This window comes from Equus przewalskii, chromosome 22, assembly GCF_037783145.1.
Source record: "Equus przewalskii isolate Varuska chromosome 22, EquPr2, whole genome shotgun sequence".
NCBI classification, from domain to species: domain Eukaryota; kingdom Metazoa; phylum Chordata; class Mammalia; order Perissodactyla; family Equidae; genus Equus; species Equus przewalskii.
The window spans coordinates 24568291-24682980 of record NC_091852.1 but is presented as its reverse complement, the minus strand read 5'-3'; the positions used below and the strand labels follow the sequence as shown (position 1 = coordinate 24682980).

Below are 114690 nucleotides of genomic sequence, written 5' to 3'. Positions count from 1 at the left end.
CAGTCAAGGTGCCCTTTAAGATAGGAGTAGATAAACACACTATGCTACATGTACATAATGGAATATTATTCAGCAATAAAAAGAAATGAGCTATCAAACAGGAAAAGACATAGATGAATCTTAAATGCATATTACTAAGTGAAAGAAGCCACCAGGAAAAGACTACCTACTATATGACTCCTTTTATGACATTCTGGGAAAGGCAAAACTACAAAGACAGTAAAAATTATCAGTAGTTCACAGGAGTTTCAGGAAAAGTGAGGGATGTTTGAATAGATGAAACACAGGGGACTTTTGGGGGTAGTGAAATTATTCTGTATGATGTTGTAATTGTGGATATATGACATCACGCATTTATCAAAACCCACTGAATTATATAGCACAAAGAGTGAATTTTAATTTACACAAATTACAAAAATCATTTAGGAAGTCAAGGGAGTCCCGGGATGTAACTCAGAATGTGACAAAACAATCTGCTGTATTACAAATCTGTGAAACAACTTCACTGAAGCGGATGGGGGAAAAGGCGCTGACCTAAGCAACTTTGAAAATAAGTGGAGTCTATAAAACTAAAAGAAACTATATATAAGCACTGGACTCTAGTTGTTAAAATTATATTCCATGGGGGTATGGGTTAACAATTCTAAGACTGTTATACATGTATACTGTAACTGAACAATTAAGAAAATTGATGGCAGATGGTGGGAGTCCAGACAGATAAGCAAGGAGAGCCAGTTAGAATGATCCATGAGGTAGTAGATTAGGGGTATCAGCATGAACTCATGTAGCTTAATATAGATATAAATGGTTACAAATAGAAATATTTATTGATATGTTTATATACACAAATTATCTACACACATATATTTCCTTGCTCAGTTATTTGACAGGGCCTAGAAACAAGGACACCCCAGTAGCAACAAGCACTTCTCGTGCTCAAATGTTGGTTTCTAACACCATTCACAAGTCAAAGGAAGCAGGGCTCCTTAGAGAAATGACTCACTCTAGGACTGGAATAGGAAACATACAAAATGAACCTGGAGCATCTTGTAATGGCAGAAAGTAAGAAAGTGCTCAAAAACAAAAACAAAATGAAGTGATCAAATGTTTACTGAATGCATTCCATGTTTGGAAAGAATGAACATTTAGGAATTAAATAGAAGTGTGTTGAAATCAGGCTCCACACTTATAATCTCTGTGCCTCAGTGTTTTCATCAGGAAAATGAGGACAGTAACAGCAGCTCCCATAGACAGTTGTTGTATGGATGAAATAAAATATCGTTTGTACAATGCCTAGTTAAAAGTAGGCGCTCAGCAAATAACACCTACCAGGGAACTATGGTTGAAAAACTCCAGTTTTTTCTCCCACTTTCCTCCCCTCTAACCTAAAATCATAGGAGTGGGGAGAGGAAGGAAGGTAGAGAGTGGGCAAAGCAGTACTAAATATTAAATCTTAATCCCCAGTTTAGCTGCTGGATCAAAATCAAAGACATTGACATGGCAGTTTAATGTACTTAATTTTATAGTTTATACCAGAAAATTATCTAAACAATAACTTATTATATTTGGAATAAAAATCTCAAAGAGGAAAATGCTCTTAGACCAAAACTCCAGTGAAACTGACACACCCAATTACTCACTGGCTTCTTAAGAGAAACAAAAATCTGGTGATGTCATTTTTGCCCTTGCCTACTCCAATATCAATAAGTTTCAGATTCTCAGAAAGTGATAAAAGTTCTTGTCTTTCACACAACAAGTAAAAAAAGTCCCCAAAATTCATGGGGGTACTGTGATTGAGGGGGAGGGGCCGATTTTGTCTAATTAGTGAACTTGCCAGATATTCTATACCTTCTTGTTCTGCATAAAAAATATGAATGCCTGTGCCAGAACATTTATTCCTGTGACAAGTAATTATAACTCATCTTGAAAGTGTCTTCAAAGCAGGTAGACACATTTTTCAGAACACCAGTCCATTGTATAATTATTGCTACACTTATAATTATTCCTCCGATTAAAAGAAGAAACGTGGGTGGGAGCAAGTTGCACCTTAGTCCTCTAAGAAAATGCTTCACGTCTCTCTGTCATCATTCAGCCACGGTCATATCTGTTTTCAGTGTTAGTGAATCTACTGCACTTTTAAGTAACGAAGAAAAGAACACATTCCAGTTACTGCTGAAAAGATAGTTCATCAGCCTTCCTGTTAGTATGAGTCATAGCAGAGAAGAATTTGATGATTTGCAAGAAGAAACCACAGTCCAGTAATAAGCACCCTAAGCCTTTAGGCCACAAGAGAATGGAATCGGCAACAAATGTTACTCTAAGTTTTTCTTTGAGGACCTACTGTGTACTAGCACTATTCCAGAATTTACGAGTAGTCCTAAAAAAAAATACGGGATATAGTGTCTGACCTTAAGGAGTGCTTAACCTGAAATTTTCTTTATAAGAAATCAGCATTCTTTTTATGAGTCCTCTGATGTTGAGATTTTTTTTTTAAAAAAAAGCAATCCAAATATCTGAGTCTTCATTCACCTTTAGAACAAAGATAAGATCAATATCCAAATTTCACCAGCTTCAAGCCCTCCATTTGCTTGACCACAGGACGTCCAATCTCTCAGAATCTCCTCTTCAAAGTGATTTCCTGGAGCCTGCTAAGGTGCCTACAAATATGCACAAAGAAGTCATGGAGACGAGCTGTGGAACTCACTCGGGAAAGAGGCTACAGCAAAGTTGCTTGAGCCTTAAAGTGGTAAGTGATTAGTCCAGCAAATTCTTTCATTTGCCACCTTATTAGCAGTTTAGGCACTGACCGTTTAGCGGTACCCCCGTCCTCCCAGTGCTGGACACCTAGTCACCTAAAACTGACTTAAAAAATGAGAGGGAGTTAGGGATGTTCCACAGTAAAGTTGCTCAGTCCCCAACGTGCTCTAGACTGCTCATTCACAAGTGAGACACAACCATTTTCCTTGGGGCCCTTACTCACCACCCATTTTCCCATTGGGGCCCATTTTCCTTGGGGCCCTTATTCACCACCAGGCTTGTTAGGTCAGGATGGATTTTGGTAGCAGTCTCTATGGCACCCCAGGTGCAACCTCTCCTTAAAACACTATGACCTTGCTGCTGGGTTTGGCTTGCTATGGCAGCTTTCTTCTTCCCTTACAGTGAGTTAGCTGTCAAGTACTCCAGTCTTTTCTCCCTGTTATCATCAGGCACACTATCTGAAGCCAATGGTGGTCAGGATCCAGCCTTCTGGGAGGCTCCTGGGCCCCTTTGCTTATTAGTGCCTGGCTCTCTCATCAGAATCACCTGAGCCCCAGCTCCAACCAGCCAAGATGCTCTGTTATACCAACACTGGGAATATCACTACCAGATGAGAGATCATAAATGATGCACCAACATAATGGTAAGCACACTGAAAACGTAAAAAGACTTCTTGGCTCAAATTGATATTTTCACCTACCAGTTACTCAGTTTAAGGGTGAGTGGTGGTTGTATATGATTAGAAGGCTATTTAAAGTGACTGGCACAAGAGAAAATTCATATTAATTCCACAAAAATTAATGTTTTACATGCAACTTTTCTTTTCTCAAAAAGATTAAAATCTTTTTTTTCTGAATGTTATGTGGCCAGAGCCAGGAAGTAAGCAGCAATACACCTGAAATGATCTGCTTAAGGGATCTTAGCAATTTGGACATAGTTCAATTTCCAAAGTCTCTGAAAGATGGAGGAGCATGATAGGTCATGTTTATTGAGCCGTTTCTGTGTGCCAAGCATTGTGCTAAGTGCTTTACATGGATTGTCTCATATGAGCAAACAATGCTTTGATGTAGCTACTATTACGATCTCCACCCCACGATAGGAAAACTGAGATTAAGGAAATGTTCCAAGATCGTGAGCTAGTAAGAGGTCAAACTGGGATAGGAACCCAGGCATCCGACTCTGACACCTCTGTGCTCACCACCTCCCTCTGGGCTTCATTGTGGGATTTGGATTCTACCAAGTTTGGCTTCTAACCCCATTTCTGCTCCAAAATGGTCACTTAACCTCACTGCCTTGTCTGTAAAATGGGGGAATGAAACCTATTTCCCAGAATACGAAAATTCTCTGAGTTAACATTTGCAAAGACCCAATGCAAGGTTATCAGTATACAAGAGGGCAGAGTTCATCCCAAATGAGAGGGATGAGCCAGGGAGAAGACCTTCCTGCTACAGAATCCAGCTCTAGGGCACTGTCAGTAAGACCCAGGCACATCTGAAGAGGGGTAGACTGTTACCAGGTATAGCGACATTGTGGCCTGAGGCATGATAAGAATTCAGGTACACCAGTCACATTGCTGACCTCAGACCATCACTGACTTCTGAAAAGGAGGTTCACACATACTGGACTTACTTTCATTTCTACCCAGACTATTTTTGCCTTTGTCCAAAACTGCTTAACTTGAGAACACTGGGATTACCTGCTTCTTTCACTGTCATGCAATTTGTCTCAGTGACCAAGGCTGACTATTTTCTACAGATGCGCTCATGCTCCCTATCACAGTGGGTCAGAGCACAAAAGCTCAGACTCCCCATGCCTATACAGGAATCTCTTTTCTAAGGCTTGCATTCTCCTTTAAATGATAAAGATACAGCCAGTCTATGAAATACCTATTTTATCCTTGGTTTGAAATTCTTACAGTTATAGAAGTTTTGTTATTAGGTTCTCCATCTATTCAGTGGACACAGACCCACTGCAGATAGCTACTTCTAGAGCTTTGTGCTTACAATGAAGTAAAGCAAGGTAAGAGGAAGAAGGGAAGGGGTTGAGCCCTTAGCAAAAAGACTGAGCCTTCCAGCCAGCTGAGGTCCTGGTATCATTTGCCCTGAAATGTAACTACAACAGAAGAGAGCCATCTGCTACAATTTGCCTGTTTAAGAAAGCCAAATCTCTCTCCATAAACAGTCCATTCTGGATTGAGTACTGATACTGAATTTTTATTACCGAGTCCTTATATGACAGTTCATATTTAAATCTATCATTTGTTAATTGATTGTTATTGTCATTTTCATTGTAAATCAACGTAAGTAATTTCCATGTATGAGTTTGTTAGTACCTTACGCATGCCCCATGGACCTGGAAATCAATGGAAACCAAGTAGAGTCCCCTCTTTTCAGATTTAACTGTAGGTAGTTTCTATTGGTCTCTCCTGGATTTTCAGGGCTCTGTCCACAGGATGGCTTCATTTTCCCTTGGACTAGACTTTCCAGATGGCCATCATCATCATAATGTCAACATATATTGAGTACTTACCATGCTGGAGTCACTGTGTAATACATGTATACTTCATATGAATGACCCCACCCAAACCATACAACTCTGTAAGGTTGTTGATGTTATTTTTATTATTACTTCCATTTTACAGTTGAGGGAGTTGAGTCATATAGAAGCTTCTTGTCCGCAAATCATGAAACTAGAAAGGGTTGGAGCTGAGATTTACAACCATGTCTGTGTGTCTCCAAATCTGGAGCCCTCAATAGCTCCACCATATACACTCCTCCCTGACTAGGACCTGAAAAAAACTTTTGTTTCCACCAGTTTCACTAAAACTATGACTCAATGAATGGCTCTATCTGGGGGCAGATTACAAACTATTTACCAAATTACAAGAACATGAACTCAGTCTAAAGTGAGTGACAACTACCTGAATGTGGTGAGTCTAAGGTCTGTACTAATCAGTTTCAGAAATAAGTGGGTCACATCATGAAAAAAAGAAGTGGGTGTGAGGAAATATGAGTTTCTCCTTTTTGATTCATTTCTGTGTGTCATCAGGTAAGTCACTCAGCTTTTCTGTGCCTCAATTTCTGAAGTTGGACTGGATATAGTTTAAGGCAGTGTTTTTCAAACTGCATCTCAGAAGCCATTAGTGGGTTATGAAATCAATTTAGTGAACCACAGCAATTATCTTTTAAGAAATGAAATACAGTAGTAAAGAATAAAAGAATACACTCACATGTACTATAAGCTGGGTTTTTTTTTCCCCAAAGACTGGCTCTGTGCTAACATTTGTTGCCAATCTTCCTCTTTTTTTTTTCTTTCTTCTCCCCAAAGCCCCCCAGGACATAGCTATATATTCTAGTTGTAGGTCCTTCTTGTTCTGCTCTGTGGGATGCCACCTCAGCATGGCTTAATGAGTGGTGCTAGGTCCATGCCCAGCATCTGAACCAGTAAAACCCTGGGCTGTCAAAGTGAAGTGTGCAAACTTAACCACTCTGCCATTGGGCCGGCCCCAAGATAAGCCTTTTTGATCAATCTCTTTTTCAGGAGTGGGGTGTGTGTGTGTGAATTACGTCACAATGTCAAATATATTTCTTATAAAGGATCATAGTTGAAAAATTTTGAATAGCACTTGATTATGGTTCTCTCTACCTCAAATTGAGGATTCTATCCAATAGTTATGATGCTTTAGTCGCACTCAAATTTGCAGACTGTAAATTGCTATAGTTTGTTAGTGATCATCTCATTGGCAAACTCCAGCAGAAAAGAAAAAATAAACAGGGAAAGAGAGAGTCAAATGGAATCTAATAATGTTCAGTGTTTCCTTGATACCCAAAATTCTTTCCCTGAATGCAAATTAAAACTACAATGAGCTATCACTTCACGCCTCTTGGTATGGCCATCATCAAAAAGACAAAAGATAACAAATGCTGGCATGGATGTGGAGAAAAAGAAATCCTTGTGCACTGTTGATGGGATTGTAAATTGGTACAGCCACTATGGAAAACAGTATGAAGGAGCCTCAAAAAATTAAAAATAGAACTACCATATGATCCAGCAATTCCATTTCTGGGAATATATCCAAAGGAAACAAAAACACTAACTTGAAAAGACATCTGCACCCCCATGTTCATAGCTGTATTATTTATAATAGCCAAGACATGGAAACAACCTAAATGTCCATCAATGGATGAATGGATAAAGAAGTTGTGGTATATATATATATATATACAAAATGGAATATTATTCAGCCATAAAAAACATGGATGGATCTTGAAGGCATAATGCTAAGTGAAAATAAGTCGGACAGAGAAAGACAAATACTGTATGATCTCAATTACAGGTAGAATAAAAAAAAAACACCCCAAATTCACAGAAAAGGAGACTTGTAGTTACCAGAGGCAGGGTAGAGGGCTGGGGGAGGGAGAATTGGAGGAAAGTGGTCAAAAGATGCAAACTTCCAGTTATAAGATAAATAAATACTAGGGATGTAATGTACAACAGGATGGCTATGGCTAACACTACTGTTTGATATATAGAAAAGTTGTTAAGAAAGTAAATCCTAAGAGTTCTTATCACAAGGAAAGAATTTTTTTTCCTTTTTGTCTTTCTTTTCTTTTTATTGTATCTATATGAGAAGACAGATGTTAGCTGAACCTATTGTGGTAATTATTTCACAATATAGGTAAATCAAACCATGATGCTGTATGCCTTAAACTTACGCAGTGATGTATGTCAATTATTTCTCAATAAAACTGGGCAAACTATTTCTTTGCTTGATGACTAAGAAGCGAAACATACTCTGATTGACAAATGTTTTTCCTCTTTGATTCATGACTATTATCATGTTTTCTCTCCTTTAACATTCACAAAAATGTCATCTGTTTCTTTCTTTGCTCAACATGACTCCATGAATGATAAGAAATCAAGGTAGGGCTGGCCCCATGACCTACTGGTGAAGTTTGTGTGCCTTGCTTCTGCAGTCTGGGTTCAGGTCCTGGGCACGGACCTACACTACTCATCTGTGGCCAAGCTAGGGTGGCGACCCACATACAAAATAGAGGCAGATTAGCACAGATTTTAGCTCAGGGAGGAGCTTCCTCAGGAAAAAAAAAAAGAAGAAACCAAGATAACACAACTAATTTCATGATAACAGCTCTGCAAGTCATAATTTGTCAGTATTTTGGCAAAATCCTCACGAAATACCTGGAATATTCCTCTGATCCCATTTGCCTTACAGCTGCACTCCTCTTGTTTGCTCCAATATGGAAATTTAGTGTAAAAACATGACAATCTAGTCTTCTAAGTGAACTCTGCCACATCCACCTCTTGACCCACCCTTCTCTTTACATTGCTCTGAGCAAAAGTCTATTTCTTTTTGAGCAGATACCAGATCAGACTGTGGCAGTCAATGTAGTAGGCTGCCAATGGCCTTCTCTGAGCATCTCCATAATGAACCCCCCTAGTGCATTAACGATCTCCACAAACATCAGTCCCCAGTAGAAAGGCATAGATAAGGTCTTAGGAAGGAGAATTAAAACGCTGTCTTCACAAAAGCAGTAGTTCCCAAAAACTTGTATCTGAATGCATCAGAATCCCGGGGGAGCTTTACAAACATAGATTTCTGAGCTCCTTATGTAGATAGTAAAATTAGGTAGATATTCTAATTTGGTAGGTCTAAGATAGGGCTTAGAAATCTGTATGTTTTTAATGACTGATCGCATACATACAAAAAAAAGGTAAAAATCATGAGTTTTCATAAAGTGAACATTCCAAGGTAACTGATCATATCAAGAAACAGAACATACTAGCCTACCAGAATCCCTTTCATGTTCTTTTCCCAAACTCTGCCTCTTCCCCCTGAGGTTAGCCAATATCTTGACTTAGAACAGCATAGATTGGTTTTGACTTTTTTTGAACTTCATATAAATGGAATTTATGTAATTTTCTGTGTCTGGTTTTCTTTGCCCAATATTATGTTTGTGAAATTTATGTTTTCACTATATGTGTGGTTTGTTCATTCCCATCATTGTTCTGTTGATGGCTATTTAGGTTTTTTCCAATTAGGGGCTGTTACAAATAGTGCTACAATGAACATTCTTATACATGTCTTTCGGTGCACATATATATGCATTTCTGTTGAGTACATACATAGGAATGAAATTTCTGGTCAAAGAATAGGCATATATTTAGCTTTAGTAGATAACGCCAACAGGTTTTCCAAATGGTTGTATCAAATCTGTATATTTTTAAGCTATGTCTCAGTTGATTCTGATGCCAGGTTTGGTAACCACATGCCATCAAAGCACATGCAATTTGATGGCAGCCACCATGTCGACCTCTTTCTACTGCTCCCAATGTACTAGATAGTACCTAACACACAGTAAGAGATAATAAATATCTGTTGGATTGAGTTCAGATTAAATTTTCCACATGTATTAATCAATAAGTAAGGAACAACAAAGCTTTCACTTTATTTTCTGATCATCTTTCTTACAATTTTATAGAATTCTAAATGAGATGGTATAAAGGAGACATTATCCCAACCAAATCACTTATCTGTTCTGACTTCATAGAGCCCAGCCCCCACATGGTCAAATTCCCTTAGATCCATGCAGAGAAAAAATCCTTATGACAAACCTTGGCTTAACTACAGACACATTCTGTTATGGACTAAATGTTTGTGTCCTCCTAAAATTCATGTATCGAAGTCTTAACTGCCAGTGTGGCTGTATTTGGAGAAAGGGGCTCTAAGGAAGTAATTAAGGTTAAATGAAGTCATAAGGGTAGGGCCCTGATCTGATAGGATTAAGGTCTTTAGAAGAGACACCTGAGAGCTCCCTCCTCAGATCCCCCACCCACTATATGCACAAAGAAGAGGTCCAGTGAGGACACAGCAAGAAGGCAGCCATCTGCAACCTGAGAGGAGAGCTCTTTCCAGATACTGACTATGCTAGCATCCTCATCTCGGACTTCCAGCCTCCAGAACTGTGAGAAAATAAATTTCTGTTGTTTAAGCCACACAGTTCGCGGTATTTTGTTAACGGCAGCCTGAGCAGACTAATAGACACTCCGTTGCAATTTAACAAGCATTTAGTGAGCTTACTGAGTTTGAATGCCAGTTTAATAATTTAACTAGGTTCCAAAAGAAAATTGGAAGTTAACTTTCGGAGGGGTACCTTAGGAAATGATTTCAAAGCATTTGCTCACTGAATTCCAGGGAAGGAACATTCTCATTTCTGCCTCCATCCAGGAGACAAAACCTTCAGAGCTAATGTTTAGATTGGTACAAATCCCTAAGTTCCTATACCTAGAGCTGGCAACAATTGCAGATGATGTAGGCAAGAGTTCCCCAAAAAGAAGAATGATTCTATATGGAAAGACTGAAAATGAGGACTAAACCTGCTGATGACTAAAATGTAAAGAAAGATTTCCAAACAATACTTACTGTACAATCTCAATATTATTTTGTAAAAGCCTATTTATATATCTCTGTATATCCATACACTCAAACCTATAAACAGGAAAAGAAAAAAATGGGGAGTCTCATATATGTCAATAAGATTGGAAATTAACCCTTTATGGAAGGCAATTTGACAAATAGCTTTCAAATGTTAAATGTATGTGCTCTTTGGCCCAGTAATTCTAATTCTGGGATTATTCTTAAAGATGTATTAGCAGGGGCCGGCCTGCTGGTGCAGGGGTTAAGTTCACATGTTCTGCTTTGGCAGCCTGGGGTTCGCCACTTGGGATCCCGGGTGCAAACATGGCACCTCTTGTCAAGCCATGCAGTGGTAGGCGTTCCACATATAAAGCAGAGGAAGATGGGCACGGATGTTAGCTCAGGGCCAGTCTTCCTCAGCAAAAAGAGGAAAATTGGCAGCAGATGTTAGCTCAGGGCTAATTTTCCTCAAAAAAAAAAAAAAAAAGAGATGTATTAGCATGTGAGCCCAACCACAAATGTACAAAGATGTTTACCGAAGCATTTCTGGTAATATGAAAAAAAAGTAAACAATCTAAATGCTCATCAATTATGGAATGGTGAAATCAAATCAAGATACACTCACACAATGGAAAACTACTCAGTTTCAGTAAGAAAGTAGTAGGTAGTGCTCTATATGTACTGACGTGGAAAGCTATCTACAATACACTGTTAAATGAAAAAAGTAAGTCACAGAGCAATATTTATAATATGTTCCCATCTGCATAAACAAAGAAACTTCCTATATATGACTCTGTGTGTGCAAAAGCATAGGAAATAAGTCTACGTGTTGGTCCTGGTTACCCTGGGGAGAACAGTGGGATAAAGGGTAAAAGGTACGTCGTAGTTTGCTAGGGCTGCCATAACTAAATACCACAGACTGGGTGGCTTAACCATCAGAAACTTATTTTCTCACACTTTGGGAGGCTAGAAGTCCAAGATCAAGGTATCCACTGGTTTCTCCTGAGGCCTCTCTCCTTGGTTTGCAGCTAGCCACTTTCTTGTTGTGTCCTCATGTGGCTTTTTCTTTGTGTATGTATCCATGGGGTCTCTCTGTGTCCAAATTTCCTCTTCTTATAAGCACATCAGTCAGACTGGACTAGAGCCCACCTGAACAGCCTCATTTTAACTTAATCACCTTTGTAAAGGCCCAAAGAGTCACATACTGAGATACTTAGGGGGTTAAAACTTCAACATATGAATTTGGGGGGGACACAGCCCATAAAAGAGTGACTTCCACGTTTTGTCTATCCTGTCGCAATTTTTTTACACCAAGCATGTATTTCTTTTGTAATTTTAAAAATAATCAAAAAGACAGGAAAAAATTAAGAGAGATCTCTAAGGATTATAGGCAACCCTTATTTTTTTCCCCTGTGCTTTTTAATGTTTCTCTCTAATGCTCTTCAATGAACATGTATTACTTTTTAATTAGGAAACAGAATAAATATTATTTTTTAATGAAGTAAATAAACCCAACAGCTTCCCTTTCAAAAGCCTGGAAATTAGACTTACTCAGGGAAAGCGTCCACCTTTGGAACTGGCTAGTGATCTTTAATAATTTGTAATGACACTTCACCCATAATAAGCAATTTAAAATATGTGATCATTCAGAGATGGTATGTGATTCTTAGGTTATGAAAATTGGCATCCCTTCTCTCAATTTTCCAGGGTACAGTAGTAAAGTGACTCTAGTCTTAAATTAGTAGCCTTTTCAAGCAATTATTTAAATTAAAGATTTTTCCAAGGAATATTATATTATACCTATAGTGTGAATTGCACACTTTTTCTTAATTTGCTAAATTTCATTAAGTAATGAGTCTTAATCTCAACACCAACAATAATAATGTCCTATATATTAACAGACGATTTTTTCCAAAAGATGTATAGCATAGTCATTAATTAAATAATCTCCACATGTTATGAAATCACCTGTGGAGAAATGTGCAAAGAATAAGAAAATAAATAGCTTGTGACTCCAATACCACCTGCTTTGCCTCAGGGTTTGGAGCTCAGTCAGAAACACCCATGAGTCAACGATTCCTGAGTTCAGCACCTTATCCTCAGAGCCCACATGAGTGAACCACTGTCAGGTGACGGGTTTATGAGTCCAGCTCTCAGGAGAGTTCCAGTCTGCACGTAGAGAAGCACAGGATGCTTTGAACAGAATTTCCTAAGAAGGAAATTGCTGCACGTTCCCCATGAGGCCATTTGAAGAACAAGGTAATGACGTCTTCCAAAGTGGCATCTTCTTTTTTTCTCATTTATTCCTTAGAAACTGACTTTAGTGCTGGTAAGAGTGGATTTCCCAGAGGTAGAAAGCAATCTAAAGTAACAAATAACTGGAAATTTTGAAATTTTTCTTTTTGTGGTCAGTAATCTCAAAGTTTTCTTCCCCCTGGGGAACCACTTATAACCCCTGACTATTCGTTTATCCACTGGAATGCAGTAGATTCGGAAATTCCCAACCTCCGTTCTTGTCCGAGATCCATTTCTTCACCATGCCAAGTCTTGTCAACCACAGAAGTTTGAATTTACCAGTGCTTTTAGAAGTGGTCAGGGTTTGTATTTCTTTCACATTTTTAGGAACAATAAGTCAAAACAAACACTCTGGAGAATGACCATGGGTGAAAGATGATGATGGAGTGAATGGCTTCCAGTATCACATCACTGAATGTGCTGTTCCACAAACTCTTTGGCAATAGCAATATTGTATTTAGAAATATCTCTTTCCTGTAAATTTTAAACTAAGAGTATGGCACATTAGCAATTATCTATATGTGTGTCTCTACATCCAATTCTATTCAAGCTGTGAAGTTTTATTATTTTTTTTTTTTTGAGGAAGATTAGCGTTGAGCTAACATCTGCTGCCAGTCCTCCTCTTTTTGCTAGGAAGACTGGCCTGAGCTAACATCCGTGACCATCTTCCTCTACTTTATATGTGGGATACCTACCACAGCATGGCGTGCCAAGCTGTGCCATGTCTGCACCCAGGATCCGAACCGGCGAACCCCGGGCCACTGAAGCAGAATGTGTGCACTTAACCACTGCGCCACCGGGCCAGCCCCTGTGAAGTGAAGTTTAACCACGTTTGTCTACTTGCTGGAAAAAGAGTGGGAGAGAAAGAAGAAATGGCCAATTGCCAACTGATTGAGAGCTACTCTTTGTTTGGATTCAATTCTCTTTCATCTTTCAGTTGTGAAATCCATGCCATTTTGTCCCTAGAGAATAAGAAGCAGGCTCTTTGCCTGGTCCCTTGGCAGGATGAGAAAGCACCTAGTACTGCTGGATTAGCTGAGGGGGTTCCATGTGGGCAGCTGAGCAGCACAGTTTAAATTAAAGGAACTGAAAGGAGACAGTGAAGAAAGCTGAGAGGAGGCTGCTGGGCAGACATGGATTGGATGCTGACTGCTCTTTCTTGTTCCGCCCTGGCAAGCAGTGAACCCCTGCTCACCAATACTAGGTCATCCTTTATGGTTTATAAATTACTTGTACATACAAGAACTCATCTAGCTTTCTCAACACCCCTATGTTGAAGAAATGGCCAGCATATACAGTAAATACTATTTTGTATCATAACCCATTAAGTTTTCAGGCTTTAGAGTCAGACTACTGGGCTACAAATCTTAACTCAGTCACTTCCTGGCTGGGTGACCTTAAGTAAGGTAATTAACTTTCCAGTGTCTTGTTTTTCTTATTCATAAAAGGGTGATAACAATCATACCTACTTCATAGGATTGACGAGAAGGTTAAATGAGATAATACAAATCTTCAGTACATGTCCCAACACACAGTAAGCCTTCGATAGATGCTAGCTATTATTGGTAATCAGTGTTTGCTTGTATGGTTTCTGTCTTTGGTATCACACCTAGAAAGTTCTTTCCCTTCCTAAGATTATATACTCACTTATATTTCCTTTGATGGTCTTATGTTTTGCATTTAAATCTTTTTAAATTTTATTTTATTCTGGTAAGAACATTTAACATGAGATCTACCCTCTTAACAAATTTTTAAGCATAGGAGACAGTACTGTTAACTGTAGGTACATTGTTGTGCAGCAGATCTCTAGGATTTATTCATCTCGCTTAACTGAAACTTCATGCCCACTGATTAGTAACTCCCCATTTCTCCATCCCCCAACCCCCCAACAACCACCATCTCAGTTTTTGATTCTATGAATTTGAGCACTTTATACACTTCATATAAATGGAATCATGCAGTATTTGTCCTTCTGTGACTGGCTTATTTCACTTAGCATGATGCCCTCAAGGTTCCATGTTACGGTCTTATGTTGTACATTGAAATCCTGGAATTTATTTGGGTACATAGAATAAGGAAAGGATCTAACTTTACTTTTTGCCAAATGGTTACAGGGCATAATATTTTAAACAACAAAACCATGTAATACACAGTTCCCAGGAAGAGTAAGGACAAAACAATTCTTGTATAACAAGATCAGGTCAATTTTATCTTTTAAAAAATAATTTCTATATAGGGTGCTTTTTTCCCAAAAGGCAATAAAATTATTGGATTTTCTTAGTTCATCCTGGTTTCTGTCATCAAAAATAACATTTATTTACCTTCTTAAAATATCAGCAAAATAAGAATATTCCAAAAGGGAGTGGAAATAAAACGAGAAAAATAATGATATGCTGGTGGCACCAACTAACTCTTGTCTATGGCTGGCAGTAAGAAGCTGTAAAAAATCTGTACTTCTAGACAAATATCAAATCATTATGTTGTACACTTGAAAATAATATAACGTTATATGTCAATTATACATTAATTAAAAAAATCTATACTTCTAGATATTTAAAGACAAAGCAACATAATGGGGAGGGGAGAAAGCATACCACAACCAAAATATTTGCATTTTATTTGCTTAAATCTACTTTATTTTTTTAAATTAATATGGTTTAACAAAAATATATAAAATATAGAATAAATAAGAAGTGGAGAAGAAAGATGACACAAAAAGAAAATAAGAGAAGGAGCGTAGAGGAAGCAGGAATGAAGCTAATCTAAAAATATTCTGTGCATTTGCTATGAATGGGCCACAAATTGAGCTTTCAACTGTCAGTGCAGGATCAAACATAATTTCAGTCACAAAATGCAAAATATCTATAAGAAAAAAGCAAGGCAATTTCTCAGAGCGTAATACACAGAGGTGGATACTGTTGGTTGTCTTGCCAGAATTCATTGTCCCCTTCATCCTTCCCAACAGAACCTCAGTTTTGTTCAGCTATCTACCTTCCTCATGTAGCACTTGCGATTGAAGGAATCTGACCCCAGAGGTGGACTGATCAATATAAGCCAACCAGTGATTGGCTCAGGAATGAGTATATGATTGTATTTCAACCAATAAGAGAAAAGGAGATGGTTGCTGAAGACTTCTGTGAGAGTTCTTTCTTGGCTTGAAGAAAGACCAATGAGAAGCCAGAGTCTCTTATTTGCTGAATGTGAAAAGAAGCTGCAGTTGCTGCTGCCTTCCATCTTAGACCCATTAGAGAAACCAGCCTGAGGACAGACCAAATACACGAGAAGAGAAAAGCCAAAAGAGTTGAATAGAAATGAATTGAAAGCCCTGATCACACTGTACCTGAAGTCTATGCTACGACTAGACATCTACCCATATGAGCCTTGTTTACCAGTTTGATCCTGATGTCTGACATTTGCAATCCGAAACATACTGATACGTACACCCTCAAGTGTATGAAAACATGTTCTTTTTCCTAAACTAATCATCTAAGTCAAATTAACACTGTATAATAACACACTCTCTCCCATTCAACCACCCAGACCACAAATATTTCTTGAACATATATTATGTTCCAGCCTACTGTGCTAAGTTCTGGGGATGTAATGAGGTAAGGTGATGTAATAAGTGCTGTGAAAGTGTAGTTCCTACTACAGGAAGGGGATCTAATCTATTCTGGGCGCAAGAGGCCTCCCTAGGAAGTTCCATTTAAATTGAGACATGAAGGATCAGGAGGCATTCGCCGGAAGAAAGAAATCGAGGGAGAAGACTATTCCAGATAGAGGAAAGAGCAGTATGTCAGACATAGTGGTGCTGAAATTAGTCCAGGAGAGCTGGGGCTGAGACAATGAAGTCAAGATTAGGATGAAACAAAGCTGAGAGATAGAAAGGTGACTCCTAAGCCACATGAAGGCTTTGGAGCTTTATCCTAATAGTTATGAGATATCCTAGCAGAATTTTATACAGGGCAATATAATGTATTTCCATTTTTAAAAGAGTATTCTGACAAGGGGTGGACAATGGATTGGAAAGGGGCAATACTGGATGCTAGAAGCCACATTAGGAGGCTCTTCTAGAAGTCAAGGTGACAGATGTTGATCGCTTGGACTAGATTGGCAGCTAGGATGGAAAGAAGTGCACTGACAGGAAAAATGTGTAGGAAATGTAATCTACAATATTTGATTATAGTTTGCATATGAAGAATGAGGAAAAGAGAGGATTAAAGAATGAGCCTCAGGTTTGTGACTTGTACAACTGGGTAAAAGATGATGCCATTTGATGAAACAAATAGCAGTAAAGTAAGAGTAGGTTTGAAGGGAGTAGAAATGATGATGGGCTCAGTTTGGGGTCTCCTAATTTTTTACAACACTTTATTATGAAAAAGTTCAAACATACAGAAAAGTTAAAAGAATTGTACAGTTTACATCCATATGCCCCCCACCTAGGTCCTATAATTAATCTTTTATATTATTTTCTTTATCACATCGTATATCAATCCACCTTATTTTTTGATGGATTTCAAAGTAAGTTCAGAAATCAGCACATTTAGCCCCTAAACCCTTCAGCAAGCACACTATCAATTAGAGTTAAATATTTGTTTATGGCTCTTTTTTGAGGTAAAATTTACATATAGTGAAATGCACATATCTTAAGTGTACAATTCAATGAGTTTGGTAAATACATACACCTGTGTAACCTAAACTTCTATCACAATACAGAACATTACGATTACTCTGGAAAGTTCCCTTATGCCACCTTCCAACAAATTCACTCCCCAACATCCCAGAGGCAAACCACTGTTCTGATGATTTTTCACTAATGATGTGGTTTTTGCCTGTTCTGAAATATCATTAAAAATGAAAGCACAGTATTAATCTCTTGTGCCTGGCTTCCTTCACTCAGCATAATGTTCTTGAGATTCATTCATGGATGGTTGGTATGTGGATCAGTAGCTCATTCCTTTATATTGCTAAGTAGTCTTCCATTGTATGAATAGTACTATTTATTTTCTGTTTGCCCTCTCTGTTTATTGTACTTCTTTTCCTCCATACCTACCCTCTTTTATATTAATTGAATAGTTTTTAGAATTCCATTATAATTCATCTATTGGCTTCTTACACTTACCTCTTTGCATCATTTCCTTAGTGATTGCTCTAGGAATTAAATATACATCCCGAACTTCTCAACTCTATTTAGAGTTAATATTATACTACTTTATGTAAAATGTATGAATCTTGCAACTCCATCTGTCCACTCACCTCTTCCTTGTTAATGTTACAGTTGTCATACATATTCATCTAGGTTGACATTTTTCCCTTTGACACTTTAAAGACACCATTGGCCTCCACAGTTTCTGATGATGAGTCCAGTCACTTGCATCTTCTTTCCTCTATATGTAATGTGTTATTTTCCTCTGAATGCTTTCAATATTTTCTCTTTATCTTTGGTTTTCAGAGTTTGACTATGATGTGCCTAGGCATGATTTTCTTTGTATTTATCTTTATTGAGGTTCTTTTTGAATCTCTAAATATATGCCTTACAGCAAATTGGGAACATTTTTACCATTTATTTCTTTAAATAAATTTTAGGCCTTATTTTCTCTTTACCTTCCTTCTGGGACTCCAATTATGTATATGTTAGACCTTTTGATATTGTTCCACAGGTTCCTGTGACTAAGCTTATTTTTAAAATATTTTTCCTCTCTTTTCTTCAAATTGGATGGTTTTGATTGCTGTATCTTCAAATTAACTGACTCTTCAGCCATCGCCATCCTCCTATTAAGATTTCCAGTAAATTTCTATTTAAGATATTCTATTTTTTAGTTCTAGAAGTTCCATTTTGTTTTATTTTATAATTTCTATTTTTCTGCTGAAATTTTCCATTTGTTCTTCTATGATGAGCATATTTTTGTTTATCTCCATGAGTTGTTGTAATAGTTATAAATGCTGTTTTAAAATATTTACCTGCTAAAGCCAACATCTGAGCCTTAGGTTAGTCTCCATTGATTCTCCTTTTTCTTGAGTTTTGGAATCACATTTTCCTATTTCTGTGTATGTCTAGAAATTTTGGATTTTATGTGCACACTATGAATTTGTAGAGGCTCTTGATTCTGTTATATTCCTCTGAACAGTGTTGATTTTTTTTTTTGGCTTTATCAGGCAACTAACTTAGCTGAACCCCATGTCTAAACTCTGCCTCTCCTGCAGTGGGAGGCAGCTGAAGTCTGTGTTCAGTACTTGCAGGCTCAGCTGGTCTGCTTGGAGTCTACCTCAAGCGAAGATGTCAAGTAGCTGATTAGTTGGATACATGATTTAGATCTCAGGAGTGAGATTTGGACTAGAGAGGAAAGATTGTGAAGAATAAGCATATAGATGGTAGATGAAGCCATTGGACTAGGTGAAATCACTCAAGCATAAAGTGAGAAGAAAAGAGGGTGTGTTGGTTTGCTAGGACTGCCATAACAAAGTACAGCAGACTGGGTAGCTTCAATGACAGGAATTTGTTTCCTCACAATTCTGGAGGCTAGAAGTCTGAGATCAAGGTGTTGATAGGCTTGGTTTCTTCTGAGGTCTCCTTGGCTTGTGGATGGCTGTTTTCTCCCTATGTCTTCTCTCTGTATCCATCTGTGTCCAAATTTCCTCTTCTTATAAGAATACTAGTCATATTAGATTAGGGTCCAACCCTAATGACCTCATTTTAACTTAATTACCTTGTTAAAGACCCTATCTCCAAATATAGTCACATGCTAACATACTGGGAGTTAGAACTTCAACATATGAATTTGGGAGAGGACACAATTCAGCCCATAACAGACTGCATTAACAAAGGCCAAAAGAACTCCAACATTTGAAGGTCAGGAAGTGGAAGAGAAGCCAGCAAAAGAGACTTAAAAAAAATTGCCTTGAAGGTAGGAAGGTAACCAGGAGAGTATCCCAGGTGCCAAAGAAACAGAGTTTCCAGGAGGGTGTGGTCAACAATGTCAAATGCTGCTGTGAGGTTAAACTTGATAAGGACTAAAAGATATCCAATGGGTTCAGTGAAAGGGAAATCACTGGTGACTTTGGTGAGAACGGTTGCAGTGGCATGGTAGAGGGTAAATCTGATTGAAATACATTGAGTAGTAAATAACAGTGGAGAAAATAGATGCATCTAACTCCCCTGGGGTTGAAAACTGAGGGGAGGGAATAAAAAAGATGTCAGGCTTCACTGTGGCACTTAGTGAGGACTGGCTCATTAAACCCCAACTTCAACCCTCTTTTAGCTTCCTTTACTGTACTAAATCATTAATTCATTGAATCAATATTTTCTGAGTGCCTAATATGTGCTAGATACCGTTTTAAGAGCTTGGGGTATACCTATGAATAAAAAAAAATATCCCTGCTCTCATGGAGCTTAAATTAGTGTGGAGAGAGACTATAAGCATTAAACATAATAATAATAAATATATTGTAATTAAGCATAAACAGTAAACTATGAAATTATACTGTATATTTGGAGGTATAAGCACTGTGAAAAAGAAAAAGTGATCAGAGTAAGGAGAATGGGAATTCCAGGAAATGGGGAGGGGAGGAAAGTTGCAGTATTAAATATCAAATAATGAAGAATAAACTTAATGAAAAATGTGCAAAATCTCTATACTTAGAACCACAAAACAATCTGAGAGATTTTAAAAGAGCAAATACATGGAGAGAGGTACCGTTGCATGGGTTTTTTCCACACCAACAACCAATTCTCCAACCCTTTGGACACCAACTGGTTGTCCAATGATTCAATGCAATTCTGACACTAAATACCCAGAGTTAGCGTCAGACCCCACATCTTAACAGCTCAGTGTGCCCCCACTTCAGAAACCAATCAAAGTCCCAGGCCTCCCATACATCTGACCCACCTGCTATTAATTGGCGGTTCCTATGAATCCCTCCTCAGGTTTGATAATTTGCTAGAATGGTTCACGGAATTCAGGAAAGCACTTTACTTACTATTACCAGTTCACTATAAAGACATTATAAAGGATAGAAATGGACAGCCAGATGAAGAAGAGGTACATAGGTCAAGGTCCAGGAGGGTCCTGAGGACAGGAGCTTTCGTTCCCAGGAAGCTGGAGTGTGCCTCCCTCAGGACACACAAACATGTTCACTAACCTGGAAGCTCTCTGAACACCAGAGTTTAGGAGTTTTTACAGATTGATTAAATCATTGGTGATTGGTGATTACCTCAATCTCCAGACCCTCTCCCCTCCCAGGAGGTTGGACAGAGGCAGGGGGAGGCTGAAAGTTCCAACCCTTTAATCATGCCTTGGTCTTTCTGACAACGAGTCCCCATTCTGAAGATATCTAGGGGGCCCCAGCCACCAGTCATCTCATTAGCATACAAAAAGACACTCATCACCCTGGAGAAGTTCCTGTGACAGGAACCAGGGAAAAAGACCAAATATATATTTATTATAACACACTATCACAACCATGTTCATGGACTGGAAAACTCAATATTATTAAGGCATCAGTTCTCCCCAAACTGGTCAACAGATTCAATGCAACCACAATCAAAATCCTCACAGGCTTATTTTTGTAGATATTGACAATCAAATTTCAAAATTTATATGCAAAGGAAAAATTCTAAAATAGCCAAGATAATCTGGAAGAAAAAAAAGCAAAACAAAGTTGGAAGATGTCAGCTACTGAATTTCAAAACTTACTATAAAGCAACAGAAACATATCCCCCCTGCTGGTCTTCCTTATGTGCAACTGAGACCTGTACATCTGTTCCTCACACACCAAGGCATCTTTTATGCAGTGAGAGGACATTATATAAATAACCTAAGTAAAGTCAAAGGCTTCCCAAAGATACAAATTGACTAAATACACCTTAATGTTATCACTTGGTGATGCTGTCCACAGTAGAGAACACAGCTAAAGCAGTGAGGAAGTTCCTGATCTCAGAAGAAAATTATTGGCCTATTGTAGACTGATTTTCAGTTGTTTACCTGAATCCAGTATTTCCCAAAGTGTACTGCTTGGTAATGGTGTTTCATGAAAAGAAGCGAAGAAAGGAAGGAGGGAGGGAGGGTAGGAAGGAAGGAAGGAAGGAAAGAAGGAAAAGGGGAAGAAAGGTAATTCTTAGCCAAATAAATTTGGGGATTGCTGAGCTCAACAAACTTTGATTTTATTGTCGCAGGACTTCCCAGAGCCTTTAATATGCTAATGTGCACTGTAAGTTTCCAAGATGGCAGAGAGCAGACTTTTGTGTTTGAAGTCCTTTTAAAAATTAACCAGTGTTCAATGGAACAACATACTTTGAGAAATGCTATCTCAGGCCAATGGAAAAATGCTGCAACTATAAATTTATTATTTTTCTCTGATTTAAGAGAGAAGAGCTAATCTTCAAGCTTATTAAGGCAAACCTAATATTTTAAGTGATATGTAGCATCTACTTTTTAACAAAACACATAGAATTAGGAGCTAGGAGATGTGCTGTCTTCTAAATAGCTGTGTGAGCCTGGGCAAGTATCACTTTAATCTTTTCTAATCCAATTTCTTTCCTATAGCTATAAAAGCAGAAATCCCCTGGTCATAGAATTCTTTGTGGTGGCCAAATATAAATGTATTTGAATAACAGAGAATTAAACAGAATACAAACGTTAGGACGGAAACCCCCAGACTGTCCAGTTAGAAATTCCCTCCAATTGTCCTGGTTCTTGCTCTTTGAGTACTGATGACTGTTTGATGCTGGGCTTGGTTCCAGTGTCCCCACAGGCAGGGTGAGCTCAAAGGTGCACATTGCTGGGGCAAAGCCACCAGATATGGAGCAAAAGCAATGAAGAAGGGTCCACATTGTAGGCCTTCCCACCCACGGCTGTGCTCACTCAAACGTCCCCTCCCCAACCAGGCCTATGGGAATATTTGTGGGGGAATAAAATGCAGGAAGGGATCTTTAAAGAACCTAAAGTTATAAAAATCCATAATGATCCAGATGATTAGCCCTAGAGGGAGAATATGAAAAAAGGCTGATGAGTTGGTGAGACTACATGCTTCAAAATATCTTTCACCATATATCTTTTTTTCATTTTATCTTGTTAGAGTAAATGCCAGTAATTAGAGATTCATTTAATGTAAATTGATTTTAGAAAATTGGAATTATCTGTAGGAAGGTTAAAGAGCTATTAAACTTCCATCTGGAGCGTGAATTTCTTCAGTCAGGCTACTTTCCTCTTAATACTTGAAATGGGATTATGATTAGCCGTGTAGGGAAGGTAAGAAGACCCTGCTGGGGTGGAGGGCAGTTTGCTGTAGTTGGGGAGGGCATAGTGGGGAACAGGTGCAGAGAAGGTACTCATATAGTGGCAGAGAAATGCAAAAATGGAAGTGTGAAAAAGGAAGATGTTAATGACAAATTATCCAGTTCCAAATGACTCCTAAAGCCTATCCATCTTCCATTTCTTCTTCTCTCCTTCATCTTACGCTCTCTGCTCAAGAGCAGCAGGAAAGCTGGGACTAGGGTTAGGGTACATCATGAGTGAATTTGGTTTTTATAAGCTAGTCTGACAAGCTAAAAACCACTTATCATTGTGATGGCCAAATGTATTTCAAATTCCAAAGGACCTCCTTACAAAAGAAATCTTTCAGGATATAACCTGTTCATGAGCTGGGAGTTTCAACAACATACAGTCAATAAATATTTACTGGGTGCCCACTATGTGCAGGCACTGCTAGGTGCTGAAGATACAATGGAGAGTAAGAGACATCATCTCTGTTCTCACAAAGCTTAATGATCATATTTGTGTTTCAAAGGTCACTCAGAAGAGCAGACAGTGAGTTGGAGGGAAACAAGATTGCAGCCAGAAGAATAGCTAGGAGGCAGCTTCAGAAATGCAAGGAAGGACTTGGTCCTTAATCTTCTTAATCATTGAACATTTCTGAGTAGAAGAGCATTAGTAAAACTGCAGTCTTTTGTGTTTTTGCAGAACTTGTATTTTGATTGGTGGAATAATGGACACTTTGCCTCTAGGTTTATAATTAATAATTGGTTTGGTTTTAATATTCTACACCAACACCCGTCAGTCTTTGGTTGAGGACTGCTCCCTCTACAGCGGGAGTGGCCACAGAAAGCCCTTAGGTTGAACATTCAGGCAGTTGGAGTTCTGTCCTGCACTGAAGTGATAAGGGCAAGATGGTATAGTTAGGGCCTACATATCTGCTACTCCTCACTGGAGCGAGCCGTGACTTCTAGATCTTTCTACAGGTTATGGGAAGACCATGGAACCAAGTATATTGTCTTAGGCTCATCCACTCAGACACCTCTCTCAGCCGTTTCTAGCTATCTCCCTGCACATTTCACGTGCTTTGGTGACCCACATTTTGAGAAACACAGCTCCAGACCTTTGCATAGCATTTAATAGCTCCTCTGAGTGGAGGCAGGAAGGATAAATTGGACAGAGGCACGAGGGAATTGTTGGCACAATGGAAATGTTCCGTATCTTGATAGGTTACATGACTGCATACGTTTGTCAAAACATCAAACTGTGCACTCAAAATCTGTGCATTTTTATACGAAATTATACTTCAATTTGAAAAAGAGACTGCAGAAGACAGGCAGATTTGGTCCTGCCCTGCGGGCTGGACACTTACACTGGCTCTCAAACTCTATTTCATCGCCTATGTGGAGAAGTTGGAAAGCTGAGAATATATTTCCTTGCAGCTAGGCTTCTGCGTGTGAATTGGTTTTGCCAGTTAGGTGTGTTCACGAGAGATTTCAAAAATGGAAAGAAGGCAATTCCACTTTGCCATCTTTCCTTGGAGCTTCAGGACAATAAGTGGGTTCGGACAAATAGGAGTGCCAGCAGAGGCCAGACACAATGCTGCACTGTGGGATGGGTTGGTGGTGGTGAAAATAGTGACAGCCTGACAGGCAATAGTGACAGAATGACAGATCAGCAAACCTCTGGATCTCAGCTGTGGTGGAATGACCTTGAGGCCAAAAGCCCAGTAGCTTCCTCTCTTCCAGCCCTCACAATGATTTTGTAAGCACCTCATTTCATAAGCACCTTGTTCTAAATCCCTTTCTGCTTGAAATACCTGAAGTAGTGTCTGTTTCCTGCACTTAATCTTAATAGAGAGCCCCACCTCAAACCTAATGGGATAATGATAGAACCTACTGATTCTATCATAGTGGGTGATTGTGAGGTTCACACAAGATCCTACAGATAAAAAAAAGGTACTTGGCATTGAGTAGATGCTCAATAAATTAAGCATCAACTAAATTATTGGGATTATTGGGTTAAGCTATTGAGATTATTACTGAACAAGATGTAAGAATCCATGAAAGACCAGGTGCCTGGTACAAACACACACTCCTTTTGAATAATGTTAACCAAACTCATTTTTTGCTACCTAAGTTCCTATGGCCTGTGCTATCACCATCAGGTAAAGCCAAACGTTGCCTTAGCCACAGCTGTTTGCACCAGAGACCAGTGAAGGAGCCAAAGGGCACCAGACCTGGGCTGAGCAGAAGGAAGGCCAAGTGCCCTAAAGCAGTTTGCTTGGATCCCAGCCAACCCTGCCCAATATCCCTTCTCCCGTGGTCTCACATCGGCTCTTAGCCTGCTACAGTTCCTTCTCCAGGGAGCATGCACAGTCATTTTTCACACTTGCAAATCAGATCATATCACTTCCCTTCGATGGTTTCTCACTGTCCTTGGATTAAACTGTAGACCTTTGATAAGCTTAGCCAACAAGGCCCATGTGAGCTAATCTCTATCTGGTTTTCTGGTCTCATCTTACATTATTCTTCCCCTCACACTCATGCCTCAGTTTAAGTCGGGTTCCCTATTATATTTCTCCTCATTCTTTTTCCTTGGAACCATTTTCACAATCGTAATTGAATAATTGTACATATTTAACAATTTTCTCCCACGCTAGATGTAAGCTCAATGAGAGCAAGATTTGTGTATCTTGTTCATTATTACATCTCTGGTGCCTCACTTAGAGCCCGACACAACAACAGGTGCTCAATTAATATTTATAATTAAACAAATGAACTAATACATCCTCATACCCTCACTGCTGAGTGTGGTGGCTCCTTGGAAAAGCACCAGCCAGTGCAACCTTACGTCTTTGTGGCAGCCCATTCAGGTCACAACCAATCAAGCTGTTTAACCTGCAGATTGATCATGCTCAAGATAAAACAAATAAGACCCTGGCAGTTGTGATGCGTCCCAGCACCACTGGGCTGAGAAATTTGGTTCAGGTGCAGTTTTTGTTTTAGCTTCAGAGAAAGACCAGAAACTAGTCCTATTGGTTCTCAGCTTCCTTGTCCACCCTTGCAGGTACCCTCTCAGGTACTTACCACTCTCACCTCAGGAGGCTGCTGCTAAGAGTACCATGACATTAGGTACCAAAGTATTTGGAAAAAATTAACCAGTTTCTGGGGCAAGCATTATTACCACAAGTACCCATTTATGAAGAACAGAATCAGAAAAATCAAATAAATTACATTTTTTTGTGTTGTTGTACATTTCAAAGGATTTTCCTCTATGAGGAAATAGAAGCACCCACAGTTTCCACCCAAAGCAAAGTCAGCTCTTATCCAAGCTCACAGGACCCCAGAAAATTCCCCTAGCCCTTCTAAAGCTCCTCAGGTAGTAGAGTCTCAGCTCCTGTGAAAACACCCACCACTGCCTTCCTGCAAATTCTACACACCTCTACTCTGGAACCAGAGGAACTGAGTGAGGTCTTGTTTCCTGTGACAGCTACTCACCCGTGACCCCCTTCTGAGCATACCAAGCTTCTGGCTTGTCTCTGGACAAGTGTAAAGGGGAATGAGACCTAATACTGTCTTCAAGGGACCAATCATTTGACAGGATATTTACTGCTCTGGATAACCAGGCTCAGTGCCTACAGTACCAACTCCAAAGAGTTTCCGTGACAATTAAAAAGGGACAATGCACGTAGCCCAGAGCCTGGAGGATGACAGCTGCTCTAATATATTAGCCATTATCATCATACTGAGGCTAAAAATTCTGGAACCTCACCCCCCAAAATTACTTCTGAAATAATTTTCATCTCAGAAGATTTTTTCCTAAATTCTGAGAATTCACAAGAATAAGAAACTTTCTTCCTAGAGAAAGGGTGAAGGCAGAGGCTCCCTTTTTCTTGTTGTTCTCTTACTTTTCATTCTTTTTGGTTTTCTTGACAAATACTTATCAAGTGCCTACCATTGAGAGGCATCGCGCTGAACATGGGATATTACACAATCTTGGGCCCCATAGTGCCTGTAACTCAAGGACAGGTACCCACCAGATTATGCAAATTTTCATAATTAATAATTCAACAACAAAAAAAGGGTAGAACAGAAGTACTATGAAAACACAACCCAGGGTAGGGACTGATCTAGTTTGGGAGGTCAAGGCAGTATCCTTGAGTAAGTTGTAGTTCAGCAGAGCTTTGAAAGATGGGTAAGAATTAACTAAGTCAAGGCTTGGCTTAGGTGGAAGGACCATTTCAGGCAGAGGTTAACAGGAGGAGCAAGGACTCTGAAGGAACATGACAAGATTCCTGTTTGCCAGTGTTTGTTTTTGTGTGTGTTTCTGGGTTTGTTTGTTTTTACTTTTCTCTATAGACTAATGCCATGGGAATTATTAAGCTCAAACATGGTATCATAGAAGAAAGTGGAATGGAAATGCTGGGACCTGGCCACTAGTTCTAGCCAAGTCATTATTAGGCCTCTGTGTATATATGTATGTATGACACCTTGAGTCAGTCTTTAACATTTTGGGGCTTCCATTTCTTCATCTGCGAAATGAGGGTCTTAGAATAAATGACTTTTAGGATGATTCTAGGGACAGCTTACACGTTGAAGAGATTAACTGACATATGTTAGGTATTTACTGGACCCTTCTCCGTGTATACAATGTCTTTGGTGTGTGACCCCCCACCCCCACCCACCCAAGCATAACTGATTTGTTTGGGGGTGGCAATTGATTCAAACCGTGCCAATCAGATTTGCTTCCCTGCAAATTTTACATTAGATTGGTTCCTTGAATGAAAGAGATAAAAACTGGGAGGATGTAGGGAAGGTGCTTTTTTCCCCACTGGGTGGACTAAGAAACAAAGAAAGGAGGATTTCAGAGAGAGATGAATGAAGCTTATGGGCAGGAAGAAGCTGCCTGTGGCCTGGTAGCTTTCAGGTTCTTTTCTATGGCCCAGCTGTATGCCTGCCCTTACAATCCATGAAATACCTCTGTATCCTTACAATAAATTCCCTCTTTTTTCTTTAAGCTAGCTTGAGTTATACAGTGGATCATAGCAGCTATACTGTTTGTCTACAATGCGTTTCTCCACTCCTTTCTTTTGATTTTCCTGGAGAATTCCTTCCCCCAATTTTCATGAGATCCTCTAATCCATGAGGACAAACCAGCATAGATACTTCCCTAATGGTGAGCACATGATCCAGGCTGGCCAGCCAGGACACCCTATCCCCCTGGTGACAATAATTTGTGTGTGGGCACATGACCCAAGCAAGGCCAGTCAATGTCTTCCCTAGAATTGAGATAGGGAGTTGGAAAGAGTTTTCTTTCTGCTGAGGTGGCTAAACTGAGATGATGTGAGTTTAGGACATTCAGCCACCATTTTATCCTCTTTGTGAAGAGACTCTGACTGCAGAATGAAAGCAAGCAGAGACAAGCCAACCCAAGAGAAGACAGAGAAAGAAAGAGACCTCAGAAAACATAATTTGAGCCGTAGATTGTATCCTGCCTAAAGCCAGATCCATTCCTAGATTTTTCAGTTATGTAAGCCAATAAATTTCCTTTATTACTTCTTTGTTTAAGCTAGCTGGAATTGAGTTCCCATCACTTATAATCCAAACAGCCCTGATTTATATTAGTTAATTTCTATTACTTGCTGCCAAAATCCTAACTAATACAACAATATATACAAATACAGGGTTTTATGAAGTTTGGAGTTTAAACAATTGTCCCTACAGAATTAACAAGACCACTGTTTTGGTAGGGGCCTCTGATTTACCCCCGTAACTCCTTCCAGGTCCATTTGCTGCAGGTCGTTCAGCCTTCGGTCTCTGTTATGGATTGTTCTGTGTCTCCCCCTAAAAAAAGATATGTTGAAATCCTACTCCAGTACCTCAGAATGTGACCTCATTTGGAAACATGGTCATTGAAGATGTAATAAGTTAAGATGAGGTCATATCGCAGTAGGGTGGGCCCCTAATCCAATATAACTGGTGCCCTTATAAGAAGATGACCGTGTGAAGACAGAAGAGCCAGGGATAACATCACCTAAGATGGAGGAATGGAGTGATGCATCTACAAGCCAAGAAACAGCTGGAGCTAGGAGAAAGGCATAGAAGGGATTCTCCCTGAGAGCAACTCAGAAGGAACTGCTGACACCTTGATTTTGGATTTCTAGCCTCCAGAACTATGAGGCAATAAATTTCTGTTATTTTAAGCCACACAGTTTGTGGTACTTTCTTACAGCAGGCTTAGGAAACTAATACAGTCCCCAAACCATGAAGTACCATTTGGGTGATGGTTGCAGGTACAGAGATGCTACACTCGCTGCCTCTCGTCAGGGTTGTAAATTTATTTAGGTCAGAACAACTGTCCTTAGACCACCTTCCTACTCCTCTACTCACCTTTCACAGTTTGTTCTCCTTTTGCTCTAGGGAAACTGGAGACCAACCTAGGTAGAAATTCTGAGAGGGTGGCCCATAGTCAACCCTAGTAGAATTGAGTTCAGAGCCCAGTTCCCAAGGGACTGAAACATCTGAGGAAGATGACATTCATGACTGGCTGCAAGGTGGGAGAATGGAGACAACAAGAACCACATGCCTTGGCAGAGCCAGCAGCAAGACAGGCACCCAACAGCTGGCATCCAAGGCCCCATTCCCACGTTATGACTGGGCTGTGTGTGTGGTAGCTGTCCTGGAGAACATGAGAATTGTCCTTCTCTTTTCCCAACAGACAGCCTCACACCCCAACACTATCTCTGGATGGCCGACCCAGGGCATAGGAAAGGGAGGGGAGGGGAGGGCTGGACAAGAAGTGAAGCAAGAACAAAATCTGGAAGCCAGCCCCGGTGGCCTACTGGTTAAGTTCAGAGTGCTCCACTTCAGTGGTCCGGGTTTGGTTCCTGGGCGCAAACCTGTACCACTTGTCTGGCAGTGGCCATGCTGTGGCGGCAGCTCAGATAGAAAAAAAATAGAGGAAGTTTGGCAACAGATGTTAGCTCAGGACAAATCTTCAGCAAAAGAAACCAAAACAATAAAACCTGGCATCTCTATCCCTAGGAGAGACACACAAGAGAGAAAACCCAAGCTTAGCTGTCTGTTCTCCACAAGCCAACTAATAGAAGACGGAGATGGTGTGGCACATAGCCAGGACAGGATGAAAGGCACCATGCTGAGAGCTACATGCTTCCACTGGAAACGCAGTCTCTACAAGCTGCGAGAGAGAGTTAGAAAGTGAGCTGGTAATTTTTACCCAAATATTTTTCCTCTAAAGTTTTTCTTCTGGAAAGACCATAATCCCCTTTCTCATTTGCCAGCTCCTCACTCTACCTGTTAGGAGGACTTCAAGACCTGGACACTCCTGGCTCCCCAGCTAATCATGGGAGCCGCTGCTGAGTGCATTTCAAAGGGTGGAAGCAAGGAGGAGAGGGGGTGGAGAGCCACTTTCCTACTGGAAAAGAATAACCTAAAGAGCAAAAGGAACAAGTTGTGGCTTTAGAAAAAAAAAATCTCCTCCTAAGAGATGTCAGATACTTGATTCCCAGCAACGGCTCCACTAAATTGGCATTTACTGATTTAACGTTCAAGTGAGGTCAGTGCTAAGATCAAACTGTTCTTACTGTTTAGTCCAGACAGGTTTTGGTGACCGAGACCCCACAGGCAGCAAGTGACTCCAGGTCAGACTTCTCTGTGTGATGTGAGCCTGCCCCAGGCACTGTCAGTGACCAGCAGCTTCTCCTTCCCTCACCCCACCTCACGCCCCGCCCATGCCTCAGGGCGCTGTCCAGCCCACACTCTTCTCTTCTCTCACCTCAGAGCCCAACCTGAGTCCTCAGCTTTTGGAAATCTCTGGGTATCTGGGTGTAGGGAAGTTGAGGAAGCTGTGGGATAGGTTATACCCCACCAAATTCTTTACCAGCTTGAGAAAGTTTGGTATCTCCAAGGCCACTAAAGATGGTTCTTTAGAGATTGACATGGATATTGTCACGGACATTGTCACGGAGGGGAGAAATGAAATCCTGGGTCTGGGATTGTTTTTCTTTTCTGTTTTCTGGCATTGCTTTCAGTTTTAGGATACACCACTTAAAAGTGTGTTAAATCTTGAAGCTAGAATTACCCTTAAGGACAAACCACTCCTACACCACACCATGTGTCAGTATCGCTGTAGGCCCAGTGGAAATTCAGTCAAAAGACCCCAGGGGGACACACAGTAGAGTTCTTGGCTGGCTGCTCTGTCCCCATCTTGCTTCCAGGCTACTGTGCGTCACCACTACCCCTCTGGACATCTCCTTCTAGTGCGTATCCCTTGAAGGTTTAGGGTTTCATCTTACTCAACTGGGTACTTCTCTTTTGCAGTTTTCTAAACGGTTTTGCTTATGCTGATAAGAGGAAACAGGAAAGAAGAAAATGACTCCATTTTATCCCACTTTATCATCTCTTTCTTTCTTGTAGACTCTATAACAAAAAACTCAGGTGGCTGGCCTGGTGGTGTAGTGGTTAAGTCTGCATGCTCCACTTCAGCAGCCCGGGGTTTGTGCATTCAGATCTGGGGCATGGACCTATGCATGGCTCATCAAGCCATACTGTGGTGATGTCCCACATACAAAAAATAGAGGAAGGTGCCGACCCGGTAGCACAGCGGTTAAGTTCACATGTTCTGCTTTGGTGGCCTGGGGTTCCTGGGTGCAGACATGGCACCGCTAGTCAAGCCATGCTATGGTAGGCATCCCACATATAAAGTAGAGGAAGAAGATGGGCATGGATGTTAGCTCAGGGCCAGTCTTTCCCAGCAAAAAAAAAAAAAAAGAGGAGGTTTGGCAGCAGATGGTAGCTCAGGGCTAATCTTCCTCAAAAAAAAAAAAAAAATAGAGGAAGACTGCCACAGAAGTTAGCACAGTGACAATCTTCCTCAAGCAAAAAAGAGGAAGATTGGCAACAGATGTTAACTCAGGGTCTTCCTTACCAAAAAAAAAAAAAAGAGAGAGAGAAAAAACTCAGTGGTCCAGACCAAGGCATCCATGTTCCAATGATTCAAAAGGATACATCCATGACCACTGCCAGTCCAGACACTGTAGATTTCACTTCGTGCATGAGAAGGAGGGAAGAAGTAAAGGTGAGGGCAGACTCAGGTCTCTTTTGGGAAGCAATCAGCAGAGGGAGAGAAGAGCAAGAAGAGGAGTCTCAAGTATAGCTGGAGCCACAAGACACTCTCAAGTCAATGGTGTGAAGGGCATCTCTGCTTATGCAAATGAATAGCCTCTTCCTCAAAGTCATTACCTGGGCAGGTGAGATCCTTATTTCAACAGAGAAGCCCTTTGTTATTAATATTTAGGAAACCCTCTATTGCCTTTAGGATTTACACTTTATTATTTTAGATGTCCTCAGCAATGGCAAATCTTTTCAGGACACATTTGATGATGGCACAAGACTAAAGTCATTTGGAGTGAAGCCTAGCCAATACACTACGCAACTCCCTTTTAGGTCAAAATCTACGTGTGGCTGGTTTGGTGATTATTGTTCTCTTATGCCTTGTAAAATTGCTCAGAAGTGAGGCGGCCAGGCTGGTGGGCAATTGATCATCATGCTCACCGGTCAACAGTGTCTTGACAGTGTTAGGTCCAGTGTACCAGGTGCCATTGACTAGTAGGGTCAGTGGCGCTGAGACAAACATTCCTTATCCTTTGAAGACCCTAACTTTTCTGTGTATGTGGTAGCCTGTGTTTGGATCCTTAGTCTTCTCTCCAACCCCCATCTCCCACCCAGCTCCCTATCAGAGGTATTTTGCCGGTCTTCCTCAAACCTTGTGTCTAGGGCTAAGAGTGATTGCCCCAGATATCAGACTGCAGCTCAGTGCCTCCCTCAAATCACTCCAACAATAGACAACAGTGAACATCCCCACCCCAATCTCACAGGCCTAGGCTATTCCTATTAACAGCCTAGTGTGTTTCCTTCCAGATGGTTTCTCTTTAGGGACTCTTAATCATGCTCTTTTACCTAAATCAATACACATATTTTGAATGCTAGACAGAGTCCACTGTAGTGGCCACAGTGACATACCCTCCGCAGAGCCTTAAGTAGGCTATGAATGCCTTGGGCCAAACTGGCTTAATTCCTAAGTCTGGAGATCTCTTGGCACAGCCACAACCCACACCAACCTCAGGCCCTAGCAGAAGCTGGGTGGGCTGTGGGACAGGCAAGGCTGTGCTGCTGGGCTTGCCCTAAATGGCAGTGCTTGCTGGCTCCAGTGGCCAATAGTCTAGGGCCAGGATCTGGTCTGAACTCTGCCCCGTCCTGGGCTGAGTCCCTCTGCTCTTGAACTTCCTCACCTGGTGAAGAAAGAGTTAGAATAAGAGGGATCCAGTTGGGAAGATGCCCAGTGAACTAATCGACAGAGTAATGGAACCAAGAAAATTATACTGATCAGCACTCTACTCAGGGAGAGTCCTGAATGTTGTTTAAAGGAATCTTTGGATAAGCTGCTGGATGTTAGGGGGACAGAACATTTCTATACTACATATCTCTTGCCTTGGCCTTGCCCAGCATCCATTTCTTTGTCTTTTGGCACCAGAAGTCATATTTTCCTTGGGGAACCACCTCCCCCACTTTTGATGCATGTGGCTTGGTAGTTTGACCCTCACGTGGTTTGACTCCACCAGGCTCTAGGAGTTGGCATGTGACCCAAGTATGGCCAATTAGAGCAGTGAATCCCTCTGGTTATGGTAACTGATTACTGGTTGGGCAAACGACCCAAGTCAATTCCATGATATTCAACTCTTTGGGGATATTGTTGGGAACCGTTAGACAGAGAGACTCTTCCTGTTGAGGCTGCTGAGAGGAGAGGATATAAGCCAAAAACTCTTGACGGCCTCTTGCTACCATTGTTTGGGAGACCCTGCTAGAGAACAGAGGAGGAGAAAGAAGACCAAAGATATGCAATAAAAGTGATTAGTTTTGACATCGTTTAAGTCCCTGGATCCAGCTGGGCCCAAAGTGAGGTGCATCCCTGGACTTTTCATTTAAATGAGTCAATGCACTGCCATTTTTGCTTAAGCCTGTTTGTTTTCAGTCACTTACAATAAAAAAAAAAACCCAAATCTTGATTAATATAACTTCCGAGGGGAATGCTTGGGCAACAAGAGATGATAAAGCAGGGCTTTAGTTCTGCTGAAAAGATGTGAAAAACTGGGATGCTCCTTTTCTACCTTTCCCTCACAGAGTGTTCATCCTCTCATCTTTAAATAAATACTGAACAAATATTTAAAGAATACTCATTTGAAAGGGCACCAAAGTATGACCTGCTAGAGACCCTCGTATGTCATGGTTTAGAGCTAACAGAACCAAAAGTTTTGTGTTCATGTTCCAGTTTTTCCACTAATCATGCAACCTTGAGTAAGTCTCAAAGCTTCTGCAAGCCTAAACATATATGCCTGTGAGGATGAAATAAGATAATGCTCGTGGAAGCATATTCCCAAAGCAGTGACGATTGTGAGCCAGTGACTTGCCCCCTTTGAAGGCTGCTCCTTTGTGGAAGAAAACATCCATAGGGACTAAAGCAGCACTTTATCTCAAAGTGAGGAGGCTGTGCTTGGACATTTTAGTATCAGCAGATCAGTGACGCCAAATGGAACTTCATCTCTTTGAATGATGATGAGAATGACTCAATAACTGAACTGACCTCCAGTCTCCTCGCCTTTTTCTCTCTCCTAACCTACCACCTGACACAAGCAGACAGTCGAGGTTTGTGCCGAGAAGTTCAAACCTTCCAGAACATTCCAGAATAATCACATGACCAAAATAGGTAACTAACAGAAGACTGCTACTGGGGAGAAAATAATTATACAATATAACAGACCTTCCGACCTTTTAAAGAAAGCATGGGGATCTCTTTTAAACATCCAAACCTTTCCCAGACCTGTTTCTATATGATGGAATCTGTTGAGAAAGAACTTAATGGAACAAGCATGAATTTAGTAATGCTTTAAAATGAACTTATATATTATTCATAGCAGCAGTAGTTCTTAACTTAGAGAGTCAAACAAGAATGTACAAGTCGTATCATGTGTTCAGTGTTCAGAGCCCTCTTGGGGCACACGATTCCTGGCAAACAGATAAGAAGTAGGATCACTGTTCTCCCGGCAGCCCCCCCATTTTGCCAAAGCTTTTTTCCTGGTCTTGCTAACAAAGGCACTCACTTCATGCTCCTTCCATCTGTGGTTAGGTTGTCTTCCACTTCCTTTTGCACTCTTCTTCCTCTCAGGTAGGTGAAAAGGAAGTTCAAGTTCTCTTCCTCATTTTCTAGCTGGGTCATATTCAGGGCTCCGGTTGAACCTTTGCTGCTATTTCACCTTCTGAACTCCCAAAAGACAAAACTCAGGACTGCAAATAACGCCTACTTGGGTTGCCAAGAGCTGCAGAAGTTTATCCTTGATGTACAAGATCAACAGCTTAAAAGCACCCACCACGTAGGTTCTACATTCTCAACAAGGCACTCAGAGAGTATCCAGGCAGGCTCGTTTCTGCAGAGCCCATTAGCAGAGAAGCAGGCTGGCAGGGGCTTGTTTTATGTGCATGTGCCTCTTTTCAAAAGCCCATTGAAAAAGCCCAAGGTTTCTCCCCACCCCAGGTCCGCTGCCTCGAGGTCCCTGTCTTCACATCTCAGTGACAGCTGCTGGCAGGCAGTGCCCCAGTCAGAGTTCTCTGAATATCCAGATGTTTAGGGGCTCAGGCTTGGCCTAAGAGTACAGCCAACCATTTCTCCACGGTGCACCCTCCCCAACACCAATACTTTGGCTAAGCCTCCACAAGGCTCTGGCACTCTCTCTGGAACCCCCAGTCAGTAGACGTTCTATACACGTCTTCTGACATTTCCTTGCTGAGAGCTCAAGTGGGCTCTACTGCTATGTTGAGGTTCTGAGTCAAGAACAGTCAGTGTGACTCTCAATAAACTGGGGAGACTGTAATTTTCACATGACGAAAAAAAATTCCAGCCTATTCGCATATCTGACCCCTCTAGTTCCTAGAAGCCCAGACAAGAAAGGAAGATGGTGCAGAGCTGGGTGGGACTGGGCATTGATTTGAAGCTCCTACTGATGCTGTAGGGCTAGGGGAAGGGTTAGACATCAGCCTGGATTTTCTACCAGGTTCTCTACAACCGGGTGGCTTCTCATAAATACTCCAATCAAGGACAGAAGAGTTTATCTTTTTCCAAAAGATCGTACTATACCAGGAACCCCCAAATATGATCTGCAGAATAAGAGCACTGTGTGCAAGTTGCTTGTGTGTGTATGTGTATGTTTCCTTCTTTGAGGGAAGGTGCAGAGGAGTGGGACAGAGGGAATGTCCATCTTTATTTGCTTTGGAGCTGATGGAAAATCACAGGAATTGTGCCTGAGATTCTTAATAAAACTAAACATATACACATATACAAACATGTATACGCGTGCATGTATCCATAACAACAAAATAGTGCAAATTGTTTGGAAATAAGAGAAACATGTATCATGCTCCCATCCTAATACTCCATCATCACTTAGGTATGTCCTCATTGCTCTTCCAGAGGTAGCTCTACGTTGCTGTCATCACTCTAACTCCTGTATTCCTGGCAATGGGAAAAAGAGTCCCAATCTTCCTCCTCTATTCCTGAATCTGTGTTTCCAGAGCTTAGGAAAGGCAGAACCACGATGGAGAGCACCAACTGACATTGCCTGGGGACATTCTCTTTCCTTCAGGCCAGCCCCTTACTCTTCTTCCTGGCCCACAACCCATATGGTGCTCCCACACCTGGAACTGGTCACTGTCACTTCTCCTCCCCTGTTATCATCCTGGGTATTCTCCTCCTTCTAGCCCAAGAAAACCACTGGCCAACATGACAAACTTTTGCTTAGTGTCCATGTTAACTTTGACCTGGACACAATGATCTTGCCTTTGTTGGGCATCATTTGTTGAACTGCATGCATCCTTGTCAGTTCTATACCATAATGCTGAAAGATTTTAGATGGTGAAAGATGGTGGTAGACAGGCAGTATTGTGGGACCTCCTTTGAAGAATATCCAGGCAACTAGGTAATGCAGTCTATAGTAGGCAACTGTTGTTTCTGCCTTCCCAGTGTCCATTTTCTTCTTTGTAAAAGCATTCAGATTTTCCTTCGGGAAACACCTCTTCCTTTCCTCATAATCCACACAATTTGGGTGAGGCTGACATCACTACCACTCCAGGGATGAGAACAGGACCCAGAGCCGATCAATCAAAGCATTCTGGAGTCAGCAGAGGGAGACACAATTCTAGGGGATTTTTTTTTTCCTAAGTATTAGGTAGAGAGAATCTCTATCCACTAGGCTTGCCAAGAGAACAGAATATTAAAGAGAATGCCTGCTGGAGAAGGGAGACAACACGGAAGAAAGCAGAGCTGAGAGACGGGAGAGAGTTGAAGTCTGATGACGTTGTAGTTCCTCAGTTTGGTGTGGTGTACATAGTAGCTCTAGGATCTGACAGCCCTGAGGTAACCCGCCTTCTCACTTCACCCTGACTGGATGGATCCTGGCACTCCGTGTTGGAACACAGTGAACTTCACGGAGATGCCCACAGGGCCTCTTTTTAACTCTAACATTTGTCATGGGGCAGTTTGACCCCATCTCATATGCAGGTGCCAGAGCTTGTCTCTGGTCTTCTAGCTGAGTACATCCAAGTACTAGATGTCAAGATAAACACTGTGACTCATACTCACACTAACCGGTTAGATGGAAGCCGTTTTTGAATCTTCACCATGGATTGAACAGCTCAAAAGAACCTTAAGTATTTAATACATTACCATTATGTTTAACAAAGCCTCTGAATACCAAGGTGGACGGTAGATATTTGCCATTTTGTAGATGAGGAAAATAATCTCAAGCGAAGGACCTGCCCAATGCCATGTATATAGTGACACAGCTATGATTCAAACATAGGTTTCATTACTAACTCTGTGTTACTTCCACAATGCTCTATTGAAACTCAGGAAACCAAAAGCTTTCCTCATAAACGACTGAATTTTAAAAAAAAATAAAAACATTCAAAAACAACTTTAAAATCATAGCCACACCAAACCTTAAAAGACAAACCCAGTCCATACCATCATAGGTTAACAGGGAGGAGAATTAAGCAACAACTGATGGAGTGTGGTAAGTGCTAAGATAGGGGGAGGCACCCAGGGGTCTAGAAGAACATGAAACAGGGGGTGCATTGTGGGGCTGAAGGCACCATCAGGAACTGCTAAGGCTTTAAGATTGAGGAGGTGGCTCAGTGAAAGGGGAAGGCTTACATGGTTTCACTTTCTAGGTCTCTTATGACAGCATTATCAAACCACACATTAAAATGTAGCCACACCCCAAATTTCTGAAAGGCTTTTTAGATTTTTTTATCTTCCACATATGAGTGAAATCATATGGTTTTGTCTTTCTATGTCTGACTTACTATGCTTAGCATAATACCCTCAAGGTCAATCTATGTTGTTGCAAATGGCACAATTTTGTCTTTTTTTTATGCCTGAGCAGTATTCCATTGTAAATATATATAAAACACATCTTCTTTATCCATTCATCCATAGATGGGCACTTAGGTTGCTTCCAAGTCTTGGTTATGGTAAATAATGCTGCAAGGAACATAGGGGTGCATACATCTTTTCAAATTAGTGTTTTCACATTCTTAAATACCCAGAAAATACCCAGTAAATACCCAGAAGCAGAATAGGTAGATCATATGGTATTTCTATTTTTTTTTTAGAAATTTCCATACTGTTTTCCATAGTGGCTGTACCAGTTTGCATTCCCACCAGCAGTGTATGAGGGTGCCCTTTTCTCTACATCTCCTCCCACTCTTCTTATTTCTTGTCTTTTTAATAATGGCCATTCTGATGAATGTGAGGTGGTATCTCATTGTAGTTTTGATTTGCATTTCCTTAATAATTAGTGATGTTGAACATCTTCTCATGTTGGCCATCTGTATATCTTCTTTGGAAAAATGGCTGTTCAGATCCCCTGCTCATTTTTTGATCAGGTGTTTTTGTTGTTGTTGACTTGTATGAGCCTTTACATATTTTGGACATTAATCCCTTACTGGATATATGACTTGCAAACATTCCTCCCAGCTGGTGGGTTGTCTTTTCCTTTTGTTGATGGTTTCCTTTGCTGTGCCAAAGCTTTTTAGTTTGATGTAGTCCTGTTTATTTATTTGTTTATTTTTTGAGGAAGATTAGCCCTCAGCTAACGTCTGCCACCAATCCTCCTCTTTTTGTTGAGGAAGACTGGCCGTGAGCTAACATGTGTGCCCATCTTCCTCTACTTTATATGTGGGACGCCTGCCACAGCATGGCTTGATAACCAGTGGGTAGGTCCGCACCAGGGATCTGAACTGACAAACCCCAGGTTGTGGAAACAGAGCATGTGAACTTAACCACTATGCCACCAGGCTGGCCCCCCATTTGTTTTTTTTCCCGTGTCCCTTGCCTGAGGAGACGTGGTATTCAAAAAGATACTGCTAAGACCAAAGTCAAAGAGTGTACTGCTTATATTTTCTTCTAGGAGTTTTATGGTTTCAGGTCTTACATTCAAGTCTTTAATCCATTTTAATTTTTGTGTATGGTAAGATAATAGTCTACTTTCGTTCTTTTACATGTGACTGTCCAGCTTTCCCAACACCATTTACTGAACAGGCTTTCCTGAAAGGCCTTTTATAATTTTGCCTTTTAAACTGCTTGGTACCCAGCAACTCACTTAATAGATGATTGGCTATGCATTCCTTGGCAATCACATATGCTTGGAAATGCTCGTGGAGAAAGAAACTCACCCATATTGTTCTGGGAAACATTTCATTTTGTGGATATTTAATTATTTTCGCTTCCTTTGCATAATTCGGAGCCAGAAATGTTTTCCTGGTTTTTAGCAAACATTTCCATTGGTTCTTCAAAGCTTACAGATCTTAGGCAAGATGGCTTTAATTGCCTAACACATAAAATAGCAGAGAGGTCGAAACAGAGCATGGGACCGAGAGGGGAGTATGCGGGAAAGTCCAGGAACCAAGCACACTCAGCACTGAAAACAGCCTGAGGTCAGTTGTGATGACCTGAAGTTGGATCCTTCCACGTAGCAAGCCAGGCACCATTCCAAAATATGTGATCCCCACTGATATCTTTCCTTAAAGACTATGAAGAGCTTCAGGATGTCCTACCATTCCCAGGTGCAGCAGGAATAGGCAGCTGCCCCTGCCATTCCCCTTCCTTTGGGGCACTATCTGCTTCCCAGACAGAGACCAGTTGCTCAAATGGCCACCAATGAGTCCAGCAGCAGTCCCATCACTCTCACAGCCATGGAGATAGGGATTCAGAGAGTAGACACAGGAAGTTGCCACAGGTATCATTGCTGGGTTGGCTCATTATTCTTTGTCTTTAAGTTGCCCTCTGATTTCTAGAAACTCACTCATCTCCATCAGCTTGAATATATCATTTCTAAAATCACAGAAGAAAGTATTAACAAGTTAATAAATCTCAATATTTTTGGATGTAAAACTCTTTAGAGGGTTGGGAGTGGGAGGAAACACAGCCATAAAGAGTATCCTGAGACCTCAGAGAAAACATTTCAATATTAAAAACAAAAAAACTCATGCCAATTAACCTACTTGCCATCCCAAGAATGGGAGAGGGGTAGAGGAGGCAACGATGGGCATCTGCCTGATTTTTTTGGCACCATCTCACACATTCACCTCAATTCCACAGAGGAAACCCAAACGTGGGGAAGTGAATTATTTAATGTCATAACAGCTGGTTAGTAGCTGAACTGGGCTAGAAAGCAAGCTGTGCCACATTTACGTCCTGAGATCACTGTCACCTCCCCTGCAGACCCAACAGAAGGGTCTTTAGCAGAGCAGGATCCACATCCCAGAACCACCAGCATCAGAAGGACCAGGAAGAGAGGGAGTGGCCATCATGCCAAAACTCTGACCTGATCCACCAACAGGTGCTAACCCAAGGCCTGTGCTCAGGCTTGAAGTCAGACTCTCTGATAGGTATGGGCCAAATGTGACAAGGAATTAGAGCAGCCCCAGACCCAGGCAGCCCCTGACAAATGAGGGCTTTTATTTGCTTGAGTAAAGTGGTTATGTGGCTTGGCCTCCGTAAGATGCTACACATTGATAAATTGTTCCACTCAAATGGCTTCTTACACCCCTCCAGCTAGGGTACAAAAAGACTGGGCTGGCCTGTTGCCACTCCCATTAACTATTAGTCACTTCTAAAGGACATGCCAGGGTCTTCTGAACATGAAAACTCTGACTAAGCACAAGTTACTTCTCATCCACTCTGGAGCTGGGTGAGGAACGATGGAGATCCAGGTTGGGCATACAGCCTGTGGTGCTGCTCTCATTCATCGCTGCCTAAAATCACCCGCTGGTATATCCACAGGTCTCCAACAAAGCAGTGATAGGTAGTCAATGGAATCCCACATTCTAATCCTCCGACCATGACCAAAACCCCTAACAAATCCATTTCTTCCCCACTGCCTTGGTCCCCTCACTTCACCCAGGTGAATCCTACCCCTACCTTGGGCACGGCCAACACTGTCGTAATCCCTTATTTCCCTGGTGTTTCCTTTTCTCCATCTACCCTTGATTTTAACCACTTCTCTAAGTCTCCTTTACTCCATCCTGCCTACTTCCTTCCCTGCCTTTAGCACCCTCAATTGTTCCACTCAGTCACCATAAAACTAACTGCCAGCATTGGCCTCACCTACGAGCCCCCAACACAAAAGACCTAGCGGGAAATGGCCACCTCATGGTCTTTTGTTGTGGAGTGACAGGGAGGACAGGCACCATGGTGCAACTTAAGTTTTGGGGGTTTTTTGTTGAGTCTGTAATTAGTGATGTCCTTCACCACTTTTTATCAGAAAAGATTTAAAAAAAGAAACAAATCATGAGGTTTAGCTGCCCTGTGAGGGCAATTTGGGTTTAACAGAGTGTGCTGTTGTTCTTTCCCCATCAGCATGTCATGTTGTAACACTCTAGCTTCCTCCCACCCCTTATCAACTGTCTTGATGAACATGGTAAAATAATCATGATGGACGGAGGCTGGTTGCTGTTTACAGAGAATGTAGGTGAAGGGTGTTGAAAGACAGAGGCAGGGCCTGGTAGATGACAGGAAGGCAAAGGCAATGATTCTGCCACAACCCTCAACAAGGTCACAGGTGTATCTGCCTTAAAAAAATCACTAGTCTCACTGAACTCAGAGTGGTCTGTCTCTGTCAGCAGAGGGGAGCAAACAGGCTAAGACAGAAAGACAACACCAAAATGCTGGAATCTCTCATTAAACTATCCGGGGGCAGCTGGACCAAACAGGATCTAAGCCAAGAACAAGTGAGAGACTGTAGGAGTTGAATGTCACTAAGATGTACCAGCAACCTGAACAAGATGGCTTCTGCCTAAGGAATGGTATTGCCTCTCTTGGGCATTTGAGAAGGAGCTGGGTGCAGGCTGTTTAGATAAATATTAAATTCGTCCTCCTTTTGGCAATATCATCACCACGACCGCCAGATGTTCCCACTCCAGAAGCTGCTATGCCAGATGAAGGGCTGGAAACCACCAGACACTTTTGTGTTTACAACAGATAGGGGCGCATGTCCCTTCTACTGCTTGCAATGATCTGCCTGCAATCTATATGCCACGCTAAATTGACCAACAGTGCCATTTCCAGAGCTTGTTCCAAGGGACAGAAAGCCCCTGTAGGATAGCATTTGACAGGTCCAAAGCAAGGTAGCCACTTAGTTCTTTATCTGAGCATGAGCAGATCTGGATTCAAACATCAGCAGCACTAAGACTGCAGCGTGTGTGGTAGGCAGAAACCTCAAATGGCTCTTCAAGATTCCCAGCCCCTGAGTATTCAAACACTAATCTAGGTACTGCTGTGATAAGGTGACCTTAAGGTAGGGAGATTATCCAGGTGGGACTGTGATAGGAGTGACTTAAAAGCAGTGTTTTCTTCAACTGGTACCACAAGAAGTCAAAGTACAAGAAGGATTCGATGCACCATTGCTGGCTTGAAGATGGAGGGAACCAAATTACCAGTAACTTGTTATAGAGGCGGGCAGCCTCTATAAGCTGAGAGTTGTCCCCAGTTGACAGCCAGCCAGAAACGGAGACTCCAGTCCTACAGCCTGAATTTCACCAACAACCTGAATGAGCTGGAAGCACATTATTTCCCAGAGCCCTGCCTGGCTGACACCTTGACAGCAGCCTTGTGAGACCCTAAGCAGAGAACCCAACAAAGTCCACGAGGGTCTCTAAACTACAGAACTGTGAGGTGATAAATGGGTATTGTTTTAAGCTGCCAAGTTTGTGGTAATATGTTATGCAGCAACAGAAACCTAATACAGTATAGAAAGCTCTCAGTAAGTAGAGTGCCACAGTTCAGGACGGCCTGGACTTCTTCAGTGTTAGCCCTCCATCTCCACATCCTCCCACACCTCCAGTTGTGAGAGCACAGACTTCCTCTGAGGCCTCCTTTCATCAAAAAAGAAAAGAGTACCAAGAGGACTGGGGAGGCAATGACCTTTCCTTATTTCAAAAGCCCACCTCAGGTGGAGAATGCCATTTGGGATCCTAGTAGAAAGAACTAGGCTCCTTCTCTTTCTACCAACTCCAACCCCATACACACACCAAATGCAGACTCTATGAGTTGACAGGGGCAATCCACCACGGGCCCTGAGTGTTCCTGCACATTCCTGCTGGAGAGGCCCTTACCTGGGCCCTTTCTCATAACTGCGTTCACAGCAAGCAATCTTGAGGGATGAAGTAATGTCCTTATCTAGAACAAAGAGCCAGTTTGCCGTAAGAGGTAGAGTCCCCAAGTATGCCTGTTCCTAGGCTGTGATGCAAACCCACTGTGCGTATGGCATCTAGATGAGGCCCCTCCATGTCACCACTGTGGGACTTGGGGGAGACAGGGGAAACCAAGACAAATATGAAGCTCATGCTGCTTCTTGCGCTCTGAGTAATAAAGTTCTTTGTCTCTGACCCAGGACCCTGACGTCTTCTGCTAACATCCACAAAACAGTAATAATCTAACTTATTAGCTTGCAAGTAACGTAAAATTCCAGACTTGGACACTACTATACTTAGATCTTTAAATCAGGAGATCTAGTGTCTTCACATTCTAAATTTCAAAGGAACAAAATACCCTTTTTGAATTTTCTTGTGGAGATAAAATCTACATCACAGGGCTATTGTGAGAATAAAATAAGGAACATACAGCACACCTGGGATCTGGAAAATATCCAATAACTTTAATTGGAGCTCTGCCCTCCACACACACTCATCCCCCCACATACCCATACAACGAACCAGAGAGGGAGCAGTATTTGTCTCCAAGACAGCAGTCCATTCAGAAGACAAGGGATCACACAGTCTAATATACCAGTCTCTGACACTTGCATAGCACTGCACTGCTCATAAAGAGCCCCTACCCATATTGTCTCATTTAATCCCTACACAGAAATTGAGGCTGAAAGAGGTCAGTCCTTGCAGAAAGAACAGTAACAGTCTCCACAGGTCTGGAAAACGGCCATATGACAGAAGCCCGGGGTGTGGGCTGAGGAAACAGCTGTGATGTTTTTCTAGCAGCACAACTGTGTCCTGAAGGCACACTCTTTGTCCAGGTAAGCCAAGGGAGCTCTCGTCACGGCGGGGCCTCCTGAGGAATGTCAATGCCACTGGAGAAATGGCTGGAAACCACATGATATAGAGATGTCTTCTATTTGGATATTCTGATTTTTTTTAATGTAAAATTAATAATAAGTCCTTAATATAAGAGGTTATCCTGTCCTGGATAAATTTGGACTTGGTCCATTTCGTGTCCATGGCAGCTTCTGCTTTGTCTGTCAGCACTGGGGCCTTCTCTTGTGACAGTATCACTTCAGGGTCTTGCTAAGGTTGGAGAAGCCAATGCCAACACAGGTCATCAGCACTTTATCCCCACCCTTTAGTTCTTCACCACATGGCCTGGTTTCAATTTTAAACATAATCTGGAAAAAGCTCTTCAAATGCCGCAAAAATTCTATCCTAAAAAAAAAAAAAAGGAGGGAGGAATGAAAAAGGAATTCGATTTTTTAAAAAATTCTCCTTCCCCCACCTAAAACCCAAGCTTTTAATTTCGTAGATCAAGAGGAATGACTAAAATTAACAATTTCTCATCAAAGCTGATTATATAGCTATTTATTTATAGCCTGCCAGTTTCCAAAGAGGATTTAGCCAGCCTGCAGAGATGCACACAATACAACATAAATAAATTTATAAAATAAAATAAATTAATAAATAAACTTTTTAAAAAGTTAGAAGTTAGTACCTGACATAAGTCATTTAGTCCTACACACCACTAGAGCGAGCATAAATATGGTGTTAATCTTTGAGCAGCTCATGCAAAGAAGCATGTCCTCCCACGAGTCTCAGCATCATGAAATAAAACTAAGCAGAATGATTGCTGCTGACGCTGAAATAGAGAAGTCTTTCTCTTCATTCCTCAACCCCGACAACACAGTCTCAATCACTCAACAAATATGTATTCAGTGCCTACTATGTGCTAGGCATTGTTCTTGGTGCTGGAGATGTTGCAGTCAACTAAAAATACTTCTCTCGTGAAGTTTTCAACCTAGTTAAATATTCCTGAAAAGTACTATGGAAATTTACATAAAGTAAACAGGCAGATGGGGGAGGAAATGTGGGTATAACAATATTTGTGTATATATGGCGGGAGGCCATATTCAATAAGGTGGCTGGGGAGGAGCTCAGAGTAAACATGGTGAAGAGTCTCATGGGACTGTTTCTCGTCATCTCCCTTAAGACAGAGCGATGGCGTCACCCCAAGAGTACCTTGGGAAGAGCAATTTTGTGGAAGGACCATGGTACAGGTATGCAGGCTTCTACTGGTGTGCCCTAGCAGATTCAGCATCACCCCAGCTAGCCTGACCATAAGACTCACCTGGAGAGTTCATTAAACATACAGGTTCCTGAAGGTTCTGCTCAACTGGCAACTCGTAGGGAAGACGTGTCCATGTAGTAGAACCCAGAATCATAGGCCACCACATGCAAAGATGTCCCCTCCCCACCCCTTACCAGGCCCTGTCTCCTCAGTGCACAGGGGCCAGAACCCTGCTGTTAACAAGCATCCATTGTGATTCTTATCAGGCAAGTTTGGAAACACTGGTTTAGTTAAGAACAGATGGTTTGGGATTGGTCCTGTGCCCGAGTGGTTAAGTTCATGTGCTTGGCTTCAGCAGCCCAGGGTTTTGCCAGTTCGGATCCTGGGCACAGACATGGCTCATCACCACTCATCAGGCCATGCTGAGGTGGTGTCCTACATAGCACAGCCAGAGGCACTCACAACTAGAATATACAACTATGTACTGGAGGGCTTTGGGGAGGAGAAGAAGAAGAAGAAGAAAAGAAGATTGGCAACTGTTGTTAGCTCAGGTGCCAATCTTTAAAAACAAAAAAAAGAACAGATGGCCTGCATATCTGAAATGAAGTATTCCAGCAACGTTGTATGGCGCTGCCTCTCAATCAAACCATACAAACTGCCCCCCTAGCCAGATGGTCCTCATCCCCGACTGCACACGAAATCACCTGAGGAGCTTTCAAAATACTGATCCTAGACACGAAGATCAATGAAACAGAATTGAGAGTGAAGAAATAAACCCATACATTTATGGTCAATTGATTTTCAAAAAGGATGTGCCAAGATAATTCAATGGGGAAAGAATAATCTTTTCAACAAATGGTGCTGGAACAACTCCATATGCATATTCACATACGAAAGAATGAAGCTGGACCCTTTCCTCACATCGTCCACAAAAATTAACTCAAAATACATCAAAGGCTTGAATGTAAGAGCTAAAACTATGAAACTCACAGAAGAAAACATAGGAGTAAATCTTCATGATCTTGGGCTAGGGAAAGATTTCTTAGATACAGCACCAAAAGCATTAAAACCTTTTGTGCACCAAAGGACACTATCAAGAAAGTGACAATACAACCTCCAAGATGGAAGAAAATATTTGCAAAACATGTATCTGATAAGGGTCTGGTATCTAGGATATACAAAGAACTCTTGCAAATAAATAATAATTTTAAAAACCCAATCAAAAATGAGCAAATGATCTGAATTGACATTTTTCCAAAGAAAATATACAAAGAGCCAATAAGCACATGAAAAGATGCTCAACATTATGAGTCATTAGGGAAATGAAAATCAAAACCACTATGAGATACCACTTCACAACCCAACAGAGTGGCTCCAGTCAAAGACAGATAATAACAAAAGTGGGGGTGAGGATGTGAAGAAATTAGAACCTTCATACACTGCTGGTAGGAATGTAAATGGTCTGGCCACTGTGGAAAACAGTCTGGTAGTTCCTCAAAATGTTAAACAAGGAGTTACCATATGATCCAGTGATTCCATGCTTAGGTCTATATACACAAGAGAAATGAAAACATATCCATATAAAAACTTGTACACAAATGTTCATAATAACATTATTCATAACAGCCAAAAAGTGGAAACAACCCAAACGTCCATTAGCTGATGAATGGATAAAGAAAATGTGGTGTATCTGTACAATGGAATATTAGTCAGCCTTAAAAAGGAATGAAGTACTGACACATGCTACAGCATGGATGAACTCTGAAAACACTACACTAAGTAAAAGAACGGTCACAAAGGACCTCATATAGTATGAGTCTATTTATATGAAGTGGCCAGAATAGGCAAATCTACTACCAGAGGCAGAAGGCAGATTTGTGGTTGCCTGGGAGTCGGGGGAAGTGGGAAGAATGAGGAACAACTGTGAATGGCAGAGGGTTTCTTTCTGGGGTGGTGAAAACGTTCTAAAATTAGATTGTGGTTATGGTTACACAACTCTGTAAACATAGTAAAAACCACTGAACTGCATACTTTAAATGGGTAAACTGTGCTATGTGAATTATATCTCAGTAAAGCTGTTTAAAATAAATATATATGTGTAATGGTAAAAGAAAAGCACTGAGGGGCCAGCCTGGTGGCATAGTGGTTAAGTTCGCGCACTCCGCTTTGGCGGCTCAGATCCCAGGTGTGGACCTACACACGGCTCATCAAGCCCTCCTGTGGCAGCACCTCACACACAAAATAGAAGAAGATTGGCACAGATGTTAGCTCAGGGCCATCTTCCTCATGAGAAAAAAAAGTATTAAACCTGGCTCCCGCCCTCACAGAGTATATACCAAACTAAGTAAAAGCCTACTGCAGTGAATTTTCCATCTTCTCCTATATCTCTGTCTTAGTTGATCTAGTCAAAGGAGAGAAATGGCAAAAAGGAGAAAAAGGGGCCAGAACAATTCCTCATTCTTTTTGGCTGACATGACCAGGACATCAGGGACTAAGAGATGAAAGAGTGACTGCCCTGGAGTGTAGGAGTTCTGGTGAGTGCTGCACGCTCAAAGGAAAAATTCCTCACTTCTTTGCTCCCTCTTCCACCTAGGATTGTGCTACTTCATTTCCATCTTTAAATATCATCACATTTGCCAATTCTTCTACGAAGCCTTCCCTAGCCAATAACCCCTCTGGATTTCCATAGCATTCTTGGCTCTCCTTATGGTATCTAATTAAACGTCTATGCATAGTTGTCGCACAATTGCCCCTTCCCCCCTTGGTAAAGTATATAAGCACCTCAAGGGCAAAGACCCTATCTATGCCTGAAACCCATTACACTTGCTAGGCACCATGTAAGGCACTCAATAATGAGGCACCAAAGAGAATTCAGGAGTTAGGGTTAATTTTGAGAAATGACTTCAACATTCTTAGCCTCGAAGGGAAGTCAGTTCTTCCCCTGCTGGCTTTCCTGTCTTACTAACCAATTGAAATTTTCAGTTTTTTGCTCTCCGTCCCAGCCTCACAACCTCCCCCACCCTGTCCTAGGAAAAAAAGAAAACAAACACATCAAACCCATATACAAACAGTACACATCTGTGGGCAAAGCTTCCACAGCTCTGGCAGCAACACAGAAAAAGTCAGCCATTTCAACCACTCGTCTGCATTCTAAGGAGAAAACAGCCTGTTCTCTCTCTTGCTGCTGCCTGAGCTCTAACACAGGCCTGGGACACGCTCTGCTCCCACAGCCGCCCCAGCCTACTTCACTCTGAATCGCCCAACTGTGCTGGAAAAACCAGACACCTTCCCCAGCTGGCAGAATTCCTACAGGGCCTCGGCTTGCTTTTGATCTCTTGGAGAAGGATGGGAGGAACACAGGCCTGAGTGAACACAGGCCTACATATTTGCAGCTTTGGGGTATTTGTGGCCTTTGGAATAGTTAGAAAAAGCAAAGTCGGTTCCACTTTTTACATAACGTTCTGCCAGCCCCGTGGCCTGTCTGAGGAAGGCTGTGTAACGGACTCCATTAGGGACGTTTCAGAACGTTGTCCCACCTCCAGCCCCACTCTCCCTATGTCTTCTGTAGCCGGGCCATCTAAAAGCAAACATCCTCGGAAGCTAAGAAATAACCACAGGTGATATTAAATCCTAACAGTCTCCTTGAGAAAATGGAGAATAAACTCACCCCATGAGTACATGCAGCTGCACAAAGTCATGTCTGGAGCTGAAGCACAGCCCCACAGCCCCACAGCGGCGCACAGCCCCAGGAGCACACCCACAAGGCCCCACCTCCCCAGTGTAGGAGGTTCCCTTTCCTTCTCTTCCCAACACCATACTGTAGATCCACACTTCACAGACACAACCCACAGCCACAGAGCCAGGCAAAAAAGAGGCCCATGGCACGCCGAGAACGACTCTGCTCCTCAGCGGACGACCACCAGCACAGCGTAACTGGCAACTTGTCACAGTAACCATTTTAGGCCACTGGGATTCCACACAACTCTGGGGTGAGGGGTTTGAACTTCCGACTTTAAGGAACTCTATCTGTAGCAAGCTGCTTTTCTTCTTTGTTTTTTTCCAGGACAAAACGATTTATTTATTTATTTTCAGAAAAACAAAAACAGCAATCTACTTTTCTACGAAAGCCTCCAGTCCATCTGAGTGGGTTTCAGAGAATTCGGGAGCACAGAGATAATTTTTCCTGTGTATTTTCAAAGGGTGGGTTGTTCCCACCGCCACTGTCGGCCAATAGGTGAAGGCTAATAGGGGCTCAGTCATCTGCCCATTGAATCCCAACTGGCCGGGACTTGCCAGGTGGTCTGGCCTGCCCCTTAAATATAGCCCCTCTCACCAGGTCGCCTTTCTGAAGCCTGACAGAACAGCGGTGAGGGCAGCCATGGGGGAGCTGTCCTTCTGGCAGCTCCACAGACACAAACTACGACAGAGGATCAGCGCTCCCGCTCCACAGAGCACCTGGACATTGGGGTTACCCACTTCTCAGGTCTAGGGAGTTGCTCTGGAAGTTGAGGGGAAAGATTGGAGGGTGGGAAGAGAATTTGATCATGGGGGCCCCCTCTAGTCATTACACAGCAGCTTTTTTTTTTTAACTTTTTATGGAGACTATGATAGTTTACAACCTTGTGAAAATTCAGTTGTACATTATTATTTGTCAGTCGTGTTGTAGGTGCACCACTTCACCCTTTATGCCCACCCCACACCCCCCCTTTCCTCTGGTAACCACTAATCTGTTCTCTTTGTCTACATGTTTAGCTTCCACGTATGAGTGGAGTCATACAGAGACTGTCTTTCTCTATCTGGCTTACTTCACTTAACCTAATACCCTCAAGGTCCATCATGTTGTTGTGAATGGGACAATTTTATCCTTTTTTATGGCTGAGTAGTATTCCATTGTGTGTGTGTGTGTGTGTGTGTGTGTGTGTGTGTGTGAGTGTGTATAAAATATCTTCTTTATCCAATCATCAGTTGATGGGCACTTAGGTTGCTTCCATGTCTTGACTATTGTAAATAATGCTGCAATGAACATAGGGGTGCATGGGACTTTTGGAATTGCTGATTTCAAGTTTCTGGATAGATACCCAGTAGTGGGATGGCTGGGTCATATGGTATTTCTACTTTTAATTTTTTGAGAAATCTCGTTACTGTTTTCCATAGTGGCTGCACCAGTTTGCGGTCCCACCAGCAGTGTATGAGGGTTCCTTTTTCTCCACAACCTCTCCAACATTTGTTACTTGTTGTTTTGGTTATTTTTGCCATTCTAATGGGTGTAAGGTGATAGCTTAGTGTAGCTTTGATTTGCATTTCCCTGATGATCAGTGATGATGAGCATCTTTTCATGTGCCTATTGGCCATCTGTATATCTTCTTTGCAGAAATGTCTACACAGCAGCTTTTTAAAACTACACTGGTTGGTGCTTCTTCTGCCCAATAGTGGATTTCCCAAAGCCCAGGTGACCTCTGTTCCAAGAATGAATGTTCATAGTGAGTTCTTGGCCCAAATCGCCTGGGACGCACGTCTCCCCTAGCCTGGCTCTCTGTTTCCTGCTGCCTTTATAACCAAATTTAATAACTTCACTCTTGGAGCAGAGGTCAGCTTTTTCACCTGAAAAGTAAGGATACATCACGTGCTTTTACCCTATGCCAAAATGTTTTGGGCTCAAACAGCATAAGAAAAGTGACATGGCTTTGCAGCACATAAAGCACTTCCCACATGTAAGGAGGAGTGGTATTGTGCTAGTTCACAGGGAGCAATTAAGCAACTGAACCCATAGCAGTAGGCTTGGCCAGCAGTTCCCAGTTTTCCGGCACATTATCTCATTTGATCTTCACGTGCTGCACCTCAGAATGGGTGAGCCAAGAACCCCTGATCAGTCAGTGTTTAACAAGGACACTGGGCTCTCACTCCCCAGCACTTTGCAAGTAGTGGAAAGAGGTCATTTATTAAAGTTGGAAAAAAACAAAGTGGCATGGTTTATTTTAGACTTCCCACTAAAGATAGAAGGAGATCATTTTACGGCAGAATTTAAAACGAGGACTCTCTGAAAAGATGTAGCAGGGAGGTGCCTGGAGTCCAACAAGATGGATGGAATCCCAGCTCTTACATAAGAGCACAGTGGGTCAGGGAAGCATGGACTCTGGACGAGACTGTTCGGGTCTGAATCCCACTTGCTGACTGTGTGACTCTGGGCACGTGACTCGACCTCTCTGTGCTTCAATCCCCTCACCTGTAAAATGGAGCATCTGAGAATACCTGCCTTTATCATCCTCCTAGGGTTATTAGGAACACCAAATGAGTTCAAGTTTGTAAAGCGCTTAAAACAACATCTGGCCAACAGTAAAATCTCCAAGTGTTTGTTAAATAAATACCTAAGAGTAAATAAGATGTGTGTGGATGGTTTAGTAACACAACGGCAGGAAGTTAGTCATAAAGTTAAAATTTATAGACTTAGAGATAGCTGAGCAGACAATTTGCAGCTGACTTCGGTCTGAGATTGCCCAAAGCAAGTTTACTAGGCCTCCTAGTGTTCAAAGTGACCTTAACGGGAGACTGGACTTCCCAGACTGAGGGGACGTGCAGGCGGGAGCCTCGGCATTCAGCACTGAGTGAGCTCCATCAGGCACACTGGGCTGCTGGGAGCGCAAAGTACCTGACCTCATGTAAGTCTCGCTCCATCTCCATCTCCCCAAACCCGTGACGTCAGGACCATTCACCTTCTCTGCAGATGCGACAGAGGCTCAGAGATGCTAAATACTTTGTCCATGGTCTCCTGGTGCTCCAGGGTAGAGCCAGAGCTGAAATCCAGATAGAATGGACTCCAACGCCTGTATGCTGGCAGAACGCAGGAAGCTCTGGTCATCAGCAACTGCTGAAAGCGCTAAGGAAAATGCTCATTAATATGTATTTTTCTTGCTGTTAATCCTACTTTTAAACAAAGCATAAATCCTCCCCTAAACTGTGAAGTTAAGCTTCTCGAGGGGAAGGTGGAATCACTGTCACCAACTGTAGCCACCTAAACTCAACAAACTTAACCGAAACAGAGTCTCCACATACCAGCATGATATCCAATACTATTTTATTCTACCGAAAAAAATCTCTCTGGCTTTTCCTAAGAATTTCACACACATAGACTGACTTTCTCAAGTAACACATGAAACTACCAACAGCAATCTCCTGAAGTAAGACAGAGGGAAGAGGAAAAGGAAAGATCATAGCGACCCTTATTTTCCAGAAACAGTCTGAAAGCAACACTGCAAGAAAAAACATCCTCCCTAATCCCAGTGCTCTGTAAACAGACATTTAAAAAGCTATTTATACAAATCAGAACGTGCAAACTGCCAGAAGAAATACATTTCTTTAAACCGAAGAGAGTCTTGCTTCTGGTTTTTGTTAGAAATTTGAGGTTTCAAAAAACAGATTTTTATGACTTTAACTGCACAAAAAAATAAGTGTGATAGTTTGGTCTCCAAAGCTCTTGAATCCAGCTAGGATAAATTGTTCCCCCCACTGTGATCGTCCTGACTATGGATTCTGTCCCTTCTGCACCATTAACTGTACACAGAAATACGTTGTTAACTTTGCCTGTCAGGTCTCTAAAGGACGTATATTTCCTCCCACATTTGCCTTTCATTATTTTGGGCCACCGGAGCCTTCCACATGATAAAGGGCAAAAAGAGTCTCAAATAGATACAGCTTTCAAAATAAACTTCCTAACCCCTTCTCCCCCTACCTTGAGCTAGCTTACCAAAAAGAATCTGGGCTGCTCTTTCCCACCCCATGGCAGCCCCCCTTGCATGACACCCTGGAAGGCAGATAACCCAGAGGAAGAATGTCCTGCAACCCCCAGCCCCAAGTCTCAAAACATAATTTTGCAATTTGTCCTACTCCTGTAAAGCTCCATTCAGGGCAGACTACTTTGTTTTCCCAGGAGACGTAGTAATTTTAGGCAAGGTTTCTGGAAGACAAGACACTGCAATTAATGTTTGGTGAGGGGGTGTGTCAAGGAGGACACAGGAACTTTTAAAAATGTCCAGTCACATCTTGACCAACTCCACAGGGGCTGCTGACTTGAAATGATTACAAAGGCCCTGTAGCCAAACTGAAAAAAAAATCTCCAAAAGAAAAAAAAAAGTGTCAAGGAAAAATAAAAATATACATTCCATTTTTCACATAATGTTCTGCCAAACCCCATGCCCCACAACCACACACTGCTGTGTGAGCGGTCAGGCCTTCTGCTGCCCTGAAGCAGAGGCTGGGAAGGCAGCAGCAATGAGACCAGCTAAAAAGCGGAAGGGAACTGTGGGGGTCACAGAGCTATCAGCTGCTTCCAGCAAACTCTCTATGGGAAGAGAATCTCTGCACGTGGGGTCCTGTACTCCCAGCCCTTACCTCCTCTCCAAACCCCAATGCCTTAACTACAAAGTCTATTTCAGCAATGTTGATTCCTCATGTTATCGTGCCATTTAGGATTACTCAATTTCAGGTTTCCTGTCCTGTGAAATACTTTACACAAGTTATCAGGAGATAATGTGGTCCTCACTAGTTTCCCGCTTATCAGTCTTCCCCCACTGCTAACAGAATGTATTCTCTTTCATTTCCTTGTTCCAAAAAACCACCTACCACCAACTCGAAAAAAAAAAAAGCCTTCAAAAGACTCTCTTTCAAGCTCCTGGTCTCCACATCCCCCAAGCCATGGTCCGATGGTGCCTCGCCCCTTGGCAGTGCTCACCCCTTTCTCAATGTGATGGCACCACCATTCTTCAGTTATCACAGTACTGTACCTTTCAGATATACAGCATCGGTACCATGATAACCGAAAAAGGACAGTTCAGTCTCATATCTACCTGAATATTTCCTCCCACACAAAGCCCACCCACCCCTACTCCCCACCCACAGATGACCACATAATGATCCCATATAAGCACACGTGCCCATACAGAGATGTCAGTGCTCAAACAAGCTGTTTACGGCAAACTCGTTTACTGTCGATGGGAAATGCTCCTTTCACAGTGCTGTTTGGAATTCAAGTCTTCTGAGGATCTGCTCTGTTTGGAGAGTGCCTGCTTTAATACCTCAGCAGTCAACTTCTGATAACACCCCACGGCCTCAAACTCACCTCTACATTTGCCTGCTAGTCCAGTGGCATTACTGTGAACTCTGCCTCTTTCTTCATCCTTCCTGCCAGCTCATATCCTATCATCTTGGACAAAAAGTCCTTTTTGCCACAGCTAGAGAAAAGAGGGATTTAAAAAACTAACAACAAAATCCAAGCTATAAGAGAACCAGAAGTTTACCTTCAAAATGGAACCAAAATCTAAAGTGCAGACAAAAGAACTATCCAATACATACCACGTAACTTTAATAACATGAGAATGATGAAACTACAGGAAGAAAAGAAGGCAAAACCCTTGCAAAAGACGAGGTTGAGAGTGACAGTCTCCAGCTCATTTAAGCATCGATACAAGCAGGTGTTTGTAGTGACAGGCTATGTGCAGTACAACGCCTTTGTCATTTCGCGCAATCGGAAGATTAAGCTGGACAGCATGATGAGGCTGCAGAACAACTCACGTGTAGGGAGAGAGTGGTCCTAGCAGGACTTTGGAAACGTCCTGCTGTCCAAGGGTCATAAGCAACAGAGCCAGGCTTTGGTTGGTCGAGTCCACACATCCCCCCTGTAAACACAAATACTTTAAAGATTAATCGTTGTACCAACCAGAAAATGGCCAACCAACAAAACAGAGGAAAGAAAACAGACAGATAAATAGAATATCAGAACAACAGAAGAGCAGACTGCAAAGTTAAAAGCGATCATAAAACAGAATACAGGTCTTTTAAGAGTAATCCTTAGAGCAATTGACTTTAGGGGGTTAAACTAACAGTTAAAGCAATTGTAGTAGCTGAGACTATCAGAATGAACTAGACACTCAAGTTTACTGAGGCGTATCTAGTGAAAAACAAAACTTTCCTTCATAATTAAAGCAGCAGCAGAACATATAAGCAAAAAAGCAAGATTGGTTCTAGGAAATGTATAGTTAATTACCAAGGGCTAAGTGAGTGACACTACCACTATTTAATCTGTCAAAGAACACCAGTCGATCTGACATGAAAGGACCTTTGTACGTCAAGGGTATTACCTATAACACCTATTCAAATACATCTAGAAACTGCCTGCTGTGTTACATTTGTTTCTCCTCCTCTGTGTGCCTTAAATCTGGAGAACTGTTAAGATCACAGCCCTCCATTCTTATTACTTACGAACTGTTTTTCCCCACCTTTCCTTCCTTTTCTTCCAAATCAATAAGCAGAACAGAATTCTTTTCAAAAACTTTCTCCTAATGCCCTTCTTTCATTTTTGAATTTCTCAACTATTTCAGCCATTTTACTTCTACAAGACGTGTGCATTACCATTGTTTCCATTTGTCCTTAAAAAATGTCTTTATTTCTGATCATTCTTTCTGGGTAACTTTACTTAAAACAATTCAAACTTACATTGTACACAGCAATAGCAGGATAAACTTGAATTTCTACATATTCTGCACATATCACAATAAGAAACTCAGTTTCTGACCATGGCACATCACTGCAAGGCTAGGCTCTCCCAGATTTTGAACAGAATAGGTGGCTACCCACTGCTGTTATGTGGGTACACCTCCCTCCTCTTTCAATGCATGTAGGGTAGAGAATAAACCAATTCTCAGATGCAGACACTCATTGTCTGGTTGTCAGACTTCATTTAGCAGCCCTGACAAGGGGAGCAGTAAAATAAAGGGGTTTATTCTACTGCTAGCCTTTATGAAAATCTATTGTTCTTCCTAAACTACCTGAGTTAATAAAGGACAATATTTATCTCACTTAGCAAATTTTAGGACAAAAAGAATTATAGCATATGTTTCCACCTAAAAAGGAAAACCTGACCCACAGAGACTATGAAAACAACAAAACTAATTGTTTTAAGAAAACCTGCTCCTTTTCATAAGACTGTCCAACATTCAAATGTTCTCTTCAGTCTCTGCTCCCTATCACTATGTTACTATTCCACCATTCTCAAGTGATTTTTACTATGGACCAATATTTTAGTGGGATAAATATGTTAGGGTCTGTGTACTGGACACCACAGAGGGAATGGTGGGGCCACCCCCACAGCAGAGGATGCAATCTTTGTGCCGCGTGGCTCCAATCTCACTACAAAGATGAGATATGAGCAGGAAGAAGAAACAGTTCAAGGTGGAGCCAAAGCTATGCAGCGGCTGAGGGCTGTGGACACTGGGACTGCCAAGGCAGGGACTGCCAAGGCAGGGGGTGTCACTCACCTGGCCCAGAGGGAGCTTTGGGGAGATGGGGACTTGAGCTGGCCCTGGAGGGATGAGCTGAGTTGGAGAGGGAGGAAGAGCAGGATAATGGGGAAAATATGACCCAGGGCGAGTAAGGAACAGCCAGGACACCAACCTGAAAGGGGGTGCGTGCCATCCGTGGAGAAGTATGCGAAACAGCAGGGGGAAGGTGGAATAGGCAGGTTAAAGTAAGGCTTTTCTAACTGGTCAAGGGTTTGACTTTATCTTGGGAAAGTAAGAAGCTAGTGAAGGTCTCTGAGCACAGGAGTGAAAAGATCAGATCAATGTTTTAGGGGGAGATTTAAACTGAAAAGCATGTTGGAGAGGATTTGGAGAAGAGTTCTGCTCTGCAAGTGGGGAGAGTCGGTAAGCATAATCCAGGTCCAGGGGAGTCAGGGGGTGTAGAAAGGAGGAGGGTAGTGGATGCAGGCAGCAAAAAAGATGGACAGGAAAGAGCAGTTCCAGGAAGCCTGAAACGGAATCAAGAAGGCCTGGTAAATGATGAGACAGAAATGGGACAAAAGGGATTAGATCAGAGGCTTAAAACTTCGGTAAAAATAAATGGCAATTTCAAAGGTGATAGATCTTTATTACTCATCTAAACTATGTCACATCACAGACCTCTAGAGAATTATCCTTAAGAACATGAAGGATTTTCATCCTTTTAATAATTAAGATCACAGACACACACAAAATAAGTTTTCTTAATGATTAAAGAAAAAACGATCTAGGCATATGAAATGGTTTAAAGTAGAACTCAACTAGAGTAAAAAATAAATAACATAACCTAATCTAGACTGCATGTTTTTTCTCTGTGGACTGATGAGCTGTGCTTTCACCCTGAGGCTTATAAACTGCTATTTATGGGGATATAAAACCCGAAGTCCAGCTGTGCCCATGCGCTCCCACTGCGCTGTTCTGTAATGTGATGCTTCCAATTCCCTCAGGTCTACTGGAAAGAGATGGAAGTGTCCCCATGGTCAGAGAGAGGGCCTGCCAGTCACCACAGGACCAAGGAAAGGAAACCTGCACAAGTCAGCAGGGGCTTAGGGATGCATGTATTGGACACACGTATCACACGCACATTCTTTGCTCACGAATATCGATATAACAAACTTTTTGAACTAAGGAACTGGCAGGGCAACCTCTTGATCATTTACCCCCAACTTTTAGGTACTACCTATCTTTCAAAAATCACTAAGCATTAAACTTTGGGCTGAGTTAGCATCAAAAAAACTGAGGCCAGACCTTGACTGCACAAGAATCAGGAGAAGAGTCTCCTTCAGGAGAATTTCACTTGAGAGGCTATTTCCTTCCTCCACTATTTCCTAGCTGAATGGTCAGTGGAGGGGATGGAGTCGCTCTACAGAAGATACAATTATAGGTCCTGTCTTCCATCTTAATTAGATGGACATTAAATAAAGTCATTTAAGGCCCCAAAATTTCAATTAACTCTCAAACAGTTCATTCTTACTTGCTCCACCTTGCAACCAATGAGGTATTTGCAAGAATGCTGACTTGGTTCAGGAGAGCAGACTATGGCTATAAGCTTTAGTCTTTAGTGAGGCCTGTGCGGGGATCAATACCCATGACCCAGGCATAACCTTACCATAGTGATTAATAAGCTACTTTAAAAAGGGCAAAACTTCTTGGAGACTTCAGGACACACTGAGATAACTAACAACCAAGAATAAATGCACAGATAAATACAGAGAAGAAAGGCTCTTCAGTTGAAGAAGAAAGACAATTTACAAACAACATACACCATCCAAAAGCAAATCACCCAGGAGACAGCTCTTGTCAGGGCTCAGTTCTAGAATGTGGGACCCAGCATACGCAGCAGAAAAATGGCCATTACTCAGAGCCTGCCTGGGTTCTACATACCAAGGAAAAGGTTTCACCTTCCTGACATAGAACCAAGGAAAAAGACAGGGCAGACTAACAGAAATCTTGGAACCAGATCTGTGACTCTCCTCTAACCAAGCATACAGGATCTTAGAGAATGTATTTTCAGGCAGCTTCATCTTATTCCTCCTGCCATGATCATCTCTTCTCTCCCAATTTCTTCCTTGCTTATTTTAGGTCACCTCAACTATCTCTGGGAAACAGAGTAAAAGTGTGTGTATGTATATGTGCATGTTCCTCATACAGACCGACAGAGAAAAGACAGTGGCAACAGAGAGGACAAGTTGGTCCAGTAAGTCTGAGCTGTGTCCCTCAACAGAGCTGCAGAAGTAAAATGGCAATAGGTGAGGTGTCAGCCCTTCTTTGTCCTATGTTCTCATTTTTCCAAGCCCCTAGCATGCTCTGACACAGGCCTGCCTTCACTAGACATTCTTCTATGCTCTAGAACATGGCAAAATGTGGCCTGTTGACATTATTTCCTATCTGAATTAACCGTCACCTACAAATCCAGATTTCCAGCTTCTCTTGAAAATTCTACAAGCACCGAGCTCCCACACCCCTATGGCAACGACTGGGGGAGCTGAGACACGGTACTCACTTTGCTCGGGGCACTGTGTGCTCTTCAACTGGCCAGTCACCACCTAACCTGCTGCATTTTTCTACCTTCTCTCTCCTGACTCTGTTTCAGTTCTTTCCTCTCCCCAACATTAAAACTTACCTGCCCTGTGTCCCAAACTAGTGGGGCTAGACCTCTGCTTACTGACTAGTTTAGTTAATCCATTAAACTAGTTAAGGCTAAACTATTTAATGAGTAGGAAGAGGTTAAGTCCTTGGCTTAAGCCCTTGGAAGAGGAAGAAAGTTGCTAAGGAATAAGAATGAGAGACAATGAACTGCTTCCTGATGGTTGCTCTCCCAGACCTGCAGAGGCTGAGGACATACCCTATAGATTTCTTCAAGCAGCAGCCTGGCACAGTTCCTGCCGACGTCCTCTGGAAGCACCGCTGTTCCTTGACCCTGGGGGTTGGAGGCCAGTTCAGCACTGAGGAAGGTGCCATTGGTGGTCTCAGCAACCAGCGACAACCCAAAGCCTGGAGACCTGGGGATTCAAAGGCACAGACTCTGAGGAGGGTTAATGAAGTGGGGCTCACATTCATCAGCAAAAGGAAAGAGAAGACAAACATCTTTTTGATGGCATTCTGGTTACATCCAGCCTTATTAGAGTTCCTACTGGCTTACACTGGAAACATACAGGACTTAGTGAGGGCACACATGGCAGAACCAGAGAAGATGAAGTTTGCATTGCTCTTCCTTTTAGCCCTCTCTTCCCTCCCCTCCCACACTGTCAAAGATCCTAGGTTGACAGTTTGTAACAATCAACATATAGAGTTACAGTAACAAGGGCTACTAGATACTGTGCACCTACTTTCTGCCAGTTTCTGAGCTAGGGGCTTTGACGCCACCACCCTGCAGAGTAGGTATTACGGTGCCCATTTTACAAGTGAGGAATGGAGAAACTAAGCAACCTGTACCAAGTCCACACAGGTAGAAAGTGAGGGAGGTGTGTTTCAAATGCAGGTCTTGCAGCCCCCAGAGCCTACACAACTTCTCACCGCAGCCCTCCCTTGGCCCTCACACACAGCCAAACCAGAGGGTACAAGGGGCCTGGAGACCACCTGCTTACAGCTCTGCTTGAGAAATATCAGGCTTTTTTCCCATAATAAAAAATACCACATAAGCCAGAAATGGCCTAAATATGGGACAGCTTTATGTTTCTGTCCCCAAGGGATATCTCTAACTCAGAATTCAATTAATATAATCAATGAGCTGGCACGATGCTCCCTCGCATTGTGTTTCTACCACCAATGCCAGAACCTAACACCCTTCTTGTCCAGAACCACAGCTGATTCATCCACTCAGGGATCCAACAAACATCTGGAAGAAAGTTTCCACAGGCTAGGAACTGGGGACATCGTGGTAAACACAAGAGTTCTCAACCACACAGTTTAGTAACAACCAGCTTGACCACAAAAACTCAGCCCATAAATAATAAAAATCACCTTTCCACAAAATTTCCAGATTTGACACCTCAAATCTACTTTGCCAAGTAGTTCTTGAGTAAATGTGTCATCAAGAAAGGTGTGGCAGCCTTCCCAGCAGTACAGTTCACACGCAACTACAATACAGAACTGCCTCCTTTGACACAATTCAACACACGTTCATGAAGCATTTTCTATGCGTCCAGCACAAAACTAGTCAAGATATTTGTTTCAGAAAAACTATGTGTGAAATTAATGATGTCTCAAATGTACTATAGGAACTCACTATATGGATGAACTATATTGGTCAGTCCTTAATTTCTCAAAAAGAATTCAATTGTCTATGCAGCCAAGGGTTAATAACACCTGCTAAGGGAAGGGGGTGCAGTGAGAACAAAGATTCCAGGGCACTCTGAGTCATGCTTAACAATCTAACACTGTGCCACCAACCATCATCATGGGACATTTGAGCACAATCTTATATTGCCTTTGAGTCACTTGACAAGGAGAAGGGAGGGCGTATCCAGCTCAGCAGCAGAGACAGCGGCATTCAAAAATGAAGAGTAGAAAAAGGAGGGGAGGGAGAATCAGAAGATAGCTACTATCACTGCTTTAACCCACTTACATGCATTTCCCAAGAATGTCCGAATTTTTCCATCCATGTGAATTTTCTGAGGGATGTATACTTATTACATTAAACTTTATATTTAATCAAGATTGTTCCATTTAATATTACATTAACAAAGAACACAATAACATGTTAAGCTCTATGTACATTACTCCATTCCCCGCCCCCCCCCAATTTGGGGTGTGTATCATCAAGCCTATTTCAAGTTATGCTGACAAAGGAGATGCTCACCAAGTGACCTTATTGAAGCTGTGTGCTAGTACAGGTTGTAAATGATAGTCTTTAAAACTTTCCAATTGGTAAAGGACTGGATTTTTTTTTTAAGTATTTACTGTGAGAATCAAAATGGGACTACACTGGACAAATGTGCACACTGGTCAAAGTGCTTACACTGGCCACCAGGAATTGCTGGCCCACAAGGGTCCAGGTCATGGCCACAACACAAACTCTCACTCCTAGACTTCATTCAATAAGCCTAACTCACATGGATACTTCACCAAATTAGAAGAGGAAAATACCCACCCATGACTTTATAATTTCATACCAGACAAGGAAGATCATTGTTTGTCATCTGTAAGTTGAAATTTAGAAAACGAAACACACATGTAACATCACTGGTTTCACATGTAATTTTTCAAATGGAACTTGGAGTTGATGACCCATGAGTCTGCATCACACCCACATCATGATCCACGTGTGAGGTTCCTACTCACCATCAGCAAGCATGGGACCAGACCACCCACCAGGGTCAGCTGAGTCAACGGCATTACAAAAAGCTATGCTACCACTCGGGGCAGCATGGCCTTCAGGCCTGCTCTGCTTCATTCCTGGCCACCCTTTGGTAGAGCTAGAGGCCAGCAGAGGAGAGATTATCGAGATCAGGCCTTTCAGACAGCTGCTCCTACCTATCCTCCTCTCTCCCTCTGTAATCTCCTCTCCTCAGAGAAAAGCTGACACATAATTCCAGACCTTTGGCCAAGAAGAGAAGAGAAGGTAAGAATGGCATTAGCAGCTACCACTTCTGTACCACCTACTATGTGCCAGGCATTGCATTAGTGGTTTACATACATGATCTTTTAATCTTGACAGTAACCTAGGAATGCAGGCATTATCACTCCCACGGTATGAATGAGGAAAACACTGGTGATATTTGAGCAATACACCAAAGGTTTGGGACCATCACTGACCTTTCCAACTCACAGAGAAAGGGCCAGGTTTGCACACAAATTCTTTCCCAACTCTAACCTCTGACACCTCCACCTCTGTTGCTTTGGACTCTGAGCCACCACTGTATTTCTGAAATCACCTACACCTTTCCCTTGGACCTCGTGAAGGTCAGAGATCTCATAACGCACTCACCCCCTCCTTTATTCTCTCTTTCCTTCTTTTGCTGAAGTTAAAAGAAACCTCAGATGGAAGAGCTATAAAAAAGGATGAGCTGTGGCACTATTTAGGAAAAAATTGATTTCTTAACACTGAAAGTCAATCTCTGATGTTCTTATTTTTAGGAGACACAAGCTGAAAAGTTCAGATTCAAAGTGTAATGATACTGTCATTCACGTTGAAATGGTTCAGCTAAAAACAAACAAAGAAAATCCCCTCAACAAGAAAAGCAAATTGGGCAAACTATTCATTGTTAGCTACAGCTAGTGGGAATGAACAGGTGTTCACTGTACTATCCTTTCAACTTTTCTATATGTATAACATTTTCATTTTTAAAAAATTAGTTTTTAATTGCTTCCCTAACTTACTGGTTTCTAAATACACAACCAAAACCTAAAACAGATATTTTAATTACATAACTCATCATTAACTTTTTATTTTCTAAAGTGAGGTTTCCCGCAAAGGCTTTAACTAAACCAAATTCAAATATGCAATAACAACTCTCTTTGGCTCTAGGTCTGTTGTTCCCCTTGATGGAGAGAGAAGCCGACTGGCACTTAGATCAACAAAGGATTTTTTTCCCTAAACTGCTGTTTACTCAGGGTGGAAGAACTTGTTTACTTTAATTTTTTGTGGGAACAGAGTGCAGATGGGACTCCAAGCTTGAAGCACTGTTTATTATTAGCCGGGTTTTAATTCCCCTAGGCTAGGACTGGACCCCTCATCTCCCAACACTGGCCTCTGTGATGCTTTCCGTGTGACAGGCATTGCTGGTGACAAGAGCAATAAGTTAGAAGGAAATTAATCCTGAAATCATTCTTTCTCTGGCTGCCCAACCTCAGAGCTGGCAGCTTTAACTTTAATCAGAACCGCACACTATGAAACAAGCTAAAGTAGCTGCAGAATTAGGCTCCAGAATTGCACAGGCACTTACTTCCCAGAATTGACTCCTTTCATGTGGTCTGTATAAATATAGATATCGGGTATAAACTTGTTGAGGATGCTCCTTGCAGAATCTACAATCCGGTTCGCCATCTGAGGTGATACACGCACGGAGTACCTGCAACCTAGAGTTAAGGATGTCATTCTGCTTGGACTACAGAACAGAGAAAATTCAATTATAAAGCTAGCAAACATCTGTGGAACAAATAAACTAGGACTTCTAATTCCATTCTATTTTCCTACTGTATTTAAGCACTTAAAATTGAGTACTACAACTCAATTTTTTGTATTGTTATTATTTATTATTATTATATAATTTTTTATACTATTGTTATAAAAGGCTTAAATATCCATGGTGAAAAAATTCAAACAATATAGAGAGTTGGAAAGTATAAACTAAAAGCTCCTCAGCTCTGCTCCACACCTCCTCCCCACACTCCCTCCCCTAGACATGGTTCCACTCCATTTTGGAACAAGTGAAGGCAATGCTTCTCTGCACGGCATGAGCCAGCAAGAACCAAAGGCCAGAAGAGACACCACACTGGGCCAGTGGCATTCCTGCCCCTGGTCTGTTGACAGGGGAACCAGAAAAAGATTAGTGAAGAGCATGGTGGGCTGTGTATAAAGATCTAAACAGTTCTTTTTTTTAACTTACGAAGCCTATTTTCAATCAGTTAAGTATCAATTCTGTACTCCATTTGTGGATACAGGCTCCTCCCACCTACTATCTTACAGTCAAAATACTGATAATTAGTACTTTTACAACAGGGCACCCCCAGAAAAGAAAGAAGGAAGATATTAGCAATCCAAGTGAAAAGACTGGTGCTTGAGGAAGTGGAAACTATTACCTAAAATTAGACTTTGTTACAGAGACCGGCTCTCCCCACCCCCATGAATCAAATAAAACATAAATATGTACTGAGCACTTCCAGCGTGCAATGCATGGTCAAGAGCTGGCTGCATATGTGTGACAAGGGACTCAAGAAATGGAGAAGTAACAACATCTGGTCTCTTCACAACCACAACAAACCCCACCTGGCAAGTCCAACAGGGAAAAAAAGACGTGCGGTCCGTGCATTCCAGCCCAACCGTTCAGAAATTACCGTCCATAACACATTTAATTTTCATTTGAGCTGCAGAAACAAAATGCTCAGAGACTGTGCAAAGAACCTGACTGGCATCTAGCTCCTCTCTCTGATCCATCCAGAACACTCCACTAAAAGATCAATCTTCCACAAGCTAGTGATTCTCCCAGTAACTCCGGAGGCTCCCAGATCTTGCTGTCAGTCAGACTCTCCAGCCTTCTCAGTGTTCCTCCCCAACCGGGCACCAGCACCCCCTCCACCCACCCAAATTGTCCAAATTCTTCAACCTGATCTGCCTGCCTTTATTCTTCCAGCCCAGAGTTCCCTCTCTCTCCTGAAACCCTCCAGCCAGCACCCGACTATGGTCTGTACTTGAACTCACCGTGCATCTCCCTTCATATACACACATGTTGTCCTTGCTCTTCAGCGAGACCACAAACTCCATGAGGAGAGGGGCACTTCTTCTGTATCCCTCACAACTCTCTCATACACTACTTTTGTACTCAGAAATACTCGATCAATATTTGACTTGACTCAAAGGACAAACCTGAAATGAGGAAAGAGCAAAGAGGGATTTTTCAATACACACACAGAGCCAGTTACATCACCACCTCTTCTGTCCAGAACGTACTTTTGACCACAGGCAGCTTAGACAAACAGTCCCGTGTCTCATACCCTTTGGACCAGGTGGGTGCTGTCCTTCTGAGGCTGGAGGCTACCCACTCTCCCCAGGAGAGCACAGATGTCACTATCCTAACACATAATCCCACAGTATTCATGGATCCCAAAGTTCTTTCAGATACATTATCAACTTATTTTGTGCTCACGGTAACCCTGTGGCAAGGGCCGTGGATTCCTGGTTCCAGAGCTTATGCTGAGGACAACTAAGTCACAGAACTAAGATTCAAAACTAAATAGATTCGACTTCCCAGAGACAATCTCCTCTCTCCTACCCCTCCAGAGACGTGGAAACCAGGTGGGTAACAGTGCTATTTCAGGGCCAGTGGAAGCCTATACTAGAGTCAGGCAGTGAAGTGAAGAAGGGAAAGGAACTTTAAAGCCAGCTACATCCCAGAGTCACTATGGAGCCCTTCGGCTTGGCATGGAGGCCCTACCAAGGAACAGCTAAGAGTTCTAGAATCAGACTGTGTTCAAGTCCCAGCTCCAGAAAACTGCATCATTCTGGGTCTAATGTGCCATTCTCAGTGCCTCCACTTCCTAACCAGTAAGAGAAGGATAATCATAATACTCTCCTTGCAAGATTTGGAGGCTCAAATGAAACATCACGTGTAAAGCACTTAGCCTTGCCTGGTGTGTGATCAGAGGCTGGTGAATGTCAACTATTGCTTTTCTTACTATCAGTCCAAGATTCAAATGCCAAAGCAGAGAATTTTGTCCTTTTGGGAACCAGAGACCCCTTTGAGAATCTGATGAGAGCTGTGGACCCTCTCTGAAGAAACACATGAATGTACAATGTTGTAGACAATTTCAGGGGGTTGTGAACATCCTGAAGGCCATTTATGAATACCATATTAAGAACTCATATCCAAGAGAGACAAGTTCATAGCCATAGCCCATATGGAACTCCTACCCTTCACCCTCCGGGTGTTCTAGGTCAGAGAAAGCTAAGCAGGCAGTGAGTGTGAGTGAGTGAGTGAGTGAGTGTGTGTGTGTGTAGTAAGAAAGAGATTGATTCCCTAAGTACCTTCCCTACAGTGAGAGAAAGGAAACCAGATGGTCCCACAAATTTCAACTCATACCCCAGCCCCTTCTTCTGCCTCTACCCCAATTTCTTCATTTAACTCTTACGTACCAAATCATGAGCTACTGGGACAGCACCACAAAACTAAGACAGAGTGCTCCTTTCTCTCTCACCCACATCAGGCAGGGGGGAGAATGAGAGTGGGTGGCCTTAAACAGAAGGTAAGTGCACTGTCCAGTCACAGTGGCTGGCAGGAATCAACACCAGCTGCGTCCCAGGACCTGGCTAGTCAGTCAGAGAGGGAAAAGATGCACTTTAGGGGGTAGCTCAGTTAAAACCACAAACACACACAAGAGAGTGGGGCTAGTTCTCCTAACTCGAGCCCTCCTATGGGGAATACAACCTCCAAGCTCAGCCCAACAGTCAACCAGCCTTGCAAGTAAAAAACCCACAAAACCAGCTAAAGCTTTTTCCAAAGGCGGCTCTTTTTTCCCAGGCTCCAAAACTGGCCAAGAAGGTGATCTCAATTCAAACCCACATTCCTTTGAGGTGTTTGTGAAATGGGCAGCTCTGGAGACCAGTGGCTGGAATGTTTGGTTTGCAGGGATCTGAGCAAGGGCGCTGCGTCGACTTTCCTGGGGTGTTAAGAAGAGGGCTTTATAACTCAGAGATATATCCAGGGAGGGTTCAAGTGTCCCATCCCCAGCCTTAAAGAAGAGGAGGTGCTTAGGACCTCACCAGTTTCTTTCTGGCTCAGATTCTCTATAGGGAAGGCTTGATGAACACTAGAGAGGGCCAGGGATTACGAAGTTACACCCCAGGTGCCCAAGGCTTCTTTCAGCTTTTATGCAAAATCCTGTACAACCCTGGAGGCTTCCCGATTTCCCAGTATCTTCATCAAGGCTTCCTCACGAGGCTTTGCACACCCAGTAGAGACAGTACAGGTGGGACCCCAGTATAACGGCCTCCGTGCAATCCATGTTGTTACCACAGGCTTGTGTCAAAACAAATAGAGCACACACTGGAAATCACACTTACAGACTACACAGAAAGGATTCCAAGCAGAGTTTGATGCCACCATACAGCATTAAGGAAACAAAGCTCAACTGAGAAAAGACAAACTGAAACAGTCCTGAGAACGTGCAAGATTTCATGTACCAGGCCATCAACCATAGCATTTTTGGTAATGGTGAAAGACAGACGACAATCCAATGGCCATCAACAGGGTTTAATTTGGGGTTCTTTATATGGTGAAATACAAGGCACCTGTTAGTAAGGATGAGGTCAGGCTATATGTAACTGACATGGGTCAAGCAGAAAAGGCGTATTTGGTTAAAAAAGAAAAAGAAAACCCATCTACTCACATTGCTTTTCCAGTTCTCTATAACCTGTTTCTACCTCCTCAGAATTGGAGAATGTTAGAGTTGACCATCACCTTAGGAAGTCAATTTAACCATCCATCAACCTGGGGAGCTCCAAAGACAGGAACCATTTCTCCTCCACCTGCCCATTCTCTCCTCACATACATAGGGCTCAGCCATGAGGTGTGCCCCAGGATAGTCATGCAGAGAACAGACCATAATCCAGGGAACCTTTGTTATAAATTCCTCTGTTCATGATGATCACTACAAAGAACTTCAGGTGACACCTCAAGTTTGATCTTTCACCTCAACAATGGCTCCCTGTGCCCCACAGCTTTGGGGCCCACATCATTCCATGTTCCTCACCACTTACTGTTCAAGCTGATCAAGGCCTCTGAAAAGTTAGTCCACTCCACACTTCTCTTCCTCCAAGTAAGTGCCCCAAAACCTCCTGAGAAGTACAAAACTTGAGTTTAAGCACTTACCTCACCCCTCAGAAGAGACTTCCTGGTCTAACCTGCTTTGTCAAATACCTACAAGGAAAGCCATCACCCAACCCCATCTAGGACCTTGGCCTCCAACAACTGCCCTTACACAGATCTTGTTGGCACCACTTTTAATATCTGAACCCCCAAGACAGAATTCCGGAAACACAATTTCTTGTTCTTCTACACAGCACACACTAGACTCGATCTTTAAATCTCAGGTTTCCAATCCCTTGACCACATACTTTCTCCAAGCTAGCGAGCTCCTGCTACATTACTTAGTAAGGAGCGTGCTGGCCATCACTTCAATGACACCCTCACCAATATCCACTTCTAACCCATCCTCCTGCACTACTCACTGACCCTGTCAATTGCACCCATCCCTGAATGAAACTGACCCTTTGGCCTTCTCTACCACTCCCTCTAGGCTGCCAACTGCAGTTGCATGCAGCCATAAAGTCACAGCTGGTACTATGATAAAATTCCAGCTTCAACAGAGCCCTCATTGTTGTCCCACAGCCTTTTTCTTATCTTTAGTTACTATGCCTCCCTGTGACAGCACATCTTTAACATCCTTGTCACACTTCTTTATCATACCCCTGCCAATCCCCTTATCCTAGATCCCACACTAACTCAGCGAAAATTGAAAACTCCTCCCAACCCTCTCCAATCACCTCCAGAAGGCTTAATCTACAGCCGTCCTTACCATATGCGTCCATCTTCAACTCATCCCCTCCCAAGTACTAATAAAAATAATAGCAGCTCCAACTGACCAAATGCTTACTTATATACCAGTCCAGTGCCTCACATTACACATCTATTACTTCATTTAACCTTCATTACAGGTGTAGCAGGTATGATGTGCCCAATGATAAATGAGTCAACCAACGAGTGGGGCCCAAATCCTACTATCAGTGAATGGCAAAGTCAGAGTCAGAACCCACAGCTGTCTGACTCCCCACCTGTGCTTTAATCCCCTTGTTACTTTGCTTCATCAGTTTCTCTCTCTCATACTTAAATCACCTTTACCAAACCTACAAAAATACTCAAATCACTATCAACCTTTTTTTAAAAAGGGAGGATATCTTCTCAATTCTCTCTTTATCAAGTTAACACCTTATTTTTCTTTCCACTTCTCTTTCCTGTCAAGATTCTTTAAAGAGTGGCTTTCACACTTCACCATCAACCTCCCAGTCACTCCACAACCCAGAACTGGTTATCTGGCCTGTCTCCATCACTCTCCAGAAAGAGCTCCTCCCAGGGGCTTCAGTGGCAGTCTGCTGTGAGTTCCTCACCTTGTCCCACATCCTAATGCTGATTCCTCTCAGCTCTTTAAGGTATTGACCTGGGCTGCCAAGAAACTGTGTCATCTTTGTTCTCCTCTCGACTCGGACTTTCCCTAGTCTCCCTTCCTGGGATTACTTACTTTATTTTGCTTTCAAGTTTTAGTGGCCTCTCAGGGTTCCACCCTCCTCTCTTTGCAATCTACATAGTGGCTGACTCCAAATCATTCATCTCTAGCTCTCACATTGCCCCTAATTTACAGATCTACATTTCTAACTTCCTTCCTAGACTTATCTCCCGTAACGATCTTGAAGAACCCTTAAATCCAACATGAATAAAACTGAACTTCACCACCTCCCACGCCACCACATCCCACCCCATTTATAGCTACCATCAGAACAAAATCTCTCTACCCAGGTGCATAAGTGAGAAACATCAAAATCATCCTCACATTCCCTATTCCTCTATCACAGACCCAGGTGATCACTGCATCCTATCCATCGTGCCTCTAGAGGACCTCTATAAACTAGCAGCTCTCACCTGTCCTCCAGCCATTACCCTCTCTGTCTCTCTTGAGGGCACAATAATTCCTTGTTATCTTTGCCTCTAAGTGGTGACAAGATTTTTTTTAACTTATACCTTCCAAAATTTCCACAATGAGCCAAAAGCAGCCGAAAGTTCTTTCAGTACTACCAGAGTTGTCCTCTTAATACGCAAATTCACTCTCCAGAAGAAAACTGCTAACTTTGGAATGAAGAACAACTCCTTAGCATAACCTTCAATCTTTACTAGCTCCTGCCCCTCTTTCATGTCCCATCTTCTTCTGCCAAATACCACTGACCAAACTGCATTTGGGCCAACCACATGGCTTGTGGCTCCCCAGAACCAGTGTGCACTGCTAACTCTACACAGACCCACTTTTCTCTTGAAGCACTTCTTCTTTGCTGGACTTCAAAAGCCTCCATCCTTCAAGGTTCAGTCTATGTCCTTTCCATAGGAGAAAGCAGAGGTTAAAAGCAAGGGCTGCCCTTTGTGGGAACACTTTCACCCTCAGAGTTGCCTCCCAGGCCACAGAAACTCTCCACACCGAGGTGGCTAAGCAAGGAAGGGGGCCCTCACCAAGCCAAGCAACCCAGGCGGGCAGCCAGTGAGTGCACAGCAGCAGAACGGGCAAGAAAGAAGGCACCCCCTCCTCCCCAGAGCATCAGCTCAGCCAGTCGGCCAGGGTAGCGGATCCCCACCAGAGCACCTGCGCCTACATGTGTAAAGTAGTGGCAGCCAGACTCAAAGAGCCCTATCGGCACAGCTTCCACTAGACAGGCACAACCACCAGGACAGAGGGCTCAGAAAACACAGCTCCTGCCCCCTCCAGGGTGGCAGGTGGAATCTGCAACCAAATACTACCACCATGTGACAGCAAAACTCCACCCCATCAAATAGCATGAAGAAATATATTAACATTCCAGACCAGAAAAAAATGACAAGAGTCCAGACACGAATCCTGAAGTCACAGAAATTTACAATCTAAATGACAAAAAATTCAAAATAGTTACCATAAAGAAACTTAATGAGTTACAAGAAGACTCAGAAAGAGAGTTAATATATCAGGAATAAAATTAATGAACAGAGGGAATTCTTCACAAAAGAGATTGAAACTATAAGAGAAAAAAAAAACCAACCAGAAATGTTGGAGATGAAGAACACAATGAATTAGATTAAAAAAAAATGTGGACTCCTTAAAAAATAAAGCTGATATTATGGAGTAAAGAATAAGTATTTCAGAGGACAGAAATATAGAAACTCTTCAGGTGGAGGAAGAGAGAAAAGACTAAAAAGAAATGAAGAAATTCTCCAAGAAATATGACTCAATTAGGAAATGCAATATAAGGATTATAGATATTCCAGAGAGAGAGTGGAGGGAGGAATGAGCAGAGAGCTTGTTCAAAGAAATAACAGCTGAGAATGTCCAAAACCTGGGGAAGGAGCTGGAATTACATGTAAATGAAGCCAATACAACTCCTAATTTCATCAACATAAAAAGGCCTTCTCCAAGGCACATATTAGTAAGACTGGCAAAAGTCGATGACAAAGATAAAATATTAAGGGCAGGAAGACACAAGAAAATAATCTACAATGGGAGACCCCTATCAGGCTTTCAGTGGATTTCTCAGGAGAAACCTTACAGGCAAGGAGAGATTGGAATGATATATTCAAAGTACTGAAAGACAAAAATGTTCAGCCAAGAAACTTTCAGACAAGATAGAGAAATAAAAACTTTCCCAGATAAGCAAAACCTCAGGGAGTTTATCGCCACAAGATGCCACCTACAAGAAAAGCTCAAGAAGGCCCTCAAACCTGAAAATAAAAAGAAAGGGATTACATGGGGCTGGCCCCGTGGCCGAGTGGTTAAGTTTGCGTGCTCTGCTGCAGGCAGCCCAGTGTTTCATTGGTTCAAATCCTGGGCGCAGACATGGCACTGCTCATCAGACCACGCTGAGGCAGCGTCCCACATGCCACAACTAGAATGACCCACAACGAAGAATATACAACTATGTACCAGGGGGCTTTGGGGAGAAAAAGGAAAAAAAATAAAATCTTAAAAAAAAAAAGAAAGGGATTACAAAGCCTTGAGCAAGGAGATACACAGACAGACAAAATCAGAAAATTGCAGCTCTTTAATGAAACAGATTAGCAAACAATTATAACATTAAAGATAGAGGGAACGAAAGCATCAAAAATAACCATAATCACTTCATTTTAATCACAAACTCACAACACAAAACTGAGTAAGTTGTGACAATAATAACTTACGCCAGCAAGAGGAAAAGGATGCAACCTGGTTGGACTAAGGAGATAAGAAGGTATCAAAAAATGGACTATCTCATCTACGAGATATTTTCTACAAACCTCATAGTAATAACTGAACAAAAATTCTGAACAGACACACAAACAATAAATAAAGAGAAAAATGGGAAAACCATCATAAAGAATCACCAAACTGAACGGGTTGTCAGAAACATATGCAACGAGAAACAAGGTAAATACAGAACAATTGGAAAACAAGTGATAAAATCACAGTGTTAAGCCCACATATATCAATAATCAATCTGAATGTAAATGGATTGAATTCTCCAATCAAAAGACACAGAGTGGCTGGATGGATTGAAAAACAAGATCCAACAATATGCTGCCTCCAGGACAAACATCTCGCCTCTAAACAGAAACACAGGCTCAGAGTGAAGGGATGGAAGATGATTCTCCAAGCAAATGGCAAACAAAAGAAAGTAGGTGTTGCCATACTTATAACACACAAAGTAGTCTTCAAGATAAAAAACACAATGAGAGACAAAGAGGAGCAGTATATAATGATAAATGGGCCATTCCACCAACAGGACATAACACTTATGAATATAAGTGTACTTAACACAGGAGCACCAAAGTACATAAAGCAACTATTAACACACCTAAAAGGAGAAATTAACAGCAACACAATAACAGCAACACTCTACTTACATGAATGGATAGATCATCTAGACAGAAAGTCAACAAGGAAATAGCGGACTTAAAAGAAAAATTAGACCAGATAGACTTAATAGATATATATATAGAATACCCTATCCAAAAACAGAAGAATACACATTCTTCTCAAGTGAACGTGGAACATTCTCAAAGATAGACTGCATATAGGGAAATAAGGCAAGTCTCAATAAATGTAAGAAATTGAAATCATATCAAGCATCTTTTCTGACCATAATGCTATGAAACTAGAAATCAACTGCAAGAAAAAAGCTGGGAAAGTAACACATATGTGGAGCCTAAAGAACATGCTACTCAACAACCCATGGATCAATGAAGAAATTAAAGGAGAAATCAAAAAAATATCTGGAGACAAACAAAAATGAAAATACATCATACGAACTCATATGTGACGCAGCAAAAGCAGTCCTAAGAGGGAAGTTTATAGTAATACAGGCCCACCTCAACAAACAAGAAAAACTGCAAATAAGTAATCAGAAACTACACCTACAGAACTAGAAAAAGAAGAGGAAACAAAGCCCAAAGTCAGCAGAAGGAAGGAAATAATAAAAATTTGAGCAGAAATAAATGAAATTGAAACCAAAAAACAGTAGAAAGGATCAATGAAACTAAGAGCTAGTTCTTTGACAAGATAAACAAAATTGACAAACCCTTAGCCAGATTCACTAAGAAAATAAGAGAGAAGACTCAAATAAATAAAATTAGAAAGGAAACAGGAGAAATTACAATGGAAACCACAGAAATACAAGGGATTATAAGAGAATACTATGAAAAACTATATGCCAACAAATTGGACAATCTAGAAGACATGGATAAATTCTTAGAGGCACAGAACCTCCCAAAACTGAACCAAGAAGAAATAGAGAATCTGAATAGACCATTCACAAGTAAAGAGATTGAAACAGTCATCAAAAACATCCCCAAAAATAAAAGTCCAGGACCAGATGGCTTCTCTGGAGAATTCTACCAAACAGTGAAAGGAGACTTAATACCTATCCTTCTCAAACTATTCCAAAAAACTGAGGAAGACAGAACACTCCCTAACTTATTCTACGAGGCCAATATCACGTTGATCCCAAAGCCAAACAAGGACAACACAAAGAAGGAAAATTACAGGTCAATGTCACTGATGAACATAGATGCAAAAGTCCTCAACAAAAGACTGGCAAACTGAATACAGCAATACATTAAAAAGATCATATACCATGATCAAGTGAAATTTATACCAGGGATTCAGGTATAGTTCAACATCCGCAAATCAATCAATGTGATATACCACATTAGCAAAATGAGGAATGAAAATCACATGATCATCTCAATAGATGCAGAGAAAGCATTTGACAGGATCCAACATACATTTATCAATGAAACTATGAAATGAAACTTTTATTTATGATAAAACTTTTATTTATGATAAAAACTCTGAATAAAATTGGTATTAAAGGGAAGTGCCTCAACATAATAAAGCCAACATCATACTCAATGGTGAAAAAAACGAAAGCCATCCCCCTGAGAACAGGAACAAGACAAGGGTGCCCACTCTCACCACTCTTATTCAACATAGTACTGGAGGTTTTGGCCAGAGCAATTAGGCAAGGAAAAGGAATAAAAGGAGTCCAAATAGGCAATGAAGAAGTGAAACTCTCACTGTTTGCAGACAATATGATTTTATATATAGAAAACTCTAAAGAATCCATCAGAAAACTATTAGAAATAATCAACAACTACAGTAAAGTTGCAGGGTACAAAATCAACTTACAAAAATCAGTTGCATTTCTATACTCTAATAACAAACTAACAGAAAGAGAACTCAAGAACACAATCCCAGGGCCTGCCCCGTGGCCGAGTGGCTCAGTTCGCACACTCTGCTTCAGCAGCCCAGGGTTTCACTGGTTCGTATGCTGGGCACAGACATGGCACCGCTCGTCAGGCCATGCTGAGGTGACATCCCACACAGCAGAATCAGAAAGACCTACAAGTATAATACACAACTAGAATAGACAACTATGTACTGGGGGGCTTTGGGGAGAAGAAGAAGAAAGAAAAAAAAAAAGACTGGCAACAGATCTTAGCTCAGGTGCCAATCTTAAAAAGAAAAAAGAAAAACAGAATACAGTCCCATTTACAATCCCAACAAAAAGAATAAAATATCTAGGAATAAATTTAACCAAGGAGGTGAAAGACCTATACACAGAAAACTATAAGACACTGAAAGAAATTGAAGATGACATACAGAAATGGAAAGATATTCCAAGCACATGGATTGGAAGAATAAATATAGTTAAAATGTCCATACTACCTGAAGCAATCTAAAGATTCAATGGAAACAGAACAAAGAATCCTAAAATTCACATGGGGCAACAAAAGACCCTGAATAGCTAAAGCAATCTAAAAAGCAACTGAAGCAAAGAAAAAAGAACAAAGCTGGAGGCTTCACAATCTCTGACTTCAAAATATACTACAAAGCCATAGTAATCAAAACAGCATGATACTGGTACAAAAACAGGCACACAGATCAATGGAACAGAATTGAAAGCCCAGAAATAAAACCACACATCTACAGACAGCCAATCTTCAACAAAGGAGCTAAGAACATACAATGGAGAAAGGAAAGTCTCTTCAATAAATGGTGTGGGGAAAACTGGATAGCCACACACAAAAGAATGAAAGTAGACCGCTACCTTTCACCATACACAAAAATTAACTCCAGGGGCTGGCCCCGTGGCCAAGTGGTTAAGTTCATTCGCTCTGCTTCAGCGGCCCAGGGTTTCACTGGTTCGGATCCTGGGCATGGACCTAGCACTGCTCATCAAGCCATGCTGAGGCAGCATCCCACATAGCACAACTAGAAGGACCCATAACTAAAAATACACAACTATGTACCGGGGCTTTCAGGAGAAATAGGAAAAGTAAAATCTTGAGAAAAAAAAAATTTAACTCCAAATGGATCAAAGACTTGAAGGGTAAGATCTGAAACCATAAAACTCCTAGAAGAAAATACAGGCAGTACACTCTTTGATATTGGTCTTAAGAGAATCTTTTCGAATACCATGTCTACTCAGACAAGGAAAACAAAAGAAAAAATAAACAAGTGGGACTTCATCAGACTAAAGAATTTCTGCAAGGCAAAGGAAACTGGGAACAAAATGAAAAGACGATCCACCAACTGGGAGAAAATATTTTAAATCGTATATCTGACAAGGGCTTAATGTTCAAAATTTATAGAGAACTCACACAACTGAACAACAAAAAACCAAACTGGGGCTGCCCTGTAGCTGAGTGGTTATGTTCGTGCACTCTGCTTTGGGGGCCCAGGGTTTCGCCAGTTCAGATCCTGGGCACAGACATGGCACCACTAATCAAGCCATGCTGAGGCGGCATCCCACATAGCAGAACCAGAGGGACCTATAACTATGTACTGGGGGGCTTTGAGGAGAAGAAGAAGAAGAAAAGACGAAAGAAGATTGACAATAGATGTTAGCTCAGGCACTAATCTTTGGGGAAAAAACAATCAAAAAGTATGCAGAGGATATGAACAGACATTTTTCCAAGGAAGATATACACATGGCCAATAGACACATGAAAAGATATTCAACACTAACCATTAGGGAAATGAAAATCAAAACTACACTAAGATATCACCTTACACCGTTAAAATAGCTGTAACCTCCAAGACAAAAATAACAACTGTTGGAGAGGATAAGGAGAAAAGGGAACCCACCTACACTGCTAGTGGGAATGCAAATTGATGCAGCCACTATGGAAAACAGTATGGAGATTTCTCAAAAAAATTAAAATAGAAATACCATATGACCCAGCTATCCTGCTACTGGGTATTTACCCAAAGAACTTGAAACAACAATTCAACAAGACTTATGTACTCCCATGTTCACTGCAGCATTATTCACTATAGCCAAGAAGTGGAAGCAACCCAGGTGCCCACTGACTGATGATTGGATAAACAAGATGTGGCATATATATATACAATTGAATTCTGCTCAGCCATTAAAAAAAGACAAAATTGTTCCATTTGCAACAACATGGATGGAGCTTGAGGGTATGATGCTAAGTGAAATAAGCCAGACACAGAAAGACAAACACCAATGATTTCATTCCTGTGTGGAAGATAAACAAACACATGGGCAAAGAGAAGGTTAGTGGTTACCAGAGGGGAAGGGGTTTGGCGGGTGGGTATAGGGGGTAAAGAGATACATATATATGCTGACTGACAAATAATAATGTACAACTGAAATGTCACAATATAATAAACTATTATGACCTCAATAAAATAATAATTATAAAAAAGTATGGGCCGCAGAGTAGGACACATGGGGTTCAAATCCCAGCTATGTTATTTTATAAGCAGTGTAACTTGGAGCAAATTCCTCAAGTTTCTGAAGCCTCAGTTTCTCCATCTGCAAAATAGGGTGTAACGTAACTCAGTCACTTTGAGGCTTAAAAATAAAGCCTATAAAATATAAATGGGTTAAACTCCTCCAAAAGACATAGAGTGGATGCATGGATAAAACAATAATATTCAACTATTTGCTGTCTGCAAGAGACTCACTTTAGATTTGAGGACATATATAGGCTGAAAATGAAAGGATGGAGAAAGATATTCCGTGTAAATGGTAACCAAAAGAGAGCAGGAGTGACTATAGTTATATCAGACAAAACAGACTTTAAATCAAAAATGGCTTTAAAATCACTTTAAAGAGACAAAAAAGACTTTAAAGAGACAAAGACATCATTATATAGTGGTAAAAGACTCAATTCAACAGGAAGATATAACAATTATAAACATATATGCACTCAATATCAGAGCACCTAAATCTGTAGAGAAAACACTGATAGATCTGAAGGGAGAAAGAGATGGCAACACAATAATAGTAGGACACTTCAACACCCCACTTTAAATAATAAACAGAACACCCAGAAAAAATCATAAGTAAACAGCAGACTTGAACAACACTACAGACCAAATGGACCTAACTGACATATACAGAATTCTACCCAATAGCAGCAGAATACATATTCTTCTCAAATGCATACAGAACATTCTCCAGGATCACATGCTAGGTCACAAAATAAATCTTAACAAGTTTAAGACTGAAATCACCTCAAGTATCTTTTCCAACCACAATGGAATGAAACTAGATATCAATAAAAGCAAAAAAAAAGTTCATGTATTGCGGACCTATGCACCACTTGAGTCAAGCCATGCTGTGGCAGGCGTCCCACACATAAAGTAGAGAAAGATGGGCATGGATGTAGCTCAGGGCCAGTCTTCCTCCACAAAAAGAGGATGATTGGCAGCAGATGTTAGCTCAGGGCTAGTCTTCTTCAAAAGACAAGACATACAGACCAATGGAACAGACTCTATGTATATCTGGTCAACTGATCTTTGACAAGTGTGCCAAGAATACACAAAGGAGAAAGGATAGTCTCTTCAATAAATGGTAAAATTGGATACAACTAGGAAAACTGGATAGCTACACACAAAAGAATGAAATTATATTTTTATCTTACACTATATACAAAAATCAACTTGGGGGCTGGCCCAGTGGTGCAGTGGTTGAGTTCACATGTTCTGCTTTGGCGGCCCAGAGTTCGCCAGTTCCAATCCTGGGTGTGGACTTATGCACTGCTTATCAAGCCATGCTGTGGCAGGCGTCCCACATATAAAGTAGAGGAAGATGGGCAAGGATGTTAGCTCAGGGCCAGTCTTCCTCCGCAAAAAAAAAAAAGAGAGAAGAGGATTGGTGGCAGATGTTAGCTCAGGCCTAATCTTCCTCAAAAAAAAAAGAAAAAAACACACTAAAAAATCAACTCAAAATGGATTAAAGACAAAAATTTGAAACCACAAAACTCCTAGAAGAAAACATAAGGGAGGGGGGGGCGGAGCAAAATGGCGGGGTGAGCTGACCCGGGATTCTCTCCCCTCCAAAATACAACAAAAGATTGGAAGAACTGAATTTCAGAGAATAAACATAATGCCAGCTCGTTAGAGACCTACAATACCAAGAAGGCGGAGATCATAAACCTAGCTTTACACCTTCGGAGGCGCTGGAACGGTAGGAGAGAACATCTACTCCCTCCACTAGAGTCTGCGATCGCTGCGGCGCGGGTCGGGAAGGAGCAGGAGAGGGGCCACGTGACCGGGGGATCATCCAGGACTCCTGCCGCTGGTTCAGTGGAGACCCGCTGACGGGGGGAAAGCTTCCGTCCGCGGGGACCCTATAAATCAAGGGCCTTGGGAGACCAGAGAACAGAACTGATCTGAACCCAGACCAGCGCGTGTGAGTAACAGCCCCTCCCCCCCAGCAAAGCCAGTGGGCGCAGCCATCTTGCCCCAAGGCGGAGAGCTAACACGCGGCTCTCGACCCCATCTAGTGGCGACAGGCTGTAACTGCAACTGAATTCTACCACCATGAGAAAAAACCGCTCCTCTACCATCCAGCAATTTATAAAAGCCCCAGACCAGAAGGAAAACAATAAAAACACAGAATTAAGTCCTGAGGACTTGGAATTAGGTAAACTAAGTGATAATGAATTCAGAGCAGCTATAATCAAAAAACTCAATGAGGTAGAGAGAAAGATAGAGAAACAAGCCGAGTTCTGGAGTTACTTCACAAAAGAGACTGAAATCATAAAGAAGAATCAAACAGAATTACTTGAGATGAAAAACACAATGGACCAGATAAAACAGAATACGGATTCCCTGAATGGCCGTGTAGACAACCTAGAGGAGCAAATCAGCATAATCGAGGACAGACAGGCTGAATGGCGCCAGACAGAGGAAGAAAGAGAACTAAGAATTAAAAAAAATGAGGAAAATCTCCAAGAGATAATGGATTCAATGAGGAGTAAGAACATAAGGATCATAGGAATTCCCGAGAATATGGAAAAGGAAAATGGAGCAGAAAGTGTGCTTAACAAAATTATTGAAGAGAACTTCCCAAATCTAGGGATCAACGGAGAAATGTGTGTAGAGGAGGGTTTTAGATCTCTTAGATTTGTCAATGTAAAAAGACCCACCGCAAGGCACATAATAGTAAAGTTGGCACATAGGAATGATAAGGACAGAATACTCAGGGAAGTAAGAAAAAAAAAGAGAATAACCTATAAAGGAGCCCCTATCAGACTGTCAGCGGATTTCTCTACAGAAACCCTACAAGCTAGGAGAGAATGGAGTGATATATTCAAAGCTTTAAAGGATAAAGACCTTCAGCCAAGAATACTCTATCCAGCAAGAATTTCCTTCAGATATGAGGGAGAAATTAAATCTTTTCCAGACAAACAAAAGTTAAGGGAATTTGTAACTTAAAGCCCTCCATTACAAGAAATCCTCAAGAAGGCTCTCATACTTGAAAAAAGAAAAAAGGGAGAAAGGGGACACAATCCACAGACTAGGGAGACCAATGGATAGAACCAGAACAGGATAGCAAATATTCAACTATAGCATTAGGGTAAAAATAAGGAAACTACCAAAACAAGGACGATCTTAGCACTCTAACTACAAATTAATAAGACGAGTTGGAATAAAAAATGAAAATAATTATTTAGGAGGGGAAGAGCAAAGGGTCTAAATCAGTAGTGGTCGAGTAAGTAAGAGACCACCAGAGAATAGACTATATTATACACAAGATTCTAAATACAAACTTCAAGGTAGACACTAAAATAAAGTACAGAACAGAGTCACAAATCATAGATAAGGAAAAATCTAAGAAACCCAGCATAAGAAATTGCAGTATTAAATGGGTAGTCTAAAGCACACAGGAAAAGAAACACAGGAAAACAAGATAATGAGCGACAGATTGACAGCATTAAGTCCACATGCATCAATAATCACTCTCAATGTGAACGGATTGAACTCTCCAATAAAAAGACACAGAGTGGCAAAATGGATTAAAGAACAAGATCCAACAGTTTGTTGCCTCCAAGAAACACACCTCAGCCGCAAGGACAAACATAGACTCAGGGTGAAGGGGTGGAGGACAATACTTCAAGCAAATAGCAAGGAAAAAAAGGCAGGTGTTGCAATTCTCCGATCAGACCAAGTGGATTTCAAAATAAGGCAGGTAAAGAGAGACACAGAGGGACAATATATAATGATCAAAGGGACACTTCATCAAGAAGAACTAACGCTTATAAATATCTATGCACCCAACACAGGAGCACCAAGATTCATAAAGCAACTATTAACAGACCTAAAGGAAGATGTTAAAAACAACACAATAATAGTAGGGGACCTCAACACCCCACTCATATCAATGGACAGATCATCCAGACAGAAAATCAACAAGGAAATAGTGGAGCTGAATGAAAAACTAAAACAATTGGACTTAATAGACACATATAGAACACTCCATCCTGAAGGAGCTGAATACACATTCTTCTCAAGTGCACATGGAACATTCTCTAGGATAGACCATATGTTGGGAAACAAGGCAAGCCTCTACAAATTTAAAAAAATTGAAATAATAACAAGCATCTTCTCAGATCATAGTGCTATAAGGCTAGAAATTAATTACAAGAAAAAAGCTGAGAAAGGCACAAAGATGTGGAGACTAAACAACACACTACTGAACAAGCAATGGATCATTGAAGAAATTAAAGAATAAATAAAAAAATACCTGGAAACAAATGAAAATGATAGCATGCCATACCAAATCATATGGGATACAGCAAAAGCTGTATTAAGAGGAAAATTCATCGCAATACAGGCACATCTTAACAAACAAGAAAAATCCCAAATAAGCAACCTTAAAGCACACCTAACTGAACTAGAGAAAAAAGAACAAATGAAGCCCAAAGTCAGCAGAAGGAGAGAAATAATAAAAATCAGAGCAGAAATAAATACTATTGAAATGAAAAAGGCAGTAGAAAGGATCAATGAGACAAAGAGCTGGTTTTTTTGAGAAGATAAATAAAATTGACAAACCACTAGCCAGACTTACAAAGAAAAAAAGGGAGAAAGCTCAAATAAACAAAATCAGAAATGAGCGAGGAGAAATAACAACAGACTCTGCAGAAATACAACAGATTATAAGAGAATACTACAAAAAACTATATGCCAACAGAATGGATAACCTAGAGGAAATGGATAAATTCTTGGACTCCTACAATCTCCCAAAGCTCACTCAAGAAGAAGCAGACAATTTGAACAGACCAATCACAAGGAAAGAGATTGAAACAGCAATCAAAAACATCCCAAAGAATAAAACCCCAGGACCAGATGGCTTTCCTGGGGAATTCTACCAAACTTTCAGAGAGGATTTAATACCTATCCTTTTCAAGCTATTCCAAAAAGTTAGGGAAGATGGAACACTTCCTAACACATTCTATGAGGCCAACATCACGCTGATACCAAAACCTGACAAGGACACCACGAAAAAAGAGAACTACAGGCCAATATCACTGATGAACATAGATGCAAAGATTCTAAACAAAATTTTGGCAACCAGAATTCAGCAATTCATCAAAAGAATCATACATCAGGATCAGGTGGGATTCATACCAGGGACACAGGGATGGTTCAACACCCGCAAATCAATCAACGTGATACACCACATCAACAAACTGAGGAATAAAAACCACATGATCATCTCAATAGATGCAGAGAAGGCATTTGACAAGATCCAACAGCCATTTATGATAAAAACTCTGAACAAAATGGGCATAGAAGGAAACTACCTCAACATAATAAAGGCCATATACGACAAACCCATAGCCAACATCATACTCAATGGGCAAAAACTGAACCCCATCCCCCTGAAAACAGGAACAAGACAAGGATGCCCTCTATCACCACTCTTATTTAACATAGTACTGGAGGTCCTGGCCAGAGCCATCAGGCAAGAAAAAGGAATAAAAGGAATCCAAATAGGGAGGGAAGAAGTGAAACTCTCGCTGTTTGCAGACGACATGATCTTATATATAGAAAACCCCAAAGACTCCATTGGAATACTGTTAGAAGTAATCAACAACTACAGCAAAGTTGCAGGGTATAAAATCAATTTGCGTAAATCAGTAGCATTTCTATACTCCAGTAATGAACCAACAGAAAAAGAACTCAAGAATACAATACCATTCACAATCGCAACAAAAAGAATAAAATACCTTGGGGTAAATTTAACTAAGGAAGAGAAGGACCTATATAATGAAAATTACAAGGCCTTTCTGAGAGAATTGGATGACGACATAAGGAGATGGAAAGACATTCCATGTACATGGATTGGAAGAATAAACATAGTTAAAATGTCCATTCTACCTAAAGCAATCTACAGATTCAACGCCATCCCAGTCAGAATCCCAATGACATTCTTTACAGAATTAGAACAAAGAATCCTAAAATTCATATGGGGCAACAAAAGACCCCGAATTGCTAAAGCAATCCTGAGAAAAAAGAACAAACGGGAGGCATCACAATCCCTGACTTCAAAACATACTACAAAGCTACAGTAATCAAAACAGCATGGTACTGGTACAAAAACAGGTGCACAGATCAATGGAACAGAATTGAAAGCCCAGAAATAAAACCACACATCTACGGACAGCTTATCTTTGACAAAGGAGCTGAGGGCATACAATGGAGAAAAGAAAGTCTTTTCAACAAATGGTGCTGGGAAAACTGGAAAGCCACATGTAAAAGAATGAAAATTGACCATTCTTTTTCACCATTCACCAAAATAAACTCAAAATGGATTAAAGTCCTAAAGGTGAGACCTGAAACCATAAGGCTTCTGGAAGAAAACCTAGGCAGTACACTCTTTGACATCAGTATTAAAAGGATCTTTTTGGACACCATGCCTTCTCAGAGAAGGGAAACAATAGAAAGAATAAACAAATGGGACTTCATCAGATTAAAGAGCTTTTTCAAGGCAAATGAAAACAGGATTGAAACAAAAAAACAACCCACTAACTGGGAAAAAAATATTGGCAAGTCATATATCTGACAAAGGCTTAATATCCTTAATATATAAAGAACTCTCGCAACTCAATCACAAAACATCAAACAACCCAATCAAAAAATGGGCTGGAGGCATGAACAGACATTTCTCCAAAGAAGATATACTGATGGCCAATAGGCACATGAAAAGATGCTCATCATCGCTGATCACCAGGGAAATGCAAATCAAAACTACACTAAGATATCACTTTACACCCGTTAGAATGACAAAAATATCTAAAACTAATAGCAACAAATGTTGGAGAGGTTGCAGAGAAAAAGGAACCCTCATACACTGCTGGTGGGAATGCAAACTGGTGCAGCCACTATGGAAAACAGTATGGAGATTCCTCAAAAAACTAAAAATAGAACTACCATACGATCCAGCCATCCCACTACTGGGTATTTATCCAAAGAGCCTGAAGTCAGCAATCCCAAAAGTCCTGTGCACCCCAATGTTTATTGCAGCACTGTTTACAATAGCCAAGACGTGGAAGCAACCTAAGCGCCCATCAACAGATGAATGGATAAAGATGTGGTACATATATACAATGGAATACTACTCAGCTGCAAAACAGAACAAAATCATTCCATTTGCAATAACATGGATGGACCTTGAGAGAATTATGTTAAGTGAAATAAGCCAGCCAGAGAAAGATAATCTGTGTATGACTCCACTCATATGAGGAATTTAAAACTATGGACCAAGAACAGTTTAGTGGATACCAGGGGAAAGGTGGGGTGGGGGGTGGGCACAAAGGGTGAAGTGGTGCACCTACAACATGACTGACAAACATTAATGTACAATTGAAATTTCACAAGATTGTAACCTATCAATAACTCAATAAAAAAAAAAAAAAATAAGGGAAAAGCTTCTTAGCCTGGGCAATGATTTCTTAGATATGACACCAAAAACACAGGCAACAGAAGGAAAAATAGACAAATGAAATTACATCAAACTAAAAAGCACAGCAAAGGAAACAATCAACAAATTGAAAAGGCAAACTACAGAATTAGAGACATTTGCAATCATGTATCAGATTTTAAAAAATCTGCAAATCATATATCTGATAAAGAGTTAAAATAAAAAATTATAAGGAACTCATATAACTCAATAGCAAGACAAACCTGATTTAAAAATTGGCAAAGGACCTAAATAGACATTTCTCCAAAGATGACAAACAAATGGCCACAGGTACACGAAAAAGTGCTCAACATCATTAATCATCAGGGAAATATAAGTAAAAACCACAATGAGATATCACCTCAACCTGTTAGAATAACTATTAAAAAAAAACAAACAAAAAATAAGTGTTGGCAAGGGTGTGGAGAAAAGGGATCCCTTATACTCTGTTGGTAGGAATACAGATTGGTACAGCCACTACGAAAAACAGTATGGAGGTTCCTCAAGAAATTAAAAATAAAACTGCCATGATCTAGCAATCCCATTTTTAGGTATATATCCAAAGGAATTGAAAACAGGATCTCTAAGAGATACATGCACTCTCATGTTTATTGCAGCATTATTCACAACAGCCAAGATATAGAAGCAACATAAATGTCCATCAACAGATGAATGGATAAAGAAAACATGATACTTACACACAATGGAGTATTACTAAACATTTAAAAAGAAGGGAACCCTGTCATTTGTGACAACAGGTGTGAACCAGGAGGGCACTGTACTAAGTGAAATAAGGCAGACACAGAAGAACAAATACTACATGATCCCACTTACATGAGGAATCTAAAGGAGTCAAACTCACAGAGGTGGAGAGTAGAATGCTAGTTGCCAGGGGCTAGCGGGTGGCAGAAACAGGGATGTTTTGGTCAAGAGTACAAAGTTTCAGTTAGACAAGATGAATAAGTCCTAGAGATCTACTGTGCATAATGCCTATAGTACTATATTGCCTATAGTACAATAATACTGTATTGTGTACTCAAAAATTTGCTAAGTGGGGGTGGGGGCGGCCCAGTGGCATATTGGTTAAGTTTGTGTGCTCTGCTTCAGCAGCCTGGGGTTTGCAGGTTCAGATCCCAGGCATAGACCTACACACAGCTCATCAAGCCATGCTGTGGCAGTGCCCCACATGCAAAACAGAGGAAGAGTGCGACAGATGTTAGCTCAGCAACAATCTTCCTCAAGCAAAAACAGGAAGACTGGCAACAGATATTAGCTCAGGGCCAATCTTCTTCACCAAAAAGAAAAACTTGCTAAGAGGGTAGATCTCATGTTAAGCGTTATCCCAAAGAACAACAACAAAAAAAGAGTGGAAGAGGAAACTTCTGGAGGTGAGAGACATATTTATGGCATTGATTGTGTTTTAAAGGTGTATACTTATCTCCAAACTCATCAAGTTGTATAAATTCAATATGTACAACTTTTTGGATGTCAATCATACTGCAATAAATTAGATTTTAAAAAATAAGTATATAAAGTGATTATCAAAGTGCATGCAGAATAAGCACTTAATAAATAGTAGATACTATTATTATCTCAGTCCTCCTACATTCTTCAGATAAAATTAGCCACTCTCTACTCTTAGCTCTCCCAGCCCACTGCACATATGTCCATATCATTTTACACCTTACATCAGAACTATGTGTTTGCATATTTGTTTCCTCCACCAGACGATGAGCTCTTCTGAGGGAAGGGCGGCAGTGCATTGGTGGCACCCAAACCAAAGACCTCAAGAGAGTATCACATACATGGGAGCCATTTGCTTAAGCATTAACGAAAAGACGAAAATGAATCAACCAATCAATCTAGTCATGATGAAGCAGACAATAAAGTATCTTATCTCAGCCAACAATTACAATATCACTGTTAAGACTCTTCCAAGATTGTTCTCTAAAACATAAATAACCTTGGGAAGAAGTGAAGTTATTATGAGTCATTCTTATCTTAGTGAGGAGAGGAAAAAAATAAGAAATCTGAACCAAATGCAAAGGATACGCCATTCCTCTGATACGTTTGATTTTTCCTGGATCTGTGAGCTGAATGGGCTTCAGGACTTTCCTCACAGGGCATGAGAAAAACACTTCACCTCCTCCTCCAGGAGGCATTCCCCGTCGCACAATCTGCACATGTGGTGAGAAAGAAGAGGCAAGGTTGTAGCAAAGAGTGGATGACTGACACCCAACCCAGTGAGGTTTCACCAAGGGGCTCTTCCTTAGAAAGCAGACAGCCCTTTCACATTCAACTTGTCCATCTCTTCAAGATTAACAGCACCTTATGTTAGTTCCAAGAGGGCACATGCTAAGCAAATACACCCCATCATGTCTCAGAAAGAACGGCAGACACAGAGCCAGCATGTCCCATCAAAGCCAGGCAGGTCACTCTACCATCAGGACCTATTTCTTCATCCTTAAAAAGAGAGATTGACCTAGTTCGTGAGCTAATCCCATTTCTTAACCATCAGGAACTTATTTCTCCTTCTATGCAATTAACTGATCTATCAAAACTCTATACTATTAAATAAAAATGAAGTCATTTCCCATGTTTAAAAACACCAGTTTAAAAAGCAGAGATTCTAAACAGCTTAAGACATCCAGTGTTATCACACTTGATTGATGCAATTCCTTTCAACGGCAAACAAACAGATGTTACATTACTTCTACTAGTTTTTGAAAATACTGTTAATTCTCAGGGGCATCCAGGTTGATCTAGATTAGGGAGGCAATATGGCCAGAATCCTGGCTCCACTACTTATTAGCTGAGTGACACGGATGCAGCTGTTATAAGGAATTAAGGAGTTAATATACATGGAATGCTTATGACAGTGCCTACCACAAAGTAAGTGCAATGTAACTGCTGGCTACTATCGTCATTACTCAAGTGTCCCTTCCACTTGAAGTCTATAACGTTTGGTTCACGAGTCCTGTGTGTCTTCTCAAAAATGATGACTTCAAATGTAATACACACACACAGAGTCATACAGCTCTTCCAATGAGCTGATAAGAAAACGTTTTATGCAGATATATACAGCCAACAATTCATACATTCTTACCTTTAGCTCAAACGATTCACCATCAATCCCAAACTGTTTCAGTAGAGGAAGGGCTGTTGCCTTAAGAACATCAACCTGCAGAATTATTTCAGAAAAAAAGGTTTAATTAAACCTTGAGCAGTGGCCAGCCTAGTGGTGCAGTGGTTAAGGTCACACGCTCCACTTCGCCAGCCCAGGGTTCACAGTTTGGATCCTGGGCACGGACCTACGTACCGCTCACCAAGCCATGTCGTGGCAGCATCCCTCTATACAAAATAGAGGAAGACTGCCACATACGTTAGCTCAGGGAGAATCTTTCTCAAGCAAAAAGAGGAAGATTGGCAACAGATGTCAGCCAAGGGCCACTCTTCCTCACCAAACAAAAGCCTAGAGAAGATGGAAAGAAGAAAGAGTCTATGAAGTTGGTTGAGGCTTAGCAACCAGGTAGATGATACAGTCTAGTAAAGAGAAAGGATGCTGGCTTACAACTGCAGGCATGGGCTGGCTCTGCTCCCGAGTAAGGCCGAGCTTTTACAAGCCACTGGCTCCTCTGAGCCCCCTTCCTCATTTATGACATGGAGACTTACATCTACCTTACAAGTTATCATCGTGAGCATCACATGCATCATGCAAAAAGCATTAACAAACTGCTGGGCTCATACAGAAAACAAACTGGGACCTAAGCTCATTCTTTTAGGTATAAACACTATGGAAGAAAATAGCCTTTTTCATTAATCTTTTTCTAACATGGTTGTTTAAACGTTCAGAACCAGTAGCAGTCCGAGCCAAAGCAAACCAAACGAACTGCTCAACGGCTTCCTAAGAACCCTGCTGACGCCCACCCCACAGGCAGTTGAAGGGTAGGTGGTGAGTCCACGAGGGAGTGGGAGCAGCACAAATCCCAACCTGCACAGTTCATGGCATGGCTGTGCCAAGTGTTACTGTTATTTCTTCCCTATTCAGAACTGGGAGGAGGCCTGGGGTCCTTTCTTGTTCATCTGTAGATTCCTCATAGAGTATAAGGACGACATTCAAATCACGTTTCTCTAACAATTCAGCAAATGCTGCCTCAACTGCAACATGGGAAAGAAAACGACTCCCTTACTTGTTCCCAATGGAACAAGAGGGCCAGCAGCATGAGCAGAGGGTGTAGGGAAGGCCCTGGTCCTGCTTCAGGCTCTGCCTCTAGTCAGCTGTGTGGCCTCAGACAAGAAAATCCCAAATGTCTGAATTTCCTTGTCTCTGAGGTAAGGGGTTCAGCCTGTCTCCAAATTGCTACCAACTCCAACATGGGAAGATTCAATAGAATGATATTCCAATAAGGCTGTGGAGCAGCGAATAGGCCCCAACTACATATTCTGATATCAGAAAATTAACCAGAGGTAGAAATGACCTATGAAGCCTAGGAAAATGTTCAGAATAGATTGGGTGGGGCAGAAGCAGTTACTAATAAAACTCATAAGATTATAGCTAATTTCAATTAAATATTAAAGCTAAACACACCCCAAAACTTAAAATATGTATTTGGGATTGCCAGAACCAAAAAGAATTCAGTCTAGGCTAGTATTAAGGGCATCTGGGGAGAAGGCCAAGCCTTCTGGAGAAGTGGGGGATGCAAGGATGCAAGTTACTCTGCCTGCATGACTCCCTGGAACCAGGCAGCCACCAGCTCTCCTGAGGAAAAGAAAAGTGAGTATCCTTTCTGGCTCATCCTACCTATATTTGGAGTCATAAAGGATGAAGTAAAATCTGAGGGTCAGTCAGAAGTCCAAGTGTAACTCCAGGTGTGATCCTGTCTCCTAAACCAATCTCCATCTGACGTGGAGCGCAGGCAACTTGGTGCGGTGGACAAGGGCTGGAAAAGCAGATGTGGGCTTGAGTCTCACTCCGCCTCTTACCACTTATGTGACCTGGACACTTCCCTATCTCCCCGGGGCCCTGGTTTCCTGCTGAATAAAACCAGGGGCTGGAATGGACATGCTCCACAGTCTCCTCCAGCTCTGCACACTAGTTTTAGCAGAGTGGGGGTGGTCTGCAAGTTCTGCTTAAGGGAAACTGAGCAGTCATTCTGTGGTTAGAGAGAAAATGCAAAAGTCTGACTCAAGTAGCACCTGAGAGCAAAGGCATCACCCTTCAGTTCAGTCAATCAATCAACAGGTAGAAATGTAATCAGAGCCATGCCAAACAGAAAAAGGAAAGAAACTTGCTCTCAGTTACTTTGTCTGAAACAGTGACAAGAACAGGGTTCTCACAGGGTTGGTACAAGAATTAAATAAAAATGGATACATATATACGTACCTCTGTACACCTAGAACAGTGCCCAGCACACAACAGACTTTATTGTACTTCTTTTTCCCTTCCAGGAGGGTAATGAAAAAGAATGAAATCCTCACTCACCATTTGAGCAAGTCGATAGCACCAATAAATATCTACCAGGGGCTCTGGTGCCAAATCACTGAGATTCAAAGGAGACCTCCTGCAACTTTTCTTTTGAGGAAGTTCTGAGGAAAAAATAGTCCCTACCCATTTGTAAAGCTCATCCTGTCACTTCTGCTCCATATCTTCATCCCCCTCTGGACTTATGCAGGAGTTGTTACCCTTATTAAATCCCCCAACCCCTTTTATTTAATTCTTTCCTTCTGCATCACAGCTTCTCTTTGGCCTATAAGCAAGCTCAAATTTCCCCTCATTTAAAAAAAATTCCCAACCTCAGCTCTGCAGGAGTCATCCTATCTAGCCTTCTGGAAGAACCTCTAACTTTCCGTGGTTCTCTTTTCTACTTATTCCTGAACCTGTGACTGTCCTTACTCTCCAATGACACTGCTCTCTCAAAGGTCAATAAAACTTCTCACCGCTGAATCTCCCTGTCCAATCCTAACGCAACTCCTGCAAAGACTGGCTCTCTCGGTCATCCCGACTCTTAGGACTCAACTCCTGCTCGGCTTCTCCAAACACTTCTATCTCCACAGCCACTGTCTCCAGCTCCTCTTGCCCCACTCACACGTTAAACATTCATTTCCTCTTCTTCTATTCTCAGTCCCCGGGACTACGGACAAAAACTAACACCCACAGAGGCCAGAAAGGGAATTTAAATTAATGATGAAGTCAGCTAAGACCCCAAGATAACTGGAGAGCTCACGTCTTATCCAAAGAGGGCAGCTGATGCTCAGCTCAAACTGATAGCTCTCTGGAGGAACAGTCATCCAGCACTGCCACATCAACCTCCTGTAACATAAAATCTGAGGTTTCGAACAGGAACAACCAATTCAGATACACACACCACCAGACTGTGCAAGCCAAAGGAAAACACCTGTATGATGAATTCAACTACAAAGCCACCAGGGTTCAACCTCCACACTGGTCAATCTCATTCTCCTAGGGATTTAAGTATCAGTAGGTGAGATCCTCATGACCTATCTCTGAAGCTCCAACTGCTAACTAGATATCCCCATATGGATATCCCACCAATATCCCAGAGAACAGGACCAAAATCAAACATAACACCCATTGGCCTACCAAAACTTCCCTCTTTCCTGTATCAAACTCTTTCTGATCACTATCCTTCAAGTCAACCAGGACAGAAATCATGGAGTTATTTATAACCACTTCCTCCTATCCCATCTCCAATTAGCTGTCAAGTTACGAAGTCTCCCCTCCACACTGTACTTCATATCTGTCCTTTCCTTTCCACTTCCATCTCCATAATGTTCAAGCAAGCTGACACCTCTCCAATTCATTCTTTATTCAGCCTCCAGAGTTATCTTCCTAAAACCCAGACTGACTCTGTGGCTTTCCTTCCTCTAGAAAACCTTCCCCAACCCTCACACTTTGCTTATATCTCTATCAGATCCCAGAAGTATTCAGCCTTGTGGTCTCCCTAGCTGGGTTCACAGCTGTCCACCCCATGAGACCGAGTCCCCTAAGAGCAGAACTCATTGTACTCATCCTTGTGTGCAGAGAGTAAATGCAGACATGAACTGATGGAGAAACCAGACATTAAAGAGAAAGCTCGAAATGAAGGAGCCACAGGCTGAAGAAGTTACTCTTTATCCCGGATTAGATGTATTTATTTTATACTGGACTGCAGCCAGAGACTAACCAAGGTCATTTTAGTCATGCAGTTCGCAAAAGCAGATAGTCCTGCAGCATACGAAAACAGATTTTTTTTTAACTCTGCATAAAAGAGTTAAGTACTATTTCTGGGGAACTTGTCAACTAATCTTTGTCACTATTAATACACAAAACCTGTTAAAATATTGCCAGTGATAAGAGCTGTTAAGATTATTAGCAATTAGAGAAAAACAGTACAAAACTGGGACCAACAGCACCAGTCACCTATAGACTTCAGGGCCTTTTCCCATTATTCAAGGCACCTTCCTCCCCACTCCAATCTAAGTATACAGACCTCGTCACACTTTTAACTGAAGGGCCCATTTCCTAGAATATTCCAGAAAATGCAGGAAGAAAGCAATCATTTGAAATTAGTTTAAAATTCTAAACAGTTTATGCAACATTCCTTTACAGCTAAGAATTCCAGATCTTGCACTGTACTTGGGATTCTAGGAAAAGAGTTTATGTACCTGAATTCCCAAGAATTGGGGAATAAGTCTTTTAATGCCTAAGAACACATTAACCATAGTGTCTCGGTGAATACCAGCAGTCTCCACTTCAGGATTCACCACACCACCTAACTGGTCTTCCCTGGTTAGGAAAGCTACACAGCCCTCAGCTCTAAGATACCGTCTCTAGACAGGAGAGCAACCAAAGATGGGCATCCTTCCCGCCCAAGAAGAGATCTAAGGCAGGCCTGGACACAGGACTTCCCTAATCTCTCTCTGTCTCTCTCTCTCTCTCTCTCTCCACACACACACACACACACACACACACACACACAAAACCCATCCCAGACTGGCACTAAGACAGTTGTGGTGGCTACAGTGAAAATTCCACCTGTATATTAAAGTATCCTCTCCATACGTGGAGGAAAATTAGCGTGTTTAATAAGAAGCTTGCTGGTGCCCATACGCTATCAAAGCTCACATATACCTTCGTTGCCCTTATGCCTTTTTTCTAAACCTGCAAATTCTTCTTGGAAGAAGAAAGTGCTAAAGTTTACGGTTGAAGCCTGAGCAAGTCAAGATCACGCTGCAGCAATGCCAAGGAGAGATTATTTTCTGTCTAAACTTTTGATCTGCTGCCTTCCAGCCTCAGCTATCACATGACCTCATGAAAGTTCCACTCCCATACACTTCAGCCATCAGAGCCATATTTCATGTCAACGATGACGAGACTGCAAGCATCTGTTCTGAAGGTTCTTAGACACAACAATGAAAGGCACCTTGATGAATGTTAACAATTGTCACTGAATTTGACGATTACAAGTCTTGGTTCATCTGCCTCCTAGAGTGATTAATCTCTAAATCTCAAGGAAAACAACAAAACAAATAGGCTCAACAATAAACCTGTGCTTTATCAGGCACTTGTTTCTCAAAAGTTCACTTGTGCCAAGAGACAAAACAAAAATCACACCATGGTTTGGTTTGGTCCCACTACTCACCGAAGGGTCAGTCTGGTCATTGGTCACTCCTCGCAGAACTATTCTTAACGGGTGCTTCATAAATGGAGCCAGGCAAAGAAGACTCTCCAGGTAATAGCCAATGCTGCGAAGGACACTACAGTCATGTTCCACAGATCCACCATACAGGAGGCCAGGCTGATAATATAACGTCGTTCCTTACACGGGAGGAAAGAAAGCCACATTCAGCAGAAAAAAAAAAGTATCACACAGGCAACGAAGGCAGTGAGTCGCAAAGGGGAAGTCTGACAAGGGCATCCAAGAGAGTTCAAAATGCCATTCCTAAGAGCCCACAGTTCAATCCAAAAGCTGACTCATTACTGTCAAGCCCTTGTAACAATAATAAACTGCGAGTGTAATTTAATAAACAGTAATAAATCAAACCCCTCCCCAAGCCACCCAAATTGCCAAAGTCGTGGCAGGGCACAGAGGAGAGATTCTAATGGACACCCTAGCCTCCGAGGAGCACACTTTTAGACTCTGCTGATGAAGGGCAGGGAGGCGTTACAAATGATGTTCTGAAATCATCATACCAGCAACCAGCGTCTTCTAGGCCCTTGAAATGAGATTTCTCATATATCACAGTCACCAAACAAGTACTTTATGGCACTTAATGCCATTAACAGTAGCTATTTTAATTTAATAGTAATAAATAAAATTATTGAATAGCTTTAGTGGAAACTCTTTATTATCTTTATTCACTCTTTCACATATTCGTATCATCCAAAAAGTTTCTTACTGGATTTACATATTGGAGGGGGAAGAAAAGTAAAATACTCTAGATGATCTGAGGGTTATAAATGGGTGAACTAGGTATTTTTGTTGCTCAAATGTTTTGCAATGTCTTCTGGCACAATTTACCAATAAGCAAATTTCAGAGGAAGGAGATGTGTTCAGTCACTCAAAAGGAAAGTCGTTCTTGAGAGTTTCATAAAATAAACTTAAGTTTTACTATATTAAAAACCAAAATCCCAACAATCACAATCAGAATCATATTCTTCCCACACTTCTCTAAGGGAAAGATTCTACATTACTTATTCTAAATATTATTAGAGTCATAAAACCAATCCTTTAGGTCAAAAAGCCAAAAGAAGACTACATAACCACTAAACTCTGCAAATCTGTTTATGCCTTCAAATTAACCAAATGAGAAATTGACCAGATTATCAGAATGAAGGCTTTTACTTGAGAGGGGCAGGCAGGATGGGATGAAGTGGAAGCGGGATCATGTAAATATCTCATTTCCCAACCTAAGCTGCAGATGTTAGAATTACCTGCCCTCTGATTCGCCAATAAAAATTGCTGAAAAAATCTCCAAGAACTTCAAAGTGAACAAGCCAAGGAAGACTAAGGGACTCATAGCTTGCAAAGGGCATCTGAAGTCTCATGCCTGAAACCTGTTCTCTACAAGGTATGGCTGAATGCAGCTACAGGTCAATGAGTCTGATGTGGTGGATGGTCACTTAGAAAGCCAAGCTTGTCTTCTTTCTTAAGAGAGCCAACCTATGAGAAAGGTGAGAGTTTCCTTTGATGAATACACATGCAAAGGTACATAGTTCATGGAGTTGGCCAAAGGATGCTGGCCATGGTATCCTACACAATATAGATACAAGAGTTTCTAATAGCAAACAAAGAGCTAGAAACCACCTAAATGTCATTGAAATACTGAGAGGGACTTGCATGTGCCAGGCAGGGAAAGTTCTCTGAGACATGTGTGCTAGTAAAAAATAGTTAGCTGCAGGATAATATGAAGAGCATGACCCTTTTGATGGTTTGAGATACAAGGTGCCCATGTAAGCAAATGCATATAAATGAAACAAAGGCACACACCCCAGGCTGTGACTGTGGCTGCCCCCGGGGAGAGTGGAAGAGGAAACAGGTGAAGGGATTTTTCACATTTTTTGCATATACTTGTACAAACTTCTTTTGAAAGGCAAAATAAAACAATAAAATTCAGCACATACAATTACCTCAGAGCTTGTTGTAAGATTTTAATGTGACAATATAAGTATATAAATGGACTTTGAAAAGTTGTAGGTAAATGTTAGGTATAAAATATATTGTTAAAAAAGAGGAAGTGGTTGCTTGTTGATTTGAAAGTTTCATTCTTCTAACTTCCTTAAATCAAGTGTGTGCCCCTTAAATTGGCAGATTTCATATACATCTCCAGACAATTGTATCACAGACAGGAAACTGGGTCTTTTCATCTGAGCACAATATTTATAACATCAAAAGGAGTGAGAAACAGAGGAATATTTAAGTAGCACATGTAGGTGCTTTCAGCAATGGGAAGAAAAAAGGAGCTTACCTGTTTGATTTATTTCGATTCGAGAACCATTAGTTATTTTGTCCAAGAGCCTTATGAAGCTGGCTTCAAAATCTGTGGGAAAAAGAGAAAGCAGAGTGGCCTCATCTTAGGTCACCATTTCCAGAAAGCACGTAGGTACTTCCTCCATCACACCTGGATTTTCCTCAGGATCTGGATGGGATCTCACTGGTTGAGGAAGCTGAGACTTGAAAAGCACTACCTACCATATATATGTTTAGTAGAGCGATTAGAAACAACTCAGCTTTCACATTCCACAAAAAACTGTGACTCTACCAGCAATCTAATGGGATATTAATTTCAGCAGCATAACACTCATAAAGATCTGTTCTTCTGACCTCAGGAGTGCATGCCAAACATGGGAAGAACAGTAGAAAGTAGGGAAGAGTTTTATTTTATTTTATTTTTTAGAGATTGGCACCTGAGCTAACAACTGTTGCCAATCTTTTTGTTTGTTTTTTTTTTTGCTTTTTTCTCTCCAAATCCCCCCAGTTCATAGTTGTATATTTTCGTTGTGGGTCCTTCCATTTGTGGCATGTGTGACGCCGCCTCAGCATGGCCTGATGAGTGGCGCCCAGGATCCGAAGCAGCAAAACCCTGGGCCGCCGAAGCAGAGCACCCAAACTTAACCACTCGGCCACGGGGTCGGTCCCTAGGGAAGAGTTTTAAAGTCAAATTCTTACTCGCTCTAGAATACCTGAGGGCAGATTAAATCAAGGGCTCCCCTTCAGTCTCAGACGTAGTAAGAGGTCACTGTCTCTGCCATTCAACAAAGTGCCCCTTCTTCCTCCTTCTATCATCTTACTGATCTAGAGTTACCCGACCAATTCAGTTTTTTTAATTTCATTACAAAGATACCTGAATGTACAGTATTACTGCTACCTTTATTTAAACGCACGCTTTAGCTTCAACCTCCTGCCCATGAAGAAGGACAGGAAGACCAACTCTTCTGCACTGAAGGCACTGTGACTGTCTGATGCTTTAGGCAGTTTCCACTCCTGTAATAAACTAGCAGAGTTGGGGAACACAGACCCCGTGGTCACATGAACTCATCTCAAAGGGTGAGCAGATCAACTAAGCAATTCCTATCCACCTGTTCTGTTACTTAACGCTGTCCCATAACTCCTGTCATAGTAGATTCTGCAATCTGTACCAAGAGCACTAGGCTAGAAGTCAGAAACACTATTAAGTCCTGAAACAAGTAATAATAGTTAATAACAGCTGCTGTGTAGTAATGCTTACCTTACAGCCATACATTCTCTCATTTAATCCTCATAACCCCGAGACAAGAAGTGCCATTCCCATTTTATAGAAAGCTGAGGCCCAAGAATGCTGACTAGCTTGCCCTGGTCAAACAACTAGCAAGTGGCAGAGCCAGGAGTCAAGCCCAACTCTGTCCTGCTCCAAAGTCCATGCTCTTAACCTCACCACAACACTAGTTTGCCTAACTCAGGTTAATCCCTGGGAGCCAACCTCTTCCTCTAGAAAATCAAAGACCTATCCAACTGTGGGCAGTGACCTACCGAGGGATCCTGCAGACAATTTAATGGGTTCCCAATCAATCTATGTTTAATGAAATCAGAAGAGAATAAATGATTTCAGAGTAAGTGTACATAATAAGGGTGCAGTTCATAAAATTTTGGTCTCAGTTTTACATAAATTTGTATGTGTATTAGGTTGTGGTATAAGTAGCATCACAAAAATTAAAAAGTAACTATAAAAGTGAACTAGAAATTACTTCTACAGCCTTTTTATAAAAAAAATTCTGTTTTGAAAAATCAAGCATGATCTATCACACAATGCCACTTTCTCCATATGTTTACAGAAAATGCAAATTACTCTGCACAAAAAAGGGGAAAACTTGATTTGCTCAAGCTTTCGAGGTGCCTAAATGGGAGAGGGGAACAAGCATTTACGAATAAAGCCCAGGATTAAATTCCATAGCTTTTACAGATTATCAAAGAAAAAAAACAAATGTATGAGTTTAGAAATAATTTTTTTCTTTTTTTGCAATCCACAGGAATTCTTAAACATGAACACAGTTAAAACTGCCCAGCACAGGAACACGAGTAGGAACAGAATAGACACATAAAGAGACCTCCAGGCAGCATCATGCCCTGGTCACAGCAGAACCAAACACAGCTCATTCCAGAATCCTGGCAACAGTGAAGATATAGCTCCATCACCTGGTACAAAAAAGATCTCAAGTTCATCTAATAATATTAAGACTGAAGTCTCAGACTTCATTGAGACAACATGAGTAGGACTCCTTGCCCCTTCACTTGCCATACACCGTTTATGACTCTTCCTCTTCAAGACTGCTCCTGGGGCTACAAAAGTTCACGTTACAGGAAATGTTCCAAAAATAAGCACAATTTTACTACATTGCTTAGGAATACATAATTAGGTTAAAAAGCTGTAAAGAGAATCAACATGAATACCATAACTGTCAGGAAAAGTGACTACCATCAGGGGCACAGAAGGGAGTAGCAAATGGGCAATGTTCTATTTCTTGACCTGGACGGGGTCACACAGGTGTTCACTTTATAATCCTTTAAGAACTACTTTTATGTCATGCATTTTTTATGTTATCACATTTCACATTTTAAACAAATTTGCACTGTTAGGACCTCTAATCTCAGGATTCCTTAATACCACCTCCTATGCCTAATGTCCTCCCCTAACCCCCAAAGAAGTGAGCTGGTCATTTCTTTAAAGGAGTCGGTAACTCCTATAAGACAGTGGCAGTTGTCAGCCTGATCCATTCCTCACTAAGATAGGCAAAACTGTCTCAAAGAAGGGGAGCAGAAGAAAGAATAGACTCAAAAGATCTACACTTTAAAAATAAGAAGCAAATCTCAAATACAGTTTTGACTTAAATATCTACAAATACTAGTCTGCTTAAATAAATTATGGGGCATCTATATACGTGAACACTCTGCAGCCTTAAAATTAATAAGGTTTTTTCATATACTGATATGAATCATCTCCATGGTATACTGAGTGAAAAAAAAGTAAGATGCAGACAGCCATTTGTGTGAAAAATAAAAAAGTGCAAATGTATTTGCTCATTTATACAAAAACCAGTCCTGAAAAGAAGCACAACAATCTAGTAACACTGATTGCTCCACAGGGAAGGAACATTGGGAAAAGAGACAACCCTTTGGTTCCCTTTGAATTTCATGCCATGTGTATGTGTTTTTAAAAATACATAAAATTTAAATTAAAAATATAAATAAAGGTACTGTAACACAATCTAAATAGCCAACAAAACTGCTCTCATTAAATAGCTTATGAAAGATCTTTACAATAATTTGCGGCCATTAAAAGTATTTTTTAAATAATTATTTAATTACACGAGGAAATGTTCACACTATGGTATGGAAAAAATAAGTAACATATACAACGTGATTTCAATTTCTTTAGAGAAGTAACTAAAAGAGAGCAAACTATTAACACATGAAATTAGGAGTCATTATTTTCCTTGTTAAATCCAAAACAATAGATATTAAAAACACATACTCAATTCTCATAACAAATTTTTTTTTAAGGAAGATTAGCCCTGAGCTAACAACTGCCACCAATCCTCTTTTTGCTGAGGAAGACTGGCCCTGAGCTAACATCCGTGCCCATATTCCTCTACTTTATATGTGGGATGCCTGCCACAGCATGGCTTGACAAGCGGTGCATAGGTTCATGCCCGGGATCCAAACCAGCAAGCGCCAGGCTGCCAAAGCAGAATGTGTTAACTTAATCGCTGCACCACTGGGCTGGCCCCTCAGATTAAGTTAAAAGATGTCATTCATTTGGAAATAATGTATGTATAAAATATATACATATTTTATGTTTAATATGTAGTTACGCACAGTGTAATAAATAATGTTATATTTTAACTTAAAGAAATATATAACATCTTTCCTAAAGTGTGAACAGATTAAAAAAATATTGCAGACCATAATAAAATGTCTTAAACAGAAATACCAATTTAATCAAAATACACAGGAGTCTACTAAAAAAAATTTTACCACTCTAAATACCTTAGTTATTAAGAAAAGCAAGAGCAAAATGAACTGAGATTTTAGAAGTGGAACAAAATTACAAGCCAAAAAGTAAATGACAATAATAATCTCAAAAGAAGAGATAAACAAAATGGAAAATATAGTAGAAAAAAATTAAGCTAATTCATTGAGAAGATACAACACAAATCAATAGCTTCATTCATTTGTAAAAGGAAAGAAAATGTGAATTAATAAAGCCAGAAGTAAAAACTACAGTTAATAAAAAAGATTAATAGCTTTTGTGGCAAATATTCTCTATTATTTATTGATACATTTGAAATTAAGACGGATAACTATGTAAACAGATGACAACTCAAAACAGATAAACCAGAAAAAGACACAAAAAGACAAACCCAATACAAAGCAAATGAGAAAATTAATTAAATAACAAGCAGAAAAGAGCAGTGATGAAATTATTTTTTAAAATTTTCCCAGCATTCAAAGAAAAATAATTCTTATATTACACATTCCAAACAAAAAAAAAATGTATAAAGATGGTTTCAATAGCAGAACACTTAAGAGCACCACAAATAAAAGACACCATGTCTTCTCAGAGAAGGGAAACAATAGAAAGAATAAACAAATGGGACTTCATCAGACTAAAGAGCTTCTTCAAGGCAAATGAAAACAGGATTGAAAAAAAAAAACAACCCACTAACTGGGAAAAAATATTTGCAAGTCATATACTGACAAAGGCTTAATATCCATAATATATAAAGAACTCTCACAACTCAACAACAAAAAATCAAACAACCCGATCAAAAAATGGGCTGGAGGGGCTGGCCCCGTGGCCGAGTGGTTAAGTTCGCGCGCTCCGCTGCAGGCGGCCCAGTGTTTCGTTAGTTCAAATCCTGGGCGCAGACATGGCACTGCTCATCAGACCACGCTGAGGCAGCATCCCACATGCCACAACTAGGTGGACCCACAACGAAGAATATACAACTATGTAACGGCGGGGGGCTTTGGGGAGAAAAAGGAAAAAAATAAAAATCTTTAAAAAAAATGGGCTGGAGACATGAACAGACATTTCTCCAAAGAAGATATACGGATGGCCAACAGGCACATGAAAAGATGCTCATCATCGCTGATCATCAGGGAAATGCAAATCAAAACTACACTAAGATATCACCTTACACCCATTAGAATGGCAAAAATAACTAAAACTAATAGTAACAAATGTTGGAGAGGTTGTGGAGAAAAAAGAACCCTCATACACTGCTGGCAGGAAGGCAAACTGGTGCAGCCACTATGGAAAACAGTATGGAGATTCCTCAAAAAATTAAAAATAGAACTACCATACGATCCAGCCATCCCACTACTGGGTGTCTATCCAAAGAGCTTGAAATCAGGAATTCCAAAAGTCCCACGCACCCCTATGTTCATTGCAGCATTATTTACAATAGCCAAGATGTGGAAGCAACCTAAGTGCCCATCAACTGATGACTGGATAAAGATGATATGATACACACACACACACACACACACACACACACACACACACACACACACACAATGGAATACTACTCAGCCATAAAAAAGGATAAAATCGTCCCATTCACAACAACATGGATGGACCTTGAGGATAAATTAAGTGAAATAAGCCTGACAGAGAAAGACAATCTTTGTATGACTCCACTCATATGTGGAAGTTAAACACGTAGACAAAGAGAACAGATTAGTGGCTACCAGGGGAAAGGGAGGGGGTGTGGGGTGGGCATAAAGGGTGAAGTGGTGTACCTACAACACGACTGACAAACAGTAACGTACAACTGAAATTTCACAAGGTTGTAAACTATCAAAATCTCAATGAAAAGTTAAAAAAAAAAAAAAGAAGGTGCATCCCAGGAATGGGCTGCAGATAAAGTACAAGGAAAACAACAACATAATTAAATACAAATTGAATATAAAAACAGGAAAAACAAGTTGCTACTGAAAAGGCATCTGATAAAATTCAACATCTATTTCTCATTAAAATTCTGCTTTCAAAAATATGAAAAGTGAATTTATTCATTATAAAAGAGTTTATATATAAAAACAGAAGCCTTAAAAAGTTCAAGGAGGGGGGTTGGCCCCGTGGCCAAGTGGTTAAGTTCACGAGCTCTGCTTCAGCGGCCCAGGGTTTTGCTGCTTTGGATCCTGGACACGGACACGGCACCGCTCATCAGGCCATGTTGAGGTGGCGTCCCACAAGCCACAACTAGAAGGACCCACAACTAAAATATACAACTATGTACTGGGTGGATTTGGGGAGAAAAAGCAAAGAAAAAAAAAGATTGGCAACAGTTGTTAGCTCAGGTGCCAATCTTTAAAATTAGTAACTATTGTTCATCAAAAGACACCATTTAGAGTGTTAAAAGACAAGTCACAGAGTGGAAAAAGATATCTGCAATACATAAACACAGACAGGGGGCCAGCCTGGTGGTGCAGTGGTTAAGTTCGAACATTCTGCTTTGGCAGCCCGGGGTTCACCAGTTTGGATCCCAGGTGCAGACATGGCACCACTTGGCAGCCATGCTGTGGCAGGCGTCCCACACATAAAGTAGAGGAAGATGGGCATGGATGTTAGCTCAGGGCCAGTCTTCCTCAGCAAAAAGAGGGGGACTGGCAGATGTTAGCTCAGGGCTAACCTTCCTCAAAAAAATAAAACAAAATAGAGCAATGCATAAACTTAGGAAACAAAAAATATAATCATTAAAATTAACAATAAATTTTTTTAAAAAAACATAGATACAATACATAAATTGTGGTATATTAATAAAATGTAATACCATGCTACCACAACAAAAATCAACAAACTACTGCTGCTACAACAGAGATAAATCTCACAAACATGATACAGAATTAAAGAAGTCAAACACACACAAAAAATACATACTCTATGATTCCACTTATATAAATTACAGCTAATATTTTAGAAACCTAATCTGTGGTGTAAAAAGTCAACTTACCATTTATACTGGGGATGGTAGGAAACAGTGTGATTGGGAGCAAGCAAGGAGAGTGGTTTTGAGGGGTGCTGGTCATGTTTTATTTCTTGACATGGGTAACGGCTATAAGAATATATTCACTTAGTAATAATTCATCAAGCTACACATTTATGGTTTGTGCACCTTTCTTAATGTGTAGTATACTTTGATAAAAGCCTATTTTAAAAAATGAAAAATCAAGTTCAAAGAAGTAATACCTTTTAAAATACGAAAAAAACAAATAAACCCAATTATCTCTCCAAATCACCATGATACTAGACATGCCATTAAATATAGCTCCAAAAAAATGACAGGTGTCAAAACAACAAAGAAATATCAATTAAAGGAAAGGCTATCTTACTAATTAAGCGAGAGGATTTAATGTACTTTGACTTTACTCTACATTGCCATTTGAAAAAAGAAAAAAAAAGCATAATCTTTGACCCATCAAGTCCACATCTAGAACTCTATCCCACAGAAATAGAAATACGCCAGGATATTTGTATAATTTTTACTGATGCTTTATTTATAACAAACACTGAAGATTACTTTTCTTGTCCCATACCTTCAAATCTACCTAGATATTTTGTTTTGCTTATATAAAAACCTGTAAAAGAGATAAAATCAACAAAGAGCAACTTAATTCTCTAATTTAGGCTATTTTTACCACCTTTCAAGTTTACTATTTATATCCAAACTCTTCAGAGTTCTAGTTCTTTTCTTTACAAATACATTGGGCGGGCTTCACAAATACATAGGGCTAGAGCGTATTCGCAAATACTCTCTATTCCTAATTCACTAGACATTTCCTCCATCTCATAAAATTACTAAAGACAGAGCAGGACAACATTATACAATAATGAAAGAGTCGTCCACCAAGAAGACACAGCAATCCTAAATTCACCAAAGTTGCAAAATATGTGAAGCTAAAACTATTTGAACTTAAAAGAGAAAGACAAATCCACAACTACAGTTGGAGACTTCAATACCCCTCTCTCAGTTATCACTAGAACTAGATAAAAATCAACAAGAAGAAACAAAAACTCAACAATACCATCAACGAGCAGGATCTAATCGACATTTACACAACACTCCACCCACAACAGCAGAATACACATTCTTCCCAAGGGCCCATGGAACATACACCGAGATAGACAATATCTTGGACCATAAAAAAAAAATCTCAACAAATTTAAAAGAACTGAAGTCATACAGAGCATGTTCTCCAACCATAATGGAATCAAACTGAAATCAGTAACAGAAAGGAAAATATACCGACACTTGGAAACTAAACAACACACTTATAAATAACCCATGGATCAAAGAAGTCTCAAAGGCAAGGAAAAAAAACACACTGAACTGAATGAAAATTAAAATACGACATATCAAATTTGCAGGACACAGTTAAAGCAATGTTGAGAGGGAAGTTTTATTGCACTAAATGCATACATTAACAAAGAGAAAGTTTCCAATAATCTAAGCCCCACCTCAATAATTTAGAAAAAAGAGCAAAATAAATACAAACAGGTGAAGAAAGGAAATAATAAGAGAAGAAATAAATAAAATTGAAAACAGAAAAATAACAGAGAAAAATCAATGAAACAAAGACCTAGTTCTTTAAAAAGATGAATAAAAATGATAAACCTCTAGCAAGACTGACAAAAAAAAAGAGAGAAGACACAAATCATCACTATCAGGAATGAAACAAGGGATACCACTACAGATCCTGCAGACATCAAAAAGGTAATACGAGAATACTATGAACAACTCTACCTATATAAACTTAACAATTTAGATGAAATGGACCACTTCAAAAAACACAAATTACCACAGCTCACCATAAGAAATAGATAATTTGTATAGTCCTCTAACTATTCAGGAAATTGAATGTATAATTTTAAAAACTCCCAAAAAAGAAATCTCTAGGCCCAAGTGGTCTCAATGGAGAATTCTATCAAATGTGTAAAGAATTAAAATCAATTCTACACAATGTCTTCCAGAAAACAAAAGAGGAAACAGTTTCCAATTCATTTTAAGCTAGTATTACTCTGATACCAAAATCAGACCAAGACAATACAAAAAAGAAAACTACAGATCACTACCACTTATGAATATATACTCAAAAATCCTTAACAAAATATTAGCAAATAAAATTCAGCAATATATAAAAAGAATTACACACCATGACCAAGTAGGGTTTATTGAAGGAATGAAAGGCTGGTTCAATATGTGAAAATCAATCAATGCAATACACCATATTAACAGGCTAAGAAAGAAAAATCACATGATCACATCAATTGGTGCAGAAAAAGCATTTGACAAAATACAACACTCATTCATTTAAAAAAAAAAAAAACTTCTTGGAAAAACAGGCACAGAAGGAAACTTCCTCAACTTGATAAAAAGCATCTAAAAAAATATACAGCTAATATTATACTTAGTGGCGAAACAGTGGATGCTTTCCTCTTAAGACCAGAACATGGCAAGGAGATCTGCTCTCATTACTTTTATCTAACATAGTGCTGGAAGTTCTAGCCAATGCAATAAAAAGAAGGAAATAAAAGGCATAAAGTTTAGGAAAGAAGACATAAAACTGTTCCCATTTGCAGATGACATAATTCTCTACATAGAAAATCCCAAAGAATCTACAAAATAACATCTAGAACTAACAAGTAAATTCACCAAGTTTGCAGGACACAAAATAAACATCCAGAAAAAATAAATTGTATTTCTAAATACTAGCAATGAACACATAGAGATCAAAACTAAAAATTAAAAATACTGGGGCTGGCCCCGTGGCCGAGTGGTTAAGTTCGCGAGCTCCACTGCAGGCGGCCCAGTGTTTTGTTGGTTTGAATCCTGGGCACGGATATGGCACTGCTCATCAAACCACGCTGAGGCAGCGTCCCACATGCCACAACTAGAAGGACCCACAACGAAGAATACACAACTATGTACCGGGGGGTTTTGGAGAGAAAAAGGAAAAAATAAAATCTAAAAAAAAAAAAAAAGTATTTCCCTTTAAAAAAAAAATTTAAAAATACTATACCATTTTCAATTGCTCAAAAAGTTAAATTTTCAGTGTAAATTAAAACATGTACAAGATATATGCTGAAAACTACATGACACTGATAAAAGAAAATAAAAATCTAAAAAAATAGAGAGATATACTATGATTATGAATTAGAAGACTCAATATAGTGAAGACGACAATCCCTTCTAAATTGACATATAGGTTTAACACAGATCCTGTCAAAATCCCAGCAAGATTCTTTATAGATATAGACAAGATTATTCTAAAATTCATATAGAAAGGCAAAGGAACTAGAATAGCTAAAACAATAATGAAAAATAAGAATAAAGTTAGAGAGATCAGCCTACCCAATTTTAAAATTTTATTATATAGATATAGTAATCAAGACTGTGGTATTGGCAAAGGGATAGACATACATAGATCAGTGGAACAGAATAGAGAACCCGGAAAGGGACCCCTACAAACATGCCCAACTGCTTTTTTACAAAGGTAAAGAAGTGATTAAACAGAAAAAAGCCATTTCAACAAATGGTGCCAGAGCAGCTGGAGATCCACAGGCAAAACAAATTAACTGCACCTAAGTCTTAAACCTCATACAAAAATTAAACGTAAAACTGTAAAACCTTTAGAAAAAAACACGGAAAATCTTCAGGATCTAGGGCTAGGCAAACAGTTCTTAGACTCGACACCAAAAGCACAAGCAATAAAAGAAAAATGTGACAAATTTTATTTCATTAAATTAGAATATTTTCCTCTGCAAAAGACCATGTTAAGAGAATGAAAAGCTATAGAGCAGGATAAAATATTAGCAAACCACACATTTGGCAAAAGACTAGAATATGTAAAAAATTTTCAAAACTTAGAAAAAACAAACAATCCTACTAGAAAATGGGCAAAAGACTTGAAAAGACATTTCACTGAAAAGGCTATACAGATGAGCAAATAAGGACATGGAAAGAAGTTCAACATCCTTAGCCACTAGGAATGTGCAGATTAAACTATAAGATAGCACTATATGCTTATCAGAATGGCTAAAATTAAAAATAGACAATAATAAATGTTGGCAAGGATGCAGAGAAACCAAATCACCCCTACACTGCTGGTGGGAATATAAAATAGAAAGGTCACACTGGAATACAGTTTAGCAGTTTCTTAAACATACAACCCAGCAATTTCACTCCTGGGCATTTGTCCCAGAGAAAGACAGACCTATGTCCATATAATAACTTGTACATGAATTTTCATAGCAGCCTTATTCATAATAGCCAAAATACTGAAAACAATCCAGATGTCCTTCAACAGGTGAATGGTTAAAAAAAAACTGCAGTATTTTCATACCATGGAATACAATTCAGCAACAAAAAGGAACTTGATAAAAACAACAATTTGGATAGATCTCCAGAGAATCATGCTGAGTGAAAAGTCAACTATAAAAGGTTATTTACTGTATAATTCCATTTATACAACATTCTTCAAATGACAAAATTATAGGAATGGAGAACAGATTAGTGATTGCCAAGGGTTAAGGAGTGAGTGTGGAAAGGAGGGAAGAGGGTGTGGCTATAAAAGGACAACTTGAGGAATGCTCGTGGTGATGGAAATGCTCAGTCATCTTCACTCTTATCCATCTCAATATCCTGGTTGTGATATTGTACTACAGTTTTTCCAGATGTTACCACTGGGGGAAACTGGATAAAGTGTAGACAGATCTCTCTATGTTATTTATTTCAATTGCATGTGAATCTACAATGATCTCAAAATAAAACGTTTAGTTTAAAAAAAAAGATGATGGACAGTTCAATCTGGAATAGCATTTTACAGCTTCTAAGCAACAGGAAATCTGAAAACAGACCATTAGGATTCTTGGGATTTGTCTTTAAAATATGTGTGTCTTATTTAGGGCAGCCAATAATCATCACATGAGAGCAAACTTTAATAGTCAATAGAGGCACAAGAGGGCAGGTTCCTAATCAACAAGACAATACTCAATCCACACTTATCATTAGTATAGTTGTCAGGCCTTCCCCAACTGCAGTTACCTATCAACAACTCTGAGTCCTAGGCCACGGTGAAATAAAATATAGGTAGATCCTTGTGGTATAACAATATATTTGGTCTTTGTCATCAGTTCCTGGCACTGAGCTCCTAAAACCCTTAGACATTCCAGAGTGATAGAAGTCTCTTTCAAGTTATTCCATAAGGCGCCCATTGTAAGCATACCTGGGTTTATGCTAACGAGGTAACTTAGGGTGGGGGCCTGAAATAGCCTCAGGCTGGGGCTGCTCACCAGAAGGAGCAAATGATTAGACCTCCAGAAGGGGAAGGGTGCCTAGGAAATTACTTCCTATTAAAACTCTTGAGCAAGGAGAGAACTTCCAGGTTGGTGAAGGAATCCACATTCTGGGAGGGACGCACACCCCGGTTCCACAAGGACAGATGCTCCGGCTTCAGGTGCCTTCCAGACCTGGCCCTATGTACCTCTTCATCTGGCTGTTCATCTGTATCCTTTACAGTACCCTTTATAATAAACTGGTAAATGTAAGTAATTGTTTCTCTGAGCTTCGTGAGCCATTTTAGCAAATTATCAGACCCAAGGGGGATTTGTGAGAACCCTCCATTTATAGCTGGTTGGTCAGGAGTACGAGTGGCCCGGACTTGCGATTGGCACTCATGATTGGTATCTGAAGTTGGGGACAGTCTTGTGGGACTGAACCCTTAACCTGTGGGATCTGATGCTATCGCTACATAGAGAGCATCAGAATTGAGTTAAATTTGTAGGACACTCAGTTGGTATACCCTGAGAATCAGAGAACTGCTTGGTATGGGGGAAAAAAACCACACATCTGGTGTCTGAAGTATTGAGAGTAGGGAGAAAAATAGAGTGTTCCCTTATAATCTTCTTTTTAGAAAATCCAATTTATGAACAGCCAGATTTACCCCCAAAATAATGCAAGAGTTTACCAAAAGGTGTTTTACCTTTCAAAGGACCTCTATGTAGCATGTTTCCTTAGCACAGTTTAAAAGATTCTTTTGATTGAAAATCCACTTACTCCTCCTTTTTCAGAGTCTCTGCTTAAGCCACGTGCAGCATTCCCATGGGACCAAACAACCCCTCTCTAGGGTTCCCAGGGGAAGACAGTGAGGCTTAGTCACGTGACCTGCTCAGGAACTTGGGTAGCAGCAGTCCCGTGTCCTAACTGCTAAGCCAGTGCTCTTGCCCAAGTCCATCATTTCTGTATTCTCACTTTAAACAATTATCACTCTCGTGGAATTCTTTCCATTTGGACCTCACCTTAGCCAGAAAGTATTAACTCAAGTGAACCCTGCAAGACACAGCCCTCATGGAACCCACAGACAGACGCACTTTGGACAGCTGCTTTATAATATGACGAGGAACACCCAAGTCCATCTAACCAGACGGGAGAACAGGCCCTCCAGGCTGGAGCTGGCTGCAATCTCTTTCCAGCTCTGTCACTCAGTGGATGTGCAATGTCACCAGCTATCTTACTTAACTATGTCTTGGCTTTTTTATCTTCAGTAAAACAACAACAAAAATATTTATTTCCTGCTAATAGGAGTCGTCTGAGATAACATAATTGTTCGTGTCCCTCAAGAGTGAAGCAAAAAGTACACATGTGGCTATATAACTAATAAAAACCATTCCAGGATCATCTTTCCTTGGGATTCAAATACTTCTCATTTACAATCCCTCTGCATGTGGAACAAGGCAATTTTACTTAACAGATTAACTGCTCTGCTTTAAGGCACAGAGTTTGACTTGTGTCTCATCCCCTTCTGAATCCCTATGCAGTTTTCTTGGTGCCACATGCTATTATTCTCAACCATTAGGAATAGAGGAAAAGAAAAGCCTTAATAATTAAGTCCAGTAGGCCAGAGTCTTTCAACATGGGTGCTATTGATATTCTGGACAGAATAATTCTTTGTGTGGGGAGCTGTCCAGGGCATTGTGGGGATGTTTAGCGGCATCCCTGGGCTCTACTCATTAGATGCCAAGGGCAGTCTCCCAGTTGTGACAACCAAAAATGTCTCCAAACACTGCCAAATGTCCCCTGGGGAGCAAAACTGCCCCTGGTTGAGAACCCCTCATTATACATATAACACACAAACATTTGGAAGCCATCACCTAAAAGGAAAACTTTAGCCTGGAAAGAGAAGACAAAGAGATGGCACAATTCTCTTTAAATACTTGAAAAGTTTCCATATAGAAGCAGGAACAGATTTTGGATGCCACAGAGCAGAACTATACCCAGTGGGTAGAAGTTACATAATAATAAAACCAGCTAACATTTATTCTCGCTACATGCCAGACACTGTTTGGTGCACTCGGAAGCACTGTTCCATTTAATCCTCACAATAACCCTCTAAAGTCAGTAGTACTGGCCCCACTGTATAGATGAAAAAACTGAGGCTCAGAAATGTTAAAGAATGTACCCAAGGTCTGAGAACTAATAGCAAAAGGCAGAACCAGAACTCAAACCGAGGTCTAACTCTGAGCCCAAGCTCTTAACACCACTACGCCTACGACAAATTAAAAATTTTACCTTAACATAATAAAGAACTTTTTGACTTAAAAACTGTTTCTTTCACCAACACTGATTCTTGAAGCCACCATCTCAATCCCATCTGTCCAGATCAGCAGGTCCAGAAAGTCCTCCTTCATTACCTACAGGGAAGTGGGCTCTGAACTCTGCTGAACCTCTTCATAACATTCATCTCCTCCTACTTCAAGTTACTCAAGCTACTCACTCAAGTTCTTTGTACTTAGAAAGCTCCTTGAGAGCAGGGCAACCAGCTTCTCATGTTTACACCGCGACAAAGCCCTGCATATACTGGCGCTCAACAAACGGTTTCTGAATGACGGCTCCTGAGGCAGAAGGCCTCTGCACCACCCCCACCCTCCAAAGCCCACACCAGAAGAAATGTTTAAGCAAGCACCTTCCAGAGATGTGACTCTTGCATCTGAGCTGAAGATTTTACTGGATATGCTCTGAATTTTTCCAATTCTCAGCATCTAAGTCAGGAAGGATCAGAAAGGGGTAGACGACTGGTAACACAGCTGGCAGGGTACATCTTCAGTCAAGCTACCCACAACTTGCTTGACTATGACCACATATCACGTGTCACAGGTGACACGTATTTATGTATATGTGTATATGTATATACACTTACATGTGTATGTACACATATGTATATCTATGAATGCATGTATATACGTACATCTCAATTCCCTCTACAAGAAACTAAGCAAATGTCTACAAGGTTTCTTGAAGCCAGCACAAAGAGGTCTAAATCAGGGGCCTCTTTTTTCTCCTGGTATATTATTAAGGTAAGGCAAATAATGCTCCACGTAGTGTTCTCCCTAAAATACCAGCACATCTGCCAACTAGTATTACCTCCTCCAGGCACCAGAGTCTGGCATCTTTTCAGGGAAGTGCCAAGTGGCCAAGCCCTATTGGAAGAAATGGGAGTTTGTGTGTTTGTGTGTTTGCATGTGTGTGTGGCAGTAAAGAGATGCACAAACAGTGGAGGGGGGAGAGAAGGAAACATCCTCTGGAATATTAAACATTAGTTTGGAGGTCACCTGTCAAGAGACTAACACTAACTGTATCTTATGGGCACTCTGTTTCCATTAGAAATCCCAAGTCTCCAGGCTAAAGTATTCTATTTCTCTAAAAAAAAAATATCCAGCTAGTGTCAAGTTCTCTAGGCTAATCTGGGAGTGAAGGGGAGAGCTGGCTGGGAATGCCACAGAGTAGAGCAATCAAGCAATTGCTTTGCCCAAGGGCCAGACTCAAAATAAGGAAAAGAAAGGTTGAGAGGAAGAGCATCTAGCATAAACCATGCTGGCAGTCCCTCCCTAACTTCCTCTGTGTTTTTGAGCTGTACAGCAAGGGCAGTAATCGTGTACTAACACAAGCCTTTCCTACTGTCACCAGGTTCCTCTTCACCGTATGAAGGTTCTTCTGGTTCTTTCCTTCCTAACCTTCTATCTCCATCAGTGACATGGCACTTTCCCCTTTTTTGCAACGAATCATCATTCAAAAGAGGCAGAAATGTAACTGTTTAGAAAATGAATTCAGACAGATGATGAAATGGGCTGGCCACCTAGTACAGGAACTAACACAAAACCAAACACATCAATACGACCCAGGAAACTTCCAGGACCAACCACAAACCCTCTCCTTCAATGTCCACATAGGTTTTTCCTTTTTTTCTTTAACTGAGTCTCCCAACCTGGGATAACCAGACAGAAGCTTTCAAATGCATGTATCTTATTCCAGGGGACCAGATGAAAATCGGAGCCATTTAACTCGATGTGTGTTTAAATGGGGCCCATTTTTAATCTGTCTACCTTTGTAGGACAAAAAAGGGAGCTTGGAAGCCTGTAGTTTAGCGCTTGTCACCAACCCTATACTAAAGTCAAGGCAATTAGGCCCATGACTGCTAAAAATTTATCTCAAAGCTCCTGTCCTGCGCACATCAATCACAGTCATGGCTGAAAACAAACACAGAATTTTTAAAAATTCTTTAACCCACACTCAAGGAGTGGTGTGAAGGCAGCCGAGAAATCATGGCGACAGAAACAGCCAGTGATGAAGGGGGCAGCTGCTTCTCAGACCTGTTTTGGGACAGGGTACGGAACCAACCAGTCGTACTTTTCTCTCCAAATCTCGCTCCATCTTTACATCAGCCCATTCACCACATTTTGGTCCAACAAACTGTTTTTCTCCTCTGAGAGGTTTATGGCGAGGGCAAAAGGGACTGAAGACAAGCCAGGGGGCGATGCCTAGGGATTTGTTGCAACACGTAATGCTGGAAAACGTGTAGCTGTTTACTACCAGCGCCCGGCAGACGCCAAGCGCAGCGCGCAGCTGAGCGCACCCCTCGGGGCCCGACCCCGCCTCACCCCCCAGCCTCCGGCTCGCAGGAATGTGGAGGCGACGCGCCACTGGCCCTCCCCAGCGCGCCCGCGGGACCCAGAGGCTGCCCGCGCGCCGGCCCCTGGGCATCAGCGCCGTCTCCCCTCGGCCCCCGCGCCCACCCCGCGCGCTGCCCGCCAGAGTTACCTCGGAGGCCCGGGTTGTCGTCTCTGGCGCGAATCTTTCGGATTTTGACTGGGCGCCCGCTCAGAGTGGACAGGACCAGACGCTGGCGCAAGAAGTTGCAGCCCGCGTAGCTGAGGGAGTGCGCCTGGGTCGCCATGTGCGCGCCCTCCACAAAGGTACGGGCGGCCGGGGCGCGGTGACTTCGGACTGGCGCGGGGGTCGCAAACCCGGCGGCGGCGGCGGCGGCGACGGTGGCGACCAGGGCTCCCTCCCGCAACCCCGCAGCCCCCGGCGCGTCCACGTGGTTTGGAACAGGAAGACGGAGAGACGAGACACCGGGTCAGAGGGGAGCGGGGCGGAGCCAGTGACCGCCTCCCCGCCTCCTCGCCCGGCTAGGGGCGGCCCCCACACCGGGCCACGCTGCTATTGGTCCGTGCGGGCTCAGGGCGGTGCCCTCCACGCGCCGCCATTGGCCCGCGCTGGAGCTGGGCGGTGCCCGGGCCACGCCGCCATTGGCCTGCGCTGGAGCTGGGCGGTGCCCGGGCCCCGGCAACAGCGCGCCGCGGGAGGAGCGCGGTGGGGGGAGGCCTAGGAGCCGGGGCGCGAGAGCACGCCTTCCCTGGCCATCTCCGCGGGGTCTCTCCCGGCGTGGGGGCAACGGGAGGCGACGGACTGGGGTTGATTGCCTACTACATGCCCTATACTTAGCCTCACTACTTAAACAGCAAGCCCTGGAATGTGGATGGTATTATCTCCCGCGCCTTTATCTTAATAGAAGAGAAAGCTGTATTGGCGCGCTTACCCTGTTGCAGACACCGTGCTGAACGCGCTGTCGGCGCTGTCCCCTCGCTGCCCGCTGTAACCCTACGAGGTAGTGCCATTCCCACCTTACACATGGGGAAAGGCTCGAGGAACATTGCAAAGCTGGCAGTGGCAGCATGCTCTGGGACCCGAGTCTTCCGACCCCCGGCCGTTGCTTATTTTGAGACAGCAGGCTTTGCCCCTTTCATATCGACCCCTTGCTTTACATTCGCTGCGCTTCACGCCAAGTCAGGGCCTCCCATCTCGCATGCCTCAGAATGGGTAGTTATAACTTCAAACACACACGTCCGTGCACACACACACACACGCACTGCTTTTTCCTCTTTCCTGCCCTCTTCTAATCCTGAACACCAGTCTTCCCAAAGATTGGATGTCACTCCTCTGCCCAGAAACCTTCAAAGATGTGCAGTTAAGTATCATATGACCGCAAACTTAGCAGTCCAATATCATAATAACGTGAGTTTACAGCCATTTTTTGGACAATGTCACCAGATCATGAGTTCCAGAACACACGGGGGTGGTGGGAGTTGTGGAAGGGGAGGGAGCTAAAGTAAGATTAAGGAAGGCAGCTA

At 41.4% G+C, this 114690-nt stretch overlaps 1 protein-coding gene across 4 annotated transcripts; it reads right to left on the bottom strand.

Annotated features, from left to right (window-relative positions):
* Positions 1-44002: 44002 nt before the first annotated feature.
* RCL1 (RNA terminal phosphate cyclase like 1) lies at positions 44003-113703 on the bottom strand. Of its 4 annotated transcripts, XR_011531453.1 has the most exons (11): positions 113318-113692; positions 96154-96225; positions 93828-94003; positions 88292-88366; positions 87238-87362; positions 63869-63994; positions 59827-59983; positions 55219-55322; positions 54767-54878; positions 52365-52528; positions 44003-44798 (listed from the first exon to the last, which is right to left on the bottom strand). XR_011531453.1 is itself a non-coding variant. In XM_070589988.1 (9 exons), the coding sequence occupies exons 1-9, from the start codon at positions 113451-113453 to the stop codon at positions 44648-44650; spliced, it is 1122 nt and encodes a 373-aa protein (XP_070446089.1). In that variant the 5' UTR covers positions 113454-113703; the 3' UTR covers positions 44003-44647. The 4 variants fall into 4 exon arrangements, 2 of the variants coding, with proteins under 2 accessions (XP_070446089.1, XP_008523470.2); XR_011531455.1 differs by lacking the exon at positions 54767-54878; XM_070589988.1 differs by lacking the exons at positions 52365-52528; positions 54767-54878 and having other exon boundaries at positions 113318-113703.
* Between the last annotated feature and the right edge of the window lie 987 nt (positions 113704-114690).

Excerpts from the sequence above, each read along its gene's own strand:
- RCL1 (XM_070589988.1), bottom strand. The coding sequence starts at position 113,453 with ATGGCGACCCAGGCGCACTCCCTCAGCTACGCGGGCTGCAACTTCTTG. Across the intron at positions 59,984-63,868 it reads AAAGGAGTCAATTCTGGGAA|GTCTCCAGGCTTTGGGTTGT; the intron begins GTAAGTGCCTGT and ends TTGAATCCCCAG. Across the intron at positions 55,323-59,826 it reads TGCTTGAAGAAATCTATAGG|GGGGGATGTGTGGACTCGAC; the intron begins GTATGTCCTCAG and ends TTGTGTTTACAG.